Source organism: Heptranchias perlo, chromosome 20 (assembly GCF_035084215.1).
Source record: "Heptranchias perlo isolate sHepPer1 chromosome 20, sHepPer1.hap1, whole genome shotgun sequence".
In the NCBI taxonomy this organism is placed as follows: Eukaryota; Metazoa; Chordata; class Chondrichthyes; order Hexanchiformes; family Hexanchidae; genus Heptranchias; species Heptranchias perlo.
This window is the reverse complement of record NC_090344.1, coordinates 20,775,092-20,917,751: the sequence shown is the minus strand read 5'-3', so window position 1 is coordinate 20,917,751 and position 142,660 is coordinate 20,775,092. Positions and strand designations below refer to the sequence as shown.

General features: G+C 44.6%; 1 protein-coding gene and 25 non-coding genes across 26 annotated transcripts; 19 read left to right on the top strand and 7 right to left on the bottom strand.

The window, feature by feature from the left end:
* Positions 1-19,997: 19,997 nt before the first annotated feature.
* Positions 19,998-20,083, bottom strand: trnak-uuu (transfer RNA lysine (anticodon UUU)). Its single transcript is given in 2 exon segments — positions 19,998-20,033; positions 20,047-20,083. It is a non-coding gene; the product is annotated as a tRNA-Lys (tRNA).
* Positions 20,084-27,785: 7,702 nt separating this feature from the next.
* trnag-ccc (transfer RNA glycine (anticodon CCC)) lies at positions 27,786-27,857 on the top strand. The gene has a single exon. It is a non-coding gene; the product is annotated as a tRNA-Gly (tRNA).
* Positions 27,858-29,432: 1,575 nt separating this feature from the next.
* Positions 29,433-29,524, bottom strand: trnar-ucu (transfer RNA arginine (anticodon UCU)). Its single transcript is given in 2 exon segments — positions 29,433-29,468; positions 29,488-29,524. It is a non-coding gene; the product is annotated as a tRNA-Arg (tRNA).
* An 11,982-nt stretch (positions 29,525-41,506) lies between these two features.
* trnaf-gaa (transfer RNA phenylalanine (anticodon GAA)) lies at positions 41,507-41,579 on the top strand. Its single transcript has one exon. It is a non-coding gene; the product is annotated as a tRNA-Phe (tRNA).
* Positions 41,580-46,905: 5,326 nt separating this feature from the next.
* On the top strand, positions 46,906-46,978 carry trnaf-gaa (transfer RNA phenylalanine (anticodon GAA)). Its single transcript has one exon. It is a non-coding gene; the product is annotated as a tRNA-Phe (tRNA).
* A 2,851-nt stretch (positions 46,979-49,829) lies between these two features.
* Positions 49,830-49,902, top strand: trnak-cuu (transfer RNA lysine (anticodon CUU)). Its single transcript has one exon. It is a non-coding gene; the product is annotated as a tRNA-Lys (tRNA).
* A 1,018-nt stretch (positions 49,903-50,920) lies between these two features.
* trnaf-gaa (transfer RNA phenylalanine (anticodon GAA)) lies at positions 50,921-50,993 on the top strand. Its single transcript has one exon. It is a non-coding gene; the product is annotated as a tRNA-Phe (tRNA).
* A 2,846-nt stretch (positions 50,994-53,839) lies between these two features.
* On the top strand, positions 53,840-53,912 carry trnaq-cug (transfer RNA glutamine (anticodon CUG)). The gene has a single exon. It is a non-coding gene; the product is annotated as a tRNA-Gln (tRNA).
* A 1,018-nt stretch (positions 53,913-54,930) lies between these two features.
* Positions 54,931-55,003, top strand: trnaf-gaa (transfer RNA phenylalanine (anticodon GAA)). Its single transcript has one exon. It is a non-coding gene; the product is annotated as a tRNA-Phe (tRNA).
* A 2,849-nt stretch (positions 55,004-57,852) lies between these two features.
* On the top strand, positions 57,853-57,925 carry trnak-cuu (transfer RNA lysine (anticodon CUU)). The gene has a single exon. It is a non-coding gene; the product is annotated as a tRNA-Lys (tRNA).
* Positions 57,926-58,943: 1,018 nt separating this feature from the next.
* trnaf-gaa (transfer RNA phenylalanine (anticodon GAA)) lies at positions 58,944-59,016 on the top strand. The gene has a single exon. It is a non-coding gene; the product is annotated as a tRNA-Phe (tRNA).
* A 2,848-nt stretch (positions 59,017-61,864) lies between these two features.
* On the top strand, positions 61,865-61,937 carry trnak-cuu (transfer RNA lysine (anticodon CUU)). The gene has a single exon. It is a non-coding gene; the product is annotated as a tRNA-Lys (tRNA).
* A 1,219-nt stretch (positions 61,938-63,156) lies between these two features.
* Positions 63,157-63,229, top strand: trnaf-gaa (transfer RNA phenylalanine (anticodon GAA)). Its single transcript has one exon. It is a non-coding gene; the product is annotated as a tRNA-Phe (tRNA).
* Positions 63,230-66,079: 2,850 nt separating this feature from the next.
* Positions 66,080-66,152, top strand: trnak-uuu (transfer RNA lysine (anticodon UUU)). Its single transcript has one exon. It is a non-coding gene; the product is annotated as a tRNA-Lys (tRNA).
* A 3,944-nt stretch (positions 66,153-70,096) lies between these two features.
* trnak-cuu (transfer RNA lysine (anticodon CUU)) lies at positions 70,097-70,169 on the top strand. The gene has a single exon. It is a non-coding gene; the product is annotated as a tRNA-Lys (tRNA).
* Positions 70,170-71,187: 1,018 nt separating this feature from the next.
* trnaf-gaa (transfer RNA phenylalanine (anticodon GAA)) lies at positions 71,188-71,260 on the top strand. The gene has a single exon. It is a non-coding gene; the product is annotated as a tRNA-Phe (tRNA).
* Positions 71,261-72,920: 1,660 nt separating this feature from the next.
* LOC137335965 (zona pellucida sperm-binding protein 4-like) lies at positions 72,921-128,449 on the top strand. Its single transcript, XM_068001471.1, has 16 exons — positions 72,921-73,001; positions 79,912-80,008; positions 81,711-81,884; positions 82,504-82,682; positions 82,752-82,849; positions 82,925-83,078; positions 83,141-83,319; positions 83,516-83,663; positions 83,808-83,880; positions 84,662-84,775; positions 85,126-85,193; positions 119,871-119,939; positions 120,677-120,730; positions 121,989-122,105; positions 123,836-123,935; positions 128,343-128,449. Exons 1-16 carry the CDS (start codon positions 72,921-72,923, stop codon positions 128,447-128,449), a joined length of 1,812 nt encoding a protein of 603 aa, XP_067857572.1.
* On the bottom strand, positions 92,899-92,972 carry trnan-guu (transfer RNA asparagine (anticodon GUU)). The gene has a single exon. It is a non-coding gene; the product is annotated as a tRNA-Asn (tRNA).
* Positions 99,100-99,182, top strand: trnas-uga (transfer RNA serine (anticodon UGA)). Its single transcript has one exon. It is a non-coding gene; the product is annotated as a tRNA-Ser (tRNA).
* trnat-agu (transfer RNA threonine (anticodon AGU)) lies at positions 103,403-103,476 on the bottom strand. Its single transcript has one exon. It is a non-coding gene; the product is annotated as a tRNA-Thr (tRNA).
* On the top strand, positions 107,739-107,827 carry trnap-agg (transfer RNA proline (anticodon AGG)). Its single transcript is given in 2 exon segments — positions 107,739-107,774; positions 107,792-107,827. It is a non-coding gene; the product is annotated as a tRNA-Pro (tRNA).
* Positions 112,801-112,882, bottom strand: trnas-gcu (transfer RNA serine (anticodon GCU)). Its single transcript has one exon. It is a non-coding gene; the product is annotated as a tRNA-Ser (tRNA).
* Positions 121,151-121,223, bottom strand: trnav-aac (transfer RNA valine (anticodon AAC)). Its single transcript has one exon. It is a non-coding gene; the product is annotated as a tRNA-Val (tRNA).
* On the top strand, positions 127,348-127,421 carry trnan-guu (transfer RNA asparagine (anticodon GUU)). The gene has a single exon. It is a non-coding gene; the product is annotated as a tRNA-Asn (tRNA).
* A 5,141-nt stretch (positions 128,450-133,590) lies between the features above and the next one.
* Positions 133,591-133,664, bottom strand: trnai-aau (transfer RNA isoleucine (anticodon AAU)). Its single transcript has one exon. It is a non-coding gene; the product is annotated as a tRNA-Ile (tRNA).
* A 4,601-nt stretch (positions 133,665-138,265) lies between these two features.
* On the top strand, positions 138,266-138,347 carry trnas-cga (transfer RNA serine (anticodon CGA)). Its single transcript has one exon. It is a non-coding gene; the product is annotated as a tRNA-Ser (tRNA).
* Positions 138,348-142,660: the final 4,313 nt, after the last annotated feature.

The window sequence follows — 142,660 nt, the reverse complement described above, 5'->3', positions numbered from 1 at the left end:
CCCCGTCTCTCTCCCTCTCGCTGCCTCTCTCCCCTCTCTGTCTTTTTCTCTCTCTCTCTGTCTTTTTCTCTGTCTCTCTGTCCCTCTCTCTCCCTTTGTCTCTTTCCCCCTCTCTCTGTCTCTCTCTCTCTCTCTCTGTCTCTCTCTCTGCCTCGCTCTCTCTGCCTCTCTCCCCCTGTCTCTCTGTCTCTCTCTCTCTGTCACTCCCTTTCTCTCGGCCTATCTCCCCCTATCTCTGCCTTTTTCTGTCTCTATCCCTCTCTCCATCTACCTCTCTCTGTCCCTCTCACCCCCTCTCTCTCTCTCCCTCACCCCTCTCACTGTATTTTTTCTCTCTCTCTGCCTCTCTCTCCCTCTCTCTCTCTCTCTCTCTCTGTCCCCAGGGACAGCCCAGGACAGGACTGGTTTGACCAGGAGACCTGTCTGTTGGAATGAGCCACATTTCAAGGACCTAGTTTACTGATTTGAAACCCTCACAGCCTGTCTCCCCCTCTTCCCTCACCCCAAACCAAGTCCCCACCCCCCCAACCCTCAGCCTGTCTCCCCCCTCTCCCCTCCTGACCAAACACCCCAGGGACCTCCGACACATCCCACCCTGCCCGGCGTCCACATTTAAAGAACTAAAGTTGGGCAGAATCTGCTCCGAGTACACAAGGGCTGCAGAGCTAGAATGGCTGCTGTTTCTCAGACAGTGTTGACAATTTCATTCTCTCTGTTTGTTTGCTGTAAAGAGCTGTGGAGGGAGCAGGGACTCCATCTCATTCTCACCTCCCCGGGTCTGGATGGCAAACAGGTTCCGAGCTCAGGGCACAGCACCATTTCAAACACTCAAATCATCCAAAGGTTGAGAAACGAGATTTAACTGACAGGTTTCCAGCCTCTAATTGAAGCTTTAATACAGAAAACATTTTAATAAATAAAAATGCTGCAGAAAGGTGAACAGAGTGAGGGACAGAGAGAGAGAGAGAAAATGATCAGTTTAAATGAGATAGAAAGACAGAGAGAGGGGGAGAGAGAGAGAGATAGAGAGAGAGGGACAGAGAGAGAGAGAGCGAGTGAGGGGGACAGAGAGAGAGGGAGAGAGAGGGACAGAGAGAGAGGGGAGAGAGGGGGAGAGGGAGAGAGAGAAAAAGATAGAGCGGGAGAGAGAGAGAGGCAGAGAGACAGACAGAGGGAGGGGGAGAGAGAGGGGGAGAGAGAGGGGGTCAGAGAGAGAGAGAGGAAGAGAGAGATGGACAGAGAGACAGACAGAGAGGGGGAGAGAGGGAGGCAGAGAACGAGAGAGAGACAGAGAGAGAGAGGGGGAAAGAGATAGAGAAAAAGAGAGAGAGGGACAGAGAGAGAGAAAATGATCGGTTTAATTGAGATGGAAAGACAGAGAGAGGGGGAGAGAGAGACAGACAGAGAGGGACAGATAGACAGATAGAGAGAGACACACACAGAGGGACAGAGAGACAGACATACAGACAGAGAGACAGAGAGAGAGAGGGACAGAGAGAGAGGGACAGAGAGAGAGGGACAGAGAGAGACAGACAGAGAGAGACAGACAGAGAGAGAGGGACAGAGAGAGAGGGACAGAGAGAGAGAGGGACAGAGAGAGAGAGGGGAAAGAGAGAGGGACAGAGAGACATACAGAGAGAGAGGGGTAGAGAGAGAGAGAGACAGAGAGAGAGAGAAGGACAGAGAAAGAGAGAGGCAGAGAGAGAGAGAGAGGCAGAGAGAGAGGGACAGAGAGGGAGGAAAGAGAGAGAGAGATTGGGACAGAGAGATAGAGGGACAGAGAGAGACAGAGAGACAGAGAGAGAGAGGGACAGACAGAGAGAGAAAGGGACAAAGAGAGAGAGACAGAGAGAGAGGGGGAGAGAGAAAGAGATGGGGCAGAGAGAGAGATGGGGACAGAGAGCGAGAGAGGGAGAGAGAGAGAGGGACAGAGAGGGACAGAGAGAGAGAGAGGGGAGAGAGGGGGAGAGAGAGAAAAAAAAGATAGAGAGGGATGTGGAAAACTATAAAGACCACATTAATGTAGAAATACGTGAACAGTTACTTGACCATAAAAGAGAAAAGCATGATGGGTATTTGACCAATGTTAAGTCTTGACTCCCATACATGGGGTAGTTACAATTTCACACACACTCACAGAAATACACAATTGTCCTTAGTACGTTGATAATTAAGTTGGCTGTCCAGGTGCTTGGTACTGTGTGGCCTCCCCCGTGTAGATAGGATATTGCTGGCTTGTAATATAATGTGAATACAGTGTCTTGAGAGGCCATGTAGCCTTGATTCTGACTTCAGCCCTACTGATTAACCAGCTTGGAATTTAGGGAGGTAGTGTTCTCTCATGCTTGTGAAGCCTACGTGCTAAAGCAGGAATCAGCTATGGATGTCAGAGGGTGGGTTCCCTATTTTTAATTGACTAACCACTTGACCACTGAGAGTGTACATGTACGCCCATATTCAATGATAGACAGACATTACTGAATTAAGTGTATAAAAGATAACCGCTTTCTTTGTTCGAATTGAAGTCGTAGTCTCAACCTTTGTTTGAGGGTACACTTCCAACTTGTATACAAGTTTCTTAGAATTAAAATTCTTTCTTGTCTGAAAATAAGTGTTTGGAGTTAATGCATTGTATATAAGGGGTAATTAAGTTGTCGACAGTTTCTTGGAGGTTCGACAGGGAGAGAGAGAGGCAGAGAGAGAGCGACAGACAGAGAGAGCGACAGACAGAGAGAGCGAGAGAGCGAGAGAGAGGGACAGAGAGAGAGGGACAGAGAGAGAGAGGGGGGGAGAGAGAGAGAGAGGGACAGAGAGAGAGGGACAGAGAGTGAGGGACAGAGACAGAGAGAGAGAGGGAGAGAGAGAGGCAGAAAGAGAGAGGGGGGAAAGAGATAGAGAAAGAGAGAGAGTGGGACAGAGGGAGAAAATGATCGGTTTAAATGACATAGAAAGACAGAGAGAGGGGGAGAGAGAGAGTGACAGAGAGAGAGGGACAGAGAGACAGATAGATAGAAAGACACACAGAGGGACAGAGAGACTGACAGAGAGACAGAGACAGAGAGAGACAGAGCGAGAGAGAGAGAGGGACAGAGAGAGAGAAACAGAGAGAGAGGGAAAGAGAGAGAGAGACAGAGAGAGAGGGACAGGGATGGAGAGAGAGGGACAGAGCGAGAGAGATGGGGACAGAGAGAGAGAGGGACGGAGAGAAGCCGTCAATCAAATGCTTCCTCTCACCCTCACACATTGCCACTTTTGCAAGCCGTACACCCAAAACCCACGGGTCACACACACTGGCAGCTATTCAACCTTGAAAGGCACATCACCCAAACACCCTCCAGGACCCTCACCAACACAAGTCCTGCTTTCTTGCAGGGAGTCCCTCTCTTTCTCTCTCCCCCTCTCTCTCTCTCCCCCCCTCTCTCTCTCTGTCTCTTTCTCTCTCCCATTCTCTCTCTCTACATCTCTCTCTGTCCCTTTCATCCCCTCTCTCTCTCTCTGCCCCTCGCTCCATCATTTTTTCTCTCCCTGTCCCCCCCTCTTTCTTTCCCACTGTCTCTCACTACTGCTCTCTCTGTCCCTCTCACCCCCTCTCTCTCTCTCCCTCACCCCTCTCACTATATTTTTCTCTCTCTCTGCCTCTCTCTCCCTCTCCCTCTCTCTCTCCCTCTTCCCCCCTTTCTCTCCATATCTTCCCCTCTCTCTCTCTCCCACATTCTCTCTCTGCCTCTCTCTCTGTCCCTCTCATCCCTCTCTCTCTCTCTCTCCCTCACCCCTCTCACTGTATTTTTCTCTCTCTCTGCCTCTCTCTCCCTCTCCCTCTCTCTCTGCCTCTTTCCCCCCCCCCTCTCTCTCTCTGTTCCCCTCTCTCTCTGTCTCTCTCTCCCTCTCTCCATCCCTCTCTCTCTCTGTCCCCATCTCTCTCGTTTTGTCTCCAACTGTCCCTCTCTCTCTCTCTCTTTCTCTCTCTCCCCTCTCTCTCTATCGCTGCCTCTCTCCCCTCTCTGTCTTTTTCTCTCTCTCTCTGTCTTTTTCTCTGTCTCTCTGTCCCTCTCTCTCCCTTTGTCTCTTTCCCCCTCTCTCTCTGTCTCTCTCTCTCTCTGTCTCTCTCTCTCTCTGTCTCTGTCTCTGTCTCTCTGTCTGCCTCGCTCTCTCTGCCTCTCTCCCCTGTCTCTCTGTCCTTTTCTCTCTCTCCGTCACTCTCTTTCTCTCGGCCTCTGTCCCCCTATCTCTGCCTTTTTCCATCTATATCCCACTCTCTCCTTCTCCCGCTCTCTGTCCCTCTCACCCCCTCTCTCTCTCTCCCTCAACCCTCTCACTGTATTTTTCTCTCTCTCTGCCTCACTCTCCCTCTGCCTTTTTCCCCCTCTCACTCTCTGCCTATTTCCCCCTGTCTCTCTGTCGCTCTCTCTCTCGCTGCCTCTCTCCCCTGTCTCTCTGTCTCTCTCTCTGTCACTCTCTTTCTCTCTGCCTATCTCCCCCTATCTCTGCCTTTTTCTGTCTCTATCCCTCTCTCTCCTTCTACCTCTCTCTGTTCCTATCACCCCCCCCTCTCTCTCTCCCTCATCCCTCTCACTGTATTTTTTTCTCTCTCTGCCTCTTTCTCCCTCTCTCTCTCTGCCTCTTTCCCCCTCTCGATCTCTCTGTCTCTCTCTCTTCCCCTCTCTCTCTGTCTCTCTCCCTCTCTCTCTCTGTCCCCAGGACAGCCCAGGACAGGACTGGTTTGACCAGGAGACCTGTCTGTTGGAATGAGCCACATTTCAAGGACCTAGTTTACTGATTTGAAACCCTCACAGCCTGTCTCCCCCTCTTCCCTCACCCCAAACCGATTCCCCCCCACAACCCTCAGCCTGTCTCCCCCCTCTCCCCTCCTGACCCAAACACCCCAGGGACCTCCGACACATCCCACCCTGCCTGGCGTCCACATTTAAAGAACTAAAGTTGGGCAGAATCTGCTCCGAGTACACAAGGGCTGCAGAGCTAGAATGGCTGCTGTTTCTCAGACAGTGTTTGAACATTTCATTCTCTCTGTTTGTTTGCTGTAAAGAGCTGTGGAGGGAGCAGGGACTCCATCTCATTCTCACCTCCCCGGGTCTGGATGGCAAACAGGTTCCGAGCTCAGGGCACAGCACCATTTCAAACACTCAAATCATCCAAAGGTTGAGAAACGAGATTTAACTGACAGGTTTCCGCCTCTAATTGAAGCTTTAATACAGAAAACTTTTTAATAAATAAAAATGCTGCAGAAAGGTGAACAGAGTGAGGGACAGAGAGAGAGAGAAAATGATCAGTTCAAATGCGACAGAAAGACAGAGAGAGGGGGAGAGTGAGAGAGGGGCAGAGAGAGAGAGGGTTCAAATCCCAGATGAGCCCTGTTACATCACTGCTTTTTAGTGAAAAGTCACCAATTGGATTTTGACATCTTTGCAGTTGTTCGAATTGAATTATATTTGAGCTCCAGAGGACAAAGTGCAGAAGTTTCCAAGGCGCAACACACACGGAGCAAATAAAATGTCTCAAGATGATGTGGAGATTGAAGCTGAATGTGAATTTACCCCAATTTAGGCGGTCTCATTGATATTAGATGACGGGATCGAGAACCACATATCCAAGTTTGCCGATGACACAAAGACAGACAGAATTATAAGCAGTGTGGATGGAAGAATGAGATTACAGAGAGATATTACTAGATTAAGTGAATGGGCAAAACTGCGGCAAATGGATTTCAACGTAAGCAAGTGTGAGGCCGTCCACTTTGGACCTCAAAAAGATAGATCAGAAAACACATTAATGGATGTTACTCCAAAAAATTAACCTTATGACATTTTGTGTGGATTCGCTTGTTTCTAAAGTCTGTCAAACTTTTAAAAGTGACTAAAATATTGTAATCGGAACCTTATGGCTCGTACGGGGATCGAACCCGCGACCTTGGCGTTATTAGCACAGGTGTCGAGTACAAAAGCAGGGATGGAATGATGGAACTGTATAAAACGCTGGTCAGGCCGTAGCTGGAGTATTGTGAGCAGTTCTGTTCACCACATTACAGAAAGAATGTAATTGCTCTGGAGAGTGCAGAGAAGATTTACAAGAATGTTGCCAGGGCTTGAAAATTGCAGCTATATGGACAGATTTGATAGGCTGGGGTTGTTTTCCTTGGAGCAGAGGAAGCTGAGGGGAGACTTGATTGAGGTTTACAAAATTATGTGGGGCCTCAATAGAGTAGACAGGAAGTACCTGTTTCCCCTAGCAGAGTTCAAGAACGAGAGGACATAGATTTAAGCTGATTGGAGGAAAAGGTTTTTTACCCAGAGGGTGGTGGTTGTATGGAATTCGCTGCCCGAATTGGTGGTAGAGGCAGGGACCCTCAACTCTTTTAAAAAGTACCTGGACCTGCACCTGAAGTGCTGTAAGCTGCAGGGCTATGGACCGGGTGCTGGAAGGTGGGATTAGAATGGGCACCTGGTTGTTCTTCGAGCCGGCGCAGACACGATGGGCCGAATGGCCCCCTTTTATGCTGTATCTTTTCTATGGTTCTACGGTTCAATGGTTACATTATATCCAGTAATACCAGGTTTTGGCTGTTGTCAGAAATAGTCCCTTCGTGGTCGCCAATTATAGGATTTAAACCACTATTTTCAGGATTATAATCCAATCCAATCAAAGGACGAGTTCCTGACAACAACATGATCACCATGGCACTGGTATGATGGTTAAAGGCAAAACAGATTTATTATGCACATCACAATTAGTACAAAAAAGGTGATACATAATGAAGAGGAATAGTAAGTGTTCCTTGAAACCTCGGAAGTATCCCTCCAAGTGACTGCAGCACGGTCTCTCTCTCTCTCTCTCTCTTGCTGTGTTGTTGACTGAAAAGTTCTCTTCTTCCTTGCCAGAATCTCGCGTGCCTTCCTCAGCATTTGAGGTCTCTTCTTATCCCCTTTTTCAGTCTATCTGGCAGTTCACCATCGCATCCACATCTCTCAGCCTCACCATTATTCATGTCTCTCAACCTTCAGAAGTTACATTCCAAGCATAACTCCTGGTACCATCCGTGCCTTGTTGTTACAGACTTAACAGAACCTTATCTTAGAGTTTACATTGCCAGCCTTCACAGAACCGTTTGTATAAACAGACTTCTATGCACTAGCTTGCGGAGGCTCGAGATAGAGAGGCCTAAGCCGGCGTGACTCCTTGATTTAATTAACCTTCAGTCCCAGTTATCGACATGTCTTTTAGACATTATGCTATTCCAGCACATCCTCCCTTAGTGCCTGTGATTTCCCCAAAGTCTGTTAATTCACACTTTAATATTGTCAGCATCCTTTTAATTTTAACTGCAAACTTGACTATAATAACCATCATGCATCCTTCTCGGCCCACCAGTACTTTCTTATTGACTACACGGAACATGGTTCATACCATATTAATACACAGTACAGTTTACATTTAGAGATACATAGATTCATAGTACATTTCATTCTACTTCTACTATTGATTATAATTATACTAAATTATATCTGTTAATGGGTTAATCCTTACACATTGTTCTTGTTCTTCCTGACTCTTAAACACCATTGTACAGGATCCTTCTGTTCCGTTCCTCGGAGCCCTGAACCATAAAATAGAGCGGCTGGGACACATTTCTTACACGCCTCAAGATTAACCCGCACGGCAACTTTGCTGTCAGGGAAGAGAGACGGGAAAGACCAAAGTGCCGATTGCCCCTCTCAGTGTGGCCCTGAAGGACTGTGTCCAGGCTGAAGTTCTGCTCCCCCCAGATTGTCCTTTCTGAGCTCCAGTCAGGTGATGCAAAACACTCAGGTGGGAAAGACCAAAATCTACAACAAGGTGTTTGAAACTAAGCTGATTTATTCAACATGTATCCAGAAAATTAAACTCCAGCCCAGTTATAGGGGTTATTAACATCAGCAGAAACAAACCCCAACTGTCAGAATGAACATGGTTCAGTCCTGGATGGGATTAACAGCAGAATCCGACCCCTGCAGTCATATGTGAACTCACTGGTGTCTCAGCACGTGTGATGACTGAGTGAATCCCTTCCCACACACGGAGCAGGTGAACAGTCTCTCCCCAGTGTGAGTGTGTTGGTGTTTCAGGAGATCATTTGTGCTTTTAAAGCCATTCTCACAGTCAGAACATTTAAAAAGTCTCTCCCCAGGGTGAGTACGTTGGTGTGTCAGCAGATTCCTTTTGCTTTTAAACCTCAGCTCACAGTCAGAACATTTAAAAGGTCTCTCATCAGTGTGAACTCGCTGGTGTTTCAGCAGGGTGTATGACCGAGTAAATCTCTTCTTGCACACAGAGCAGGAGAACGCCCTCTCCCCAGTGTGAGTGCATTGGTGTGTCAGCAGATTAATTTTGCTTTAAAACCTCTTCTCAGACGGAACATTTTAAAGGTGTCTCATCTGAGTGAACTCGCTGGTGTATCCGCAGGCTGGATGACTGAGTGAATCTCTTCTTACACACGGAGCAGGAGAACGGCCTCTCCCCAGTGTGAACTCGCTGGTGTATCAGCAGGTTGGATAAGAACATAAGAACATAAGAAATTGGAGCAGGAGTAGGCCAATCGGCCCCTCGAGCCTGCTCCGCCATTCAATAAGATCATGGCTGATCTGATCCCAACCACAAATCTAAAGAACACAAGAAGTCGGAGCAGGACCCGGCCACATAGCCCCTGGGCCCTCTCCGCCACCCACAGGGCATTGACCGATCCGAACTCAGCTTCATGTCCAATTTCCTGCCCGCTCCCCATAACCCCTAATTCCCTTTACTTCTAGGAAACTGTCTATTTCTGTTTTAAATTTATCTAATGATGTAGCTTCCACAGCTTCCTGGGGCAGCAAATTCCACAGACCTACCACCCTCTGAGTGAAGAAGTTTCTCCTCATCTCAGTTTTGAAAGAGCAGCCCCTTATTCTAAGATTATGCCCCCTAGTTCTAGTTTCACCCATCTTTGGGAACATCCTTACTGCATCCACCCGATCAAGACCCTTCACAATCTTATATGTTTCAATAAGATCGCCTCTCATTCTTCTGAACTCCAATGAGTAGAGTCCCAATCTACTCAACCTCTCCTCATATGTCCGCCCCCTCATCCCCGGGATTAACCGAGTGAACCTTCTTTGTACTGCCTCGAGAGCAAGTATGTCTTTTCTTAAGTATGGAGACCAAAACTGTATGCAGTATTCCAGGTGCGGTCTCACCAATACCTTATATAACTGCAGCAATACCTCCTTGTTTTTATATTCTATCCCCCTAGCAATAAAAGCCAACATTCCGTTGACAGAGTAAATCTCTTCTTACACACGGAGCAGGAGAACGGCCTCTCCCCAGTGTGAACTCGCTGGTGTATCCGCAGGCTGGATGACTGAATGAATCTCTTCCCACACACAGAGCAAGAGAACGGCCTCTCCCCAGTGTGAACTCGCTGGTGTTTCAGCAGGTGGGATGACAGAGTAAATCTCTTCTTACACACAGAGCAAGAGAACGGCCTCTCGCCAGTGTGAGTGTGTTTGTGCGTCAGCAGATTAATTTTGCTTTTAAACCTCTTCTCACTGTCAGAACAATTAAAAGGTCTCTCGTCGGAGTGAAGTCGCTGGTGTATCAGCAGGTTGGATGACTGAGTGAATCTCTTCCCACACACAGAGCAGGAGAACGGCCTCTCGCCAGTGTGAACTCGCTGGTGTGCCATCAGGTGGGATGACCTAGTAAATCTCTTCTTACACAAGGAGCAGGAGAACGGCCTCTCCCCAGTGTGAACTCGCTGATGTCTCAGCAGGTGTGATGACTGAGTGAATCCCTTCCCACACACGGAGCAGGTGAACGGGCTCTCCCCAGTGTGACTGTGTCGATGAGTTTCCAGCTGTGAAGGGGAATTGAATCCCTTCCCACAGTCCCCACATTTCCATGGTTCCTCCGTGGTGCGGGTCTCCTTGTGTCTCTCCAGGTTGGACGATCAGTTGAAGCCTCGTCCACACACAGAACACGTGTGCGGTTTCTCCCCGCTGTGAATGGTGTGATGATTTTTCAGGCTGTGTAACTGGTTAAAGCTCTTTCCACACTCAGTGCACTGGAACACTCTCACTCGGGTGTGTGTGTCTCGGTGCTCTTCCACTCACACTGATGTTTGAAATCTTCTCCCACTGACAGAACAGAGAAACGATTCTCCTTCCACATTCAAAGGCCGATGATAGTCATGTCCTGATGAATCGAGTGACTCTGTCAGATCTTGACGTGATCTTTGGTTTGAGTTTCCCTCTGCAAATCCTCCCGTTCTCATACCCTGTAAAAGGAGGTTATAAAAGTTATCACTGTAAGTAGAGGATAGAAATTCAGAACAGACAATTCTAGTTTCTGTGGAACATTCTTTCCTCTCTTCTTCCTCCAAAGATGTAAATCCCCGTCCCGCACACACTCCCTCCTCCCTGTGCTGAAATCCAAACCCATCGCACCACCTTTCAGTGTCCCTAAACCATCAGCAAAAGAGTGAGAGAGCGTGAGAGAGCGAATGTGAAAGAGGGTGAATGTGTGAGAGTGAATGTGAGAGAGTGAATGTGAGAGAGTGAATGTGAGAGAGTGAATGTGAGAGAGTGAATGTGAGTACAGCAGTGGGCTCGGTGTGGAGAATGAAGTGGGGCAGGTGGAGCATGTTTCAGTGGGGCAGCAGTGATCATACTCTCATTAGGTTTAGAATAGTTATGGAAAAGGACAAGGAACAAACAAATGTGAAAATACTTAAATGGAGGAGGGATAATTTCAGTGAATTGAAAAGGGATCTTGTCCAGGTGGATTGGAATCAAAAATTGGCAACAACAGTAATTGAATAATGGGAGGCCTTCAAGGAGGAGTTGCTTTGGGTATCGCATAGACAGATTCCCACGAGGAGGAATCGAACGGCCTCCAAAGCTGGAGCTCCCTGGATGACTAAAGATATAGAGATCACCATTTCCCCTTCATTTACAGACACTCCCTGACCAATCACCATTTCTCCTTCATTTACAGATTCGCCCTGACCGATCACCATTTCTCCTTCATTTACAGACTCTCCCTGACCGATCACCAGTTCTCCTTCATTTACAGACCCTCCCTGACCGATCACTATTTTTCCTTCATTTTTCGACGCTCCCCGACCGATTACCATTATTCCTTCATTTAAAGACACTCCCTGACCGATCACCATTTCTCCTTCATTTAAAGACACTCCCTGACCTATCACCATTTCTCCTTCATTTATAGACGCTGCCTGAGAATTCCCAGTTTACACCGCGCATGCGCTGGGCCGCGGCCTTTTGTTGAGAGTTGGTCCGGAGAGAAACGGGAGAAACCGGAAACCGGCGGGTAGTGAGGGGGGGATAATGTTCACTGTTTTATATTCGGGTCTGGGGCCGCACTCGGGGTTTGGAAAGCCTGAGCCTGGGCCTGAGCCCGGACCCGGGCCCCGGGGTTTATTGATCCTCTTGCTCCGATCCTCTGACCTGCACCGAACGCGCTCCTCCCGCAGCCTCGACTGACCGCGCATGCTCAGGACACACTGACCGAAAATGAGTCAGACTGCGCCTGCGCAGTGAGATCCACTGATTTAGATAGGGCACAATCTGTACCGCGCTGCATGCTGGGTGCTGCAGCCGCCATTGATGATCTTAATATCTGGCCGAAAAGCAAAGACATTGGAAGCAGAGAGAGCGCGTTTGGACCAAGGATTAGAAAATGAACTGAAACCGCAGCCCTTCGTGCCATTTTAACCGGCACAAACACAGAGCGTTGACGCGCCCCCCCCCCCCCCCCCCCACTTTGGTGAACTCCAGAAAAAAAATTTTCGGTAACTTTTATTAATTTTGTTTTATTAAATGTTGCAACTGACGCGTTCAATTAAGGTTTATTTTCCAACTGCACCTCAGTTTGCCCGTGTCACCATTAACCCCGCCCTGGTGATTAAGGAGAGTTCCGGACCAATCTGAGGAGCGTAAATTTATAGGAATTCCAGAAACATGTGGGGTGTCGCAGAGATCAGTGCTGGGGCCTCAACTATTTCCAATATATATCAATGACTTGGATGAAGGAACAGAGTGTCTTGTGGCCAAATTTGCTGATGATACAACGATAGGTGGAAAAGCAAGTTGCGATGAGGATAAAAAGTGTCTGTGAAGGGATGCTGACAGGTTGAGCGAATGGAAAATAATTTGGCAGATGGAATATCATGTGGGAAAATGTGAATTCATCCACTTTGGGAGGAAAACATAAAAAAAGCAAAATATTATTTGAATGGAGAAATACTACAAAATGCTGCGGTACAGAGGGATCTGGCAGTCCTCTTGCATGAAACACAACAAGTCAACATATAGGTGCAGCGGGTAATCCGGAAGGCAAACAGAATATTGGCGTTTATTTCGATGGGGTTGGAGTGTTAAAGCAGGGAAGTCATGCTACAACTGTACAGGGTGCTGCTGAGACCACATCTGGAGTACTGCATACAGTTCTGGTGCCCTTATTTAAGGAAGGGCATACTTGCATTGGAGGCTGTTGAGATAAGGTTCACCAGCTTGATTCCGGGTATGGAAGGGTTGTCTTATGAGGAAAGATTGAACAGGCTGGGTCTATTCTCATTGGAGTTTAGAAGATGATGTGGAGATGTCGGTGATGGACTGGGGTTGACAATTGTAAACAATTTTACAACACCAAGTTATAGTCCAACGATTTTTATTTGAAATCTACCAGCTTCCGGAGGCTTCCTCCTTCCTCAGGTAAATGGATGGAGGAAGCCTCCGAAAGCTTGTAGAGTTTAGAAGAATGAGAGGAGATCTTATTGAAACATACAAGATTCTGAGGGGACTCGACAGGATAGATGCTGAGAGAATGTTATCCCTCATGGGGGAATCTAAAACTCGGGGGCATAGTCTCAGAATAAGGGGTCGCCCATTTGAGACGGAAATTAGGAGGAATTTCTTCTCCCAGAGGGTCGTGAATCTTTGGAATTCTTTACCCCGAAAAGCTGTGGAGGCGGAGTCATTGAATACATTCAAGGCTGAGTTGCACAAATTTTTGATCAGCAAGGGAGTTAAAGGATTTGGGGAAAGGGTGGGAAAGTGCAGTTGAGGTAAACATCAGATCAGCCATGATCTCATTAAATGGCAGAGCAGGCTCGAGGGGCCGAATGGCTTACTCCTACTCCTATCTCGTGTGGACTTTTGGTCTTATGGTAAATTGACAGGAGAGATGATCGGACAGTTGGTCCTCCAGCCAATCGGAGTGTTTGAGGGTCGGGAGTTGTGGCACCGAATGGGCGGGTCTAAGCCCAGATGTCCGTCATTGTCTGAAGCATCATTTTAAAAAAATAATTTATCTTAAGCTCTAGGAGAAAATCAACATTTCTGTTGTGTCTTGAAACAAATGAAACCAGATAAGGTGGAGCAAACATTTCATCATTTGTTAGAAAAACACATTAATTAAAAAACAGCCAACATTGATTATTTGAGATAATTCAATGCTACTGATGAAGGGAATGGAATGGATGTTGTGTAGATGGATTGTGAAAGATGTTTGATAACATGCCAGACAGGAGGCTTGTTGATAAAATGAATATTCACTGTATTTAAATGAGCAGGGTAGTGTGGATAGGAAGTTGTTCAACGGGCAGAAAACAGAGAGTAGTGTTTAATGGATGTTCATCAGACTGGAGGGACGTAAACAGTGGTGTCCCCCAGGGTCAGTGTTGGGACCATTGCTCTTCTCAATACAGAGAATGATCTAAGCTTGGGTATGTGGGACACACAGTGAAAATCTCTAGATGAGGCCAAAATTTGCAGCGTGGGGAACTGTGAAGAGGAGTCAGTGACTTCATTGTGACGTCCACAGGTTCGGAAACAGACAGGTGAAGTTTAATGCAGAGAAATGTGACGTGATACATTTTGCGAGGAAGAAAAATGAGATGAAATGTGCACCAAATGGGCTAAGTTTAAAAGTAGAGGAGCAGAGAGACTGAGGGGTGGAAGGTTATAACTAATGCATTGTCTTATTAATTAACAAGTCTGAGAGTCAGCAACTTTAATGCCTTATTAACAAATATATGAGAAAATTCTCTTTCCTCTACCGTACCAGAGTAAACATGCAAGTCCCCTGTGTACATTAGATGATCCCGCTGGATGGAACCTCAGGCGCCCTGAGTTTGATTTCCGGTGTTTCCAGTCCTGACTACCCCTTGCATCATGTTCCCCTCACTTTTACACACTGTAGCGTTCCAACTCTGTCACTGGGGCTGGAACATCCCTAGCCTGTGGTTTACTAGGACACATTGCTTGGTTCGCAGCAGTTATTTTTCATCAGCAGCGTTCTCATGACCCCTAAACTATATGTGACGCCAGACTCACAGCAATGTGGTTGATTCTTAATTGCCCTCTGAAATGGCCTAGCATGCTACGCAATTGTAAAATCTCGCTAACAAAAAGTCATTATTAGAATAAAACCGGAAGGACGCCCCTGCACGGACCACAAGTCACTGGACACAACAAAGGCAAACCAAGCCCAGTCTACCCTGCAAAGTTCTCCTCACTAACATCTGGGGACTTGTCCCAAAGATTAGTCAAGCAACAGCCTGACATAGCCATATTCACAGAATCATACCTTTCAGCCAAAGTCCCAGTCTCTTCCACCACCATCCCTGGGGATGTCCAGTCCCACCGGCAGGACAGACCCACCAGAGGTGGCGGTGCAGTGATTTCCAGTCAGGAGGGAGTGGCCCTGGGAGTCCTCAACATTGACTCCGGACCCCATGAAATCTCATGGCATCAGGTCAAACATGGGCAAGGAAACCTCCTGCTGATTACCACAGAGAGACTGGGACTTGCACATTCCCCTCAAAGTCACACACCATCCCGACTTGGAAATATATCGCTGTTCCGTCATCGTCGCTGGGTCAAATCCTGGAACTCCCTACCTAACAGCACTGTGGGAGAACCTTCACCACACGCACTGCAGCGGTTCATGAAGGCGGCTCACCCAACACCTCCTCAAGGGCAATTAGGGATGGGCAATAAATGCTGGCCTCGTCAGCGACGCCCACATCCCATGAATGAATATAACAAACTACGCTGCTTATTGTAAATTAGAATCCTGGAATCAGAGAAATTTACGGCATAGAAAGAGGTCATTCGGCCCATTGTGTCAGTGCCGGCCGACAAACAACGATCCTGCTTAATCCCACTTTCCAGCCCTTGGTCTGTTGCCTTGTAGGTTACGGCACTTCAAGTACATACCCACGTACTCTTTAAATGCGATGAAGGTGTCCGCCTCTACCATCCTTTCAGACAGTGAGTTCCAGACCCCCACAACCCTTGGGTGAAGGAATTTCTCCTCAGCTCCCCACTAATCCTTCTACCAATCACTTTAAATCCAAGCCCCCCGTTATTAACCTCTCTGCTAAGGGAAATGGGTCCTTCCAATCCACACTAGGCCCCTCATAATGTTGTTCACCTACATTAAATCTGCCCTCAGCCTCCTCTGTTCCAAAGAAAATAACCCCGGCATTTCCAATCTTTTCCCTTAGCTAAACTTTTACAGTCCAGGCAACATCCTTGTAAATCTTTCTTGCCTTGTATAAAATGTCTGCTATTTGAAAGTCGTGACATTGATCAAAGTCTGCGTTAAGTTTTCTTGCCATTTGTGATCTATTACCTGACACTTTAAATGTTGCCGACCTTTAACTGTAACTCACAGTGTCTGAACAGTCACTGATGTCATTAGCCTTTTATATATCTTCTTGCGCTCCATCTCCATAACAACACGAGCTGATCACAGCAATGTTTCCTTCAAATGGAATCTCATTGTGAAAAATGCACAATTTCAAAGCGAAGCAACATATGCAAGATTGGTGGGAGATGCGACTGGAGGGAATGGGTCTGGGGCAGTGAGAACATCTCTTGAGCATTAAGATATTCAGTATCCGAAGAAGCTGGGAGATGAGGTCGTTGTGTCTATTTATCCAGGTATCTGCAAAATCCATCGTCTCTCAATGCCCAGCATCATTCTTCCCCTCTCCTGCTTTCCAGTTCAGGTTTTTTTTTCGTTAAGTCGCAGTATTTGCTTTGAACATCTATTTCAGCGGCATCTGGAGGAGCAGAGGAGGCTGGAGATAAAGTAGTGACAGAAACAGAAGGAGATGGCTCGTGATGGCAGAATCTTGTGTGTGCCGGTTGCTTCAAGTGAGACATGACACTCCTGCGTTGCCCTGCATCATTCCAAGGAGCTGCACTGATTCGGTGCGTGCGTTTTGGAAATGGAAACAGTTACACCAGCAGCTTGTGGTAATATTTCCCCTCACTGTCCATTTCATGTACCTGCCGTCCCGCACTTGGTGCTGTCGTTGTCTGAACAAGTCTTTCATGTTCTAACAGTAAATTCCATTTTGTGCGAGCAACTTGTCTGGGACGAAAGTGACGTGAGTTTCAAAGGGACAAGTCGGAAAGGCAGCGTTGATCTGCTTGCTTGAATGAAAATTGCAGCAGATTCGCTGGTGGTCTCGTGCTGAGGATTCGGAGCTCTCGCCGCCGCGGCACCATATTTGATTCCCGATCAGGGAACTTGACTTTCCTGGTGTTGTTCAAAGTAGTACCAACCAAATTCCCCCGAATGAGCACAAAGCTCGCTCCTGATCAGCCTGAGCAATTTCACCGCTCCTGCCTGAACAGCCAGCAGCCCATCATTCTTCAATTTTACAACACATAAGAGCGATACACAATGCACTTTCTTGTCTTCTGTAAAATGCCTCCTGTTCCAAAGTCGGGCCGCTGATCAAAGTCTGCATGAAGTTTTCTTGCCATTTCTGTCATGATTTGGAAAAGATCTGCTGCCTGACACTTTAAATGATGAAGAACCTTTAAAAGTAGATCACAGTGTCCGAACAGTCACTGTTATCATTTGCCTTTTATGTATCTTCTTTTACTCCATTTCCTGAACAACACCAGCTGATCACAGCTTCGTTTTCTTCAAGTTGAATCCCAGTGTGAAAAAATAAACAACTTCAAAGCTAAGCAACGTGTGCAAGATTGGAAGCAGAGTGCGAGGGGAGATAATTGGCTTGGATCAACGATCTCTTGAGCATTCAGACATTCATTATCTGTAAGAAGCACGGACTTGATATTTTTGTCCAGATTTATCAGTGTCGAAAAGAAGCAGGGAGTTGAGATCCGTTTGTCCATTCATCCTGCTATCTACAAAATCCTTCGCCTCTCAATGCGCAGCATCTTTCTTTCCAACTCCTTGCTCTGCAGGGAAGTCTTGGTTTCATTAATTCTCCGTGTTTGCAGCAAACATCTAATTCACCTGGCAGATCTGGCCTTGTCTTCCAGTCATAATACGTCCCATCGTGTTGACATCATGTTAGCAACTCAAGATAAGCTGACTTATGTTCATGGAATGCATTCGGGCCTGTTTTCTAGATCAATATGTCGAGGAACCAACAAGGGAACAGGCTATTTTAGATCTAATATTGTGTAATGAAACAGGATTAATTAGTAATCTTATAGTAAATGATCCTCTGGGGAAGAATGATCATAATATGATAGAATTTCAGATTGAGTTTGAGAATGATGTCGTTAAGTCCGAAACTAGGGTCTTAAATTTAAACAAAACCAATAACGGAGTTATGAGGGGTGAGTTGGCTGAGACGGTTTGTGAAATTAGATTAAAAATACGATGGTAGATAATCAATGGCGAACATTTAAAGAAATAATTCATAATTTCTCGCTTGAGGATTAAAAACACCACCGGAAAAGTGGAGAAATTAATGATAGAATTCGGGTAAAAGAGGCTTATATTTTTCCCAAAAAGAGTAGTAAGCCTGAGGATTAGGAGGGTTTTGGAAATCAGCAAAGGATGACCAAGAAATTGCTAAAATGGGAGAATATAGAAAGAGGATAAACCAGCAGGAAATTTAAATATGAATTGTAAGAGCTTCTACAAGGGAATTAGGGGTTACGGGGAGCGGCAGGAAATTGGACATGAATTTAGATTTGAGGTTAGGATCAGATAAGCCATGATCTTATTGAATGGCGGAGCAGGCTCGAGGGGCCGATTGGCCTACTCCTGCTCCTATTTCTTATGTTATTCTGTTCTTAAGAATGTTTAAAGGAAGAGATTAGCGTATGTAAACATGGGTCCTTGGAGACAGAGACAGGAGAATTTATATTGGAGAATAAGGAAATGGCAGAGACGTTAAACAAGTATTTTGTATCTGTCGTCATAGTAGAAGACACAAAAATCATACCAGCACTATTGGGGAACCAAAGTTCTAATGAGAGTGAGGAACCTAAAGCAATTAAGATTAGTAATGAAAAAGTACTGGAGGAATTAATGGGACTAAAAGCTGACAAATTCATTGGCCCTGGTGGCCAACATCCTAGGGGTTTAAAAGAGGTGGCTGCAGAGATAATGGATGCATTGATTTTATCTTCCAGAGTTCCCATGATTCTAGAAAGGTCCCCATGGATTGGAAGGTACCAAAAGTAACCCCTATATTCAAGAAAGGAGGGAGAGAGGAAACAGGGAACTACAAGCCATTTAGCCTGACAATAGTAGGAGGGAAAATGTTAGAATCTATTACTGGGGACTTGATAACAGGACACTTAGAAAATCATAACATGATTAGGCACATGCAACACGGTTTTGTGAAAGGGAAATCGTGTTTGACAACTCTGTTAGAGGTTATGAGGGTGTAGATAGCAGGGTAGATAAGGGAGAACCAGTGGATATAGAATATTTGGACTTTCAAAAGGCAATCGATAAGGTGCCACACAAAAGTTTGTTAGACAAGATTTGGGCTCATGAGATAGTGGGTAATATATTAACATGGATTGAGGATTTGTTGATGTACATAAAATAGAAAGTCGGAATAAACAGGTCATTTTCGGGTTGGCAGGTTGTAACTAGTGGGGTGCCGTGAACATCAGTGCTTGGGCCTCAGATATTTACAATCGATATTAATGACTTAGATGAGGGGACCGAGTGTAATGTATCCAAGTTTGCTGACGATACAAAACTAGGTTGGAAAGTAAGCTGTGAGGAGGACCCAAAGAGGATGCAAAGTGATACAGACAGGTTAAGTGAGTGGGTGAGTAGTTGGCAGATGAATTATAACGTGGGGAAATGTGAGGTTATTCACTTTGGTAGGAAGAATAGAAAAGCAGAATATCTTTTTAAAGGTGAGAGACTGCGAAATGTTGGTATTCAGAGGGATTTGTGTGCTCTTGCACACGGATCACAGAAAGTTAACATGCAGATGCAGCAAGCAATTAGAAAAGCAAATGGTATGTTGCCCTTTATTGCGAGGTGGTTGGATTACAAAGATAAGGAAGCCTTGCTGTAATTATATAGGGTTTGGTAAGACCACATCTGGAGTACTGTGTACAGTTTTGATCTCCTTACCTGCGGAACGATACACTTGCCTTAGAGTGGATGCAACAAAGGTTCACTCGATTGATTCCTGGGATGAGAGGGTTGTCTTGTGAGGAGAGATTGAGTAGAATGGGCCTATATTCTCTGCAGTTTTCAATAATCAGGTGATCTCATTGAAACATATAAAATTCTTAGAGGGCTTGACAGGGTAGATGCTGGGATGCTGTTTCCCCTTGCTGGAGAGTCTAGAGCTAATGATGATAATCTCAAGATAAGGGGCCGGCCATTCAGTACAGAGATGAGGAATAATTTCTTCACTGAGAAGGTTGTGAACTATTGGAATTCTCGACCCCAGAGGGCTGTGGATGCTGAGCCATTGAATAGATTCAAAACTGAGATAGATAGAATGCTGGACACGAAGGAACTCAAAGGATATGGGGACAGGTCAGGAAAGTGGAGTTGAGGTCGAAAATCAGCGATGACCTTATCAAATTGGCGAAGTAGGATCGAGGGACTGAATGGCCAACTCTTGCTCCTTTCGCTGATTTTGCTCCGCTGGAAAAGCAGAACTTGCCAGCTATTTTAAAAGTTTTCGCCTGAACAGGGACTTGAACCCTGGACCCTCAGATCACTACCCGTTCTTAAATGTCTGATGCTCTACCGACTGAGCTATCCAGGCTCGCTGTTGGATTAGCTTCCATCATACAGATTCATGGTCCGACTCTGAATTATCCCTGTCGATGTCGAATTCGGGAGAGTGTCCCTTTGAAACAATTTTCAGCAACGTGTTGAGGAGAATCCTTGTTTCTGTTGAACATGGTGAAAGAAACATGGACAGCGAACTCGTGATTTTGCAATTCTTCTTGTTTGTACAAAATGTCTTGTCATTCGTTAGCACCAATTAAAAACAACACTTTACCCAATGGCTCCAAAGCTAAACTTGTTCCACACGGGAGCTGGAAAAGGCCTCTCGACCTTTCAGCCGATCAACAATTGAAAGCTGAATAATTTCAACCGTCACACCGTGACACCAGGCAGCAGACTTACCTCCCGAATTTTCCCGACACGACACTTCAAACCGATGAAAACCTGCTTCACGGAAAGAAGAATTGTGTTTTTGGTTCTTTCGATTTAAAGATGTCGTGCCGGCCGCTTTACAATTTCAGTTGTCGCCAATTGCCCACTCTCCCTCCTTTTAACAAATAAACTCTCACCTGCTATTGCAAGACGGTCGGCCAGAGGAGCCTCAGTGCCCACATGGGGACATGAAGAAGTCGATGCGTTATGGAACCGGTTTTACATTGAACTCCAGTCAAAATGTTGAGAAGTTTCAACGACCTTCGACGGCGCTGGAGTTCACAACTCCAGCATTTCTCGAGCGTATAATTATTGCGGAAGTAACGCGCGTTGACCGATTGCACCACTGGAGCTGCGCACGGTCTGTGTCACCAGTGCTCCCATCAAACAGCTTCATCCTCGGTCTCTCAATTATCGCTTCGTGATCTTTCCCACACAGAAGCCTCCAACCAAGAGGCGATTCGTTAAACATCCGCAGTGACCGTTAAAAGCCGTGGAATCTGAAACAAAACCCCAGACCATAAGAACTTTTAATTATATTGTTATTATTATTAACTTAATGACAATTATTTTCATGCTACTTTGAGGATTTGGGGAAATTGGGAGCTGAAATTAAGAAACTCTCCCTGGGATGTCGTTGATTGAAGAGATGGGCGTTATTTCATTTGAAAACCGAGGCTCGGAACTTTCTGATGGAGAAGAGTGACAGAAGATTGTGGTTAGTGGCAGTTGTCGGGGAGATCGAGAGGAGACGAAGAAAAGTCAAAGTCACAGCTGTGACAGCTCAAGTGATCCGCTTATCTGTAATATTTAAAAAGTAATGTATAGTACAGGACAAACCGATTTAGTATCGGTTATCAAAAATATTAAAGTCCAGGGTTCAAAGGCGGATTCGTAAAAAGGTTACGGATTTAACCGCCAGACCGAAATCATTCCACATGAATCTGAAGCGTCTTGGGGAAAACGGCAGTGCGAACTGTTATGTTCGTGTCATGACTTGAAAGACCCTCCAATTACCGACAGTATCTTTGAACGAGTTGTGCAGCAAAACCGCGATTGAAGCCGCTTTGCATTCGTCAAACGTGTCGGTGACGATATTGAGGTTGAAAAGGGTCGATTTCTATTATTTGAAATCTCACCATGTGACCCGAAGATTGACCGCAGAATCGAGTTTTTCCTGTAAGTCCTGAATTGAAGGAAAAGGCGCAACAAGCAGGTCGGAGAAATGAAGAGCAGAAAATGTGGATGAAAGTTGCACGAGTGAAAATCCCTGGATGCTGGAAGACTCAGTCCCCAGTGGTGGAGAGGATTGGTATTTCAAGCTGTTTCACAGCTCACACACACACCATTGGCTCATTCAATCACCTTCAACAACTCGATTACATCATCACTTAATCTTCAATACACAAGGAAATACAAACATTTTCTATTCAACTTGTCCGCATAATTTAACCATTTTAGCTCCGGTATAATTCTGGTGAATCTGCGCTGCACCCGCTCCAAGGCCATTATATCCTCCCTGAGGTGTGGTGCCGAGAACTGAATGCAGGAATCGAACTGTGGTCTCATCAGAGTTTATATAACTGTAACATAACTTCCACCCCTTTGAATTCCAGCTCCCTGAAGATAATGGCCAAATTTCCATTAGCCTTTTTAATTATTTTTTTGTAACTGTCCACTGACTTTTCATGATTTCTGCACTTGGACCCGTAAACATCTTTCCTCCTCCACAGTTCCTAGTTTCTCACCAGTTAGAAAATATTCTCATCTATCTTGCTTAGGTCCAAAGTGGATGAACTCACACTTCCCCATATTGAAAGATTGAAGAGCCTACGGCTCTTTCCATAGAAAATAGAAGGCTGAGGGTGACATGAAATAGGACTTTAAGATTATGCAAGGGTTTGAGAAGTCAGAGGTGTTTGCAATTTTGTGGGGTGGAGTCCAAAATTGGGGCCATAAATATAAGATCGTCACATTTAATCCAAAATGGCATTCAAGTGAACCATATTTACAATGAGGCTCGCTACAATGTGCAACTCACTACCACAAGGAATAATTAAGGCGAAAAGCATGGATGCATTTACAGGGAAGCGAGATAAACACAGGGAGGAGAAAGGAATATTCGAGTTTGCTCATTGGGTTAGATGAAGAGGGGTTGAAGGAGGCGCGTCTGCAGAATTAACACCGGCATAGTCTAGTTGGTCCGAATTGTCTGTTTCTGTGATGTACATTCTATGTAATTCTATGTAAGCTCCATCTGACACAGTTTTACCACTCACTTCATCTATTAATTTCGCTTTGCAACTTTATGCTCCCATCTACATTACTCACTGTGTCACCTAACTTGGTATCGTCGACAAACTTGGATATATGGCTCTCTATTTCTTCATTTGCCTCATTTATACATATAGTAAAAAGCTGATGCCCCGGTACAGATCCCTGGGGGACACCATTAATCACATCCTGTCAATTTGAGCACAGATCCATTATCCCGACTCTCTGTCTCCTACCTCCAAACCAACTCCCTACCCATGTCAATAGGTTGCTTTAATTTCCATGTGATCTCATTTCTGTTAACAGTCTCTTATGTGTTCCCTTATCGATTGCCTCTGGAAGTCAATATACATATAATACCCATAGACACTGCATTATCTACCACATTATTACATCTTCAAGAAGTTCAGCTCGTTTTGTTACACTTGACTTACCCTTTACAAATCCATGCCGGCTTCTCTGATCAATTCATATTTATCCAAGTGCTCAGTCACTCTTCCCTAATAGCAGATACTGGTAACTGCCCGACAATAGACGTCAGACTAATAGGTCTATAATTTCCTACTTTATCTCTCCTCCCATTCCTAAATAATGGAATGACATTGGCAATTTTTCAATCCATGGAACAATTCCTGACACAAGAGAGTTTGAACGATCATGACTGAAACATGTACAATTTCCTCACCTACTCCTTTTAATCCCCTGGGATGGTCACAATCAGGTCCTGGAGATTTGTCTATCTTTAATCTAATTATTTTCTCCAATACCATTATTTTACTTCGATTGAATCCCCTTGATTTATTTCTGGGTTCGATGAGGTCGGGGTATAATTCTCGATTCGAGCTTCAGACCCCGGAGAAACCCAAATTTAGCCCTGGAATTTTGATCTTGACGTGTGATTCAAACTTTTGTAAAGAGGGAAAAGAAGTCCACAAATTACTCCACCTGAATCTCAAGCGCTTTCGGAAGCAGTTCAGTTCAAACAATCTGGACTTTAAAGGCACCTCAATGACCTACACTTTCATTGAACGAGCTTTCTTTGCAATTGCATTCCGCCTTGAAACCGCTCTGGGCTTTCATCTCACTGAAGCAGAGTGTGTCCGCTTTGTATCTGTGAGCATGTCGGTGACGAGGTTCGCTTTGATTTTGGTCGCTTATAATTTTGAAGATCTCGTCAGGTTCAGGGAAAAGAAACCGAGAATCGAATTGTCCCTGTAAGTGATGAATTGAAGGGATTGGTGCTCGAAGCAGATCTGGAAAATGCGCAGTGCGGTCGATCAGGAGTTCCAAATCCACCCTCTCGCCACTCGGCGATCATATTAACTGAGCTTTATTCTGGCCCAGTGTCACCGCGCTGAAATCGAATATTTCACGGCACGTTTCTCTTAACTTCACAGTTGCTGGTTTAAGAGTGAAGACCGGCTCGTTGGATTTTCACTTCCGCAAGCTTCAACCATTCATTGTGGAAAAGTAAACTGACGGTGGACAGCTGTTATATTAGTCACTGCAGCCTCAAGGTTTAGCTCAGTGAATTACTGGTTTAGCAGGTGGACTCTTCACTTGTCTCGATGGTGCTATTGGTTGGATTGATTCGAGCCCTTATTTTATTTTTCCTGAGGATTCATCGCCTCAAAGTTCCAGGGTTTAATGTGTGTTTTGTCTGCAAGAAAATGTACCGTGATCATTGCCGGTTGAGCAGAGCTAATATTCCACCATTTACCCTGTGGACTAAAAAAAAACCTTGTGATCGCAAAGCAGGCACATTAAACCTATAAAGGAATGGAACATTGGCTTCACGGAAATCACAATTCATCTTGACAGACAAGGTCCCGAAAGGCGAATTCGCTGTGACATGGAGATTTCTGTAGTGAGCGAGACCACACTGTTTCTATATTCAGAGAATAAATGTCGCACCCTTTATGTTGGAAAAGCAAAACGGTGGGGATTTTTGTCATAGCCCGATGCCTTTCGTGTTGTATCAATTGTCCATCTTTGCGTTATTTTCATCTTGATCGCATACCTGGTTAGGGCGTTCTTGTGATAAACGGCGACAATTGTCTGTTATTGATAAATTTAACAACGGCTGCACCAGATTCCTGGTGTCATAAACACTGAGCATTTAATCCCACTCTTAAGATACAGTCTGTAAAATTATGACATTTCATCACATGCAAAGCACAAAAATCAAAGCTTCCTACCACTCGCTGTGTAAAGAAGTTTTCACTCATGTCACCTTTGGTTCTTTTGCCAATCACCTTAAATCTATGCCCTTTGGTTCATGTCCCTTCCGCCAATGGGAACAGTTTCACTCTATCTACCCTGTCTCGGCCCTTCATGATTTTGAATATCTCTGTCAAATCTCCTCTCAGCCTTCTCAGTTCCAAGGTGAACAATCCCAGCTTCTTCAGTCTATCCATGTAATTTAAGTCCCTCATCGCTGGAATCATTCTCGTAAATCTCCTTTGCGCCCTCTCAAGGCTTTCACATCCTTCCAAAAGTGCACTGCCCAGAACTGGACCCAATACTCCATTTGTGGCCGAAAAAGTATTTTATAAAGGTTCATCATGACTTCCTCTTTATAAAGCCCAGGACCCCGACTGCTTTTTAAACCGCTTTCTCAACCTGCCCTGCCACTTTCAACGATTTGCGCACATGTACCCCCAGATCCCTCTGTTCCTCTCACCCTTTTAGAATTCTGCTCTCTAGTTTATATTGCCTTTCCTCTTTTTTCACACCGAAATGCATCATCTCGCATTTTTCCGCGTTAAACTTCATCTGCCACGTGTCCGTCCATGTCACCAGCGTGTCCATATCCTATTCATGTCTATCCACCTCACTGTTCTCTACCCGTCCACGTTTTGTGTCATCTGCAAATATTGATATTGTACCATTTACTCCCAAGCCCAAGTAAATAATATATATCAAGAAAAGACGTTATCGCAGCACCGACCCCTATGGAACACCATTGCCCACCTCCCTCCAGTCCGAAAAACAACCGTTCACCACAACTCTCTGTTTCCTGTCATTTAGCCAGTTCTGTAACCATATTGTTTTTGCCCCCTGTGTTCCATGGGCTGCAATCTTGATCAATAGCCTACCACGTGACACTTGATCAAACGCTTTTTGAAAGTCCATATACACCACGTCAACTGCATTGACCTCATCTACCCTCTCTGTTACCTCATCAAACAACTTTATCAAGTTGGTAAAACACGATTTGCTTTTAACAAATCCGTGCTGGCATTCCCTAATCAATCCACACTCGTCCAAGTGACTGTTCATTCTGTCCCGGTTTATCATTTCCAAAACTTTCCCCATCACCGAGGTTAAACTGACTGACCTATAGTTGCTGGGTTTATCTTTACACCCTTTTTTTGAACAAGGTTGTAACCTTTGCAATTCTCCAGTCCTCTGGCACCATCCTCATATATAAGGATGTCTGGAAGATTATGGCCAGTACCTCTGCAATTTTCCCCTTTACTTCCCTCAGCATCCTAGGTTGCATCCCATCCGGACCAGTTGACTTATCTATTTTAAGTACAGCAAGCCTTTCTAGTACCTCTTCTTTCTCATTTTTTAGCCCATCCAGTATCTTAACTATATCTTACTTTAACTAGAATCTGGCAGCATCTTCTTCCTTGGTAAAGACCAATGCAAAGTAATCATTTAGTACCTCTGCCATGCCCACTGCCTCCATGAGTAGATCTCCTTGATGGTCCCGAATCGTCCCCAACCCTCCTCTTACTACCCGTTTACTGTTAACTTGTCTGTAGAAGACTTTTTGATTCCCTTTTATGTTTTCCGCTTTCTTATGCTCTCTCTTTGCCCCTCTTATTTGCTTTTTCACTTCCCCTCTGATCTTTCTCTATTGTCTCTGGTTGGCACCTGTGTTATCAACCTGACACCTGTCATACGCCACTTTTTCCCCCTTCATCTTACTCTCTATCTCTCTTATTATCCATGGAGCTCTGGCTTTAGTTCCCCTACCTTTCTACCTCGTTGGAATGTACCTTCTCTCTACCCGAATCATCTTTTTAAAAGCCGCCCACTGTCCAATTATAGTTTTGTCAGACAATGTTGGATTCCAATTTACCGGGGCGAGATCTGTTCTCATCCCACTGAAATTGGCCCTCCTCCAATTGAGTATTTTTACTTTAAAGTTGACAGAGTCCATCTCCATAGCTATTCTAATCCTTATGAAACTGATCGCTGCTCCCTAAATGCTCCCCCACTTACACTTGCTCCACTTGGCCCGCCTCATTCCTTTGAACCAAGTCCAGCAATGCCTCCTTCCTCAGTGGGCCAGAAACGTACTGGTCGAGAATGTTATCCTGAACACATTTCAAAAATTCTTCCCCTTCTTTGTGCCTTGTATTATTGTTATCTCAGTCTACATGAGGATATTGGAAATCCCCGGTTATTAATACTCTATGGCTTTTGCACCACTCTGTAATTTCCCTGCAAATTTGCTCCTCTATATCCGTCCCACCAGCTGTTGGCCAATAGAATACACCAAGTAGTGTAATCGCACCTCTATTGTTCCTTAACTCGAACTCAGTACCCAGGAGAAATTCCCTCGTTCCTGAGCACTTTGTATTAAGCAGAAGTTAGCAGCAATCAGTGTTTGTAGTAGGACTGAGAAATGCATGAAGAGGCGGCACCCTGTAAAACAGAGCTCCAAGTATCGGTTTAAATAAAGTCCTGAACTGACAGAGCGGAGGGCAGATGAGGATTGAATTAAATCCCAATTCACTGAATCTAAACAAGGTTTAAATAAGTGAATCTGTCAGGAGTGGGATTCCTGAGTTTGTTTGTGAGCTGAAACTGGATCGGTCCCGTTCTGCAAAGAAAAAATGGCAGGCGGCTCCCAGACAGGGCTCAGGCCGGGACTGGCAGCTCTCCGCTGGTAACGGCTGGATTGGAGAGCGGGGCTCCTGCGCTGTTGCTGCTGCTGCTTCCGCCTCTTCGAGTCACTGTGGCGGTCGGTACCGATCTTCCTCCAATGGATCCGGCTCCAACTACTCACTGTCGACCTCGTGGCGCAACGGTAGCGCGTCTGACTCCCGATCAGAAGGATGCGTGTTTGAATCACGTCGGGGTCATCGCATTTTTGCAACCTTTCAGTGTCACTCTGTTTTTTCGCGGGGCAGTCTTTCAGGGATTGTCTGTTCACTGTGTGTAAAATAATATTGATCATAGAACGAACACACCACAGAAGGAGGTCATTCGACCCATCAATTCCTTACCTGCCTTTTGTAAGAACAATCCCATTGGTCCCATTCCCCGTCCCTTTCCCAGTGGCCCTGCATTTTCCCCTTCAAGTATTTATCAAATTCCTTTTTGAAAGCCACGATTGAATCTGCTTCCACCAGCCTTTCAGGAAGCGCATTCCAGATCATAGCCATTCGCTGCGTAAAAACGATTTTCCTTATGTCGCCTTTGGTTCTTTTGCCAATCACCTCAAATCTGTGTCCTCTGGTTCTCGACGCTTCGGCCAATGGGAACAGCTTCTCTTTATTAACTTTATCTGAACCCTTCATGACTTTGAACACTTCCATCAAATCTCCTCTGAACCTTCTCTGCTCGAAGGAGAACAATCCCAGCACGGCGTAAATGCGGTCTATTAGCTCCAATTTATTTATTTGGTAATTAAACAAAACGTGAAAGACTGGCAAGGCGTTGTGCGAACAGAGTTCACTGCTGTCAGACAATAAATCCAATCGCTACGTGGGCACTGGGTTCAAATCTTACGACTGATAGAATTTCTTGCAATGTTCATTTTGACCTGTTCGCAGAAAACCCGATTGTCGTGCGATGGAGCAGAGAATGTGAAAGAAACTGAAAGTGAAAGTGCAGATATTAGTTTCATCAAAGTGACTGGACACGTTTCCACAGGTGAGGGCCTCTCACCTTAAGATTCTTGCCAGCAGAGCAGGACAGATGATCAGAGTGACCGGGCTCCAGCGGCGCAATCGATCAGTGCGCGATCTTTATTTGACAGGACAGGATCGGGAAATGCTCGGGTTGTTAATTCGAGTCTCAGCTAAGTCAAACGATCATTTTGCTCGTGAACATTTCGACCGGAGTTGAAGGTACAATTGGTTTGTTCCAAAATGCATCTACTTATTTGAATTGCCATATGGTTCCTCCGGTCTGCGCTGTTGCAATAGCAGATGAAATGTTTAGTATTACTTGTTTTCCGGAGGGAGGCTGCGGAATTGGAACCAAAAACTATGGTTTTGATCCATCTAAATTTAAGGAACCAGCGCGTTAGACCGCTCAGCCAGGATACTTTCCATCTTGCGATCTTCAGGAGCCACTTTTACAGGAATAGAATTACTGCAAACAAGAATTCTACCCCTAAAGAACCAATGCTCGCACGGCAGCAGGATGAATGTGTCCAGTTAGAAACCTGTCTGAAGGAACATGAGGTCTGACAGAACCGGAAGTCCAGCAGATTGACTTTCGGTCTGAGCAGATGATGAATCTCCTTCTTGAGAGCGTTTCGCCAATCCAGTTCAGAGTGGATTTAGAATCATAAATTCGGGTGTGACTGGAGCCACTTGTGTAAAATGAAGTGTCGGGTGCAGTTTCCCGTCCTTGATGGACATTAATGATCCTGTTGCGGTTTTGCTGCAAAATTTCACTTCCCAGCTCCCGATCCCTGAACTAAAATCCAACTCTGGTGGGATTCGATCCCACAACCTTTGGATGACTCCTCTAGCCCTTAAGTAGAAGTCCAACACGCTGTCCATTGCGCCACAGAGTCAGTTATGCAATGTGAGGCAGAGCGGGGATCCTCTGCTGTGGTTGAGGCGGTCAGGCTGCTCCTGCTTCCGCCTCTCACATTCCGAGAGCCGCGGTGGCGGTCTGCACCGATCGCCCTCCAATGGATCCGGCTCCAGCCGCTTGTTGTGGGCCTGGTGCAAGAACAGTCGCGTCTGACTCCAAATCAGAAGGCTGCGTGTTTTGAACCAGGTTGAAATCACAACATTTTCATTGTGGCTCAGGATCCTGCCGACTGATTTTAGATCGGGACAGTGTTTTAGGGATGGTCTGTTCAGTGTTTGTGCAACAATATAAAAATTCAATTTGATACATTAATGAGCTTTTTTTCTGTTACTTTCTGTTTACACCCTCACCAGTTTTATGTCGAAACAGTTCACAATGTTTAAAGGATGTGGTGTACAGTGTTTGTGGAATCAGTGTTATTAAATTTGATACTTTCATTTGTTCCTTCTCCAACCCAGACTCTTATCATCAGATGTGTAGCTTCACCCTGTGTAAAATAGGTTACTCAGTGATACAAATAAATCAGTAACAACCCCGAAACCTCAGCGGGTATATTTGTTCCAATGCTTTGTGATGGTCGCGATTTCCATGCAAATTTTCAATCAGCAAATCCCAAAGGGTGTTTTGGGTTTGACAAACTAATTTAAGTACTTGACTGGTTCCTGGAAATGATCAAATGGGGATTTCCTTACCCGTACAGATATAGAAATAAATATATTCCATCATTTCATAAATGACAGTTGTGTAAATAAATATATCGCGATATCCAACATGGAAAATCAGCTCTTCATATTCTTAAACAAATGTTCTCATTTTATTTTATTAATCCACTTCCGTTTCAATGTGGAACATATGTTCAGAGCATCCCTCTAAACTTAAAGAATGGTAAAACAATTGCAGATTTTACAAACACATAACACGCTATCGTATAAGTAAGATTAAGGCCTGCTTTGTGAAATGTTTATTCTAATTGTCTTTATGATGTTACGAAAAGTATTTCTCGATGTTCGTCCCCAACTTAACGGAGAAACTACGATGAAAACCGAAAGGATTTTTCAAAAACTATTTGGAGCGATTTGATCGGTTCCCCTTCTCCTTTCTTTAATTATTACCTTTTCATAGAATCATAGAATCATAGAAGTTACAACATGGAAACAGGCCCTTCGGCCCAACATGTCCATGTCGCCCAGTTTATACCACTAAGCTAGTCCCAATTGCCTGCACTTGGCCCATATCCCTCGATACCCATCTTCCCCATGTAACTGTCCAAATGCTTTTTAAAAGACAAAATTGTACCCGCCTCTACTACTGCCTCTGGCAGCTCGTTCCAGACACTCACCACCCTTTGAGTGAAAAAATTGCCCCTCTGGATCCTTTTGTATCTCTCCCCTCTCACCTTAAATCTGTGCCCCCTCGTTATAGACTCCCCTACCTTTGGGAAAAGATTTTGACTATCGACCTTATCTATGCCCCTCATTATTTTATAGACTTCTATAAGATCACCCCTTAACCTCCTACTCTCCAGGGAATAAAGTCCCAGTCTGTCTAACCTCTCCCTGTAAGTCAAACCATCAAGTCCCGGTAGCATCCTAGTAAATCTTTTCTGCACTCTTTCTAGTTTAATAATATCCTTTCTATAATAGGGTGACCAGAACTGTACACAGTACTCCAAGTGTGGCCTCACCAATGCCCTGTACAACTTCAACAAGACATCCCAACTCCTGCATTCAATGTTCTGACCAATGAAACCAAGCATGCTGAATGCCTTCTTCACCACCCTATCCACCTGTGACTCCACTTTCAAGGAGCTATGAATCTGTACTCCTAGATCTCTTTGTTCTATAACTCTCCCCAACGCCCTACCATTAACGGAGTAGGTCCTGGCCCGATTCGATCTACCAAAATGCATCACCTCACATTTATCTAAATTAAACTCCATCTGCCATTCATCGGCCCACTGGCCCAATTTATCAAGATCCCGTTGCAATCCTAGATAACCTTCTTCACTGTCCACAATGCCACCAATCTTGGTGTCATCTGCAAACTTACTAACCATGCCTCCTAAATTCTCATCCAAATCATTAATATAAATAACAAATAACAGCGGACCCAGCACCGATCCCTGAGGCACACCGCTGGACACAGGCATCAAGTTTGAAAAACAACCCTCGACAACCACCCTCTGTCTTCTGTCGTCAAGCCAATTTTGTATCCAATTGGCTACCTCACCTTGGATCCCATGAGATTTAACCTTATGTAACAACCTACCATGCGGTACCTTGTCAAATGCTTTGCTGAAGTCCATGTAGACCACGTCTACTGCACAGCCCTCATCTATCTTCTTGGTTACCCCTTCAAAAAACTCAATCAAATTCGTGAGACATGATTTTCCTCTCACAAAACCATGCTGACTGTTCCTAATTAGTCCCTGCCTCTCCAAATGCCTGTAGATTCTGTCCCTCAGAATACCCTCTAACAACTTACCCACTACAGATGTCAGGCTCACTGGTCTGTAGTTCCCAGGCTTTTCCCTGCCGCCCTTCTTAAACAAAGGCACAACATTTGCTACCCTCCAATCTTCAGGCACCTCACCTGTAGCGGTGGATGATTCAAATATCTCTGCTAGGGGACCCGCAATTTCCTCCCTAACCTCCCATAACGTCCTGGGATACATTTCATCAGGTCCCGGAGATTTATCTACCTTGATGCGCGTTAAGACTTCCAGCACCTCCCTCTCTGTAATATGTACACTCCTCAAGACATCACTATTTATTTCCCCAAGTTCCCTAACATCCATGCCTTTCTCAACCGTAAATACCGATGTGAAATATTCATTCAGGATCTCACCCATCTCTTGTGGTTCCGCACATAGATGACCTTGTTGATCCTTAAGAGGCCCTACTCTCTCCCTAGTTACCCTTTTGCCCTTTATGTATTTGTAGAAGCTCTTTGGATTCACCTTTGCCTGATCTGCCAAAGCAATCTCATATCCCCTTTTTGCCCTCCTGATTTCTCTCTTAACTCTACTCCGGCAATCTCTATACTCTTCAAGGGATCCACTTGATCCCAGCTGCCTATGCATGTCATATGCCTCCTTCTTCTTTTTGACTAGTGCCTCAATCTCCCGAGTCATCCAAGGTTCCCTACTTCTACCAGCCTTGCCCTTCACTTTATAAGGAATGTGCTTACACTGAACCCTGGTTAACACACTTTTGAAAGCCTCCCACTTACCAGACGTCCCTTTGCCTGCCAACAGACTCTCCCAATCAACTTCTGAAAGTTCCTGTCTAATACCATCAAAATTGGCCTTTCCCCAATTTAGAATTTTAACTTTTGGGCCAGACCTATCCTTCTCCATAGCTATCTTAAAACTAATGGAATTATGATCACTGGTCCCAAAGTGATCCCTCACTAACACTTCTGTCACCTGCCCTTCCTTATTTCCCAAGAGGAGGTCAAGTTTTGCCCCCTCTCTAGTCGGGCCATCCACATACTGAATGAGAAATTCCTCCTGAATACACTCAACAAATTTCTCTCCATCCAAGCCCCTAATGCTATGGCTGTCCCAGTCAATGTTGGGAAAGTTAAAGTCCCCTACTATTACCACCCTATTTTTCTTGCAGCTGTCTGTAATCTCCTTACATATTTGCTCCTCAATTTCCCGTTGACTATTTGGGGGTCTGTAGTACAATCCTATCAAAGTGATCTCTCCCTTCTTATTTTTCAGTTCTACCCATATGGACTCAGTGGGCGAACCCTCGGATATATCCCCTCTCACTACTGCCGTGATGTTCTCCCTAATCAAGAACGCAACTCCCCCTCCTCTCTTACCTCCTGCTCTATCTTTCCTATAGCATCTGTACCCTGGAACATTGAGCTGCCAGTCCTGCCCCTCCCTTAGCCATGTTTCAGTAATAGCTATAACATCCCAGTCCCATGTACCCATCCATGCCCTGAGTTCATCTGCCTTGCCCATCAGACTTCTTGCATTGAAATAAATGCAGTTTAATCTAGTCTTCCCTTGGTCTTTGCCCTGCTTTCTCAGACCATCTGTCCGGTCATGTTCTGTACACTCTCCCTTACTGCCTTTTGTTTCTGTCACCACTTTATTTCCCACTGACTTCCTGCATCGGTTCCCATCCCCCTGCCACATTAGTTTAAACCCTCCCCAACAGCACTAGCAAACACTCCCCCTAGGACATTGGTTCCAGTCCTGCCCAGATGCAGACCGTCCAATTTGTACTGGTCCCACCTCCCCCAGAACCGGTTCCAATGGCCCAGGAATTTGAATCCCTCCCTCTTGCACCATCTCTCAAGCCACGTATTCATCTTAGCTATCCTGTCATTCCTACTCTGACTAGCCCGTGGCACTGGTAGCAATCCTGAGATTACTACCTTTGAGGTCCTACTCTTTAGTTTAACTCCTAACTCCCTAAATTCAGCTTGTAGGACCTCATCCTGTTTTTTACCTATATCGTTGGTGCCTATATGCACCACGACAACTGGCTGTTCACCCTCCCCCTCCAGAATGTCCTGCAGCCGCTCCGAGACATCCTTGACCCTTGCACCAGGGAGGCAACATACCATCCTGGAGTCTCGGTTGCGTCCGCAGAAACGCCTGTCTATTCCCCTTACAATCGAGTCCCCTATCACTATAGCTCTGCCACTCTTTTTCCTGCCCTCCTGTGCAGCAGAGCCAGCCACGGTGCCATGAACCTGGCCACTGCCACCTTCCCCTGGTGAGCCATCTCCGCCAACAGTATCCAAAACGGTATACCTGTTTTGGAGGGAGATGACCGCAGGGGACCCCTGCACTGCCTTCCTACTCTTCCTCTGTCTGTTGGTCACCCATTCACTATCTCCCTCAGTAATTTTTATCTGCGGTGTGACCAACTCACTGAACGTGCTATCCACGACTTTCTCAGCATCGCGGATGCTCCAAAGTGAGTCCATCCGCAGCTCCAGAGCCGTCAAGCGGTCAAACAATAGCTGCAGCTGGACACACTTCCCGCAGGTGAAGGAATCAGGGATACAGGAAGGAGCCCTGAATTCCCACATCCCACAAGAGGAACATGACACGGCGCTGGGATCTCCTGCCATGACTTAACCCTTAAATTAGCTTAAGAACAACTACAATGTCAAGAGAAAAAAAAAGGAAAGAAAAACTACTTACCACTCCCTTTAAGGAGTTTACTCCTTTAAATTGTTCTCAATTTAGAGAATGTTAACTACACTAGGGACCTTGATTCACTAAAAAATAAACGCTACTTCCTATAAGACCAGCAGACCTTCCCTTTCCTTTTACTTCAGTTACTGTAGATAAGGAGAAATACTCACCTGAACCTACTCACCAATCAGGTGCCTCCCCTGTGTCGCGTCCCGATCTGATTCCTGACGTCACTTCGAACTCGGTCGCAGCTCCGCTCGGCTCCTCTCAGCTGTTCTCAGCGCTCTGAAATCCCGCCTTTTATCGGACGCTCCCTCCGCTCGGCTCGGCTCCTCTCAGCTCTTCTCAGCGCTCTGAAATCCCGCCTTTTATCGGACGCTCCCTCCGCTCGGCTCGGCTCCTTTTGCTAATTGTTCTTCTTGATCCGTTTGCTTCATTTTTTCCTCAGTTATTTATAGTGAATTTTCTATCCGTTAACGTTCTTAAATATTTGATTTGTTTGTTCCCTTCCTCTTGACTTGCGATTTGTTGACCTTCAGGTCAAAGTCTGAAACAGAAATGTGCTTATATTCAGGCGTGACTCTGAAGTGTGAGACCGAGAGGTGATTCCGGATGTGTGACCGAGAGAACAACTGTTGGAGGAAGAACTGTCCGTAACCTAACATACCCACTGTGGCATTGCTCATGGTAAGTCGGATGACAAAGTATAATCAACATAAATGACCAAAGTCTCAGATCAGTTAGAATTGAATTGCTGTTGGTGAGGGGAGTTTGTGCATTGGAAGGAGTTTTTACATTTACAGCTCCAGGTAAACCTGCAAACCTCTCTCGCCTGTAGGTTACTCACCATGAGGTGTCTGCCTTTCTTTGCCCTTCTGGACATCTGAAGTGTGATTGAACCTTACCAAAAGTTTCCTATAATTAGTAAGGAAAGAAGGTATCAGTGTAAATGTGAGATAAAAACGTGGTTGTTTCACTGGGTACCATGGGAACCAGATGCACTGCTCATTTCAGTTATTTGTCCAGCAGGAAACAGAAATCATTCTCTTCAACTGTACTCGCCCGAAGGAAAAGGAAACAAACAAAACTACTCAGTACTTTGTTTTAGCTTCTTCTGCTGGTTTACGTTCACTCATCGAGAAAGTGACAGAGAGAGAGACTGAGAGATTGGATTGGCTTTTTCACTTTATAATCTATTGCACTTTGTAATTATTATCAGAGACGGTTCCATCCCAACTGTCCCGTGCCTGACATTCTCATTGATACTAAGATGTGCTTTAAATGAGTTTCTACTAATTACACATTGCGGACAAAAGCTGAACGCCGAAAACTGCTCTGAAACCAGCTTTGCTTCGCAACCTTTCATGGAGATTGGTTGCTGGTTGTCGTTAAAGGAGTTTGTAAAATAAGCCCACGAGTGCATTATCCTGAAAACGTGTTTTGGACACATTCGCAGCTCAAATATCTTACATTAAATGTATCAAATATACAAATACGTCACAGGTGTTAATATTAACACATAATGATACGAGGAAGGAGGCATTGGTGGATCTGGTTCTGGAGAAAGAGGTGGGTCAATTTGAGCAAGTGTCAGTGTCATATTTAGTGAACGGTGATCATAGTATCATAAGATTTAGATGAGTTATGGAAAAGGAGAAGGAGCTATCTCGAGTAAAGTACTTAACAGGAGAAGGGCCAATTTTAATGGGTTGAGAACGTACCTGGCCCGTGTAAATTGGAATCAAAGATTTGCAGGCTAAAATATAATCGAACAATGGGTGGAGGAGATGTTTCGGGTACAGATTAGATAGATTCCCAAGAGGGGGGAAGGTAGGGCCTGAGATCGCTGGATGACGAAAGAGATTGGGGGTAAAATGAAGCAGATAAAGGGGGTTTATGATAGATATCAGTTTGACAATGCAAGTGAGTACCGTGTACCGTGAAAAAGTAAATAAGAGGGGCAAAGAGAGAGTATGAACATAGTTTGACGGCTAACATAAAAGGTAATCCAAATGTTTTCGACAGGCATTTAAATAATGAAAGGTTCATAAGAGGAGGGGTGTGGCCGATTCGGTACCAAAAAGGAGATCTACGCATGGAGGCAGAAAGCGTGACTGAGGCACTAAAAGAGTACTTTGCATCTGTCTCTACCAAGGAAGAAGATGCTGCCAAAGTCACAGTAAAAAGGGAGGTAGTTGAGACACTGGATGGGGTGAAAATTGATGCAGAGGAGGCACTTGAAAGGCTGGCCATGCTTAAAGTTGATAAGTCACCCGGTCCGGATGGGATGCTTTCAAGGTTGCTGAGGGAGTGGAAGGGTGGAAATTTCAGAGGTCCTGGTCATAATCTTCCAATCCTCCTTAGATGCGGGGGTGATGCCAGAGGACTGGATGATTACAAATGTTAGATCCTTGTTCAGAAAGGGTGTAAGGATAAACCCAACAACTACAGGCCAGTAAAATTAAACTCGGTGGTGGGGAAGCTTTTATAAACGATGATCCGGGCCAAAATGAACAGTCACTTGGGCAAATGTGGATTAATAAAGGAAAGCCAGCATGGATTTATTAAAGGCAAATCGTGTTTAACTAACTTGATTAAGTTTTTTGGTGAGGTAATAGAGAGGGTTTATGAGGGCAATGCGTTTGATGACGACGACGACGACAACAAGAAGAACAACAACAACAACTTTATTTCGGGCCTTTAACGGAGTGAAACGACCCAAGGCGACTCACAGGTGAGATTATCAAACAAAATTTCACACTGAGCCACATAAGGAGGTATGAGGACAGATGAACAAAAGCTTGGTTAAAGAGGTAGGTTTTAAGGAGCATCTTAAACGAGGAGAGAGAGGTAAAGAGGTGGAGAGGTTTCGGGAGGGAATTCCAGAGCTTAGGGCCGAGGGAGCTAAAGGCACGGCCGCCAATGGTGGAGCAATTAAAATCGGGGATGCAAAAGAAGGAAGAATTGGAGGAGCGCTAAGATCTCGGAGGGTTGTAGGGCTGGAGGAGTTTACAGAGACAGGGAGGGGCGAGGCCATAGAGGCATTTGAAAAGAAGGATGAGAATTGTAGGGCTGGAGGAGGTTGCAGAGATAGGGACAGGTGAAGAGATGGAGGGATTTGAAAACATGGATGAGCATTTTAAAATCGAGGCTTTCCCGGACTGGGAGCCAATGTAGGTTCGTGATCACAGAGGAGGTGGGAGAACGGAACTTGTTGAGCGTTAGGATACGGGCAGCAGAGTTTTGGATGAGCTCAGTTTTATGGAGGGTGGAAGATGGGAGACGAGCCAGGAGACCATTGGAATAGTCCAGTAATCAGCTTGTCAGCAAAATTGAAGCCAATGGAACAAACAGGGGCAGTGGCAGCATGGATGCGAATTGGCTAACTGGCGGGAAACAGAGCGTAGTGGTAAACGGTTGGAAGGTTTACAGTGGTGTTCCCCAGGGGTCGGTACTAGGATGGCTGCTTTTTTTGATATATATTAATGAATTGGACTTGGGTGTGCAGGGCACAATTTCAAATTGCAGATAACACAAAACTTAGAAGCGCAGTAAACAGTGAGGAGGACAGTAATAGACTCCTAGATGACATAGACAGTCTGGTGGAATGGACGGACACACAGCAGATAACATTTAATGCAGAGAAATGCAAAATGATACATTTTGGAAGGAAGAACGAGGAGATGCAAAATAAACTAAGTGGTACAATTCTAAAGGGGGTGCAGGAAAAGCGACCTGATGGTATCTGTGCACAAATCTTTGAAGGTGGCAGGAGAGATTGAGAAAGCGGTTAAAAAGGATACGGAATCTGGGGCTTTATAGATAGAGGCATAGAGCACAAAAGCAAGGAAGTTATATTAAACCTTTATAAAACATTGGTTCAGCTACAACTTGAGCATTATGTCCAATTCGGGGCACCGCAGTTTCGGAAGGATGTGAAGGCCTTAGAGAGGGTGCAGAAAAGATGCAGAAAAGAAGGTGCAGAAATGGTTCCAGGGATGAGGGACTTCAGTTCCGCGAATAGACTGGAGAAGCTCGGGTTGTTCTCCTGAGAACAGAAAAGTTTGAGAGGAGATTTGATGGAAGTGTTCAAAATCATGACGGGTTTAGATGAAGTAAATAGAAAGAAACTGTTCCCATTGGCGGAAGGATCGGGAACCAGAGAGCACAGATTTAAGGTGATTGGCAAAAAACCAAAGGCGACATCAGGAAAAAAAAAGCAGCGAGAAGTTCTGATCTGGAAGGCACTGCCTGAAAGGATGGCGGAAACAGATTCGATCGTGGCTTTCAAAAGGGAATTGGATAAATAGTAGAAGGGAAGAAAATGCAGGCCTACGGGGAAAGAGAGAGGGAATGGGACTAACTGGATTGCTCTTACAAAGAGACGGCATAGACTCGATGGGCCGAATGGCATCCTTCCAAACTCCAACGATTCTATGATTTGTCAAGCTCAAAGTGCTTGCTACTTCAGTGAGAGGTCCGTCTGTACAAAGAACGAGCACTTCCGCGTTACAGTTCAGCAGTCCTTTCCTTATTGGCTCCGGAATTAATACAAATACGGCCTGTGTTACTTTGTTGTTTAATTCAGAAATGGGGTAAATATCAGATAGAATAAAAAGGCACTGCTGGGAATGGAACCGAGGACCTCTTGTGAAGAAAATGGCAATTTGCCCAGCTTTTGCAAATTGATGATACAAATTAAGCTGCAACGACCCCACCTCCACTTCCTGATATCTACCTCTCACTGTCTGTTAGCGTTTGAGGCAGTTTGTATTTTTCTATTTCTCTTGTCTATTTCGCTGTGTTTCCCGATACTCTGTATCTCTCGCTGTGTTTACCGATACTCTGTATCTCTCGCTGTGTTTACCGATACTCTGTATCTCTCGCTGTGTTTACCGATACTCTGCATCTCTCGCTGTGTTTACCGATACTCTGTATCTCTCGCTGTGTTTACCGATACTCTGTATCTCTCGCTGTGTTGACCGATACTCTGTATCTCTCGCTGTGTTGACCGATACTCTGTATCTCTCGCTGTGTTGACCGATACTCTGTATCTCTCGCTGTGTTTACCGATACTCTGAATCTCTCGCTGTGTTTACCGATACTCTGTATCTCTCGCTGTGTTTACCGATACTCTGTATCTCTCGCTGTGTTTACCGATACTCTGTATCTCTCGCTGTGTTTACCGATACTCTGTATCTCTCGCTGTGTTTACCGATACTCTGCATCTCTCGCTGTGTTTACCGATACTCTGTATCTCTCGCTGTGTTTACCGATACTCTGTATCTTTTGCTGTGTTTACCGATACTCTGTATCTCTCGGTGTGTTTATCTCTCTGTGTCAATCGTGGGCTGATTCTGAATAAACAATGAATTAAATGAGGAGTTTTGGACAATTCTCCCTCTGACACTGAGGAACCAATGAGCGAAACTTTATTATAAGATATTGTTTATTGTGAAACAGCAAAGAAAACATTGCATTTTGAACGATTGAGGTTCAGTTCTGTGCAAAAAGAAACTGAGACCACAAGGTGTTTGCAACAAGCCGCCTTTTAAGTTGATCAGGCTCGCTAACATTGCAGCACGAGGTGTAGACACCGCGCTGATGATCTTCATGTGTATCCGGGCCTTTCAGACACTTCGTGTGCCACAGGAGCTTTCCAATCCCCTGGACACCGACACATCCGTCGAAGTAGCAGGACCGACATCTCGCCCCCTTTGCCAGACTTCAGCAAATTTAACGCTGAAAATACAAAACAGGACGTGTAGTGAGAGTGCGCTGTTGTTTTATAAAGTGTGGGAGTCCATATATGAGTGCGATGTTTATATATGAACTGTGTGTGTATATATGAGTGTGATGTTTAAATATGAACAATGGGTGTGTATATATGAGTGTGATATTTATATATGAACTGTGGGTGTGTATATATGAGTGTGATATTTATATATGAACTGTGGGAGTCGATATATGAGTGCGATGTTTATATATGAACTGTGGGTGTGTATATATGAGGGTGATATTTATACATTAACAGTGGGAGTGTATATTTGAGTGCGATGTTTATATATGAACTGTGTGTGAAAATATGAGTGTGATGTTTAAATATGAACAATGGGTGTGTATATATGAGTGTGATATTTATATATGAACTGTGGGTTTGTATATATGAGGGTGATATTTATACATGAACAGTGGGAGTGTATATATGAGTGTGATATTCATATATGAACTGTGGGTGTATATATATGAGGGTGATATTTACACATGAACAGTGGGAGTGTATATGTGAGTGTGATATTTATATATGAACTGTGTGTGTATATATTAGTGCGATGTTTATATATGAACTGTGGGTGTATATATATGAGTGTGATGTTTGTTTATGAACTGTGGGTGTGTATATATTAGTGCGATGTTTATATATGAACTGTGGGTGTGTATATATGAGCGTGATGTTTGCAAATGAACTATAGGTGTATATATATATGAGTGTGATGTTTGTATATGAATTGTGGGTGTGGAAACATGAGTGCGATGTTTATATATGAACTGTGGGAGTGTATATATGAGTGCGATGTTTATATATGAACTGTGGGTGTGTATATATGAGTGTGATGTTTATATATGAACTGCGGGTGCGTATATATGAGTGCGATGTTTATATACGAACTGCGGGTGTGCACATATGAGTGCGATGTTTTTATTTGAATTGCGGAATAAACAGGAGCTGCAATTCCTCCTGGGGTTATGTTTTCTCCAAGACAATGATGTAAAGGGGCACTTTAACAAGCGGCCAAAATAGCTCAGTTGGGAGAGCGTTAGACTGAAGATCTAAAGGTCCTTGGTTCAATCTCGAGTTTCGGCGGTTTTTGGTTGTTGAGTTTCTTCATCCTTGCTTCGATTTTCGCATTTCATTGCAGTGACATTTGATACCCGCCACTGAAGGATTGGGGATGAAATAGAGAGGCATCAAGGATGGGAAATATTTTTTCGTCTTGATTTAGTTTTTATTTCTCTGTTACCTTCTGCCTTTTTCTCTTGTTTTTTCTCTCTCGGTGCCGGGGGACAATTTCATTTGATGCATTTGTCCCAAACCGATGCCTTTTCCACATCTCGGGGCGGTCAGACCCTCTCTGTCTGTCTGTTGCTGCTAATGATTATTAATGGGGACAGGCCGCGAGTTAAACGTTTCTCTGCAAACCGGAGATAGAAAAATAAAAAAGAAAGACGTGTTTCTCCGGCCCATGGGCAAAGTTGCAATGGATGTTATTCAATAACACTGTCCCCGTGAATTTGTCTGTGGACCTGTTTGTAAGGCTTGCATTTTAAAAGTTACAAAAACCCGAAATAAATAAAGCAAATTAGAAGAATGGAATTCATGATCATGACATTACGGCATACTCTTTGCAAATGAGCTAACCGGCGGTCCGAACGGCTGTTTAATTAATTGATGTACCTGTATGCTGGTTGGCAACGATTTCTGCACTTGGACCCCGAAATCTCCCTGCTCCTCCACAGTTCCTTTTTTCTCACCATTTAGAAAATAGCCTGATTTATCTTTTTTAGATTTAAAGTGGATCACCTCGCTCTCCCCCACATTGAACTCTATTTGCCGCAGTTTTGCCCACTCACTTAATCGATTTATTCCCACTTTTCAACGTCCTGCTTCCATCTACATGATTGTTGCGCCACCAGAAGGCTGCGTGTTCAAAACACGGGGTCACCGTTACTTCTCGAGTTGATCGGATTCTGGATCATTCCGGAATGAATATTGTATCTGCTTTTTCTCAATAAACAGAATCTTGCTCTAAAGTCTGCTTCCCTGGTTCCCAAATTTCAGGAAGGCGTCTCATTTTGCCCTTGACTTTTGAACTTGACCTGCAGTTGAAACTTTTGCAAAGAGGGAAATAAGTCGCCAAATCGCTCCACGTGAATCGGAAACGCTTTGGGAAGAAGTTCAGTGCAAACAATCAGGACTTTAAAGGCACCTCAATGACCTGCACTTTCATTGAATGAGTTTTGTTCGCCTCTCGGCTTTCATCTCACTGAAGTGAAGAGTGTGACCGCCTTGTATCTGTCAGCGTGCAAGTGACGAGTTTGGGGTGAGCACGGGTCGTCTTTATTTTTGAAATCTCACCAAGCAACAGGGAAAAGAAACTTCGAATCAAACTGTCCCTGTCAGTGATGAATTGAAGTGAATATCGCTCCAAGCAGATCTGGACAATGAGCAGCGCAGCCGCACAGGAGTCCCAAATCCACCCTCTCGCCACTCGGCAATCACAACTTTACTCCGGCCCAGTATCGCCACGCTGAAATCAAGTATTTCTCGAACACATTTTTTTTAACATCATAGTTACTGGTGTTATAGTGAAGACTACCGTCCGCTTCACTGTAAGTGCAAGAGACAACTTTGTAGACACCGTGTCGTGTCACAGAGCTGCTCCTTGGACCTGCTCATTTCATCTCATCTCATTTTCAGCAAACCTGAATATTACTGGAATATAGAATGGCGAATCACAGCTCAAAAGGTCAATCCTCTCTACCACGAGGGGACTGAGTCTTCCAACATACGGTGGTTAATGGCAAGGTTGGCTTCATGTGCAGAAATAATACAGCACAGATTTTCACTCATGCAAGCTGCACACCCTTTATTTTGGAAAAGTAAACTGATTGCCAGACAGCTGATATATTAATCGCGGCAAGCTGAAGCTTTAGCTCGGTGAATTGGTCCTTCAGCAACTACAAAGTTGTGTTTCTGTGGCGCAATTGTTGGTTCAAGCTCCACCCGGTGAACGCTGGGTAGTAACTTTCACCTGAACATTCAATGTCTCGCGTTTCCAGCATTCGAATGTGTGTCCTGTCTGAACGAAAATATACAGGTGAGGTGCCTGAGGATTGGAGGGTAGCAAATGTTGTACCTTTGTTTAAGAAGGGCGGCAGGGAAAAGCCTGGGAACTACAGAACGGTGAGCCTGACATCTGTAGTGGGTAAGTTGTTGGAGGGTATTCTGAGAGACAGGATCGACAGGCATTTGGAGAGGCAGTGACTGATTAGGAACAGTCAGCATGGTTTTGCGAGTGGAAAATCATGTCTCACGAATTTGATTGAGTTTTTTGAAGGGGTAACCAAGAAGATAGATGAGGGCTGTGCAGTAGACGTGGTCTACATGGACTTTAGCAAAGCCTTTGACAAGGTACCGCATGGTAGGTTGTTACATAAGGTTAAATCTCACGGGATCCAAGGTGAGGTAGCCAATTGGATACAAAATTGGATTGACGACAGAAGACAAAGGGTGGTTGAAGAGGGTTGTTTTTCAAACTGGAGGCCTGTGACCAGCGGTGTGACTCAGGGATCGGTGCTGGGTCCGTTGTTATTTATATTAATGATTTGGATGAGAATTTAGGAGGCATGGTTCGTAAGTTTGCAGATGACACCAAGATTGGTGGAATTGTGGACAGTGAAGAAGGTTATCTAGGATTGCAACGGGGTCTTGATAAATTGGGCCAGTGGGCCGATGAATGGCAGATGGAGTTTAATTTAGATAAATGTGAGGTGATGCATTTTTGGTAGATCGAATCGGGCCAGGACCTACTCCGTTTATGGTAGGGCGTTGGGGAGAGTTATAGAACAAAGAGATCTCGGAGTAAAGGTTCATAGCTCCTTGAAAGTGGAGTCACAGGTGGAGAGGGTGGTGAAGAAGGCATTCAGCATGCTTGGTTTCATTGGTCAGAACACTGAATACAGGAGTTGGGATGTCTTGTTGAAGTTGTACAAGACATTAGTAAGGCCACACTTGGAATACTGTGTACAGTTCTGGTCACCCTATTATAGAAAGGATATTTTTCAACTCGAAAGAGTGCAGAAAAGATTTACTAGGATGCTGCCGGGACTTGATGGTTTGACTTATAGGGAGAGGTTGGATAGACTGAGACTTTTTTCCCTGGAGATTAGGAGGTTTAGGGGTGATCTTAAAGAATTCTATAAAATAATGAGGGGCATAGATAAGGTAGATAGTCAAAATATTTTCCCAAAGGTAGGGGAGTCTATGACGAGGGGGCATAGATTTAAGGTGAGAGGGGAGAGATACAAAAGGATCCAGAGGGGCAATATTTTCACTCAAAGGGTGGTGAGTGTCTGGAACGAGCTGCCAGAGGCTGTCGTCGAGGCGGGTACAATTTTGTCTTTTAAAAAGCATTTGGACAGTTACATGGGTAAGATGGGTATAGAGGGATATGGGCCAAGTGCAGGCAATTTGGACTAGCTTCGTGGTATAAACTGGGCGACATGGACATGTTAAGCCGAAGGGCCTGTTTCCATGTTGTAAACTTCTATGATTCTACACCGTGAACATTGCCAGCTGAGTGCGTCTAATTTTCCACCATTTAATCTGCTGTCTGAAAAATGTTCAAAAAAAACGAGATTGGCTTGAAATAATTCGGATTACTTGTTGTTTCCACAATGAATGACACTCCCTTTATTTTGGAAAAGTAAAATGGTATTCACATTCCGACAGGTTTCAGCTGATTTGTGAGAGATCTTTCAAGGATCAATCTCTGGTTAAGGCGGCCTTTTTATCTCTCTCTCTCTCTGTTGGCAGAATCCAAAATGAAATTGGAGCTGGACTAATCAAGCAAGAAATCAGGAATCACTTTCGCAAACAAAATACGGCCGGAAGCTGGAACTCTCTCATCCCAAAGGATGTGGATTGAGGCTCAGTTCAAATTTTCAAGTCTGATATTGATAGATCATTTTCTGGTTCGGTTACCAAGGGATATGAGTCCAAGGCGGGGAAACAGAGATGAATTACTGATCACCTCATGATCTAATTGAATGGGCAAGCAGGCTCGAGGGGCTGAATGTTCTTCTCCTGTGCCGATGTTACACTCCTGCTCAGTGCGGGGCTGGGCGACTGGTAAGAGTCATCAGACTTGACTCCAGAATGATACTCGGGTGTTCAGATTCAGCCACCTTGGGATTGTCGGACAAACTGAACCCCGACAGCAGCGTCACCACCTGCCTCTCTGTAATGATAGGATGAGAAGGAGCCCTGCCGCTGGCCAGGCGAGCTCAGTCGGTGAAGCACGAAATTCCGAACCTCGGGGTCTTGGGTCTAAAGCAAATATTGGGGGTTTTGAGTTCTATTTTTCACAGTGGGTGAAAAAGGTTCAAAGTGCAACCTCTGATCTCCAGTTCATGAAATCCAGTTATTTTAACAGACACAACACTGAGCTGTGTGAAAGGAAACCGTGAGCGTTGCCAAATATCCAGTCCGTCCCGATACTATCTTCTCATTCCTTCCACATGGGACACGGCAGATACCGTTTCAATAGGTTTCATTTCTGCTGTTATTAAAAATGTTGATAGTTAGGATGTGTAATATTAAGAAGATGCCAACTCTGGATCCATTCGCCTCTCTGATACCTCCTGATACCCACTTACCCTCCTTGATTCTCCCTGATCTCCTCATCTTCTCTTATACCCTCAGAGAGTCCATTATCCTCTTTCAACCTTGTCAGCGCCCTTTACACTCTCTGATACCCGCAGTCCTCACACACTGATACGCCCTGAGAGTCCTTACACTCTCTGATACCCTCTGGCAGTCCTTCCCCTCTGTGAGATCTCAATATACTCTCTGATCTCCTCTGACTGCCCGCTCCCCTCTTTGAGCCCCGTTACACACTCTGATGCCCTCTGATAGTACCTTCTCCAATGGATCGCCACTCAGAAGCGATAAGACGCCCTGAGGCCTTCTCAGAACCCATTACCGTCCCTGCTATCCAAGTGCGGTGTAACTTCACAGGTGAATCGACCGGTCTGTGTTCAGGATGAGATCCAGACTTTGATCGGTCGCTGCTGTTTCCGCCTCTGAGAGCTCCATCGGCGGTCGGTACCGATCTTCCTCCTCTCAACTGGGTGTGGATGTATGAGTGCGCTGTTGATTTATAAACTTTGGTAGTTTACGTATGACAGCGATGTTCATATATGAACTGTGGGTGTATCTCTATGAGTACGATGTTTGTATATGAACTGTGGGTGTATCTCTATGAGTACGATGTTTATATATGAACTGTGGGTGTATCTCCATGAGTGCGATGTTTATATCTGAACTGTGGAATGAACAGGAGGGGCAATTCCTCCTGGGGTTATATTTTCTTCCACGACAATAACCCAAAGTAAGTATAGGATGTAGAGCCTAAATAGCTCAGTTGGGAGAGCGTTAGACTGAAGATTTGAAGGTCCTTGGTTCAATCCCGAGTTTCGGCAGTTTTTGGTTGTTTACTTTCTTCTTCCTTGCTTCGATTCTCGGATTTATTTGCAGTGAAATTTAATTCCCGCCACTGAAGGTTTGGGCATTGAACAGAGAGACATCAAGGATGAGAAATATTTATATCGTTTGTATTTGGCTGTTATTTCTCTGTTACCTTCTGCCTTTGTCTCTTGGTTTTGTCTCTCTCGGTGCCAGGTGACTATTTGATTTGTCAGAAACTGATGCATTTTCCACATCTCGGGGCGGTCAGACCAGCTCTGTCTGTCTGTTGCTGCTGATGATCATTAATGGGAACAGGCCGCGAGTTAAACGTTTATCTGCAAATTGGAGAAAGACAAATAAAAAGAAAGACGTGTTTATCCTGTCCAGGGGCAAAGTAACAACGGATGTAATTCAAAAAACGGTCCCCGTGAATTTTTCTGTCGATTTTCTTTGTAAAGCTTCGATTTCAAAAGTTACAAAAACGCGAAATACATAAAGTAAATTACAAGAATCGAGTCCGTGATCATTATGTTACAGTATACTCTTTGCAAACGAGTTAACCGGCCGTACCAACGGCACATTAGGCTGTTTTACTAATTTTTGTACCTGCAGCGATTTCTGTACTTGGACCCATAAATCTCTCTGCTCCTCCACAGCACCGAGTTTCTCACCATTTAGAAAATACTCTGATTTATCTTTCTTAGATTTAAAGTGTATGACCTCGGTCTCCCCCACATTGGACTCTATTTGCCACAGTTTTGACCACACAGTTAATCTATCAATTCCCACTTTTCAATTTCCGGCTACCATTTGCATTACATCCTGCGTCACCAGAAGGTGCGTGTTCAAAACACGGGGTATCCGTTGCCTTGAGAGCTGATAGGATTCTGTATCGTTCCGGAAAGAATGTTTCAGCTGCTTTTTCTCAACAAACAGAACCTTGCTCTCAATTCTGGTTCTCTGGATCTCAAATTTGAGCAAATCGTTTCATTTTGCCCTCGACTTTTGATCTTGTGCTGCGGATGAAACTTTTGCAAAGAGGGAGAAGAAGTCCCCAAATCGCCCCACGTGTATCTCAAACGCTTTGGGAAGAAGTTCTGTGGAAACAATCAGGAATTTAAAGGCACCTCAATGACCTGCACTTTCATTGAATGACTTTTTTTCGCCATTGGAATCGACGTGAAATCGCTGTCGGCTTTCATCTCACTGAAGTGCAGAGTGTGGCCGCCTTGTATCGGTCAACGTGTTAGTGACGAGTTTGGGTTAAGCACGGGTCGCGTTTATTTCTGAAATCTCACCAAGCACCGGGGAAAAGAAACTTAGAATCAAACTGTCCCTGTAAGTGATGAATTGAAGGGAATATCGCTCCAAACAGATCTAAACAATGCGCAGCGCAGCCGCACAGGAGTTCCAAATCCACCCTCTCGCCACTCGGCAATCGCATTAACTGAACTTTACTCTGGCCCAGTGTCACCGCGCTGAAATCGAGTCTTTCTCGGCCACATTTTTTCTTAACATAATAATTACTGGTTTAAGAGTGAAAATTGTCGTCCACTTCACTGTAAGTGCAAGAGACAACTTTGTTGACATCGTGTAGTGTCACAGACCTGCTGGTTTGTCCCGCTCATTTCATCTCATCTCATGTTCAGCAAACCTGAATATTACTGGAACAGAGAATGGCGAATCGCAGCTCAAAAATCAATCCTCTCTTCCACGAGCGGACTGAGTCTCTCAACATACAGGTGTTTAATGGCAAGGTGAGTTTAATTTTCAGAAATAATACAGCACAGATTTTGACTCCTGCAAGCTGCACACATTTTATTTTGGAAAAGTAAACTGATTGGAAGAAAGCTGTTACATTGAGTGCGGTAACCTGAAGCGTCAGCTCGATGAATTAGTCCTTGAACATTTGCAAGTTCTGTTTCTGTGGCGCAATTGGTTAGCGCGTTTCGCTGCGAACTGAAAAGTTGGTCGTTAGAGGACACGAAGGCAACCTTTTACCTTAACATTCATTGTCTCGCAAATTCTTGGGTTCGAATGTGTGTCTTGTCTGCCAGAAAATATACCGCAAGCATTGCCAGCTGAGTGCGTCTGATTTTCCACCATTTATTCTGCGGTTGGATAACAGGCATATGAAAATTATCCAAAAAAACGAGGTTGGCTTGAACGAAGTCGGAATACTTCTTGACAGAGAAGTTTCGAAGGTTGCAAGCGAGCTCCTTCACACTGACATGGATATTTCTGCAGTGAGCGACATCGGACTGTTTCCACAATGAATGTCACTCCCTTTATTTTGGAAAAGTGAAATGGTATTCACATTCCGACTGGTTTCAGTTGATTTGTGAGAGATCGCTAAAGGATCAATCTCCGGTGAAGACGGCCTTTTTCTCTCTCTCTGTTGGCCGAATCCAAAATGAAATTGGAGCTGGACTAATCATGCAAGAAATCAGGAATCACTTTAGCAAACAAAATACGGCCGAAAGCTGGAACTCTCTCATCCCAAAGGATGTGGATTGTGGTTCAATTCATAATTTGAAGTCTGATATTGACAGATCGTTTTTCGATTCGGGTACCAAGGAATATGAGTCCAAGACGGAGAAACAGAGATGAATTGCAGATCAACTCATGATCCAATTGAATGGGGCAGCAGGTTCGAGGGGCTGAATGGCCTTCTCTTGTCCCGATGTTCCGATACTGCTCAGCGCGGAGCTGGACGAATGGTAAAAGACATCAGACTAACTCCAGAATGAAAAAAACGGGTGTTCAGAAGTCGATACCCTGAGATTGTGGAACGAACTGAACTCCTGCAGCAAGGCCAACAGTTGTCTCTCTGCAATGATAAGATGGGAACAATTTCAGCCGTCGGCCCGGCTAGCTCAGTCGGTAGCGCATGAGACTCTTGATCTCAGGGTGGTGGGTTCGAGCCCCACGTTGGGCGATTTGTGTTCCACTTTTCACACTCGGTGATAAAATTTTTAAAGTGCAACCTCTTGTCTCCAGATTCGAAACAGGCACAACCCTGAGCTGTGTGAAAGGAAACCGTGAGCGTTGCCAAATATCCACTCCCTATCGATTCTACCTTCTCGTTCCCTCCGCATGGGACACGGACAGGTTATCGGTTCAATTGGATTCACTTTTTGTTGTTATTAAAAATGTTGAAGGTCAGAAAATGTAATATTTAGGAGATGCCAACGCTGGAACAATTCGCCTCTCTGATACCTCCTGATCCCCCCTTACCCCATTTGATTATCCCTGTGCTCCTTATCATCGCTGATACGCTCTGTCTCTGACCTTCTCCGATACCCTCAGAGAGTCCATGATTCACTTTGAACCTTGTCACCGCCATTCACCTGCTCTGATACCCATTGATTGCCCCTTGCACAGATGCGCCCTGAGCCGCCATACACTCTCCCAAACTCGGCAGTCCTTCCCCTCTCTCAGATCTTAAAACACTCTCTGATGCCATCTGACTGCCCGCTCTCCTCTTTGAGCCCCCTTACACTCTCTGATGCCCTCTGATAGTACCTTCCCCTCTCTGAGATGCCCTTGCCACAATGGATCGCCACTAAGAAGCGATTAGACGCCCTGAGGCCTTCTCAGAAGCAATTACCGTCCCTGCTATCAAAGTGCGGTGTAACTTCACAGGTGGATCTCCCGGTCTGTGTTAAGGATGAGATCAAGAGTTTGATCGGTCGCTGCTGCTTGCGCCTCTGAGAGCTCTATCGGCGGTCGGTACCGATCTTCCTCCCACAAACTGGGTGTGGATGTATGAGTGCGCTGTTGATTTATAAACTTTGGTAGTTTACGTATGACAACGATATTTATATGTGAACTGTGGGTGTATCTCTACGAGTACGATGTTTATATATGAATTGTGGAATGAACAGGAGGGGCAATTCCTCCTGGGGTTATATTTTCTACCACGACAATAACACAAAGTAATCGTTGGGTACAGAGCCGAAGTAGCTCAGTTTGGAGAGCGTTAGACTGAAGATCTGAATGTCCTTGGTTCAATCCCGAGTTTCCGCAGTTTTTGTTTGTTTACTTTCTTCTTCCTTGCTTCGATTCTCGGATTGATTTGCAGTGAAATTTCATTCCCGCCACTGTCGGATTGGGGATTGAATGGAGAGACATCAAGGATGGGAAATATTTATATCGTTTGTATTTGGCTGTTATTTCACTGTTACCTTCTGCCTTTTTCTCTTGGTTTTGTCTCTCTCGGTGCCAGGTGACTATTTGATTTGTCCGAAACTGTTCCATTTTCCACATCTCGGGGCGGTCAGATCCGCTCTGTCTGTCTGTTGCTGCTGATGATCATTGATGGGAACAGGGCGCGAGTTAAACGTTTATCTGCAAATTGGAGAAAGACAAATCAAAAGAAAGACGTGTTTATCCTGCCCAGGGGCAAAGTTACAACGGATGTAATTCAAAAACGGTCCCCGTGAATTTTTCTGTTGATTTTCTTTTTAAAGCTTCGATTTCAAAAGTTACAAAAACGCGAAATAAATAAAGTAAATTACAAGAATCGAGTCCGTGATCATTATGTTACAGTATACTCTTTGCAAACGAGTTAACCGGCCGTACCAACGGCACATTAGGCTGTTTAATTAATTTTTGTACCTGCAGCGATTTCTGCACTTGGACCCCTAAATCTCTCTGCTCCTCCACAGCACCGACTTTCTCACCATTTAGAAAATACTCTGATTTATCTTTCTTAGATTTAAAGTGTATGACCTCGGTCTCCCCCACATTGGACTCTATTTGCCACAGTTTTGTCCACACACTTAATCTATCAATTCCCACTTTTCAATTTCCTGCTACCATCTGCGTTTCTTCCTGCGTCACCAGAAGGCTGCGTGTTCAAAACACGGGGTAACCGTTGCCTTTAGAGCTGATAGGGTTCTGTATCGTTCCGGAATGAATGTTTCATCTGCTTTTTCTCAATAAACAGAACCTTGCTCTATATTCTGGTTCTCTGGATCTCAAATTTGAGCAAATCGTTTCATTTTGCCCTCGACTTTTGATCTTGTGCTGCGGATGAAACTTTTGCAAAGAGGGAGAAGTCCCCAAATCGCCCCACGTTTATCTCAAACGCGTTGGGAAGAAGTTCTGTGTAAACAATCAGGAATTTAAAGGCACCTCAATGAACTGCACTTTCATTGAATGACTTTTTTTCGCTATTGGAATCGACGAGAAATCGCTGTCGGCTTTCATCTCACTGAAGTGCAGAGTGTGGCCGCCTTGTATCGGTCAATGTGTTAGTGACGAGTTTGGGTTAAGCACGGGTCGCGTTTATTTCTGAAATCTCACCAAGCACCGGGAAAAAGAAACTTAGAATCAAACTGTCCCTGTAAGTGATGAATTGAAGGGAATATCGCTCCAAACAGATCTGGACAATGTGCAGCGCAGCCGCACAGGAGTTACAAATCCACCCTCTCGCCACTCGGCAATCGCATGAACTGAACTTTACTCTGGCCCTTGTCACCGCGCTGAAATCGAGTCTTTCTCGGCCACATTTTTTCTTAACATAATAATTACTGGTTTAAGAGTGAAAATTGTCGTCCACTTCACTGCAAGTACAAGAGACAACTTTGTAGACACCGTGTAGTTTCACAGACCTGCTGGTTTGTCCTGCTCATTTCATCTCATCTCATTTTCCGCAAACCTGAATATTACTGGAACAGAGAATGGCGAATCACAGCTCAAAAATCAATCCTCTCTTCCACGAGCGGACTGAGTCTTTCAACATACAGGTGTTTAATTGCAAGGTGAGTTTAATTTTCAGAAATAATACAGCACAGATTTTGACTCGTGCAAGCTGCACACATTTTATTTTGGAAAAGTGAACTGATTGGAAGAAAGCTGTTATATTGAGTGCGGCAACCTGAAGCGTCATCTCGATGAATTAGTCCTTGAACATTTGCAAGTTCTGTTTCTGTGGCGCAATTGGTTAGCGCGTTTCGCTGCGAACTGAAAAGTTGGTCGTTGGAGGACACGAAGGCAACCTTTTACCTTAACATTCATTGTCTCGCAAATTCTTGGGTTCGAATGTGTGTCTTGTCTGCCAGAAAATGTACCGCAAGCATTGCCAGCTGAGTGCCTCTGATTTTCCACCATTTATTCTGCGGTTGGATAACAGGCATATGAAAAATATCCAAAAAAACGAGGTTGGCTTGAACGAAGTCGGAATACTTCTTGACAGAGAAGGTTCGAAGGTTGCAAGCGAGCTCCTTCACACTGACATGGATATTTCTGCAGTGAGCGACATCAGACTGTTTCCACAATGAATGTCACTCCCTTTATTTTGGAAAAGTGAAATGGTATTCACATTCCGACTGGTTTCAGTTGATTTGTGAGAGATCGCTAAAGGATCAATCTCCGGTGAAGACGGCCTTTTACTCTCTCTCTGTTGGCCGAATCCAAAATGAAATTGGAGCTGGACCAATCATGCAAGAAATCAGGAATCACTTTAGCAAACAAAATACGGCCGAAAGCTGGAACTCTCTCATCCCAAAGGATGTGGATTGTGGTTCAATTCATAATTTGAAGTCTGATATTGACAGATCGTTTTTCGATTCGGGTACCAAGGAATATGAGTCCAAGACGGAGAAACAGAGATGAATTGCAGATCAACTCATGATCCAATTGAATGGGGCAGCAGGTTCGAGGGGCTGAATGGCCTTCTCTTGTCCCGATTTTCCAATACTGCTCAGCGCGGAGCTGGACGAATGGTAAAAAACATCAGACTAACTCCAGAATGAAAAAACGGGTGTTCAGAAGTCGATACCCTGAGATTGTGGAACGAACTGAACTCCTGTAGCAAAGCCAACAGCTGTCTCTCTGCAATAATAAGATGGGAAGAATTTCAGCAGTCCGCTTGGCGAGTTCAGTCGGTAGAGCATGAGACTCTGAATCTCAGGGTCGTGGGTTCGAGCCCCACGTTGGGCGATTTGTGTTCTACTTTTCACACTGGGTGATAAAATTTTTAAAGTGCAACCTCTTGTCTCCAGATTCGAAATGGGCACAACCCTGAGCTGTGTGAAAGGAAACCGTGAGCGTTGCCAAATATCCACTCCCTCCCGATTCTACCTTCTCGTTCCCTCCACAACGGACACGGACAGGGTATCGATTCAATTGGATTCACTTTTTGTTGTTATTAAAAATGTTGAAGGTCAGAAAATGTAATATTTAGGACATGCCAACGCTGGAACAATTCGCCTCTCTGATACCTCCTGATCCGCCCTTACCCTATTTGATTCTCCCTGTGCTCCTTATCATCGCTGATACGCTCTGTCTCTTCCCTTCCCCGATACCCTCAGAGAGTCCATGGTCCGCTTTGAACCTTGTCAGCGCCATTCACCTGCTCTGATACCTATTGATTGCCCCTTGCACAGATGCGCCCTGAGCCGCCTTACACTCTCCCATACTCGGCAGTCCTTCCCCTCTCTCAGATCTTAATACACTCTCTGATGCAATCTGACTGTCCCTTCCTCTCTCTGAGCCCCCTAACGCTCTCTGATGCCCTCTGATAGTACCTTCCCCTCTCTGAGATGCCCTTGCCACAATGGATCGCCACGAAGAAGCGATTAGACGCCCTGAGGCCTTCTCAGAACCCATTACCGTCCCTGCTATCAAAGTGCGGTGTAACTTCACAGGTGGATCTACCGGTCTGTGTTAAGGATGAGATCAAGAGTTTGATCGGTCGCTGCTGCTTCCGCCTCTGAGAGCTCTATCGGCGGTCGGTACCGATCTTCCTCCCACAAACTGGGTGTGGATGTATGAGTGCGCTGTTGATTTATAAACTTTGGTAGTTTACGTATGACAACGATGTTTATATATGAACTGTGGGTGTATCTCTACGAGTACGATGTTTATATATGAATTGTGGAATGAACAGGAGGGGCAATTCCTCCTGGGGTTATATTTTCTTCCACGACAATAACACAAAGGAATCGTTGGGTACAGAGCCGAAATAGCTCAGTTGGGAGAGCGTTAGACTGAAGATCTGAAGGTCCTTGGTTCAATCCCGAGTTTCGGCAGTTTTTGTTTGTTTCCTTTCTTCTTCCTTGCTTCGATTCTCGGATTTATTTGCAGTGAAATTTAATTCCCGCCACTGAAGGATTGGGGATTGAATAGAGAGACATCAAGGATGGGAATTATTTATATCGTTTGTATTTGGCTGTTATTTCACTGTTACCTTCTGCCTTTTTCTCTTGGTTTTGTCTCTCTCGGTGCCAGGTGACTATTTGATTTGTCCGAAACTGTTCCATTTTCCACACCTCGGGGCGGTCAGACCCGCTCTGTCTGTCTGTTGCTGCTGATGATCATTAATGGGAACAGGCCGCGAGTTAAACGTTTATCTGCAAATTGGAGAAAGACAAATCAAAAGAAAGACGTGTTTATCCTGCCCAGGGGCAAAGTTACAAAGGATGTAATTCAAAAACGGTCCCCGTGAATTTTTCTGTTGATTTTCTTTTTAAAGCTTCGATTTCAAAAGTTACAAAAACACGAAATAAATAAAGTAAATTACAAGAATCGAGTCCGTGATCATTATGTTACAGTATACTCTTTGCAAACGAGTTAACCGGCCGTACCAACGGCACATTAGGCTGTTTAATTAATTTTTGTACCTGCAGCGATTTCTGTACTTGGACCCCTAAATCTCTCTGCTCCTCCACAGCACCGAGTTTCTCACCATTTAGAAAATACTCTGATTTATCTTTCTTAGATTTAAAGTGTATGACCTCGGTCTCCCCCACATTGAACACTATTTGCCACAGTTTTGTCCACACACTTAATCTATCAATTCCCACTTTTCAATTTCCTGCTACCATCTGCGTTTCTTCCTGCGTCACCAGAAGGCTGCGTGTTCAAAACACGGGGTAACCGTTGCCTTTAGAGCTGATAGGGTTCTGTATCGTTCCGGAATGAATGTTTCAGCTGCTTTTTCTCAATAAACAGAACCTTGCTCTAAATTCTGGTTCTCTGGATCTCAAATTTGAGCAAATCGTTTCATTTTGCCCTCGACTTTTGATCTTGTGCTGCGGATGAAACTTTTGCAAAGAGGGAGAAGAAGTCCCCAAATCGCCCCACGTGTATCTCAAACGCTTTGGGAAGAAATTCTGTGTAAACAATCAGGAATTTAAATGCACCTCAATGACATGCACTTTCATTGAATGACTTTTTTTCGCCATTGGAATCGACGAGAAATCGCTGTCGGCTTTCATCTCACTGAAGTGCAGAGTGTGGCCGCCTTGTATCGGTCAATGTGTTAGTGACGAGTTTAGGTTAAGCACGGGTCGCGTTTATTTCTGAAATCTCACCAAGCACCGGGAAAAAGAAATTTGAATCAAACTGTCCCTGTAAGTGATGAATTGAAGGGAATATCGCTCCAAACAGATCTGGACAATGTGCAGCGCAGCCGCACAGGAGTTACAAATCCACCCTCTCGCCACTCGGCAATCGCATGAACTGAACTTTACTCTGGCCCGTGTCACCGCGCTGAAATCGAGTCTTTCACGGCCACATTTTTTCTTAACATAATAATTACTGATTTAAGAGTGAAAATTGTCGTCCACTTCACTGCAAGTGCAAGAGACAACTTTGTAGACACCGTGTAGTTTCACAGACCTGCTGGTTTGTCCTGCTCATTTCATCTCATCTCATTTTCCGCAAACCTGAATATTACTGGTACAGAGAATGGCGAATCACAGCTCAAAAATCAATCCTCTCTTCCACGAGCGGACTGAGTCTTTCAACATACAGGTGTTTAATGGCAAGGTGAGTTTAGTTTTCAGAAATAATACAGCACAGATTTTGACTCGTGCAAGCTGCACACATTTTATTTTGGAAAAGTAAACTGATTGGAAGAAAGCTGTTACATTGAGTGCGGCAACCTGAAGCGTCAGCTCGATGAATTAGTCCTTGAACATTTGCAAGGTCTGTTTCTGTGGCGCAATTGGTTAGCGCGATTCGCTGCGAACTGTAAAGTTGGTCGTCAGAGGACACGAAGGCAACCTTTTACCTTAACATTCATTGTCTCGCAAATTCTTGGGTTCGAATGTGTGTCTTGTCTGCCAGAAAATGTACCGCAAGCATTGCCAGCTGAGTGCGTCTGATTTTCCACCATTTATTCTGCGGTTGGATAACAGGCATATGAAAAATATCCAAAAAAACGAGGTTGGCTTGAACGAAGTCGGAATACTTCTTGACAGAGAAGGTTCGAAGGTTGCAAGCGAGCTCCTTCACACTGACATGGATATTTCTGCATTGAGCGACATCAGACTGTTTCCACAATGAATGTCACTCCCTTTATTTTGGAAAAGTGAAATGGTATTCACATTCCGACTGGTTTCAGTTGATTTGTGAGAGATCGCTAAAGGATCAATCTCCGGTGAAGACGGCCTTTTTCTCTCTCTCTGTTGGCCGAATCCAAAATGAAATTGGAGCTGGACTAATCATGCAAGAAATCAGGAATCACTTTAGCAAACAAAATACGGCCGAAAGCTGGAACTCTCTCATCCCAAAGGATGTGGATTGTGGTTCAATTCATAATTTGAAGTCTGATATTGACAGATCGTTTTTCGATTCGGGTACCAAGGAATATGAGTCCAAGACGGAGAAACAGAGATGAATTGCAGATCAACTCATGATCCAATTGAATGGGGCAGCAGGTTCGAGGGGCTGAATGGCCTTCTCTTGTCCCGATGTTCCGATACTGCTCAGCGCGGAGCTGGACGAATGGTAAAAGACATCAGACTAACTCCAGAATGAAAAAAACGGGTGTTCAGAAGTCGATACCCTGAGATTGTGGAACGAACTGAACTCCTGCAGCAAAGCCAACAGTTGTCTCTCTGCAATGATAAGATGGGAAGAATTTCAGCAGTCGGCCCGGCGAGCTCAGTCGGTAAAGCATGAGACTCTTAATCTCAGGGTCGTGGGTTCGAGCCCCACGTTGGGCGATTTGTGTTCCACTTTTCACAATCGGTGATAAAATTTTTAAAGTGCAACCTCTTGTCTCCAGATTCGAAATGGGCACAACCCTGAGCTGTGTGAAAGGAAACCGTGAGCGTTGCCAAATATCCACTCCCTATCGATTCTACCTTCTCGTTCCCTCCACATGGGACACGGACAGGTTATCGGTTCAATTGGATTCACTTTTTGTTGTTATTAAAAATGTTGATGGTCAGAAAATGTAATATTTAGGAGATGCCAACGCTGGAACAATTCGCCTCTCTGATACCTCCTGATCCCCCCTTACCCCATTTGATTCTCCCTGTGCTCCATATCATCGCTGATACGCTCTGTCTCTGACCTTCTCCGATACCCTCAGAGAGTCCATGATTCACTTTGAACCTTGTCAGCGCCATTCACCTGCTCTGACACCTATTGATTGCCCCTTACACAGATGCGCCCTGAGCCGCCTTACACTCTCCCATACTCGGCAGTCCTTCCCCTCTCTCAGATCTTAATACACTCTCTGATGCCATCTGACTTCCCGCTCTCCTCTTTGAGCCCCCTTGCACTCTCTGATGCCCTCTGATAGTACCTTCCCCTCTCTGAGATGCCCTTGCCACAATGGATCGCCACAAAGAAGCGATTAGACGCCCTGAGGCCTTCTCAGAAGCAATTACCGTCCCTGCTATCAAAGTGCGGTGCAACTTCACAGGTGGATCTCCCGGTCTGTGTTAAGGATGAGATCAAGAGTTTGATCGGTCGCTGCTGCTTCCGCCTCTGAGAGCTCTGTCGGCGGTCGGTACCGATCTTCCTCCCACAAACTGGGTGTGGATGTGTGAGTGCGCTGTTGATTTATAAACTTTGGTAGTTTACGTATGACAACGATGTTTATATATGAACTGTGGGTGTATCTCTACGAGTACGATGTTTATATATGAATTGTGGAATGAACAGGAGGGGCAATTCCTCCTGAGGTTATATTTTCTTCCACGACAATAACACATAGTAATCGTTGGGTACAGAGCCGAAATAGCTCAGTTGGGAGAGCGTTAGACTGAAGATCTGAAGGTCCTTGGTTCAATCCCGAGTTTCGGCAGTTTTTGTTTGTTTACTTTCTTCTTCCTTGCTTCGATTCTCGGATTGATTTGCAGTGAAATTTAATTCCCGCCACTGAAGGATTGGGGATTGAATAGAGAGACATCAAGGATCGGAATTATTTATATCGTTTGTATTTGGCTGTTATTTCACTGTTACCTTCTGCCTTTTTCTCTTGGTTTTGTCTCTCTCGGTGCCAGGTGACTATTTGATTTGGCCGAAACTGTTCCATTTTCCACATCTCGGGGCGGTCAGATCGCTCTGTCTGTCTGTTGCTGCTGATGATCATTAATGGGAACAGGCCGCGAGTTAAACGTTTATCTGCAAATTGGAGAAAGACAAATCAAAAGAAAGACGTGTTTATCCTGCCCAGGGGCAAAGTTACAACGGATGTAATTCAAAAACGGTCCCCGTGAATTTTTCTGTTGATTTTCTTTTTAAAGCTTCGAATTCAAAAGTTACAAAAACGCGAAATAAATAAAGTAAATTACAAGAATCGAGTCCGTGATCATTATGTTACAGTATACTCTTTGCAAACGAGTTAACCGGCCGTACCAACGGCACATTAGGCTGTTTAATTAATTTTTGTATCTGCAGCGATTTCTGCACTTGGACCCCTAAATCTCTCTGCTCCTCCACAGCACCGACTTTCTCACCATTTAGAAAATACTCTGATTTATCTTTCTTAGATTTAAAGTGTATGACCTCGGTCTTCCCCACATTGAACTCTATTTGCCACAGTTTTGTCCACACACTTAATCTATCAATTCCCACTTTTCAATTTCCTGCTACCATCTGCGTTTCTTCCTGCGTCACCAGAAGGCTGCGTGTTCAAAACACGGGGTAACCGTTGCCTTTAGAGCTGATAGGGTTCTGTATCGTTCCGGAATGAATGTTTCATCTGCTTTTTCTCAATAAACAGAACCTTGCTCTATATTCTGGTTCTCAGGATCTCAAATTTGAGCAAATCGTTTCATTTTGCCCTCGACTTTTGATCTTGTGCTGCGGATGAAACTTTTGCAAAGAGGGAGAAGAAGTCCCCAAATCGCCCCACGTGTATCTCAACCGTGTTGGGAAGAAGTTCTGTGTAAACAATCAGGAATTTAAAGGCACCTCAATGAACTGCACTTTCATTGAATGACTTTTTTTCGCCATTGGAATCGACGAGAAATCGCTGTCGGCTTTCATCTCACTGAAGTGCAGAGTGTGGCCGCCTTGTATCGGTCAATGTGTTAGTGACGAGTTTGGGTTAAGCACGGGTCGCGTTTATTTCTGAAATCTCACCAAGCACCGGGAAAAATAAACTTAGAATCAAACTGTCCCTGTAAGTGATGAATTGAAGGGAATATCGCTCCAAACAGATCTGGACAACGTGCAGCGCAGCCGCACAGGAGTTCCAAATCCACCCTCTCGCCACTCGGCAATCGCATTAACTGAACTTTACTCTGGCCCATGTCACCGCGCTGAAATCGAGTCTTTCACGGCCACATTTTTTCTTAACATAATAATTACTGGTTTAAGAGTGAAAATTGTCGTCCACTTCACTGCAAGTGCAAGAGACAACTTTGTAGACACCGTGTAGTGTCACAGACCTGCTGGTTTGTCCTGCTCATTTCATCTCATCTCATTTTCCGCAAACCTGAATATTACTGGAACAGAGAATGGCGAATCACAGCTCAAAAATCAATCCTCTCTTCCACGAGCGGACTGAGTCTTTCAACATACAGGTGTTTAATGGCAAGGTGAGTTTAATTTTCAGAAATAATACAGCACAGATTTTGACTCGTGCAAGCTGCACACATTTTATTTTGGAAAAGTAAACTGATTGGAAGAAAGCTGTTACATTGAGTGCGGCAACCTGAAGCGTCAGCTCGATGAATTCGTCCTTGAACATTTGCAAGTTCTGTTTCTGTGGCGCAATTGGTTAGCGCGTTTCGCTGCGAACTGAAAAGTTGGTCGTTGGAGGACACGAAGACAACCTTTTACCTTAACATTCATTGTCTCGCAAATTCTTGGGTTCGAATGTGTGTCTTGTCTGCCAGAAAATGTACCGCAAGCATTGCCAGCTGAGTGCGTCTGATTTTCCACCATTTATTCTGCGGTTGGATAACAGGCATATGAATAATATCCACAAAAACGAGGTTGGCTTAAACGAAGTCGGAATACTTCTTGGCAGAGAAGGTTCGAAGGTTGCAAGCGAGCTCCTTCACACTGACATGGATATTTCTGCAGTGAGCGACATCAGACTGTTTCCACAATGAATGTCACTCCCTTTATTTTGGAAAAGTGAAATGGTATTCACATTCCGACTGGTTTCAGTTGATTTCTGAGAGATCGCTAAAGGATCAATCTCCGGTGAAGACGGCCTTTTTCTCTCTCTCTGTTGGCCGAATCCAAAATGAAATTGGAGCTGGACTAATCATGCAAGAAATCAGGAATCACTTTAGCAAACAAAATACGGCCGAAAGCTGGAACTCTCTCATCCCAAAGGATGTGGATTGTGGTTCAATTCATAATTTGAAGTCTGATATTGACAGATCGTTTTTCGATTCGGGTACCAAGGAATATGAGTCCAAGACGGAGAAACAGAGATGAATTGCAGATCAACTCATGATCGAATTGAATGGGGCAGCAGGTTCGAGGGGCTGAATGGCCTTCTCTTGTCCCGATGTTCCGATACTGCTCAGCGCGGAGCTGGACGAATGGTAAAAGACATCAGACTAACTCCAGAATGAAAAAACGGGTGTTCAGAAGTCGATACCCTGAGATTGTGGAACGAACTGAACTCCTGCAGCAAAGCCAACAGTTGTCTCTCTGCAATGATAAGATGGGAAGCATTTCAACAGTCGGCCCGGCTAGCTCAGTCGGTAGAGCATGAGACTCTTAATCTCAGGGTCGTGGGTTCGAGCCCCACGTTGGGCGATTTGTGTTCCACTTTTCACACTCGGTGATAAAATTTTTAAAGTGCAACCTCTTGTCTCCAGATTCGAAACAGGCACAACCCTGAGCTGTGTGAAAGGAAACCGTGAGCGTTGCCAAATATCCACTCCCTATCGATTCTACCTTCTCGTTCCGTCCACATGGGACAGGACAGGTTATCGGTTCAATTGGATTCACTTTTTGTTGTTATTAAAAATGTTGAAGGTCAGAAAATGTAATATTTAGGAGATGCCAACGCTGGAACAATTCGCCTCTCTGATACCTCCTGATCCCCACTTACCCGATTTGATTCTCCCTGTGCTCCTTATCATCGCTGATACGCTCTGTCTCTTACCTTCTCCGATACCCTCAGAGAGTCCATGATCCACTTTGAACCTTATCAGCGCCATTCACCTGCTCTGATACCGATTGATTTCCCCTTACTCAGATGCGCCCTGAGCCGCGTTGCACTCTCCCATACTCGGCAGTCCTTCCCCTCTCTCAGATCTTAATACACTCTCTGATGCCATCTGACTGCCCGCTCTTCTCTTCGAGCACCCTTACACTCTCTGATGCCCTCTGATAGTACCTTCCCCTCTCTGAGATGCCCTTGCCCCAATGGATCGCCACGAAGAAGCGATTAGACGCCCTGAGGCCTTCTCAGAACCAATTACCGTCCCTGCTATCAAAGTGCGGTGCAACTTCACAGGTGGATCTATCGGTCTGTGATAAGGATGAGATCAAGAGTTTCATCGGTCGCTGCTGCTTCCGCCTCTGAGAGCTCTATCGGCAGTCGGTACCGATCTTCCTCCCATAAACTGGGTGTGGATGTATGAGTGCGCTGTTGAGTTCGGATCGGTCAATGCCCTGTGGGTGGCGGAGAGGGCCCAGGGGCTATGTGGCCGGGTCCTGCTCCGACTTCTTGTGTTCTTTAGATTTGTGGTTGGGATCAGATCAGCCATGATCTTATTGAATGGCGGAGCAGGCTCGAGGGGCCGATTGGCCTACTCCTGCTCCAATTTCTTATGTTCTTATGTTCTTATGTTATGATTTATAAACTTTGGTAGTTTACGTATGACAACGATGTTGATATATGAACTGTTGGTGTATCTCTATGAGTACGATATTTATATATGAATTGTGGAATGAACAGGAGGGGCAATTCCTCCTGGGGTTATATTTTCTTCCACGACAATAACACAAAGTAAGCGTTGGGTGTAGAGCCGAAATAGCTCAGTTGGGAGAGCGTTAGACTGAAGATCTGAAGGTCCTTGGTTCAATCCCGAGTTTCGGCAGTTTTTGGTTGTTCACTTTCTTCTTCCTTGCTTCGATTCTCTGATTTATTTGCAGTGAAATTTAATTCCCGCCACTGTTGGATTGGGGATTGAACAGAGAGACATCAAGGATGGGAAATATTTATATCGTTTGCATTTGGCTGTTATTTCACTGTTACCTTCTGCCTTTTTCTCTTGGTTTTGTCTCTCTCGGTGCCAGGTGACTGTTTACTTTGTTATTAACTGATCCGTTTTCCACATCTCGGGGCGGTCAGACCCGCTCTGTCTGTCTGTTGCTGCTGATGATCATTAATGGGAACAGGCCGCGAGTCAAACGTTTATCTGCAAATTGGAGAAAGACAAATAAAAAGAAAGACCTGTTTATCCTGCCCAGGGGCAAAGTTACAACGGATGTAATTCAAAAACGGTCCCCGTGAATTTTTCTGTGGATTTTCTTTGTAAAGCTTCGATTTCAAAAGTTACAAAAACGCGAAATAAATAAAGTAAATTACAAGAATCGAGTCCGTGATCATTATGTTACAGTATACTCTTTGCAAACGAGTTAACCGGCCGTATCAACGGCACATTAGGCTGTTTAATAAATTTTTGTACCTGCAGCGATTTCTGTACTTTGACCCCGAAATCTCTCTGCTCCTCCACAGCACCGAGTTTCTCACCATTTAGAAAATACTCTGATTTATCTTTCTTAGATTTAAAGTGTGTGACCTCGGTCTCCCCCACATTGAACACTATTTGCCACAGTTTTGTCCACACACTTAATCTATCAATTCCCACTTTTCAATTTCCTGCTACCATCTGCATTGCTTCCTGCGTCACCAGAAGGCTGCGTGTTCAAAACACGGGGTAACCGTTGCCTTTAGAGCTGATAGGGTTCTGTATCGTTCCGGAATGAATGTTTCATCTGCTTTTTCTCAATAAACAGAACCTTGCTCTATATTCTGGTTCTCTGGATCTCAAATTTGAGCAAATCGTTTCATTTTGCCCTCGACTTTTGATCTTGTGCTGCGGATGAAACTTTTGCAAAGAGGGAGAAGAAGTCCCCAAATCGCCCCACGTGTATCTCAAACGCGTTGGGAAGAAGTTCTGTGTGAACAATCAGGAATTTAAAGGCACCTCAATGACCTGCACTTTCATTGAATGACTTTTTTTCGCCATTGGAATCGACGAGAAATCGCTGTCTGCTTTCATCTCACGGAAGTGGAGAGTGTGGCCGCCTTGTATCGGTCAACGTGTTAGTGACGAGTTTGGGTTAAGCACGGGTCGCGTTTATTTCTGAAATCTCACCAAGCACCGGGAAAAATAAACTTAGAATCAAACTGTCCCTGTAAGTGATGAATTGAAGGGAATATCGCTCCAAACAGATCTGGACAATGTGCAGCGCAGCCGCACAGGAGTTATAAATCCACCCTCTCGCCACTCGGCAATCGCATGAACTGAACTTTACTCTGGCCCTTGTCACCGCGCTGAAATCGAGTCTTTCTCGGCCACATTTTTTCTTAACATAATAATTACTGGTTTAAGAGTGAAAATTGTCGTCCACTTCACTGTAAGTGCAAGAGACAACTTTGTAGACACCGTGTAGTGTCACAGACCTGCTGGTTTGTCCTGCTCATTTCATCTCATCTCATTTTCCGCAAACCTGAATATTACTGGATCAGAGAATGGCGAATCACAGCTCAAAAATCAATCCTCTCTTCCACGAGCGGACTGAGTCTTTCAACATACAGGTGTTTAATGGCAAGGTGAGTTTAATTTTCAGAAATAATACAGCACAGATTTTGACTCGTGCAAGCTGCACACATTTTATTTTGGAAAAGTAAACTGATTGGAAGAAAGCTGTTACATTGAGTGCGGCAACCTGAAGCGTCAGCTCGATGAATTAGTCCTTGAACATTTGCAAGTTCTGTTTCTGTGGCGCAATTGGTTAGCGCGTTTCGCTGCGAACTGAAAAGTTGGTCGTTAGAGGACACGAAGGCAACCTTTTACCTTAACATTCATTGTCTCGCAAATTCTTGGGTTCGAATGTGTGTCTTGTCTGCCAGAAAATGTACCGCAAGCATTGCCAGCTGAGTGCGTCTGGTTTTCCACCATTTATTCTGCGGTTGGAAAACAGGCATATGAAAAATATCCAAAAAAACGAGGTTGGCTTGAACGAAGTCGGAATACTTCTTGACAGAGAAGGTTCGAAGGTTGCAAGCGAGCTCCTTCACACTGACATGGATATTTCTGCATTGAGCGACATCAGACTGTTTCCACAATGAATGTCACTCCCTTTATTTTGGAAAAGTGAAATGGTATTCACATTCCGACTGGTTTCAGTTGATTTGTCAGAGATCGCTAAAGGATCAATCTCCGGTGAAGACGGCCTTTTTCTCTCTCTCTGTTGGCCGAATCCAAAATGAAATTGGAGCTGGACTAATCATGCAAGAAATCAGGAATCACTTTAGCAAACAAAATACGGCCGAAAGCTGGAACTCTCTCATCCCAAAGGATGTGGATTGTGGTTCAATTCATAATTTGAAGTCTGATATTGACAGATCGTTTTTCGATTCGGGTACCAAGGAATATGAGTCCAAGACGGAGAAACAGAGATGAATTGCAGATCAACTCATGATCCAATTGAATGGGGCAGCAGGTTCGAGGGGCTGAATGGCCTTCTCTTGTCCCGATGTTCCGATACTGCTCAGCGCGGAGCTGGACGAATGGTAAAAGACATCAGACTAACTCCAGAATGAAAAAAACGGGTGTTCAGAAGTAGATACCCTGAGATTGTGCAACGAACTGAACTCCTGCAGCAAAGCCAACAGCTGTCTCTCTGCAATAATAAGATGGGAAGAATTTCAGCAGTCTGCCCGGCTAGCTCAGTCGGTAGAGCATGAGACTTTTAATCTCAGGGTCGTGGGTTCGAGCCCCACGTTGGGCGATTTGTGTTCCACTTTTCACACTCGGTGATAAAATTTTTAAAGTGCAACCTCTTGTCTCCAGATTCGAAACAGGCACAACCCTGAGCTGTGTGAAAGGAAACCGTGAGCGTTGCCAAATATCCACTCCCTATCGATTCAACCTTCTCGTTCCCTCCACATGGGACACGGACAGGTTATCGGTTCAATTGGATTCACTTTTTGTTGTTATTAAAAAAGTTGAAGTTCAGAAAATGTAATATTTAGGAGATGCCAACGCTGGAACAATTCGCCTCTCTGATACCTCCTGATCCCCCCTTACCCCATTTGATTCTCCCTGTGCTCCTTATCATCGCTGATACGCTCTGTCTCTTACCTTCTCCGATACCCTCAGAGAGTCCATGATTCACTTTGAACCTTGTCAACGCCATTCACGTGCTCTGATACCTATTGATTGCCCCTTACACAGATGCGCCCTGAGCCGCCTTACACTCTCCCATACTCGGCAGTCCTTCCCCTCTCTCAGATCTTAATACACTCTCTGATGTCATCTGACTTCCCGCTCTCCTCTTTGAGCCCCCTTGCACTCTCTGATGCCCTCTGATAGTACCTTCCCCTCTCTGAGATGCCCTTGCCACAAAGGATCGCCACTAAGAAGCGATAAGACGCCCTGAGGCCTTCTCAGAAGCAATTACCGTCCCTGCTATCAAAGTGCGGTGTAACTTCACAGGTGGATCTACCGGTCTGTGTTAAGGATGAGATCAAGAGTTTGATCGGTCGCTGCTGCTTCCGCCTCTGAGAGCTCTATCGGCGGTCGGTACCGATCTTCCTCCCACAAACTGGGTGTGGATGCATGAGTGCGCTGTTGATTTATAAACTTTGGTAGTTTACGTATGACAACGATGTTTATATATGAAATGTGGGTGTATCTCTATGAGTACGATGTTTATATATGAATTGTGGAATGAACAGGAGGGGCAATTCCTCCTGGGGTTATATTTTCTTCCACGACAATAACACAAAGTAATTGTTGGGGACAGAGCCGAAAGAGCTCAGTTGGGAGAGCGTTAGACTGAAGGTCCTTGGTTCAATCCCGAGTTTCGGCAGTTTTTGTTTGTTTACTTTCTTCTTCCTTGCTTCGATTCTCGGATTTATTTGCAGTGGAATTTAATTCCCGCCACTGAAGGATTGGGGATTGAATAGAGAGACATCAAGGACGGGAAATATTTATATCGTTTGTATTTGGCTGTTATTTCTCTGTTATCTTCTGCCTTTGTCTCTTGGTTTTGTCTCTCTCGGTGCCGGGTGACAATTTGATTTGTCCGAAACTGATCCATTTTCCACATCTCGGGGCAGTCAGACCCGCTCTGTCTGTCTGTTGCTGCTGATGATCATTAATGGCAACAGGCCGCGAGTTTAACGTTTACCTGCAAATTGGAGAAAGACAAATAAAAAGAAAGACGTGTTTATCCTGCCCAGGGGCAAAGTTACAACGGATGTAATTCAAAAAACCGTCCCCGTGAATTTTTCTGTGGATTTTCTTTTTAAAGCTTCGAATTCAAAAGTTATAAAAACGCGAAATAAATAAAGTAAATTACAAGAATCGAGTCCGTGATCATTATGTTACAGTATACTCTTTGCAAACGAGTTAACCGGCCGTACCAACGGCACATTAGGCTGTTTAATTAATTTTTGTACCTGCAGCGATTTCTGTACTTGGACCCCTAAATCTCTCTGCTCCTCCACAGCACCGAGTTTCTCACCATTTAGAAAATACTCTGATTTATCATTCTGAGATTTAAAGTGTATGACCTCGGTCTCCCCCACATTGAACTCTATTTGCCACAGTTTTGTCCACACACTTAATCTATCAATTCCCACTTTTCAATTTCCTGCTCCCATCTGCATTACTTCCTGCGTCACCAGAAGGCTGCGTGTTCAAAACACGGGGTAACCGTTGCCTTTAGAGCTGATAGGATTCTGTATCGTTCCGGAATGAATGTTTCATCTGCTTTTTCTCAATGAACAGAACCTTGCTCTAAATTCTGGTTCTCTGGTTCTCAAATTTCAGCAAATCGTTTCATTTTGCCCTCGACTTTTGATCTTGTGCTGCGGATGAAACTTGTGCAAAGAGGGAGAAGAAGTCCCCAAATCGCCCCACGTGTATCTCAAGCGCTTTGGGAAGAGGTTCTGTGTAAACAATCAGGAATTTAAAGGCACCTCAATGACCTGCACTTTCATTGAATGACTTAATTTTCGCCATTGGAATCGACGAGAAATCGCTGTCGGCTTTCATCTCACTGAAGTGGAGAGTGTGGCCGCCTTGTATCGGTCAACGTGTTAGTGACGAGTTTGGGTTGAGCACGGGTCGCGTTTTTTTCTGAAATCTCACCAAGCACCGGGGAAAAGAAGGTTAGAATCAAACCGTCCCTGTAAGTGATGAATTGAAGGGTACATCGCTCCAAACAGATCTGCACAATGTGCAGCGCAGCCGCACAGGCGTTACAAATCCACCCTCTCGCCATTCGGCAATCGCATCAACTGAACTTTACTCTGGCCCGTGTCACCGCGCTGAAATCGAGTCTTTCTCGGCCACATTTTTTCTTAACATAATAATTACTGGTTCAAGAGTGAAAAATGTCGTCCACTTCACTGTAAGTGCAAGAGACAACTTTGTAGACACGGTGTCGTGTCACAGACCTGCAGGTTTGTCCTGCTCATTTCATCTCATCTCATTTTCCGCAGACCTGAATATTACTGGAACAGAGAATGGCGAATCACACCTCAAAAATCAATCCTCTCTTCCACGAGCGGACTGAGTCTTTCAACATACAGGTGTTTGATGGCAAGGTGAGTTTAATTTTCAGAAATGATACAGCACAGATTTTCACTCGTGCAAGCTGCACACCCTTTATTTTGGAAAAGTAAACTGATTGGAAGAAAACTGTTACATTGAGCGCGGCAACCTGAAGCTTCAGCTCGATGAATTCGTCCTTCACCATTTGCAAGCTCTGTTTCTGTGGCGCAATTGGTTAGCGCGTTCGGCTGGTAACTGAAAAGTTGGTGGTTTGAACCCACTGGAGAGCGCTAAAGCAGCATTTTACCTTAACATTCATTGTCTCGCATTTCTTGGGTTCGATTGTGTGTCTTATCTCCCAGAAAATGTACCGCAAGCATTGCCAGCTGAGTGCGTCTGATTTTCCACCATTTATTCTGCGGTTGGATAACAGGCATATGAAAAATATCCAAAAAAACGAGGTTGGCTTGAACGAAGTCGGAATACATCTTGACAGAGAAGGTTCGAAGGTTGCAAGCGAGCTCCTTCACACTGACATGGATATTTCTGCAGTGAGCGACATCAGACTGTTTCCACAATGAATGTCACTCCCTTTATTTTGAAAAAGTGAAATGGTATTCACATTCCGACTGGTTTCAGTTGATTCGTGAGAGATCGCTAAAGGATCAATCTCCGGTGAAGACGGCCTTTTTCTCTCTCTCTGTTGCCCGAATCCAAAATGAAATTGGAGCTGGACTAATCATGCAAGAAATCAGGATTCACTTTAGCAAACAAAATACGGCCGAAAGCTGGAACTCTCTTATTCCAAAGGATGTGGATTGTGGTTCAATTCATAATTTGAAGTCTGATATTGACAGATCGTTTTTCGATTCGGGTACCAAGGAATATGAGTCCAAGACGGAGAAACAGAGATGAATTGCAGATCAACTCATGATCCAATTGAATGGGGCAGCAGGTTCGAGGGGATGAATGGCCTTCTCTTGTCCCGATGTTCCGATACTGCTCAGCGCGGAGCTGGACGAATGGTAAAAGACATCAGACGAACTCCAGAATGAAAAAAACGGGTGTTCAGAAGTCGATACCCTGAGATTGTGGAACGAACTGAACTCCTGCAGCAAAGCCAACAGTTGTCTCTCTGCAATGATAAGATGGGAAGAATTTCAGCAGTCGGCCCGGCTAGCTCAGTCGGTAGAGCATGATACTCTTAATTTCAGGGTTGTGGGTTCGAGCCCCACGTTGGGCGATTTGTGTTCTACTTTTCACACTCGGTGATAAAATTTTTAAAGTGCAACCTCTTGTCTCCAGATTCGAAACAGGCACAACCCTGAGCTGTGTGAAAGGAAACCGTGAGCGTTTCCAAATATCCACTCCCTCTCGATTCTACCTTCTCGTTCCCTCCACATGGGACACGGACAGGTTATCGGTTCAATTGGATTCACTTTTTGTTGTTATTAAAAATGTTGAAGGTCAGAAAATGTAATATTTAGGAGATGCCAACGCTGGAACAATTCGCCTCTCTGATACCTCCTGATCCCCCCTTACCCCATTTGATTCTCCCTGTGCTCCGTATCATCGCTGATACGCTCTGTCTCTTACCTTCTCCGATACCCTCAGAGAGTCCATGATTCACTTTGAACCTTGTCAGCGCCATTCGCCTGCTCTGATACCTATTGATTGCCCCTTACACAGATGCGCCCTGAGCCGCCTTGCACCCTCCCATACTCGGCAGTCCATCCCCTCTCTCAGATCTTAAAACACTCTCTGATGCCATCTGACTGCCCGCTCTCCTCTTTGAGCCCCCTTACACTCTCTGATGCCCACTGATAGTACCTTCTCCTCTCTGAGATGCCCTTGCCACAATGGATCGCCACTAAGAAGCGATTAGACGCCCTGAGGCCTTCTCAGCAGCAATTACCGTCCCTGCTATCAAAGTGCGGTGTAACTTCACAGGTGGATTGACCGGTCTGTGTTAAGGATGAGATCAAGTGTTTGATCGGTCGCTGCTGCTTCCGCCTCTGAGAGCTCTATCGGCGGTCGGGACCGATCTTCCTCCCACAAACTGGGTGTGGATGCATGAGTGCGCTGTTGATTTATAAACTTTGGTAGTTTACGTATGACAACGATGTTTATATATGAACTGTGGGTGTATCTCTACGAGTACGATGTTTATATATGAATTGTGGAATGAACAGGAGGGGCAATTCCTCCTGGAGTTATATTTTCTTCCACGACAATAACACAAAGTAATCGTTGGGTACAGAGCCGAAATAGCTCAGTTGGGAGAGCATTAGACTGAAGATCTGAAGGTCCTTGGTTCAATCCCGAGTTTCGGCAGTTTTTGTTTGTTTACTTTCTTCTTCCTTGCTTCGATTCTCGGATTTATTTGCAGTGAAATTTAATTCCCGCCACTGAAGGATTGGGGATTGAATAGAGAGACATCAAGGATGGGAATTATTTGTATCGTTTGTATTTGGCTGTTATTTCACTGTTACCTTCTGCCTTTTTCTCTTGGTTTTGTCTCTCTCGGTGCCAGGTGACTATTTGATTTGTCCGAAACTGTTCCATTTTCCACATCTCGGGGCGGTCAGACCCGCTCTGTCTGTCTGTTGCTGCTGATGATCATTAATGGGAACAGGCCGCGAGTTAAACGTTTATCTGCAAATTGGAGAAAGACAAATCAAAAGAAAGACGTGTTTATCCTGCCCAGGGGCAAAGTTACAACGGATGTAATTCAAAAACGGTCCCCGTGAATTTTTCTGTTGATTTTCTTTTTAAAGCTTCGATTTCAAAAGTTACAAAAATGCGAAATAAATCAAGTAAATTACAAGAATCGAGTCCGTGATCATTATGTTACAGTGTACTCTTTGCAAACGAGTTAACCGGCCGTACCAACGGCACATCAGGCTGTTTCATTAATTTTTGTACCTGCAGCGATTTCTGTACTTGGACCCCGAAATCTCTCTGCTCCTCCACAGCACCGAGTTTCTCACCATTTAGAAAATACTCTGATTTATCTTTCTTCGATTTAAAGTGTATGACCTCGGTCTCCCCCACATTGAACACTATTTGCCACAGTTTTGTCCACACACTTAATCTATCAATTCCCACTTTTCAATTTCCTGCTACCATCTGCATTACTTCCTGCGTCACCAGAAGGCTGCGTGTTCAAAACACGGGGTAACCGTTGCCTTTAGAGCTGATAGGGTTCTGTATCGTTCCGGAATGAATGTTTCATCTGCTTTTTCTCAATAAACAGAACCTTGCTCTATATTCTGGTTCTCTGGATCTCAAATTTGAGCAAATCGTTTCATTTTGCCCTCGACTTTTGATCTTGTGCTGCGGATGAAACTTTTGCAAAGAGGGAGAAGAAGTCCCCAAATCGCCCCACGTGTATCTCAAACGCGTTGAGAAGAAGTTCTGTGTAAACAATCAGGAATTTAAAGGCACCTCAATGACCTGCACTTTCATTGAATGAGTTTTTTTCGACATTGGAATCGACGAGAAATCGCTGTCGGCTTTCATCTCACTGAAGTGGAGAGTGTGGCCGCCTTGTATCGGTCAACGTGTTAGTGACGAGTTTGGGTTAAGCACGGGTCGCGTTTATTTCTGAAATCTCACCAAGCACCGGGAAAAAGAAACTTAGAATCAAACTGTCCCTGTAAGTGATGAATTGAAGGGAATATCGCTCCAAACAGATCTGGACAATGTGCAACGCAGCCGCACAGGAATTCCAAATCCACCCTCTCGCCACTCGGCAATCGCATGAACTGAACTTTACTCTGGCCCGTGTCACCGCGCTGAAATTGAGTCTTTCTCGGCCACATTTTTTCTTAACATAATAATTACTGGTTTAAGAGTGAAAATTGTCGTCCACTTCACTGTAAGTGCAAGAGACAACTTTGTAGACACCGTGTAGTGTCACAGACCTGCTCGTTGTCCTGCTCGTTTCATCTCATCTCATTTTCAGCAAACCTGAATATTACTGGATCAGAGAATGGCGAATCACAGCTCAAAAATCAATTCTCTCCACTACGAGGGGACTGAGTCTTTCAAATTACAGGTGTTTAATGGCAAGGTGAGTTTAATTTTCAGAAATAATGCAGCACAGATTTTCACTCGTGCAAGCTGCACACATTTTATTTTGGAAAAGTAAACTGATTGGAAGAAAGCTGTTACATTGAGCGCGGCAACCTGAAGCTTCAGCTCTGTGAATTCGTCCTTGCGCAACAGCAAACTCTGTCTCTGTGGCGCAATTGGTTAGCGCGTACTGGCAGTCAACTAAAAGGTTGGTGCTTCGAACTCAGCCGGGGATGCTAGAGCAACCTTTTACCTTAACATTCATTGTCTCGCATTTCTTGGGTTCGAATGTGTGTCTTATCTGCCAGAAAATGTACCGTAAACATTGCCAGCTTTGTGCGTCTGATTTTCCACCATTTATTCTGCGGTTGGATAACAGGCATCTGAAAAATATCCAAAAAAACGAGGTTGGCTTGAACGAAGTCGGAATACTTCTTGACAGAGAAGGTTCGAAGGTTGCAGGCGAGCTCCTTCAGACTGAATCACACTGACATGGATATTTCTGCAGTGAGCGACATCAGACTGTTTCCACAATGAATGTCACTCCCTTTATTTTGGAGAAGTGAAATGGTATTCACATTCCGACAGTTTTCAGTTGCTTTGTGAGAGATCGTTAAAGGATCAATCTCCGGTTAAGGCGGCCTTTTTCTCTCTCTCTGTTGGCCGAATCCAAAATGAAATTGGAGCTGGACTAATCATGCAAGAAATCAGGAATCACTTTAGCAAACAAAATACAGCCGAAAGCTGGAAATCTCTCATCCCAAAAGATGTGGATTTTGGCTCAAATCAAATTTTCAAATCTGATATTGATAGATCTTTTTCCGTTTCGGTTACCAAGGGATATGATTCCAAGGCGGGGAAACAGACATGAATTACTGATCATCTCATGATCAAATTGAATGAGACAGCAGGTTCGAGGGGCTGAATGGTCTTCTCCTGTCACGATGTTCCTCTCCTGCTCAGCGCGGGGCTGGACGACTGGTAAAAGGCATCAGATTGACTCGAGAATGAGAAGTGGGTGTTCAGATTCAGCCACCTTGGGATTGTCGGACAAACTGAACCCCAACACCAACGTCACCACCTGTCTCTCTGCAATAATAGGTTGAGAAGGAGCCCTGCCGCTGGCCCGGCTCGCTCAGTCGGTAAAGCACGAAATTCCTAACCTCAGTGTCGTGGGTTTAAACCACAGATTGGGCGTTTTGTGTTCTATTTTTCACAGTGGGTGATGAAAGGTTCAAAGTGCAACCTCTTATCTCCAGTTCACGAAATCCAGTTATATAAACAGACAAAACACTGAGCTGTGTGAAAGGGAACCGTGAGCGTTGCCAAATATCCAGCCCCTCCCGATACTATCTTCTCATTCCCTCCACATGGGACACGGCAGATACCGTTTCAATAGTTTTCATTTTTGCTGTTATTAAAAATGTTGATGGTTAGGAAGTATAATATTTAGAAGATGCCAACTCTGGATCCATTCGCCTCTCTGATACCTCCTGAGCCCACCTTACCCTCTTTGATTCTCCATGAGCTGCTCATCTTCTGTGATATCCTCAGAGAGTCCATCATCCTCTTTGAACCTTGTCAGCGCCCTTTACACTCTCTGGTACCCGCTGAGTGCCCCTCACCCACTGACATGCCCTGAGCGTCCTTACACTCTCTGATACCCTCTGGCAGTCCTTCCCCTCTGCGAGATCTCAATATACTCTCTGATACCCTCTGAATGCCCGCTCCCCTCTCTGAGATCCCCTTGCCCCAATGGATCGCCACTAAGAAGCGATTAGACCCCCCGATGCCTTGTCAGAACACATTACCGTCCTTGCTTTCAAAGTGCAGTGTAACTTCACAGGTGGATCTACCGGTCTGTGTTAAGAATGAGATCCAGATTTGTTCGGTCGCTGTTGCTTCCGCCTCTCCCACTCTGAGAGCTCTATTGGCAGTCGGTACTGATCTTCCTCCTATAAACTGGGTGTGGATCTATGAGTGCGCTGCTGATTGATAAACTTTGGGAGTTTATGTATGACAGCGATGCTTATATATGCTCTGTGGGTGTGTATATATGAGTGCAATGTTTATATATGAACTGTGGAATGAACAGGAGGGGCAATTCCTCCTGGGGCTATATTTACTTCCACGACAATAACTCGAAATAAACGATGGATGTGGAGCCGAAATTGCTCAGTTGGGAGAGTGTTAAGGTCCTTAGTTCAATCCCGAGTTTCGGCAGTTTATGGTTGTTTAGTATCTCCTTCCTTGCTTCGATTCTCGCATTTATTTGTAGTAAAATTTGATACCCAACACTGAAGGATTGGGGATGGAATAGAAAGGCATCAAGGAAGGGAAATATTTCTATCGTCTCTATGTAGTTTTTATTTCTCTGTTACCTTCTGCCTTTTTCTCTTGGTTTTGTCTCTCTCGTGCCGGGTGATATTTGATTTGATGCATTTGTTCTAAACTGATCCCTTTTCCACATCTCGGGGCGGTCAGACCCGCTCTGTCTGTCTGTTGCTGCTGATGATCATTAATGGGAACAGGCCGCGAGTTAAACGTTTATCTGCAAACCGGAGAAAGACAAAAAAAGACTTGTTTCTCCGACCCGAGGGCAAAGTTGCAATGGATGTAATTCAAAAAAACTGTCCCCGTGAATTTGTCTGTGGTTTTTTTTGTAAAGCTTCGATTTTAAAAGTTACAAAAACCCGAAATAAATGAAGTAAATTACAAGAATCGAATCCGTGATCATGACATTACGGTATACTCTCTGCAAATGAGCTCACCGGCCCCACTAACGGCACATTCGGTTATTTAATTATTTTTTTACCTGTACGCTGGCTGGTAGCGGTTTCTGTACATGGCCCTCTAAATCTCTCTACTCGTCCACAGTTCCGAGATTCTCACCCCTTTAGAAAATACTCTGATTTATCTTTCTCAGATTTACAGTGCATGACCTCGCTCTCCCCCACATTGAACTCTATTTGCCGCAGTTCTGCCCACTCACTTCATCTATCAATTCCCACTTTTCAACTTCCGGTTTTTAAGCTACATTACTTATTGTGCCACCAGAAGGCTGTTTGTATAAATCATGGGTAACCGTTAATTTTAGAGCTGATAGGATTCTGGATCGTTCCGGAATTAATGTTTTATCTGCTTTTTCACAATTAACAGAACCTTGCTCTAAAGTCTGCTTCCCGAGTTCTCAAATTTCAGGAAGGCGTCTCATTCTGCCCTCGACTTTTGATCTTGACCTGCAGTTGAAACTTTTGCAAAGAGGGAAAAGATGTCCCCAAATCACTCCACGTGAATCTCAAACGCTTTGGGATGAAGTTCAGTTCAAACAATCAGGACTTTAAAGGCCCCTCAATGACCTGCACTTTTATTGAATGAGTTTTGTTCGTCATTGCATTCGACCCTGAAATCGCTCTCCGCTTTCATCTCACTGAAGTGAAGAGTGTGACGGCATCAGACTAACTCCAGAAAAAAAAACGGGTGTTCAGAAGGAGATACCCTGAGAATGTGGAACGAACTGAACTCCTGCAGCAAAGCCAACAGCTGTCTCTCTGCTAAATAGGATGGGAAGAATTTTGACAGTCGGCCCAGCGAGCTTACTCTGCAGAGCATGAGACTCTTAATCTTAAGGTCGTGGGTTCGAGCCCCACTTTGGGCGATTTGTGTTCTATTTTTCACACTGAGTGATAAAAGTTTCAAAGTGCAACCGCTTTTCTCCAGTGATATCACCAGACACAACCCTGAGCTGTGTGAAAGGAAACCGTGAGCCTTGCCAATTATCCACTCCCTCCTGATTCTACCTTCTCGTTCCCTCCACATGGGACACGGACAGGTTATCGGTTTAGTCGGCTTCATTTTTTGCCGTTATTAAAAATGTTGAAGGTTAGAAAATGTAATATTAAGAAGATGCCAACTCTGGATCCATTCGCCTCTCTGATACCTCCTCAGCCCACCTTACCCTCTTTGGTTCACCCTGAGCTCCTTATCTTCTCTGATACGCTCTGTCTCTTACCTTCTCCGATACCGTCAGTGAGTCCATGATCCTCTTTGAAACTTCTCAGCGCCATTTACCTGCTCTGATGCCCACTGAGTGTCCCTTACACAGATACGTCCTGAGCCCCCTTACACTCTCCCATACTCGGCAGTCCTTCCCCTCTCTCAGATCTTAATACACGCTCTGATGCCATCTGACTGTCCCTTCCTCTCTCTGAGCCCCCTTACACTCTCTGATGCCATCTGACTGTCCCTTCCCCTCTCTGAGATCCCCTTGGCCCGATCGATCGCCACTAAGAACCCATTACCCTCACTGATACACAAATGCGATGTAATTTCACAGGTGGATCTACCGGTCTGTCTTAAGGATGAGATCCAGAGTTTGTTCGGTCGCTGCTACTTCCGCCTCTCCCACTCTGAGAGCTGTATCGGCGGTCTGTACCGATCTTCCTCCTATAAACTGGGTGTGGATGTATGAGTGCGCTGCTGATTTATAAACTGTGGGAGTTTATATATGAGAACGATGTTTATATGTGAAGTCTGGGTGTTTATATATGAGTGCGATATTTATATATGAACTGCAGGTGTGTATATCTGATTGCTATGTCAATATATATGAACTGTGGGTGCGTGTATGAGTGCGGTGTTTATAAACGAACTGTGGGGTTTTATATATGAGTGCGATGTTTATATATGAACTGTGGTTGGGTATATGTGAGTGCGATGTTTATATATGAAGTGCGGTAATGAACAGGAAGAGCAAGGCGTCGCGGCGGTGATATTTTCTTGCAGGACAATGAGGCAAAGTTGAATTTGCTGTTGGGTCAAAATCGCTGAGTTGGAATTGCGTTAAACTGAAGATCTAAAGGTTGTTCATTCAATCCCGGGTTTCGGCAGTTTTTGGTTATTTGGTTTCTTCTTCTTTGGGTCGATTCTCGCATTTATTTACAGTGAAATTTGATTCCCGCCACTGAAGGATTGGGGATTGAATAGAGAGACATCAAGGATGGGAAATATTTCTATCGACTTGATTTAGTTTTAATTTCTCGATTCCCTTCTATCTTTTTCTCTTGGTTTTCTCTCTCTCGGTGCCGGGTGATTATTTGATTTGATTCACTTCTCCAAAGCCGATGCCTTTTCCACATCTCGGGGCGGTCAGACCCGCTCTGTTTGTCTGTTGCTGCTGATGATCATTAACGGGAACAGGCCGCGAGTTAAAGGTTTCTCTGCAAACCGGAGAAAGACAAATAAATAGAAAGACGTGTTTCTCCGGCCCAGGGGTAAAAGCTACAATGGATGTTATTCCAAAAATTGTCCCCGTGACTTAGTCTGTGGATCTGTTTGTAAAGCTTGGATTTTAAAAGTCATATAAACACGAACCAAAGCCCCTTCTCAGCCCATACAGGAATCAAACCGCGATCGGGATATTATGACACGTCAAAGCAAACGAACGAACCGTTGCGAACATCCCATTAACGATTTTCAATCGTTTTTGTACCTATAGTGGTTGGTAGCGGTTTCTGTGCACGGACCCGGAAATCTCTCTGCTCCTCCACAGTTCCCAGCTTCTCACCATTTATCTTTTTTCGATTTAAATGGATGACTTCGCTCTCCCACACATTGACCTCAATTTGCCGCAGTTTTGGCCACTCACTTAATCTATCAATTCACACTTTTCAACTTCCTGCTTCTATCTGCATTACTTATTGCTCCCCCAGAAGGCTGCGTCTTCAAATCCCGCCGGGGTAACAGTTGCTTTTTGAGCTGATAGCATTCTGGATCTTTCCAAAATAAATTTTTTATTTTCTTTTTCTCAACAAACAGAACCTTACTCTAAAGTTTGCTTTCTTTGTTCCCCGGTTTCAGGGAGGTGTCTCATTCTGCCCTAGACTTTTGATCTCGAACTGCGGTTGAAACTTTCGCGAAGAGGGAGAAGTCCCCAAATCGCTCGACCTGAATCTCCAACGCTTTGGGAAGAAGTTCAGTGCAAACAATCAGGAATATAAAGGCACCTCAATGAGCTGCACTTTTGTTTGGGTGAGTTTTCTTCGCCATTACATTCAACCGTGAAATCGCTCTCCGCTTTCATCTCACTGAAGTGAAGAGTGTGACCGCCTTGTATCTGTCAGTGTGCAAGTGACGAGTTTGGGGTCGGTGTGGGTCGCTTTCAATTTTGAAATCTCACCAAGCACCAGAAAAAAGAAACTTGAAATCAAACTGTCCCTGTAAGTGATGAATTGAATGAATATCGCTCGAAGCAGATCTGGACAATGCGCTGTGCAGCCGCACGGGAGTTCCAAATCCACCCTCTCACCACTCGACAATCACAATTTTACTCTGGTCCAGTGTCACCGCGCTGAAATCAAGTCTTTCTCGGCCACATATTTTCTGAACATCATAGTGACTGGTTTAAGAGTGAAAACTGCCGTCCGCTTCACTGTAAGTGCAACAGACAACTTTGTAGATACCGTGTAGTGTCACAGACCTGCTCGTTGGACCTGCTCATTTCATCTCATCTCATTTTCAGCAAACCTGAATATTACTGGAACAGAGAATGGTGAATCACAGCTCGAAAAATCAATTCTCTCCACCACTGGGTGACCGAGTCTTCCAACATACAGGCATTTAGGGACAATGGGAGTTTGATGTTCAGAAATAAGACAGCATCGATTTTCACTCGTGCAAGCTGCACACCCTTTATTTTGGAAAAGTAAACTGATGGTAAGACAGCTGTTACATTGATCGTTTCAAGCTGAAACGTTAGCTCGGTGAATTAGTGGTTCAGGAAACCAAACGTCGTGTCTCTGTGGTCCAATTGGTAAACGCGTTCGGCTGTTAACTGAAAATGTTGGTTTGAGCCCACCCGGGGATGACAGGGAGTTTTTACCTTAACATTCGTTGTTTCGCATTTCCAGGTTTCGAATGTGTGTTCTGTTTGCATGAAAATGTACCGTAAACATTGCCAGCTGAGCGCGGCTGATATTCCACCATTTAATCTGCCCCAGATAACAGGTATCTGAGGCCCAGTTTTGAGCTTCCACGATCTGTTCACACAACAGGTTGGATGGTGTCCTCAGTGCGAAAACGGGAGTTCGTCTCCACGAGAACTGTGCGGTGGTCACTCCCACCAATACTGTCATGTACAGATGCATTTCCGACAGGTAGATTTGTGAGGACGAGGTCAAGTAAATTTTTCCCCTCGTGTTGGTTCGCTCACCATCTGCTGCAGGCCCAGTCTGGCAGCTTTGTCCTTCAGGACTCGGCCAGTAGTCGTGCTACCGAGCCACTCTTGGTGATGGACATTGAAGTCCCCCACTCAGAGTACCTTCTGTGGCCCTTGCTACCCTCAGCGCTTTCTCCAAGTGGTGCTCAACATGGAGGAGGACTGATTCATCAGCTGAGGGAGGGCGGTTGGTGGTAATCAGCAGGAGGTTTCCTTGCTCATGTTTGACCTGATGCCATGAGATTTGCATTTGGTCCAGAATCAATGTTGAGGACTGCCAGGGCCATTCCCTCCTGACTGTATATCACTGCACCGCCACCTCTGGTTTGTCTGTCCTGCCAGTGGGACAGCACATACCCAGGGATTGTGATGGAAGAGTCACGGACCTCTGCTGAAAGGCATGATTCTGTGAGTATGGCTATGTCAGGCTGTTGCTTGACTGCTCTCCCAATTTTGGCACTGGTCCCCAGATTTTAGTGAGGAGGACTTTGCAGGGTCAACTGGGCTTGGGTGCCTTTTTCATGTCCAGTTTTATTCTTAGTATGACTTTTTTTAAACGAGTTTTTACAACTGAGTGGCTTGCTAGGCCATTTCAGAGGGCAATTACGAATCAACCACATTGCTGTGGGCCTGAAGTCACATCATAGGCCAAACGGGTAAGGACGGCAGGTTTCCTTCTCTGAAGGACATTAGTGAACCAGATGGGTTTTATTTATGACAATCCGGTCGTTTCATTGCCACCATTACTGATCGTCGTATTTTAATTCCAGATTTTAATTAATTAATTGAATTTAAATTCCCCAGCTGCCGTGGCAGAATTTGAACTTATGACACGTAGATTATTCGTCCAGGCCTGCTAGATTACAAGTTCAGTAACATAACCACTAATGCTCCCGTACTGTATCTGGACAATAACATATTGATTTGACTCTGTTTATTAATTAGTATTTTTAAAAAAACGCATTCCCACGGGTCACACTGAGATGGGGCCTATTTTTTTTATCAACTATTAAAGGTGACGTTGGGTCCAAGAAATAAAAGCGACTAAAAAAGCAAAATAGAAACTAATAATGTGATGTGGTTCCAGTTTCTTTTAATTCTGTGATGAAGAAATAAAGGTGTCAAGGGGGAAAAAAGCAACAATTTCAATGCAACCAAACAAAAAGTCCGGGGCGAATTGTGGAGCTGTCGTTGGACCCAGACTCACCTTTTTTTTCTTCTTTTTTTGTCGTTGGACCCAGTCTCACCTTTTTTCTTCCATTAAAAACAGGCCCATCTCCGTGTGAGCCGTGCGAATGCTGGTTTATGTTCCGGAGCCCGTGGGCCTCGGACTGTGCCTCAGGCTGATTGGAACAGACAATTACTGCCAGTTAACAGCGCTGCGATAAAAAGAGGGAGTCGGTTTTCTACTCTCACTTACCTGGGATGGTTTGTTTGTTATAATGGAGGGTTCGGGCATTCTTGGTTTGTTACTTGTTGTAATCTGTTCAGCTCAGCCGCCCTCTTTCCTTTTCCCCGCCGATAAATGTTGGTTGTCTCCCAAAAACCGCAAAGACTGCGGATTTCCGGGAATTGAAGCCAGTGAGTGTGTGCAGAGAGGCTGCTGCTTTGATGCGGGGAACCGGGATGCACCGCCGTGTTTCTATTCACTGGACAGTCTTCCAGGTGGGTGTATTCTCAGTCCGTTTATATTCTGGGCCAGGACTTTCCAGGTTCACCCGCAATCTAGCTGTACTCGGGGTTTCCCTGGACAGTTTCCTCTTTCTCCTTCCTGTCCTACAACGTCAGTTGGAATTTCAAACCTTTCCAGTCCGGAGAGTGGAAATGCTGGTGTGATTGAGTCTCTAATCCGGCAGAGTATAATTGATTGTGGGATTGGGGGCTGGTAATCAGAAACAGAAAGGGAAATAGTTAATCGGGCTTTGACACAATATCTGCAGTTAGAATCATTCCACCGTTGCTCGGTGACTTGGGACTCACACTGGTTGAATTCTGCCCTGTGTAATTGTCCAGGTAGTTGGGGGAGGGAGGGGCAGAGTGAATGAGCCCCGGCCCCTGTTGCCACTGACCATTTGAATTTGATATTTAATTTCTATCGGAGATGCGAGCAATTTAAATCCAAGCAGCGTGGTGACGAGCTGTAATTAGTCAACTGGTTTCCGTTAGACAGATAATGGGACGGGTTAGAAACTGAAACATGGATGGGGCTTGTCCCCTTCCCTGTAACGGTTCCCTTGACCCTCCCCGTGGGTCAACTAACCGCCTTTCATTGACTCTCTTGCAGTCTGCACCAAGGATGGGCAGGTCCTCATCGCTATCTCCAAGGATTTGACGCTGCCTCCTGTAAACCTGACAACGGTCCATCTGAAGGAGGGAGACGGAGCTGAGTGCAGTCCGACCGTGGCCTCTGCAGACACTGTGCTCTTTCAGTTCGCAGTCACTGAATGTGGTGCTACTCAGCGGGTAGGTATTGCGGGCTGGGAGTCCCATCAATGGCTCAGTTCGGGACTGATGGTCTTCTGTCTCTTGTAGCTGGACGGCGTGAACATCCTGTATGAAACGGATGTGTTGGGTGAGTTTGAGATTTTGGATGGCGCTTTGGGATCGGTGACCCGGGACAGCCCTTTCAGGTGAGAATAGGAGCACATTCAGCGGGTAGAGACAGTGAGGACCTGAATTCTCCAGCCGTGTCCGTTCTCTTGCAGGCTCCATGTCCAGTGCAGTTACAGGGGAAGCCAGGAGTCTGATCTGCAGGTGAAGCCCAGAGTTTACACCCTTTCTCCACCACTGCCTGCCACTGAGGCCGGGATCCTGCTTCTGGAGCTGAGAATAGCGAGAGGTAACGAGTGCTCGCTGATAGTAGTGTCCAAATTCAGGCTCTCTCTCCAAATAGTGCCCGCCCTTCATCTTTCTCTTTCCAGATGGTGGCTACCGGAGCTGGTGACTACCCGATCCTGAGTGTGCTCCGGGACCCCGTGTTTGTGGAGGTTCGTGTTCTGAACCGGAACGATCCGTCCCTTGTGCTGGTGCTCAATGACTGCTGGGCGACCCCCACCCCAGAGCCGTATTCGGGGATCCGATGGGACCTCCTGGTGGAGAGGTAAGGGAGCGAGTGAGGGGGCTTGAGGCAGATTGGGGAGGGGGCGACATGGGCGGTGATTAATACAGAAATCCTTACCTCAGTCCGGGTTAGTGATTGGGGAAATATTCCTTCGAAGTTGATATTTTGTTCCAGACGCCGGTATAATTGGTTTCATGTAAACCTATAATCGTGTGACTCACTGTCTCTGTTCCAGGTGCCCCTTTGCTGGTGATAACTACAAAACCCGCCTCCTTCCGGTAAACGCTGATTCCCATTTGCGGTTCCCAACTCACCATAATCGTTTTGTAGTCAGCACGTTCGCTTTCTGGGACCGAGTTTCGGGCCGGGCTCTGACCGGGGAGGTGAGTTTCCTTCAGTGCTGCTTTCCCGGTCACTTGTTCCCTGGGTGTTAAGTGAGCAGGCCCCTGTTGGTCAGTTGACTGTAGAAGCATTAATCTCCGGACTGGGAGCTGTGGGATTGACCATACTGCACTGTCGCTTTGCAGGTTTATTTCCACTGCAGTGCTGAGGTTTGCTACCCTTCCACTCGAGAGAACTGCACGGCTCCCTGCAGCCCCAGTAAGTACCTGCAATCTGACTAGAAACTAAACCCTGATGGGGAGGGGTGGGTGTGGGTCATCTGAACACGGGGCTCCCTCAGCAAGAGGCCGAACACTGGGCACAGGAGTGTCCTGAATCTGGCGGTTCTGGGAACTTTCCCAGTTGCATTCGGTGCAGGTTTCCATTTAGAATGGCAATCTAGGGCAGCGGTTCTGAGCACACCTTGCACCAGGTCAGTAATTGTGAAGGACGCTCTGTTCCTTGAAATGGGATGAATGAAGTATTTCTGGTTCCTTGCTAATTGCCCGGATGCTGAGCTGCCCTACTTGCCGACCGCTGAAGAGCAGAATCCTCCCATTGTTGGCACGGGTGTGTTCCGCATCCGGTTCGGAATAGTCCACCCTTGGCACTGGAACATTTTACCAGCATCTAATTGTCGTCTTTCTGACACCGGGAATTCAGGGTGCAACTGAAAAGATGTCCCGGGGCCGGACACCTGGCCAATTTGAAGGTCTCCTGAAACTGCGGGTCAAAGTAATGCATCAAACAGTGTCTCCTTCACAGGAGACCAGACTGGCCATTGTAGCAGCAGCAATTGCAAACTCTGCTCAGTTGGTGCGTCCTTCTGAGAATCGGTTTGGTGAGAACCAGATGCAATTATAGCCGGAATTCTAAACTCTGTCCGGTACCCAGGGCCCTGATGTTTTTTGCATGAGGCCATCTGATTCAGGATTTGCAGACAACTGAAGATTTAATTATTCAACATCAACTCTTGTCTCTTGTTCTCCTTCGCCCCCAGAGAGGCGAAGAAGCGTCGATAACCGGTCTGGGGCCTTGGTGACCGCTGATGGACCCATCCTTTTCTTGGAAGGTGAGGAGAGATTGGCTGCTCGGATCCACCAGGATGAGAAAGGTAAACAGGGAGCTTCCACCTGTCTCTCGTGATGGAGTAACTGGTGCCCATCTAACCCTGGCTTCTCCCCACAGATGTTGCTGTTGATTCCACCTCCCTTGTTCCTGGATTAGCGGTTGGGGTAGCACTGCTCTCCGTGGCCCTGTTGGTCGGGACTGTTGCTTTGTGGAAAATGGAGCAGGGCCGCAGGGTGGGCTCCGAGTGCAGCTCTATGGAACTGTAGATGTGTCTGTTGGATAATAAACTCCTGTTATAGACGATTGCTGGTCTCGTTATCTTTCAAATGCTCGCTGGATTGTACTGTTTGCAGTGAGTTAACTTGGTACCTGGTTTGAGAATTGTTTTTGCAGCATCCCACGGCTGCAGCAAACAATTCCAGCCCCCAACGATTCGCATTGAGATCCAGGGCAAAGCTGTGGTGGGTTTGTAGCAAAATATTGTCGGTCAGGAATGACTGGTTCACTTGCCTCTAACACTGGTCCTGGGCACATGTCTCCGGAATTGGCTCTTCCCTGACTGCATCGATTGACCAATTTGCCAAGCCTGGCGAGTGTTGGGCTCTCCTCGCATGACCACTGGCTGCTGGTCTCTCCGGCTATCGGAACAGGAGAATAGACCAGATGAATGTGTGGCTGCAGGGATGGTGTCGGAGGGAGGGATTTAAATTCATGGGACAATGGGACCGTTCTGCAGAAGGTGGGACCTGTACAAGTGGGATGGGTTACACCGGAGCCGCAACAGGACCGATGTCCTCGCAGGGGAGTTTGCTCGTGCTGTTGGGGAAGGTTTAAACTGGAATGGCAGGGTGATGGGAACCTGAGCAGGGAGACAGGAGGGGAAAACAAGGATAGAAACAAGACAAAGGGAGGAAGCAATAGCGGCAGGCGGAGAAAACCAGAGCAAAAAAACAAATAGGGCCATAGTGCAAAAAAAATACTAGTTAACTAGCAATCTTCAAGAACAGTCTGAAGGCATTGTCTTAATGTGTGGAGCATTTGCAATAAGGTCGATGCATTAACAGCACAGAGATTAATGGGTATGAAAAAGCTACGATTAGGGAGACATGGCTGCAGGGTGACCAAGGATAGGAACTGAACATCCAGGGGTAGTCAATATTTAGGAAGGACAGGCAAAAAGTGAAATGATGTGAGGTAGCGTTGTTAGTAAAGGAGGAAATCAACGCAAGAGTGAGGAAGGATATTGGCTCAGAAAATCACGATATGGAATCTGTATGGGTGGAGCTAAAATACCAAGGGGCAGAAAACGGTGGGGGTTGTCTATTGCCCCCCAAAGAGTAGTGATGTAGGAGAGGGCATTAAACAGGAAATAGGAGACGCATGCAAGAAGGGTACAACTGTAATCACGCTGACTTAATTTAACATGTAGTTTGGTCAAACCAAATTAGCAATAATACTGTGGGGAAGGAATTCCTGGAGTGCACATGATTGATTTCTAGACCAATACATTGAGGAACCAACTAGAGAACAGGCGATCCTAGATTGGGTATTGTGCGATGAGAATGGATTGATTAACAATCTTTTGCGGGCTCCCTTAGAGATGAGCGACCATAACATGATAGAATTCCTTATTTCAGATGGAGAGTGAAGTAGTTGAATCCGAAACTGGGGTCCTGAATCTAAATGAAGGAAATTATGAAAGTGTGAGTTGGCTAGGATGGATTGGGGAACTTCACAAAGGGATGACGTTGGATAGGCAATGGCTAATATTTAAAGAACATATGCAGGAATTACAACAATTATTGATTCCTGTCTGGCACAAAAATAAAACAGGAATGGTGGCTTACAAAAGAAATTAGGGATAGTATTTATCCAAAGAGGAGACATATAAAATTGCTAGAAAAAGCAACAAGCCTGAGGATTGGAAGCAGTTTAAAATTCAGCAAAGGAGGACAGAGATTGACTAAGAGGGAAAAATTAGAGTATGAGAGTAAACTAGCAGGAACATAAAAAACTGACTGTAAAAGTTTCTCTAAATGTCAAGAGAAAAAGATTAGTGAAGACAATTAAAAACATACTTTGGTTCTGTTCTCAAAGTAGGACACAAACAACCTTCCAGAAATGTGAGGAACCAAGTTTCTACTGAAGGAAACCAGTATTACTTTTAAAGAAAAAATGCTTGGGAAATTAATGGAGTTAAAGGCTGACACATCCCCAGGGCCTGATAATCTACATCCCAGAGTACCAAACGAAGTGGCCCTGGAAAGAGTGCATGCATTGGTGATCATCTTCCAAAATTCTATACTCTGGCACAATTCCTACAGATTGGAGGGTTGCAAATGTAACCGCACTTTTTTTTTTAAAAAAGAGGGGGAGAAAAAACAGGGAATTAAAGACCAGTTAGCCTCACATCAGTAGTGGGGAAAATGCTCGAGTCTATTTTAAAAGATGTGATAACAGAACAATTAGAAGGCATTAATGGGATTTGATAAAGTCAGCATAGGTTTATGAAAGGGAAATCATGCTTAACAAATCTACTGGAGTTTTTTGAGGATGTAACTAGTAGATTCGATAGGTGAGAACCAGTGGATGTGGTATAAATGGATTTTCAGAAGGCCTTTGATATGGTCCCACAGAAGAGGACCGTGTGCAAAATTAAAGCACATGGGATTCGGGGAATAGACTGGCCTGGATTGAGAATTGGTTGACAGACTGGAAAGAGTGGGAATAAACTGGTCTTTTCCCGGGTGGCAGGCAGTGACTAGTGGGGAACGGCAGGGATCAGTGCTTGGGACCCCAGCTATTAAAAATATATGTCAATGATTTGGATGAGGGAACGGAACGGAATGTAACATTTCCAAGTTTGCAGATGACGCAAAACTGGGGTGGAATGCGAGCTGTGAGGAGGATGCAAAGAGGGTCCATTGTGATTTCGACAAGTTGGGTGAGTGGGCAAGAACATGGCAGATGCAGTATAACATGGATAAATGTGAGGTTATCTACTTTTTTTGTCAAAACAGAAAGGCAGTTTATTATCTGAATGATGATAGATTGGGAAAATGGGGAGGTGCAACGAGACCTGGGTGTCCTTGTACACCAGTCGCTGAAAGCGAGCATTCAGATGCAGCAAGCAGTTAGGAAGGCGAATGGTATGTTGGCGTTCAATGCAAGAGGATTTGAGTACAGGAACAGGGAATGTCTTACTGCAGTTGTACGGGGCCTTGGTGAGACCCCATCTGGAGTATTGTGTGCAGTTTTGGTCTCCTTATCTGAGGAAAGATGTCATTGCCATGGAGGGAGTGCAACGAAGGTTTTGCAGACTTGTTCCGAGGATGGCAGGACTGACGTATGAGGAGAGATTGGGTCGACCAGGACTATATTCGCTCGAGTTCAGAAGAATGAGGGGTGATCTCATCGAAACATATAAAATTCTAACAGGACGAGACAGACTAGATGCAGGGAGGATGTTCCCGGTGGCTGGGAGTCCAGAACCATGGGTCACAGTCTCAGGATACGGGGGATGTCATTTAGAACCGAGATGAGGAGAAATTTATTCACTCAGTGGGTGGTGAACCTGTGGAATTCACTACCACAGAAGGCAGTGGAGGCCAAGTCATTAGACTTATTCAATAAGCAGATAGATATATTTCTTAATGCTCAAGGGATATGGGGAAAAAGCGGGAACAGGGTACTGAATTAGACGATCAGCCATGATCATTTTGAATGGCAGAGCAGAATGATCGACTCTTGCTTTTATTTTCTATGACATTGACAAAGATAAAACAGTCTGAACCCCCAACAGAATGTGTAGCACAGATATTAATGAGGAAGTGAGAAGCGTGCCCGTGAATTGGCTCCGTGGCTTAGTTGCTTAAAGAACTCCGTTTACAGATTCAACTCCCCGTGGAGCATTTGTGGAATTTATGATGTTCAGTGAATTTGACCAGCAAAAGCATCGTGCGGTGTTTGTACTTTGTTCGGGGTCCAATACGGAACTGCTCAGAATATCTCTTCAAAATGCCCTTTTATTTTGCAGACAGACCCCTCAGAGAATGTGAGCGTAACACGTTAATGTAAGGACACGTTCTTGTTTCTGGGCTCGTTGAGGTCGGGGTATAATTCTCGATTCGAGGTCCATATCCTGTGGAATCCCCAATTTAGCCCTTGACTTTTTATCTTTAGTGGCGGTTCAGACTTTTGCAAAGAGGGAAAAGAAATCCCCAAATCACTCCACCTCAATCTCAAACGCTTTCAGAAGAAGTTCATTTCAAACAATCAGGACCTAAAAGGCACCTCAATGACTGCCACTTTCATTGAACGAGCTTTGCTTGCAATTGCATTCGACCTTGAAACCGCTCTGGGCTTTCATCTCACTGAAGCAGAGTCTGGCCGCTTTGTATCTGTGAGCATGTCACTGACGAGGTTCGCTTTAACATTGGTCTCTATCAATTTTTAAAATTTCACCAAGCCTCAAGGAAAAGAAACAGAGAATCGAACTGTCCCTGTAAGTGATGAATTGAAGGGATTGGTGCTCCAAGCAGATCTGAAAAGTGCGCAGTGCAGGCGCTCAGGCATTCCAAATCCACCCTCTCGCCACTCGGCGATCTCATTGACTGAGCTTTACACTGGTCTTGTGTCACCGCGCTGAAATCGAACACGTTTCTCTGAACTTCACAGTTGCTGTTTCCGGAGTGAAGACCAGCTCGTTGGTTGAAGCTTGCAGGAGTAAAAATCCAGTCATTTTGGAGAAGTAAACTGACAGTAGACAACTGTTATATTGGTGGCTGCAATCTCATAGTTTCGCTCAGTGAATTGCTGGTTTAGCAGGTGACCTCTTTGTATGTTTCGGTGGTGCTCTCATTTAGCGAGAAAGTTTGATGGTTCGAACCCTTATTTATTTTTTCTCTAAGGATTCATCGCCTCAAAGTTCCAGGGTTTCAATCTGTGTTTGGTTTGCAAGAAAATGTACCGTGATCATAGCCGGCTGAGCAGTGCTGATATTCCACCATTTACCCTGCGGTCGGAAATCAGGCACATCAATCATACAAAGGAATGGAACATTGGCTTCACGGATATCACAACTGATAACCCATTTCTTTTAAGCGGGTTTACTTTAAATCAGTTAACGCCTGCTTTAAATGGTAGACTGAGGACTGTCAAACAAACATAGAATAATTACCACAGTCATTTTTAGACTGGACGCCGCACGGTGACTTTGCTGTCAGTGAAGAGCGACGGGAAAGACCAAAGTGCCGTTTGCCCCTCTCACTGTGGCCGTGAAGGACTGTGTCCAGGCTGAAGTTCTGTTCCCACCGGACGATCCTCCCCCCAGATTGTGCTTTCTGAGCTCCAGTCAGGTGATGCTAAACACTCAGGTGGGAAAGACCAAAATCTACAACAAGGTGTTTAAAACATAGCTGATTTATTTAACATATCCAGAATCTTAAACTCCAGCCCAGTTATAGCGGTTATTAACATCAGCAGAAACAAACCCCAAATGTCAGAATGAATATGGTTCAGTCCTGGATGGGATTAACAGTAGAATCCAAGCCCTGCAGTCACTTGTGAACTCGCTGGTGTCTCAGCACGTGTGATGACTGAACGAATCCCTTCACACACATAGAATCATAGAAAGTTACAGAACAGAAGGAAGCCATTCGGCCTATCGTGTCTATGCCGGCCGAAAAAGAGCTATCCAACTTAATCGCACTTTCCAACACTTGGTCATAGCCTTGTAGGTTACGGCACTTCAAATGCAAATCTAAGTACTTTTTAAATGAGTTGAGGTTTTCTGCCTCGACCACCCTTTCAGACAGTGAGTTCCAGACCCCTAACACCCTGTCCGCTTCTGTGTATCCTGTTACTTTTTCACTGCTGTCCGGAAGTCTATGAACAACTCCCACCAAAGTCTTGCATTCTATTCTGTTACTCATTTCCACGCAAAGCCATTCTACTGCGTGCTCACGTTTACTGATATGTCTTCTTTCTCATGCAGTAATAGTATCCCTCCTCAATATCGCTACTCCACCGCCTTTTCCAATGTCCCTATCCTTTCTAAACGGCTTATAACTTGAAATATTTATCTCCCAGTCATGCCCAGTTTGTAGCCAGGTCTCAGTGATGAGCACTAAGTCATGCACTATAAGCTCAATTTACGCTTCTAATTCCCTTGTTTTATTTCTTGTGCTACGGACATTAGTGTATAGAACATTTAATTGGGCATTTGAACTTGTCCTACCCTTATGCCCTGATGTTGTGTTTAACATACTTGGTAAATAAGGTTGGTGAGCTGCAGACACAAGTGGTAACATGGGATTATGTTATAGTGTCAATAATGGAGACCTGTCTCAAACAAGCGGAGGAGTGGCCACTGACATATTCCTGGCTACAACGTATTCAGGAAAGGCAGGGGATAAAAGTTGGGGGGGGGGTGTGGGCCAGGCACTATTGATCAAAAATACTGTTACAGCGGGAGAAAGGGTCGCCCTGCTTAAGGGTTCAAAGGCAGAATCTATTTGTTTCGAATTAAGGAACAATTGAGGAGCTATTACGCTGCTGGATGCAGTAATAGTATCCCTCCTCAATATCGCTACTCCACCGCCAACTAGTGGGAAGGAGATGGAGGAGCAAATTGGCAGCAAATTGCAGAAAGATGCAATAATTTTAGAGCATTGATAAAAGGGAACTTCATTTATCCGAATATAGACTGGGAAAGAGCAGTGCAAAAGTCAAAGAGGGCGAGCAATTCCTGAAATGTGTCCAAGAGAACTTTCTTAATCTGTATGTTTTCAGCCCAACGAGGAAGGAAGCAGTGCTGGATTTATTTAGGGGAAAGAAGTGGGGCAAGTGGAGCATGATTCAGTGGGGGAGCATTTGCAGCAGGTTTAGTATAGTTATGGAAAATGCAAGGAAATATCAAGCATGAAAATACTGAACTGGGAAGAGCGAATTTCAGCGAGTTGAAAAGTGATCGGGTCCAGGTGGATTGGAATCAAAGATTGGCAGGTAAAACAGTAAATGAGCAATGGGAGGCTTTGAGTGAGGAGATAGTTCGGGTACAGACTGGACACATTCTTACTAGGGGAAAGGTTGGGCATGCAAAACTAGAGCTCCCTGGATGACAACAGAATATTTCAGACAGCATTTTGTACATTCTGACTACCAATGTCCGGACAAGTGTGTCCGCGGTTATCAACCACAACCTCGTCACCTCCATGCTGAAACAAAAAGGGGCCACATTCTGCTTCAGTGAGATGAAATCCGAGAGCGGTTTCAAGGTCAATTGCAATTGCAAGTAGAATGCATTCAGAGGACGTGAGATTGTTGAGATACCGACAAGCACCCTGCCAGTTTGAACAGCAGCTCAAGATCAAAAATCGGGCGGGGGGGGGGGGAAATGAGGGCTTGTCCGGGATTTGAACCCGGGATCTCTCACATATTTCAAACAACAAACCCGAAGCGAGAATCATACCCCTGGACCAACGAGCCCGCTGAGCAAAAAAAAACAAGCAGTAGTTTCTGAGTATCAGCGGCCACTTTCCCCAAATCTCCTTCAAAGTTCCGTTAATAAAAATGTGTCCGTACATTAGTGAAGAATCACAAAGCCAATTTCTTCACTGTTGGGTTTTGTTTAGGGCTCCTGACGCTGATAAAGATGATTGGGGACAGTTGATGAGTTAATGGTTGTAAGGGCGCAGATACTCCGGTGCAACGGTGCACATACTCCAGTGTGAGGGTGCAGATACTCTGCTGCAAAGGTGCAGATACTCCGATTTAAGGGAGCAGATACTCGGATGTGAGGATTTGTTGCCGCGACTGAAATGCGGCTTAGAACTGTTGTTATTATCCAAGGCAGCGCTGCAGGATCCTTTCATGATCTCTCACAAATCAACTGAAACCGTTCGGAATGTGAATAAAATTTTGCGTTTCCAAAATAAAAGGGAGTGACATTCATTGTGGAAACAGTCTGGTGTCGCTCACTGCAGAAATATCGATGTCAGACCTTGTCTGTCAAGAAGAATTCAGAATTCGGCGAAGCCAATCACAGGTGAAATGATGGAAGATCGGCCGCACTCAGCTGGCCATCGAAAGCGGGCATTTGTTTTGCAGCCAAAACAAACATCAGAACCAGGAAATGCGAGACCATGAAGATAAAAGTTTCCCCACCGTCTCTGGGTGGGCTCGAACCACCAACCTTTCGGTTAACAGCCGAACGCGCTAACCGATTGCGCCACAGAGACAGCACACGTTTGTTGTTGAACTACTGATTCAACGAACTAAAAATTCAGGTTGCAGCGATCAAAATAAATTCTCTCTGCGATCAGTTTACTTTTCCAAAATAAAGTGTGTGAAGTTTGCACGACCGAAAATCTGTGCTCTATTATTCCTGAACATTAAACTCACCTTGCCATTAAACACATGTATGTTGGAAGACTCCGTCCCCTCGTGGTCGAGAGGATTGATTTCTCGAGCTGTGATTCGCCATTCTCTATTCCAGTAATATTCAGGTTTGCAGAAAATGAGATGAGATGAAATGAGCAGGTCCGACGAGCAGGTCTGTGACACGACTCGGTGTTTACAAAGATGTCTCTTGCACTTACAGTGAAGCGGACGGCAGTTTTCACTCTTAAACCAGTAACCATGATGTTCAGAAAAACTGTGGCCGAGACATACTCGATTTCAGTTCGGTGACACTGGGTCAGAGTAAAGTTCAGTTCATGCGATTGCCGAGTGGCGAGAAGGTGGATTTGGAACTCCTGTGCGGCTGCACTGCGAGTTGTCCAGATCTGCTTGGAGCGATATTCACTTCAATTCATCACTGACAGGGACAATTTGATTCCAAGATTCTTTTTCTCTGCTGCTTGGTGAGATTTCAAAAGTTGGAAACGACCCACACCAACCCCAAACTCGTCACTTCCACTCTGACAGATGTAACGCGGTCACACTCTTCACTTCAGTGAGATGAAAGCCGGGAGCGATTTCACGGTCGAATGCAATGGCGAACAAAACTCATTCCAAGAAAGTGCAGGTCATTGAGGTGCCTTTAAATTCCTAACTGTTTGCACTGAACTTCTTCCCAAAGCGTTTAAGATTCACGTGGAGCGATTTGGGGACTTCTTTTCCATCTTTGCAAAAGTTTCAACCGTAGGTCAAAATCAAAAGTCGAGGGCGGAATGAGACGCCTTCCTGAAATTTGAGAACCAGGGAAGCAGACTTTAGAGCAAGGTTCTGTTTATTGAGAAAAAGCAGATACAATATTCATCCCGGAACGATCCAGAATCTGATCAGCTCGAAAAGTAACGGTTACCCCGTGATTTGAACACGCAGCCTTCTGGTGACGCAATAAGTCATGAACATTGAAGCAGGAAGTTGAAAAGTGGGAATTGATGGATTCAGTGAGTGGGCAAAACTGCGGCAAATATAGTTCAATGGGGGGTGAGCGAGATCATCCAATTTAAATCTAAGAAAGATAAATCAGAATGTTTTCTAAATGGTGAGAAGCTAGGAACTGTGGAGGAGCAGAGGGATTTCGGGGTCCAAGTACAGAAAGCGCTACCAACTAGTGTACAGGTACAGAAATTAATTAAAATATCTAATGGACCGTCAGTACGGCCGGTTAACTGTTGATTAGAGTGTGTTGTAACGCCTTAATCACGGATTCGATTCTTTTAATTTACTTTACATATTTCGGCTTTTTATAACTTTTAAAATCGAAGCTTTACAAAAAAAATATAAACACAGATTTGAGGGGACAGTTTTTTGCATAATATCCATTGTCACTTTGCCCCTGGACCGGAGAAACACGTCTTTCTTTTTATTCGGGTTTTTTTTGGCAACTGACCCTGTGGCGCAATGACTAGTGTGTTGGACTTCTACTTGTTTTGTTTGATAAGCCATTCAAAGGTTGTGGATTCGAGTTGCAACGGCGTTGGATTTTAGTTCGGGAGCTGGGAAGTGAAATTTTGCAGCAAAACCGCAACAGGATCATTAATGTCCGTCAAGGATGTGAAACTGCCCCCGACACTTCATCTTACACAAGTGGCTCCAGTCACACCCGAATTCATGATTCTTAATCCATTCTGAGCTGGATTGGCGAAACTCTCTCAAGAAGGAGACTCAACATCTGCTCAGACCGAAAGTCAATCTGCTGGACTTCCGGCTCTGTCAGACTGCATGTTCCTTCAGACAGGTTTCTAACTGGACACATGCATCCTGCTGCCGTGCGAGCGTTGGTGCTTCAGGGGTAGAATTCTTGCTTGCAGTAATTCTATTCCTGTAAAACTAGCTCCTGAAGTGTAGGATGGAAAGTATCCTGGCTGAGCGGTCTCTGGCTCAGGTTTAAAGCTCCAGTTAAATCCCACGATTTGAAGATGGATCAAAATCATAGTTTGTGTCGACAAAACCGCAGCCTCCCTCCTGTAAACAAGTAATACTAAACATCTCATCTGCTATTGCAACAGCGTAGACCGGAGGAACCACATGGCAATTCGGATAATTAAATGAATTTTGGAGCACATCAATTTTACCTTCAACTCCGGTCGAAATGTTCACAAGGAAAAGGATTGTTTGATCTTGCTGAGATTCGAATTAAAAACCCCGGTATTTCCTGAGCCTGTAACTAATATAAGGACTGATTGCGCCGCTGGAGCCCGGTCACTCTGATCACCTGTCCCACTCTGCTGGAAAGAATCTTAAGGTGAGAGGTCATTACCTGTGGAAACGTGTCCAGTCACTGTGATGAATCTAATATCTGCACTTTCACTTTCAGCTTCTTTCACATCCTCTGCTCCATTGCACTGCAATCGGGATTTCTGTGAACAGGTCAAAATGGATAATTGCAGAAATTCTGTCAGTGGTAAAATTAGAATCGAGAAACGCACCAAACATTGAAACCAGCGATTTAAACCACGAGCTCAGACTTCCACAAAACAAGGCCTGTCTTTAAAGGTCTGTTTAATGATCAAATAAATTAATTGAAGCCATTTGACCGCATTTGCCTCGTGCTGGGGTTGTTTGCCTTGGAGCAGGGAAGGTTCAGAGGAGATTTGATAGAAGTGTTCAAAGTCATGAAGAGTTCAGATAAAGTAAACAAAGAGAAGCTGTTTTAATTGGCGGAATGGTCGGGAACCAGAGGACACAGATTTGAGGTGATTGCAAAAGAACAAAAGGCGATATGAGGAAAAATTTCATTTCGCAGCGAATAGTTCTGATCTGGAATGCACTGCTTGAAAGGGTGGTGGAATCAGATTCAATCGTGACTAAAAAAGGAAATTCAAGGGGAAAAATACAGAGCACCGGGAAAAGGCCGGGGAATGGGACTAATTGGATGGCTCTAATAAAAAGCCGCCACAGGCTCGATGAGCCGAATTGCCTCCATCTGTGCTGTAACCATTCTATGATTCGATGGACAGAAGCGGTCTGAATGAATGGGCGATCGGTTGTGGGTAACAGGGAAATTTTCGAATGTTTGTCCGGTTGTGTTACTGACGGCTCCTTGTTCTCGGATTATGGTTTTCATTTTGGCCGTTTCACTGTTTGATATGCGAGAGGTCCCCAGTTCAAACCCCAGAACCCTCCTGTTTCACTATTTCCAGTGAAGATTCACTTATTTCTTTCTCACATCTTTTCAGCGTTGCAGAAAGCAGCATTGATTTAATTCTCGAGCATGTTTGAGGTCCAGAGGCCAGAATGCAGCCGGTTTATCGACGCAACACACACGGAGAGAGTAAAATGCCTCACGGCGGTGTGCAGATTGAAACTGAAGGTGAATTTATCCCAATTCAGGCGATCTCAGAGGTGCAGAATAAAAATGCTCCTTAATTGGTCGGGAAAACGAACCCTGTTCCCTCGCGTGGTTAGTGCAAATTCTACCAGTGAAACGGCAACGTTTGCTTGGCATCGGGCTCTCTGTGTCCAGTTGGAAACCTGTTTGAAACAACATATAATTTCACAAATCTCCTCTGAGTACCTTGCGCATTCTGATTTACAGCCCTGCATTACTAGCACTCGCTGCTTGTGATGGCCGAGTGGTTAAGCCGTTAGATCTAAAACTCGACAGGGTCTTTCGGTGATTCATTGGAATCCTGCTCACGGCGCTATTGTTTAAAGTTTTGTTCAATGCTCAAATAAATATGAACTGGAGATAACGGGCCGTATTTCCTTCTCTCAGAGAGATCCTCCACCGCGGCAGAGCCTTTTAATTGGGAGCCCAATGGTCTCTTGCAAAACTTCAAGGTGCTTGAAGGAAACTTCACAATAATCCACAACTGGAATATTGTGTCCAATTCTGAGCATCGCACTTTAGGAAGGATGTGAAGGCCTTAGAGGTGGCGCAGAAAAGATTTACTGGACTGGTTCCAGGAATGAGGGACTTCAGTTCCGTGTATAGACTGGAGAAGCTGGGGTTGTTCTCCTTCGGGCAGGAAGGTTGAGAGGAGATTTGATAGAAGTGCTCAAAATCATGACGGGTTTAGATAAAGTAAATAAAGAGAAACTGCTCCCGTTGGCGGAAGGGTCGATAACCAGAGGACACAGATTTACGGTGGTTGACAAAAGAACCAAAGGCGATATGAGGAAAAACGTTTTAAATCAGCGAGTAGTTATAATCTGGAATGCATCTCCTGAAAGGGTGCTGGAAGCAGATTTAATCGTGACTTTCTAAAAGGAATTTGATTAATATTTGAAGGAAAAATATTTGCGGGTCCACAGGGAAAGAACGGGGGAATGGGACTCACTGGATTGCTCTTAAAGAGAGCCGGGGCAGGCTCAATGGGCCGAATGGCCTCTTTCTGTGCAGTAACGATTCTATGAGTGTATGATTCCATCTCTCTCAAGCTTCATTTCAAATTCTGCTAACTTGATATTCAGGCTTTTTTTTCTTTGCTTTTATCTCTCTATCTCTCCCTGTCTCTGTCACTCTCTGTTTTCCCCGAATGGACTTCTCAAGCTTCCTTGAACGGCCAAAGCTCATCGAACCTGCTACACCAGCAGAGAACGGTAAAGATCGAAAGACTGAGACGGGAGGAAAAGCAAAGGACCAACCCAGATGATGAATTCTTAGCCAATGTCCACATATTGATGTCGCTTCGTCCTCATAGTGAAATCATCAGTACTTTTAGCCCAGTATAAAAACAAAGTCTTGTATTTACAAAGCGCTTTTCACGACCTCAAGACTTCCCAAAGCGCTTTTCAGACAATGAAGTATTTTTGAAGTGTGGTCACTGTTATACTTGTGGTAGAGTGGATAATCTGCGGATGCCAAGACAGACAACAATGTAGCTTTCGAGCAATTCATTCTGCAAAGTCTCACTTGATATTACAACTCGCACATTCGAAACGAATGTGGTAAAGATTTGCTAATATTGTTGATATGAAATAGTTAATGTTCGTCTTCACATTGTCGTACATCGGAATAGAAAAAGTGATAGGATGGGCAGAATGGTGGCCGATCGGCTGTGGGTGGCACAGAATTCTGCATTGGTTGCCCCCCTCTGTTATCAGTGGCTCGTTGGTCTTGGGGTATGATTCTCGCTTTGGGGATTTGCTGATTGTTATGTGAGAGATCCCGGACGAGCCCTGCGGTGTTACCATTTATAGTTCAAAATCACTAATTGGCTTCTCACGTCTTGTCAGCTGTGCAGTCGGCAGGATTGTCTTAATTCCAGTGCATGGAGGACAGAATGCAGCGGTTCTGTCGACGATAACACACATGAAGAAAGGAAAATATCACAAGATGGTGTTCAGATTGAAGCTGAATGTCAACGTATCCCAATTCACGTGAACTCATGAATGGAGAATGAAAAATGCTCCTCTATTGGGTGGTGATCGAACCCGGGCCTCCCGCGCAGAAAGCAAGCATTTGATCACTGAAATAACAAAGTCCGCACAGCAGCCGGCGGTCTGCGCTCAATTCGAAACCTGTCTAAAAGAACAAACAGTCTCAGAGTTCTCCTGTCATAACCTTCTTCATTCTCTTCTGCAGCGGTGTCGGATTTGTCGCTTGCAGCAGCGATGACCCGATGATTAAGGCGTGAGACTTGCAATGTGATTTTCCAACCCAGCTTCGACGCAACACACGTGGAGAATGGAAAATGTCTCAAATGGTGCGCAGATTGAAGCTGAGGGCGAATGTCGCACAATTCACGCGATCTTATGAATGGAGAATAAAAATAAGCCTAAACGAACCGGAAATCGAAACCCGGTTTCTCACGTGATAAATGAGAATTCTATCACCGAGACAGCAAAGTCAGCACATCAACAAGCTGTAAGTTTCCAGTTGGAAACCTGTCTGAGAGAACAAAGTGTCACAGATCTCGTGTGATAACCCTACGCATTCTGATTTATAGCTGTGCATCATTGAGGTTTCTCGCTGCGATGGCCGAGTGGTTAAGGCGTTGGACTTGAAATCCAATCGGGTTTGCCCTGCACAGGTTCGAATCCTGTTCGTAGCGCTACTTTTAAAAGTTTGTTCAGTGTTCAAATTAATATGAACTTGAACGAACGGACCTTGTTCGCTCCCTCAGAGAGGTGCTCCATCGCCAACGACGCTTTTAACTCGGAGCCCAATGATCTCTTGCAAAATTGCAAGACACGTGAAGGAATCTCTCCCAAGCTCCATTCTAAATTCTGCTCGTTCGCAGAACTTGACATTTATACAATTTATTTCTATGTTTTAATCTCTCCCTGTCTCTGTCTCTTGACTTTGCCTGTTTTCTCCTGATGGACTTCTCAGGCATCGTGAACAGCGAAGAATGATGGAACCTGCAACACCAGCAGAGAAGGGTAAAGGTGGAAAGACTGAGACGGTAGGAAAAGAAAAGGTGCAACCCAGCTGATGTATTCGTAATTAATGTCCACACATTTATGTTTCTTCCCCTCACAATGAAAAAATCAGCAATTTGAGTACAGTACACTTATGGTAGAGTGTATAATATGCGGATGTTGAGACCGACAATCGAACCTTTGCCGTGGTGATGAAAGCGCCGAATCCTAAACACTAAACCCCAAGGAAACGCTGAAAATTCTTTGCTGCGAACAAGCAGAGCAACGCGGCCTTTCCGACTTGGCCCTTTGTAATTCAGGTCATTTTCCTGCCAGACAAACTGCTCGCACAAAATGGCATTTTCTGTTCGAAATAATATCGCGACAGAGGTGATGTTCAGGCAATGACATCACCAAGTGCAAGTAGGCATGTACATGAAATGGAAAGTGAGGTAAAATACGACCACAAGCTGCTGATGGACATGTTTCCATTTCCAAAATTCACGCACTGAATGCAGCTCCTGAGAAAGCTGCAAGGTCACGCAGGTCCATCGTGAATCGTTTGAAGCAACTGGCAGTTTAAAGTGGCATCTGCTGCTACTTCTGTGGGGCGTGAGAGAGAGGCACTGTCGGTATTTGCGTGCAGTTTGATTTTGCACAGAACTGCACAGAGAAACAGCAAATATACCGGGGCTGTGAGATGTTCTATATTATTGATATTTCACCACAGGAATATCCGCAGTCAGAAGCTGAAAAGAAGGAGAGATAAGAGGCCTGAGAATAAACACAGAGCTGAATGAATCATGAAAGAGCGAAAGAAAAAATAATGTCATCAGTTCCACTTTGTCTCTTGCGCAATCTTGGGAGTTCCCCAATGGCCTGGTGGTGAGAATTCGGTACTCTCACCGCCGCGAGGTTCGATTCCCAGTCAGGGAATTAACTTTAAAAAGAGTTATGAACTTATTAAATTAATTACATGAAGCTAATTAAATCCTGTTCGTAGTTGAATCCCTGTCTTAATCACCATGAATCAATCGATAACTTTCTATTTCAGACTGAAGGCGATGTTGACGTGGTTCCCGAGAGACAGTCAAAACTTTAATAAGATTTTTATGCTTTGAATGTGATGATTTTTTTTCATTTTATAGACTGCATCTTAAGAGTGGGATTAAAAACGCAATGGAGTCGTTGTTAAATTTAACATTAACTGGCAATTGTCGCTGTTTATCACAGGAGCGCCCGAACTGGTTCTCCGATCAAGATGAAAGTAACGCAACGAGGAACATCTGATACAACACGAAAGGCATCGGGCTATGACAAAAATCCCCACCGATTTGCTTTTCCAAAATAAAGGGTGTGAAATTCATTCTCTGAACATAGGAACAGTCTGGTCTCACTCACTACAGAAATCTCCATGTCACAGAGAACCAGCTCTCCTGCAGCTGGTGCGGCCTCCCTTCGGGCCTTTCGGGGGGTTGTCTGTCAAGGAGAATTGTAATTACCGTGAAGCCAATGTTCCATTCCTTTATATGATTCATGTGCCTGATTTCCGACCGCAGGTTAAATGGTGGAATATCAGCCCTGCTCAGTTGGCAATGATTCCGGTACATTTTCTTGATTCCAAAACATGCATTGAAACCCTGGAACTTTGAGGCGATGAATCCTGAGGAAAAATAAAATAAGGGCTCGAACCATCAAACTTTCACGCTAACGGATAACACCGCCGAGAACAGGTGAAGAGATCACCTGCTAAACCAATAATTCACTGGGCTAAACTTTGAGATTGCAGCGACCAATATAACAACTGTCTACAGTCAGTGAAAAATGAATGATTAAAGCTTGTAGGAGTGAAAATCCAACCAGCCAGTCTTCACTCTTAAACCAGCAACTATGAAGTTAAACATGCCGGAGAAATACTCGATTTCAGAGCGGCGACACTGGGCCAGAGTAAAGTTCATTCAATATCATTGCCGAGTGGCTGGAGGGTGGATTTGGAACTCCTGACCGATTGCACCACGCATTTTCCAGATCTGCTTGGATCACCAATCCCTTCAGCTCATCACTTAGAGGGACAACTCGATTCTCGGTTTCCTTTTCCTGACGATTGATGACATTTTACAAATTGGAAGCGATCAATATCAAAGCTAAACACGCCACCGACATGCTCACAGATGCAAAGCGGCCACACTCTGCTTCAGTGAGATGAAAGTCAAGAGCGATTTCACGTTCGAATGCAATGGCTAACACAATTCATTCAACGAAAGTTCAGGTCGTTGAGGTGCCTTTAAAGTCCTGATTGTTTCCATTGAACTTCTTCCCAAAGCATTTCAGATTCACGTGGGACGATTTGGGGACGTTATTTTCTTTTGTGCAAAAGTTTCAACTGCAGTTCAAGATCAAAATTCCAGGGACGACAGTTGTTCACAATTTATCGGTGCTGGGACCACTGCTGTTCACAATTTATCGGTGCTGGGCCACGGTTGTTCACAATTTATCGATGCTGGCACAACTGTTGTTCACAATATATCAGTGATAGGACCACTGTTGTTAACACTTTATCAGTGGTGGGACCACTGTTGTTCACAATTTATCGGTGCTGGGACCACTTTTGTTCAAAATTTACATTCATGATTTGGACACGGGAATCGGAAGTACAATTTCAAAATTTAGGGACGACACCTCATTGCGAGCTGTAGTTAATACAAAGAAAAATGCGAATAATAAAGGAAGACATTAGTAAATTTGCAGAATGGGCATGTAAATGGCAAATTAATTGCAATATTTATTATATACTCCCTTGCCTTTTTGACCCCCCCCCACCCCACTAAATGCATTACCTCACACTTCTTCAGATTGAATTGCATTTGCCACTTTTCTTTCCACCTGCCTGCTCGATGGATATTTTCCTGCAGTCGACAGCTTTCCTCCTCACTCTCAACCACAGGAACAATTTTTGTATCATCTGCAAATTTCTTCATCATGCCCCCTACATTTCAGTCTAAATCAATGATCTGTACCATGAAAAGCAGGGACCGAGTACGAAGCCGCATGGAACCCCACTCGAAACAGCCTTCCAGTCACAAAAGCACCCGTCGACCACAACCGCTTGCTTCCTGCTGCTCAGCCAATTTTGGAGTCAACTTGCCAATGTCCCTTGGATCCAATGGGCTTTTACATTTTTGACAAATCTGCCCTGCAGGACTTTGTCAAAAGCCTCGTTAAAATCCATGTTGACTCCATCAATCGCGATACCCTCATCATTCCTCCTTGATACCTCCTCAAATAATTCAATTCAAACGACCATCCCTTAACAAATCCACGCTGACTGTCCTTGATTCATCCGTGCCTTTCTAAATGACGATTCATACTTCAGCTCGAGTTCAGGCCGACTGCCCTGTATTTACTCGATCTATCCCTTTCTCCCTTTTTCAACAATGGTACAACGTTAGCAATCCTCAAATCCTCCTGCACGACACCTTTTGCCAGGGTGGATTGGAAAATGATGGTCAGAGCCTCCGCTCTTTCCTTCCTTGCTTCTGTTAGCATCCTGGGATATATTTCATCTGGGCCTGGAGATTCAGGTCGAGCGATTTGAGGACTTCTTTTTCCTCTTTGCAAACGTTTGTCCCGCAGGACAAGATCACAAGTCTTGATCCAAATTCGGATGTCTTCGGCTTTGAACCTCAAATCGTGAATTGTACCCCGATCCCAACGAGCCCAGAAACAAGAACGTGTCCTTAAATTAACGTGTTGCAGACACATTCTCTGAGAGGTCTGTCTGTGGAATGAAAGGGCGTTTTTGAACAGTCATTCTGTTATCCGTTTCCTCCTGAAACCTGAACAAATACGAACACCACATTGTTATTTTGTCGCTTTATTTCATAAATTAGGTAAAATAATGAGCTGCACAAGGCACTGCTGGGAGTTGAACCCAGGATCTCCTGTTTACTGGACAGATGCTTTAACCAACTAAGCCACAGCGTCACCTGATAACATGGGGCCCCCACCTCCTCACTAATATCTATCAGCGACACTTCACTGTTGGGGGATCAGACCGTTTTGTCTCGGTCCATTTCGCTTGTCCGTTCACCTGTGCATCCCGACACTGACTGCATTTCTCGCTGAGTTTATCTTTGTGTATCCTTCAGTGCGTTGATACATGGATGATTATGTGTGATTGTATTTGTGACATTAAATAAATCAGGGCTTCAGACAATTCTCGCTCTGACATTGGAGAACTATTGAGCCGAACTTTACAGCGGAATGTTGTTTATTGTGGTGCTGAAACTAAAAAAAATCGTAAGAGGAGCAAAAAGGGAAAAGGAGAAATACTTATGAGGGAAAATGAGGACAACTCTCAAGATTTTTACGAGTATATTAAGAGAAAGAAGGGAGGCTGAGAGTAATGTGGGCTGTTTAAAGACAGATGGAGGTGATATTGTAATTGAAAATCAGGAAATGGCAGAGTTGCTAAATTTTTACTTTGCATCGGTCGTCACAGAAATGGATGACGCTAACATACCAGAGACACGAGGAAAACTGTTAATAAATCAAGGGGATTCAGTACAAGTAAAATGATGACAATGGAGAAAATGAGGAGGCGAAAGATCAACAAATCTCCAGGAGCTGATGGTTTCCACCCCAGGGGATGAAATGGAACAGGTGAGGAAATTGTACATGCTTTCGTCATGATCGATCAAAACTCTCTTGATTTAGGAATTGTTATTTAACGAAGCGCATCTTGATTGGAGGCTTGTGATTGAGAAAGAACTCGAAGTGATAATTGAGAGACCGAAAATAAAGCTGTTTGGCAGGAGCGCTGATGCTGTCAGTTGTTCGCTGCTCTCGTGTTGCACAATTGTTAAGCGTGCGTTACTTATTTATAGCAGTATGGGCTCCAGAAATGACCAGGTTGTGAGTTCGAGTGTCTTCTAAAACAATCAAACCTTTTACTCCGAACATTTTGATCGGAGTTCAAGGTACAAATGGTATCTTCCATAACGCATCTTGTTAACAACCAGTCGTTTTTACAATACGCCCTTGTGGGACAAACGTATGGAGGTCAACAATCGACTTCTTAGTTTTCCCATGTGGGCTCTTGAGTTCCTCTGGCCTACCGTCTTGCAATAGCAGGTGCCAGTTTACTTGTTCATAGGGGGAGAGGGGGCTTTTTGCGGCATCTCATATGGCAAAGGGGCCGGTACAAGATCTTTAAATCTAAAGAACCAAACAAACAATTATTTTCTTTAAGCCGATTTTCATCGGTTGGAAGTTTCGTGTTGGGAAAATTTGGAAGAGAAATATTCTGCCTGGTTTCACTGTGTCACGGGTGAAATTATTCAGCTCACAGATGTTAATACGCTGAAAGGTCGAGAGGCCTTTTCCAACTCCCGTGTGGGACAAGTTCAGCTTTTGAGCCGCTGGGTAAAGTGCTATTTTAATTGCTGCTAACGAATGACACGACATTTGGCACAAACAAGAAGAATTGTAAACTCACGAGTTCACTGTCCATGTTTCTTACATCTTGTTCAACAGAAACAAGGATTCTCCTCAACACGTTACTGAGAATTTTATCAAACGGACCTCACCCTCGTTCGACGACTGCAGGGATAATTCAGAGATCTCCCATGAATATGTACGATGGGAGCTTATGTAGTATCGAGCCTGGGTAGCTCAGTCGGTAGAGTATCAGACTTTTAAAGTGGGCAGTGAGCTGAAGGTCCAGCGTTTAACTCCCTGTCCAGGCTCCAAATTTCGGAACAGCTGGCAAGCTGTGACTTTGTCGGGGGACCTGAGATGTGTTGTCAAAGTTTCGATAGTATCTTGTTTCCCAGGGATGGGCAGTAATGCGCTGTCTGAGGCGGTTCCCGATCAGGAATTCAACTTTACTGTATTAGTTCACTGTATTAATTTCGCAAAACTCATTCAACTCTGTAAAAAAGACGAATACTTGTTCAAATCGCCATTGATCAACCAGTAACTTTCTGTTTCCGGCTGAAAGAAATGCTAACTTTTTTTATTCGCTCATTCACCAGGCCGAATTTAGGGAGTTCAGAGGAGAAGTGAAAAAGGAAATGAGAGGCAAAGAGAAATATGACTATAGACTGACGGCCAACATAAAAGGGAATCCAAAAGACTTCGACAGGCATGCAAACAGTAAACGGGAAGTCAGAGGAGGGGTGAGGCCGATTCGGCACGAAAAAGGAGGTCTACTCATGGAGGCAGAGGGGATGGCCTGGGTACCAAATGAGTACTTTGCATCTATCTTTACCAAGAAGCTGCTGCCAGAGTCTCAGCAAAGGAAGTTATCGTTGAGATACTGGATGGTCTAAAAATTGATAAGGAAGAGGCACTTGAACGGCTGGCTGTACTTAAAGTAGATAAGCCACCCGGTCCGGATGGGATGCATACTCGGTTGCTGAGGGAAGTAAGGGTGGAAATTGCGGAGGTACTGGCCATAATCTACCAACATCCTTAGATATGTGGGTGGTGCCAGAGGACTGGAAAATTGCAAAGGTTACACCCTTGTCCAAAAAAGGGTCTACGGCTAAACCCAGCAATTATAGGCCAGTCAGTTCAACCTCAGTGGTGGGGAAACGTTTAGAAACCATAACCCGGGAAAGAATTAACAGCCACTTGGACGAGGGTGGATTGATTGGGGAAAGGCAGCACGGATTTGTTAAAGGCAAATCGTGGTGAACTGACCTGTTAGAGTTTTTTGATGAGGTAACAGAGAGGATAGATGAGGGCAATTTCGTTGATGTGGTGTATAAGGACTTTCAAAAGGTGTTTGCTAAAGTGCCGCATGGTGGGCTTCTCATCAAGATTGCGGCCCATGGAATAAAGGGGGCAGAAACAACATAAATGCAGAATTAACGAACAGCAGGAAACAGATTACTGGTGAACTGTTGTTTTTCGAACTGGCGAGAGGTGTACAGTGGCGTTCCCCAGGGATCCGTGCTGGGACCACTGCTTTTCTTGATACATATTAATGACTTGGACTTGAGTGCACAGAGCACAATTTCAAAATTTGCAGATGAAACAAAACTTGGAAGGGTAGTAAACAGTGATAAGGATAGTGACAGACTTCAAAGGTTATAGACAGGCTGGTGGCATGGGCCGAGACGGGGCAGATGAAATTTAACGCAAAGAACTGCGAAGTGATACATTTCGGTCGGAAAAACGAGGAGAGGCAAAATAAACTCCAGGGCACAAATGTAAAAGCGGAAGAGGAACAAAGAGGGGTTTATGTGTACAAATCGTTGAATGTGGCAGGGCAGGTTGAGAAAGCGGTTAAAAAGCATACGGCATCTTGGGCTTCAGAAATAGATGTCTCGAGTACAAAAGTATAAAAGTATAGAAGTCAGGATGAAACTTTATAACACACTGGTTCGAACACAACTGAAATTTTGTGTGGGGTTCGGGACACCGCACTTCAGGAAAGATGTGAAGGCCTTCGAGGGGGTGCAGAAAAAAAATACTGTCATAATTCCAGGGATAAGGGACTTTACTTACGTGGATAGACCGGAGAATCTGAGGTTGTTCTCCTTGGAACAGAGGCGGTTTTGTAGAGATTTGATAGAGGTATTCAAAATCATGAAGGATCTCGGCATGGAAGATGGAGAGAAACTGTTCCCATTGGCGGAAGTGTCAAGAACCAGAGGAAATAGATTTAAAGTGATTGGCAAAATAACCAAAGGTGACATGAGGAAAAACTTTTTTACACAGCGAGAGGTTCGGATCTCAATGCACTGCCCGAGGGTGTGATGGAGGCAGATTCAATCATGGCCTTCAAAGGGGAGCTGGATAAGTACTTGAAAGGAAACAAAATGCAGGGCTTCGGGGAAAGGCAGGGATGTGGTTCTAGCTGGATTGCTCTTGCAGAGATCTCGCACGGACTCGATGGCGCGAATGGCCTCTATGATTCAATTCTATGTGTCGGTTGCAATGCAAAGGGAACAGAGCGTGCCAGATATCGATGCGACTCTGAGTATCCTCACAAGCAATGTATTTTAAGAGCAACTAATTCAGAAACGTCTTACTTGATAACTCAAGTCGTGCACTCGAAAGCAATTTGGTAAAGGGAGACTAATATTGGTGAATGGAGATAGTTGGTGCACAACTTGATATTGCTGTCCACCCGAACAGAAAACGAGATTGGATGGATCGAAGTGGTCTGAAAGGATGGCCGATCGGCTGTGAGACGCAACCAACTTTTACACTGGCTGCACAACTGAAGTAACAGCGGCTCGTTGGTCTAGGGGTATGATTCTCGCTTAGGGAGTTTCATTGAGTGATATGCGAGAGGTCCCGGGTTCAAATCCCGGACGAGCCCGCATGTGTTTCGCCTTTTCGTGAAAAGTCACCAATTGTCTTCTCACATCTTTTCAGTTTTGCTGTTGGTGGAACTGAATTATATCCAGAGGATGTTTGAGCTCCAGTGGACTGAATGCCGAAGTTTCGTCGGCGCAATACACATGAAGCAAATAAAATGTCTCAAGATGATGAGGAGATTGAAACTCAATTTGGATTTTTCCCAATTCAGGCGGATATTAGATGACGGGATAGAAAGCCACATATCCAAGTTTGCCGATGACAACAAGGTGGGCAGCATTGTAAGCAGTGCAGATGAAAGCATAAAATTACAGAGAGGCATTAATATAATAAATGAATGTGCAAAATTGTGGCAAATCGATATGAATTTCGTCAAGTGTGAGGTCATCCACTTTGGACCTAAATGGATAAATCAGCGTACTTTCGAAATGGTGAAAAGCTCGAAACAGTGGAGGTCCAAAAAGACTCAGGGGTCCATGAACATACATCATTAAAATGTCATGGACAGGGACAAAAAATAATCAAAAATGTTAATGGAATGTTGGTCTTTATATCCAGAGGACTAGAATACAAGAGGATAGGCATTATGATACAGTTATACAAAGCTCTGGTTCGACCAGACCTGGAGTATTGCCTTCGGTTCTGGGCAACGCACCTTCGGAAGGATATATTGGCTATGAAGGGAGTGCAGCGTCGATTTACTAGAATGTTACCTGTACTTCACAGTTTAAATTAGGCGGAGAGATTACACAAACTCGGGTTTGCCTCGAATTCAGTAGATTAAGTGCTGATTTGATCGAACATTTCAAAATATTAAGGGGAACTGATGGGGTAAATAGAAAAAAAAAGATTTCCGCCCGTTAGCGTGTCTCGGACTCGGGGAAGCAGCCGAAATATTAGGGTCAGGACTTTCAGGAGTGAAGTTGGGAAACACCTCTGCAAGCAAAGGGAGGTGGAAGTTTGGAATTCTCTTCCACAAACGGAAGTTGATGCGAGCTCAATTGTTAATTGATAGATTTTTGTTAACCAAAGGCATTAAGGGACATGGGGCTAAGGCGATAATATGCAGTTAGGTTACTTGTCAACCAGGATCTCACTGAATTGCGCATAAGGCTCGAGGGGCGAAATAGTATACTTTTGCTCTTCAGCTCCTCATTGTTACAGAATGATCCTGCATTGTATCGGGAATCGAACCAAGGTCTCCAGCGTAACAAGTAAGAATTCGACCCCAAGCACCATCAATGCGCGCGTTTGTAACAGCAGCATGTGTCCATTTGGAATCCGATCTGAACGAACATGCCGTTTACAGCTGCGGTGGCCGAGTGTTTAAAGCGTTGGACTCAAAATTTAATTGAGGTTTTCCTGCGCAGGTTTGAATTCTGCTCGCAGAGCTCCTGTTTCAAGATCCCTTCAGTGCTGAAATAGATTAATTGGAGTTAATTGACCGCATTTATCTCTCTCCCAGAATGAGAGATTCTCCAGCGAGGCCTATGATTTTAACTTGTGTCCAATCTTCTCTTGCAAGATTTCAAGACCCAAGAAGGAATCTCTCCCAAACTGTAACTTAAATTCTGCTAGTTTGCAAAACCTGACATTTATACTCTTTATTTTCTTTCCCTGCATCTCTCTATCTCTCCATGTCTCTGTCTCTTGTCTCTCTGTGTTGTCCACAATGGACTTCTCAGGCTTCCTTGAACGGCGATGGCTGATATAACTTGCAACAATAGCAGAAAAGGGTAAAGAAAAAAAAGACTGAGACAGCAGGAAAAGGAAAGGTGCAACCCAGCTGATAAATTCGTAGCTAATGTCTCCACATTCATGGGTCTTCGCTCTCATAGTGAATGAAAGCAGCAATTTGAGTAAAGTGTACTTATGGTGGAGTGTAAACTATGACGATGCCGAGACAGACGACAATGTCGTTTCAGAGTAATTCATTCTGTAAAGTGTTACTTGATAATACAAGTCGTACATTCAAAACTAATTTGATAAAGAGAGTAATATTGTTGATATGAAATAATTAGTGTAGAACCTGATATTGCTCTACATGGTATATCGTACAAGAAAGCGAGATTGGATGGCCATGGTGTTCTGAAAGGATGGCGGATCGGCAGCGTGGCAGTGAAATTTTACAGTGGCTGCACGGCTCTGTTGCCAGTTGGACTTTGGATCTGATTCCCGCTCAGGGAGTTTTACTGGCTCAAATCCCGGATGACCCCTGTTGTGTCCCCGTTTTTGGTCAAAAATCACCAATTGGCTTCTCACATCTTTTCAGCGATGTAAAAGGCAGGTTTGACTAATCTCCAGCAGAGCTTGTTTGAGCACCAGAGGACAGAATGCAGAGGGTTTGTTCACGCAACACACGTAGACGAAATGAAGATAATCTTTCAAGAAATTGTACAGATTGAACCCGGAACATGAATTTATCCCAATTCAGGCGATCTCATGGGTACAGAATACAAAAAGGTAAAGGAAGCTGCATTGGACTGGAACCAACCCCTGGTTTCCCGCCGGCAGGCGAGGATTCCACACTGAGCCACTAATGCACACACGGCTGCAGGCTGCACGTGCAGCGTTACATACGTGTCTAGAACATGCAGTTTGACAAAGTTCCTGTGATAAGCCTGGGCAGTCTGCTCTACAGCCACGTGCTACCTGTGGGTGACCAAACGAGTGGGTCAAGCATGGTCTTGAAATTCACTGAGATTCGAAATCACTTCACACCGCCACTGTAAAATGGTCAAATGAATAAGAGCTGTAGTTGCCAGGCAGTGTTTACTTCTCTCAGAAATAAAGTTGTAATACACCTCTAAGATTTCACGACATGCGACGAATTTCCTTTAAGCTGCAGCTTAAATTCTGCTCAATCACAGAATTGGAGATTTATACTATTTTTCATTGCATGTATCTCTCTATCTCTGTCTGCGTTTCTTCACTTTCGGTGTGACTCCCTAATGGACTTATCCGGATTCCTTGAACGGCCAGGTCTGGAAACCCGGGATGGGAAAAGACTGTCGGTTCTTCGTCCAATTGTTGGATTTCGACGGGATGAGTTTTGCTATTTTCCGTCTCCGTTTTCGGAAAATATAAACCCAGATGGGATTTCACCTGCTCGGGTCCCGTAACCTTCAGGTAATGGGAATGAACCCGATCTATCGTTCGGTCTTAATATCTGTTTTCTCATTGCTTAACAATAAAATTACAGTTATTTTCAGGACACATTTTAGAAATGAACACATAACAGACTTATTCGAAAACTAGAAGCACGTGGGATTAAAGGGCCGGTGTTAACTTGGGCAAGTAATTGGCTGAGGGATAGGAGGCAGAGATTCGTGGTGAACGGATGTTTTTTCTGACTGGGGAGAAATATGCAGTGGAATCCCCCAGGGGTCGGTATTAGGATTATTGCTTTTCGTGTTATATATAAATGACTTGGATGTGGGAATAGGGAGCACAATTTCGAAGTTTGCGGATGATATAAAAGTTGGCAAAGTTGTAAGTAATGAGCAAGATAATAGCAGACTTCAGGAGGACATGGAAAGACTGGTGAAATGGGCGGTCAGGTGACAGATTTAACGCTTATCAGTGTGAAGTGATGCACTTTTGGAAGAAGAACATGGAGAGGCAGTATAATCTAAATGGAACAATATATGGGGGGTTGCTAGAGCAGAGGGACCTGGGGGTTCATATTCATAAAACAGGGTAAGTTGATAAGGCTGTTAAGAAAGCGTATGGGATACTTGGCTTTGTAAATAGGGGCATTGAATATCAAAAAAGGAAATCATACTAATCCTTACAAATCAGTGGTTAGGCCTCAGCTGAAGTATATTGTACGGATCTGGGCACCAAACGTTAGGATGAAAAGGCATTGAAGAGGATTCAGAGCAGGTTGACCTGGATGATACCAGTGCTGAGGGACTTCAGTTATATGGAGAGATTGGAGAAGATGGGATTATTCTCCTTAAAGCAGAGATGGTTATCGGGAGACCCAGTAGAGGTATTCAAAATAATGAGGATTTTGAAAGAGCAATTGGGGAGAAACTGTTTCCTCTGGTAACTGGGTCGGTAACCAGAGATCACAGATTTAAAATAATTGGCAAAAGAACTAGAGGGGAATTGAGGAGAATTATTTTCGCACAGAGGGTTGTTAAGATCAGGAACGCACTTCCTGAAAGGATGGTGGAACTAGATTCCATTGGATCATTCAAAAGGCAATTGGACATAATTGAAGAGGACTAATTTGCAGCATTATTGGGAACAATCTGGGGTGTGGGTCTAATTTGAAAAAGCCGACACTGGCACGACGGCCGACTGACCTCCTTCTGTGATGTAAGATTCTATGATTCTATGATTACCTTCTGAATCATTGCAATTGAAGCTATTCAGTGTTGAGCAACCAAGAAAATTATAACCGTGATATTCTGCTTCTCCATTCCCTTATGAATATCGCAGATTATACTGTCCAGGCGGGGCTGGGTCTGAATGGGGGATAGAGTGCGGAACTTGGAATGGAAGCCCAGCAGAATGAACTTGGTCTCATCAGTTTTTGTTATTTTTCCTACCAGTTGCCCGAAGCAGGCGGTGAACCTTTTTCTCGAGAGAGGATCGTCATTTCAGTTCAGAAGGAAAAAGGTATCAAGAAAATCGTGTAAAACGCACACAGAATGATCCGGGACTTGCAGCACACCCCTTTTAAACAGGCACAGACACGAAATGATCCGGACATAAATCCTAATTATGGGACGTAAGTTTCTCTAACGTTGACCAGAAGATTTACTCTTTTTACAATGACACCAATGGACACTCTGATATTTCGCGATCTCACAATCTCACAATCTCAACACCATCTTGGAAGGAACTGTTGCTGATTTCAGCAAACAATGCAAAACCCACCGTCTGCCGTTTCGAGAAGGATGGGACTTTCACCAGACCTTCTGGGTGGACTGAATGAGAGAAACGAAACTTTACACGCAATAACGACGAGGATGGGATTCGAACCCACGCGTGCAGAGCACAATGGATTAGCAGTCCATCGCCTTAACCTCTCGACCACCTCGTCGCATGCGGAAACATGCGAAACCCCCTTTATTCAAAATGAAAATTCTGGCTATGTTGCCAATCTGAAATAAAAACTGTAAATGTGTATATCCTCAGCAGGTCAGGCAGAATCTTTCGACATAGAAACAGAGTTAACGTTTCAGGTCGATGGCCATCACATGAGTCTTCCAACTCACTCAACTTGCGCCTTGTAGATGGTTGAACTGCTTTAGGGAGTTAGAAGGTGAGTCACTTGGCGCAGAATATCCAGCCTCTGACCTGCACTTGTCGCCACAATATTGATGTAGCTGATCCAGTTAAATTTCTGGTTAATGGTGACCACGAGTATGTTGATGGTGGGGGATTCGGCGATGTTAATAACGAATCCCCACAGAAGAGATTTGCTGTAAAGATTCCAGGGATGAGGGGCATAAGTTTCGTGGATGGATTGGAGAAGCAGGGATTGTTCTGCTTGGAACAGAGACGGTTACGAGGAGATTTGATAGAGGTATTCAAAATCATGAACGATCCAGACAGAGCAGATAGAGAGAAACTGTTCCTATTGGCGGAAGGTTCAAGGAGCAGAGAACATCGATTTAAGGTGTTCGGCAAAAGAACCAAAGGTGACATGAGGAAAAACTTTTCTACACAGCGAGTGTTTAGGATCTGGAATACACCGCCCGAGGGGGTGGTGGAGGCAGATTCAATCATGGCCTTCAATAAAGAACTGGATAAGTATGTGAAACGAAAGAGAATACAGGGCTACAGGGAAAGGGCGGGGGAGTGGGTCTGTCTGGATTGAACTTGCAGAGAGCCGGCACGGACTCGATGTGCCGAATGGCCTCTTTTCGTGCTGTGACCTTTCGATGATTCTATTCTATTTGTGGGAGGCGATGCGAAGCGACCGGAGCGTGACGTAAATCGACCTGCTCATGTACATTCCCTGATAATAAATCCTAGTGTGATGCAAAGAAGAAATTCATAATTATGGTACATATCTTTTATATTATACTGACTATAAGAGGTACTCTGTTCACCAGGGCGCCATTGTGCACATTGATTGATACTTCACCGAGATCACACCTTACAGTCCCAACACCTCCGTCCAAGAAACAGTTGGGTGGCAATCCAGACTTTGCTGAATTGTGCAAAAAGGTGTCAACCAGCAATGCGGAAAAGCACATCTTATCAAAGAAGGGTTTTTGGTGAGGCGGCCAAAATGGAAGGGGCGACAAATTCTGGCAGCAATGAGACTCGAACCCACATAATTCAGAGATGGAAGCAAGCATTTTGGACAGCGCAGTTACTCACGCATATGGTAAGCCATTCAGATCGGATGATAAAGGTCATAGAGCTGAAACGTTTCCTCTGGTTCTTTCGCCACAGGTGCTGCCTGACCTGCTCAGCGTTTCCAGCATTTTCTATTTTCATTTTTGTGATTTCACAATGGCTGTTTTCTTGAAAACACCCAATTTGACCCAAGGACGCAGCTCACACTTCACTTTCCCCGTGCGCTAAAAGTCTCCCGTTTCCGAACAAAATCCCCTCCGCGCCCAACATTCAAAGGACCTTTCGCTCACGGCCAACCTCCTGTAATCGACACCTTTTCACCATTCCCGCTCTTCTCATTTCTCCTCATTGTTTTTCAATCGGACATTTCACAGACCTATTAAGATCAAGCGGAACATTTCCGACTTTGCTGCACCGCCCAGATTGCCAAAAGTGCACCTTTCAGCCGTCATTCGCAGCTATGCAGCGCCGCCCGTCTCTCCCGCAGATCAACTGCTCGGGGAAAAGCGCCAACGACCATGGAAACAAAACCCAGTTCTTCAGTTAACATCCCCCGTGTCACAAGACACCCCATGGAAATTTCACGGAAAAGTATGCGCTGTCCTTCCGAATGCCAGCCCTGCTTTCTTCGAGCTTGTCTCTGGAGCAGATCGAAATGTATCGACTAGTTTCTAGGCACAAATGAACATTGATGCAAATGGGATATGTGCCCCCGAGAAACAGCGGTCGATGGAGAGCAAACTTAAAGGCGTAAGAATGTGAAAGTGAGTGTTAGAGTAGGCAAGGCCGCAGTAAAGTCTCAATGAAATAGACGATGATCGTGGAAGGAAGGAAAAGCTGGAAGAAGCGGCGGGTCTGAATTTTGGATCATCCAACAGAGACACATGAGAGAACAAAAACAGGATACAGACATAGGTGCTGGGGCAGAAAGTCAAAGAACGAAATAAGAGGAATGAAAAGAGAGTGAAAGAAAGAATGGGAGAGAGGGAGGTGAAAGAATGAAAGAGAGAAAGAAAGATAGAAGGGAGAGAGAAAATCAAGCGTGCAATGCTCAGCCCGCAAACGGGCGCTGCTCCCAATCGGCTACACTTCGCCCCACAGACCCTCATCCCATTCACACCATCCTACAATACACTGTCAATGCTGTGCAGAGAGACAGAGAGTTTAAGGGCATAAAGACACACACACCGTCCTACAATACACTGTCAATGCTGTGCAGTGAAACAGAGAGTTTAAAGGTATAAAGACACACACACCACCCTAAAATACACTTTCAATACCTGTGCCGAGAGACAGAGAGTTTAAAGATACAGAGATACTTACATACTATCCTACAGTACACATTAAACATCCGTGCAGTGAGTCAGAGAGTTTACAGGTAGAGAGACACTCACAGCGTCCCACAATACACTTTAAATCATGTGCAGTGAGACAGAACGTTTAAAGAAATAGAGAAATTCACCTTTTTTTTTTCAAAAGTGGCACATCCCAGAAGCAAGAGAGAGCGTGGGTCAGTCTCCCTCTCCTGATAGAGCTGAGGCTTGTCAGTCAAGAGTCCCCTCCTCCCTGTGTTGACCGTGGAGGAAGTCCAGAGTCGATTTAATAGAATACCTTCAGCCTGACCGAGGTTAGGCTGACTGGCCTGTAATTACTTGATCTATCATTTCCTGCATTTTTATACAACAGGACAACTTTAGCAGTCCTCCAATCCTTCGGCATATTCTCGCTCTGAAAGTGAAGAACTATTGAGACGAACTTTACAGCAAAGTATTGTTTATTTTGGTGCTGAAAATAAAAAAAACCGTAAGAGGTCCAAACAGGGAAAAGGAGAAAAACCTGTTCGGGAAAATGAGGATAACAGTCAAGATTTTTACCAGTATATTAAGTGAAAGAAGGGAGACTTAGAGTAATGTGGGCCGCTTAAAGACAGATGGAGGTGATATTGTAATTGAAAATCCTGAAATGTAGAGTTGCTAAATATTTACTTTGCTTCGTTCTTCACAGAAACAAATGAGGCGAACATATCAGAGATATGAGGAAAACTGTAAATAAATCAAGGGGATTCAGTATAAGTAAAATAATGGTAATGGAGAAAATAATTCGATTAAAGATAGACAAATCTCCAGGACCTGACGGTTACCATCCCAGGGGACTGAGAGGAATAGGTGAGTAAATTGTACATGCTTCAGTCATGATCATTCAAACTCTCTTGATTCAGGAATTGTTCCATTGATGGAAACAATTTCAATGTCACTCCATTATTTGGGAAGAGCAGCAGAAATGATGTTTGAAATTATAGACCCATTAGTCTGACATCCGTTGTGGGGAAGTTGTCAGTATCCGTTGTTAGGGAAAGAAAGATTGAGCACTTGGATAAACATGAATTGATCAGCGAGAGCCAGCATGGATTTGTAAAGGGTAAGTCAAGTCTAAACAAAACTAATTGAACTTTACGAAGATGTAACTAACGTGGTAGATAATGGAGTGCCCATGGTTGTTATATGATATTGACTTCCAGAGGTATTCGATAAGGTACCATATAAGAGACTGTTAACGACAATGACAGTGCGTAGAATTTAAGGCAACCTAATGAAATGGGTAGGGAGTTGGTTAGAAGGTGGGAGACAGAGACCCGGCATATAAATGACGTAGACCAAGGAATAGAGAGCCGTATGTCCACTTGTGTCGCTGACACCAAGATAGGTGTCACAGTGAGTCGTGTAGATGGAAGCATAAAGTTGTCAAGGGAAATTGATAAATTAAGTGAGTTGGCAAAACTGTGGCAGATGGAGTAACATAGAATTACATAGAATGTACATCACGGAAACAGGCAATTCGGCACAACTAGATTATGCCGGTGTTTATGCTGCAGACAAGCCTCCGCCAACCCCTCTTCATCGAACCCAATGAGCAAACCCTTATATTCCTTTCTCCTCCATTCGTTTTTCTAGCTTCGCTGTAAACGAATCCATGTTATTCGCCTAAACTACTCCTTGTGGGAGCGAATTGCACATTCCAACCACTCTCTGGGTGAATGTGTTCCTCTTGAATGCCATATTGAATTAAATTGTGAATACCTTATATTAATTGCCTCAATGATTTGGAGTCCCCACCTCCACAAATGCAAACACCTTATCTACGTCTAACCTATCAAACCCTTGCATAATCTGAAAGTCCTATATCAGGTCACCCCTCAGCCTTTTCTTTTCTATACAGAAGAGCCCCAGTCTGTTCAAACTTTCAATATGGAGAAATGTGAGCTCATCTACTTTGGACTGAAGCAAGATAGATCAGAATATTTTCTGAAAGGTGAGAAGCTAGGAACTGTGGAGGAGCAGAGAGATTTAGCGGTCCAATTACAGAAATCGCTAAAAGCCAGTGGAATGGTCGAAAAATTGATTTAAATGTCCCATGGGATGTTGGCCTTTATCTCAAAGAAGCTGGTATTCAAAGGGGGAGAATGTTACAGGTAGAAATATCTGCTGAGACCCCATTTAAAGTACTGCATTCAGTTCTGGGCACCATACATCAGGAAGGAAATATTGGCCTTGGAGGGGGTGCAGCGCAGATTCACCAGAATGATACCGGGGCTAAAATGGTTAAATTATGAGGACAGGTTATGCGGAGGTCGGTCCTCATTTTTCTCTTGTGGATCCGGCCCCATCCGTTTACTGTGGACGGGAGCGCGTCTGATACTAAGTCAGTCAGAATCGGATCAAATCACATAACCGGCACAGCATCTCTGGAACTGGCGACTGGTTTTACATTGAGTCTTTTTTAAGGGATAGGCTGTACATTGTTTGTATAATAATAATAAGTTTGATACAATGAAGGTTTTTTCAGTTATTTCCCATTTCCACCCACACCAGTTTTACATAGCAAAAGGTAACAATATTTAAGGGATGTGATGTACAGTGTTGGTGGAATCAATGTAATTTAACTTGATATATTGTAGAATCTCTTGTCTATCCCAGGCTCTTACCTCAGGCTTGGATCCTCACCTAGTTTAAAACCAGTCACTCACTGATATAAATAAACCAGTAACAACCCCGAAACCTCAGCGGGTATATTTGTTCCGATACTAAGTGACGGTCCCAATTTCCACTGAAATTCTCGATCAGCAAATACCAGAGGCTGTTTTGGGTTTGACAAACTGTGAAACAGATTGTTTTAAAAGCCGGAAAGAGGGAAATACTGGTGGTTGATATTAAGTGTTATACATTAACGCTTTCTGTTTCAGATTTACAATTTATCTTTGTGTGTGACTGACAGGAGCGGCTATAACGGAGCCCAGTGACTGGGTAACGAGCTGCACTGAATCATTGTCCTGTGTTACAGACCGGCTCGTTAGACCTGTTCATTCCGTCTCATCTCATTGTCAGCAAACAGGAAATTACTAAAGTTAAGGCTGGTGAATAACAGCTCGAAATATCAATCCTCTCCACCATTGGGGGACAGAGTCTTCCGAAAAACAGGGATTTTCACTCATGCACATTTCATCCACATTTTCTGCTCTTCATTTCTCTGATCTGTTTGATGCGGCTTTCCCTTCAATTCACGACCTACAGGAAAAACCCGATTTTATCGTCGATTTTCGGGTCAAGAGGTATGGTGAGATTTCAAATAATTGAAATCGACCCTTATTAACGCCAATATCGTCACCTACACGTTTGACAAATGCAAAGCGGCTTCACTCACGGTTTTGCTGCACAACTCGTTCAAAGATACTGTCGGTAATTGGAGGGTCTTTGAAGTGATGACACGAACATCACAGTTCGCGCTGCCGTTTTTCTCAAGACGCTTCAGATTCATGTGGAATGATTTCGGTCTGGCGGTTAAATCCGTTCCCTCTTCACAAATCCGCCTTTGAACCTGTATCGTTTAGTATTTTTGATAACCGATACCAAATCGGTTTGCCCTGTACTGTACATTACTTTTTAAATATTGCAGATAAGCAGAGCACTTGAGCTGTCACAGCTGTGACTTTGACTTTTCTCCCTCTCCTCTCGATCTCCCCGGTAACTGCCACTAATCACAATCTTCTGTCACACTTCTCCATCAGGAAGTTCCGAGCCTCGGTTTACAAATGAAATAACGCCCATCTCTTCAATCAACGACAGCTCAGAGAGAGTTTCTTCGTTTCATTTCACACTTTATCCAAATCCTCCTTAAAGCACCATCAAAAGTTGTCCTTCAGTTAATAATAAGATCAATAAAAGTTCTTATCTTCTGGGGTTTTGTTTCAGATTCCAGGGCTTTTAAAGTTCACTGCGGATATTTATCGAAGCGCATCTTGATTGGAGGCTTCTTGGAGAAATCGGAAAAAGATCACAAAGCGATAATTCAGAGACGGAAAATGAAGCTGTTTGACGGGAGCACTGATCGGACCGATTGTGCGCTGCTCTTGTGGCGCAAGCGCTCAGAGTGCGGTACTTTTATGAACTCCAGAAATGCCCAGGTTGTGAGTTTGAGCCTCATCTGGAACAATCGAACATTTTGAGTTCAAGGTGCAACTGGTATGTTCCATAACGCATCTACTTCTTAGTGTTCCCATGTGAGCACTTGGGTTCCTCTGGCCTGCCGTCTTGCAATAGTCGGTGTGAGTTTACTTGTTTATAGGGGGAGAGGGAGCTATTAGCGGCAGCTGATATGGCAAATGGGCCGGTACGAGAACTTTCAATCTAAAGAACTAAACATACAATTCTTCTTTTCGTTTACAGGATATTCATCAGTTGGAAGTTTCGTGTGGCGAAAATCTGGATGGGAAATATTCTCCCTGGTGTCACTGTGTAACGGGTGAAATTATTCAGGTTACAGATGTTAATACGCTGAAAGGTCGAGAGGCCTTTTCCAGCTCCCGTGTGGGACAAGTTCAGCTTTTGAGCCACTATGTAAAGTGTTATTTTAATTGCTGCTAACGAATGACAAGATATTGTTAAATAATAGCTACATCATGAAATAAATTTAAAACAGTAATAGATAGTTTCCTAGAATTAAAGGGAATTCGGGGTTACGGGGAGCGGGCAGGAAATTGGACATGAATTTAGATTTGAGGTTCGGATCAGATCAGCCATGATCTTATTGAATGGCGGAGCAGGCTCGAGGGGCCGATTGGCCTACTCCTGCTCCTATTTCTTATGTTCTTATGTTCTTATTTGGCACAAACACGAAGAACTGTAAACTCACGAGTTCACTGTCCATGTTTCTTACATCATGTTCAACAGAAACAAGGATTGTCCTCAACACGTTGCTGACAATTTTATAACAGGGACCCTCACCCAATTTCGACATCTACGATGGATAATTCAGAGTCCTACAATGAATATATACGATAAGAACTTAACAAATTGCGAGCCTGCGTAGCTCAGTAGATAGAGCAACAGACTTTTAAAACGCTAGTGATCTGAGGATCCAGTGTTCTGGTTGTAAATTTTGAAACAGCTGGCAAGTTCTGTCTTCGCAGCGGAGCAGCAACTACGGGACAGACAATGTGTTGTCAAAGCTTTGGTGTTATCTTGTTTCCCAGGGATGGGCAGTAATTCGCTGCCTGAAGCGGCAATTGCAGCTTCCCGCCAGCAACGTGTGATCGGACAGGCAGCCTGAATGTTGTTGGTCTCGTGGCCTCACTCAATGCGGGAGCTGGGGAACATCGAACATCGAAAAACTGATCTGTTTGTTGCCGCGGCTTCAATGCTGTTTATAACTGTATTTATAAACCGAGGCAGCGCTGCAGGATCCTTTAATGACCTCTCACAAATCAACTGAAAACAATCGCAATGTGCATCTTTGAGAGGGGCTTCCTGCACAGTCGGGGCATGAAACGTAAATGAGGGCGAGACACTGTCTGTATATGTGTAGTGTTTGAATGTGTATTGAACTATACAGAGAATGGAAAACATGTCGGTTCTGTGAGGTGTGGTATTTTATTCACATTTAACCACAGAATGATTTCTTGCTTTTTTTCAGACGTATTGATTTTTAGTGGGGAACTTTTTCAAAATGTTTCTGCCCGGTTTCGAACCGGGGACTTTTCGCGTGTTAGGCGAACGTGATAACCACTACACTACAGAAACTCTGCGATACAGTTCACTATAGGAAACCCTCAGAAGATAGCTGCCGACTGCAAATGCTCTCAGTGTGGGAGACGGGTCCCTGTCCCGTTCAGGGAATTAAATTCTCCAAAATAGTTGACTGTATTAATTTCGCAATACTCATTAAACTCTGAAAAAAGAATAGTTGTTCAAATCGCCATTAGTCAACTCATAACTTTTTGTTTCAAGCTGACGGAAATACTGACTTTTAAAAAAATTATTCACCAGGCAGATTACAGAAAGTTCAGAGGGGAACTGAAAGTGGAAATAAGAGGGGCAAAAAGAGGGTATGAGAATAGACTGGCGGCCAACATAAAAGGCAATCCAAAAGTCTGCCACAGGCATGTAAACATAAAACGGGTCGTGAGAACCCGACTCTGATTCGAGACCACAAAGGAGATCGATTCATGGAGGCAGCCCAAAAATGCTTCTGCCCGGTTTTGAACCGGAGACTTTTCGCGTGTTCGGCGAACGTGATAACCACTACACCACAGAAACTCTGCTAGATAGATTGTTATAGGAAACCCTCAGAAGATAACTGCCGTCTGCAAATGCTCTCAGTGTGGGAGACGGGTCCCTTTCCTGTTCAGGGAATTAACGACGACAAAATAGTTTACTGTATTAATTTCGCAATACTCATTAAACTCTGAAAAAAGACGAATAGTTGTTCAAATCGCCAATAATCAACTCATAACTTTCTGTTTCAGGCTGACGGAAATCCTAACTTTTCTTTTATTCATTCACCAGGCAGAATATCGAAAGTTCAGAGGGGAACTGATCGGGGAAATAACAGGGGCAAAGAGAGGGTATGAGAATGGACCGGCGGCCAACATAAAAGGCAATCCAAAAGTCTTCCACAGGCATGTAAACATTAAATGGGTGGGAAGTACCCGACACTGATTCGGGATCATAAAGGAGATCGACTCATGGAGGCAGAGTGGGTGGCCTAAAAATATTGCTGCCCGGTTTGAAACCGGGGACTTTTCGTGTGTGGCGAACGTGATAACCACAACACTGCAGAAACTGTGCTGCACATGTTGTTATAGGAAACCCTCAGAACACAGCTGCCGTCTGCAAATGCTCTCAGTGTGGGTGACGGGTCCCTTTCCCGTTCAGGGAATTAACTTCTACAAAATAGTTTACTGTATTAATTTCGCAATACTCATTAAACTCTGAAAAAAGACGAATAGTTGTTCAAATCGCCATTAATCAACTAATAACTTTCTGTTTCAGGCTGACGGAAATCCTAACATTTTTTTTCATTCAATCACCAGGCAGAATACAGAAAGTTCAGAGGGGAACTGAAAGGGGAAATAAGAGGGGCAAAGAGAGGGTATGAGAATAGACTGGCGGCCAACATAAAAGGCAATCCAAAAGTCTTCCACAGGCATGTAAATATTAAACGGGTCGTAAGAACCCGACTCTGATTTGGGAGCATGAAGGAGATCGACTCATGGAGGCAGAGGGTTTGGCCCAAAAGACTGTGGACCAAACTCTGGAAAGTGGGTTGAGGCTCGATACCTCTTTTTCGGACGGCTCAGACACGAAGGGCCGAATAGCCTCCTTCTGTGTGGTAACATTCTATGATTGTATGATTCCATGATATGATTGCAGTCTGTCTCGGAATTGTGTTGATATACAATCTACTGTAAAAATACTTTAATCAAATTGATGCCTCTGTGAGAGAGAAGAGGCATTAATGTGCAGACATTGGCTGCAACAGCTGGATTGCCCCTTTACTTTTCCTCCTGTCCCAATCTTTCTTGAACCTCCTCTGCTGGTGTTGCAGGTTCGATCAGCCATCGCCGTTCAAGGAAGCCTGAGAAGTCCATCAGCGGATAACACAAGAGACAGAGACAGGGAGAGATAGAGAAATGCATGCAATGAAAATAAACTGTAAAATAGAATTATACAGTCATTATTTTTTGAGTTCGTTCATGGGATGTGGGCGTCGCTGGCGAGGCCAGCATTTATTGCCCATCCCTCATTGCCCTTGAGGTATGGTTACAGTACAGAAGGAAGTTATTCAGCCAATCGAGCCCGTGCAGGCTCATTGTAAGAGCAATCCAGTTAGTCCCAATCCCCCGCTCCTTCCCGGTAGCCCTGCATTATTTCCCTTCACGCACTTATCAAATTTCTTTTTGAAAGCCACGATTGAATCTGCTTCCACTATCCTTTCAGGCTGCGCGTTCCAGATTACAACTACTCGTTGGTAAAAACGTGTTTCCCCATGTCGCCTTTGGGTCTTTTGCCAATCACCTTAAATCTGTGTCCTCTGCTTCACGACCCTTCCGCCAATGGGAACAGTTTCTATTTATTTACTTTATCTAAACCCTACATTAATTTGAACACGTCTATCAAATCTCCTCTAAATGTTCCCTGCTCCAAGGAGAACAACCCCAGCACGGGGTAAATGCGGTCAATTAGCTTCAATTCATTTATTTGAGCATTAAACAGCTCTTTAAACATTACTGTGACATTATGGTAGCGTGCACTCGATGTCTCAGGTGTTCCATCAAATTTCTACGGAGGCGTGGGTTTGAACCCCACTGCTGTTAGAATTTCTACCAATGTTCATTTTGGCCTGTTCGCAGAAAACCCAATTGTCGTGCGATGGAGCAGAGGATGTGAAAGAAGCTGAAAGTGAAAGTGCAGATATTATTTTCATCGCAATGACTGGACACGTTTCCACAGGTAAGTGCCTCTCACCTTAAGGTTCTTTCCAGCAGAGTGGGACAGGTGATCAAAGTAACTGGGCTCTAGCGGCGCAATCAGTCAGTGCGTGGTCCTTATATGACAGTCCAGGGCCGGGAAATGGCAAGGTTGTGAGTCGAGGCCCACCGAAACCAACCAATCCTTTTCCTTGTGAAAATTTCGGCCGCAGTTGAAGGTACAATTGGTGTGTTCCAAAATGCATCTAGTTATTTGCATCGCCGTGTGGTTCCTCCGGCGTATACTGTTGCAATAGCAGATGGGAACATTTCGGACTGAAATGAGGAGAAATTTCTTCACTCAGAGGGTGGTGAACCTATGGAATTCTCTACCACAGAAGACTGTGGAGTCCAAGTCAATGAATATATGTAAGAAGGAGCTGGATAGATTTCTAGACACAAAAGGCATCAAGGGGTATGGGGAGAGAGCGGGAATATGGTATTGAGGTCCAGGATCAGCCATGATCATATTGAAAGGCGGAGCAGGCTCGAACGGCCCAATGGCCTACTCCTGCTCCTATTTTCTAAGTTTCTATTTACAATTGGTGTGTTCCGTAATGCATCTAGTTATTTGTTCAGCTATGTGGTTCCTCCGGCCCACTCTGTCGCAAACGCAGATGAGATGTTTAGTCTTCTTAGTTTACAGAGGGAGGCTTCGGAATTGGAGCCACAAACTATGATTTTGATCCATCTACAAATTATGGGATTTAGCTTGAGCTTTAAACCAGCGCGTTAGACCGCTCAGCCACGATACTTTCCATCTTGCGATCTTCAGGAGCTACTTTTACAGGAATAGAATTACTGCAAACAAGAATTCTACCCCTCAAGCACCAATGCTCGCACGGCAGCAGGATGAATGTGTCCAGTTAGAAACCTGTCTGAAGGAACATCCCGTCTGACAGAGCTGGAAGTCCAGCAGATTGACTTTCGCGGTGAGCAGATGACGAGCCTCCTTCTTGAGAGTGTTTCGCCAATCCAGCTCAGAGTGGTTTAAGCCTTATAAATTCGGGTGGGACTGGAGCCACTTGTATCAGAGGAAGTGGATGGGGGCTGTTTCCCTTCCTTGACAGATATTAATGATCCTGTTCCGGTTTTGCTTCAAAATTTCACTTCCCAGCTCCGAAATCAACGAACTAAAATTTAACGGTGGTGTGATGCGAACACACAATTTCTGAGCGAAAAGTCCGATGTGCTACCCATTGCGCGACTAAACCGGTTATGAATTATATGATTTCACATTACCCATATGCTGCTTATGAAATTTTGATGCGGGAGAGCAAGTGGTTCGAAAGCTCAGTGGGGTTTCAAATGAACTCCTTTCGAAAGTTTGTCCAATGCATAGTGCTCTCTCTCGCTTTCTCTCTTGAGCTCTCACTCTCCCCGTTTATCTGTAGAGGGTTCGAATGCAAAGAGGTTCAAGTTATGTTTCAGCTGCACAGAGCTCTGGTGAGACGCCATCTGGAGGACTGCATTCAGTTCTGGGCACCCCACCTCAAGAAGTATGTATTAACCAGGAGGCTCGAGGGGCTGAATGGCCTATTCCTGTTCCTATTTTGCAATGAATGAAACAATAATTCAAGAATCAAGACGCGAATGTATCAGGATGAGTGAGCGAAGAATTTTTCTGTTTGAAGTACTGATTTCATGAATTGAATATCCTCAGTGACTCAGCTCAGTGCAGTCCAGTCCAAACACCTGCTCGCACAAAGTGGCATTTTCTTTGACAACACGAAAGACTTGTTCAGGCCATGACAGTACCGAGTGCGGGTCGGCCTGTGCGTGAAATTTAAAATTGAGGTGAAATACTCCCACAAGCAGCGGATGTCTCTGTTTCCATTTCCAAAATGCACGCACGCAGGCACGGGCCGAATCGATGCAGCTCCTGGGAAAGCTCCGAGGCGAGGCAGGGCTGCCGTGGATAATTTGAAGCAACTGACACACATACGATTCGGCCCGTTTCACGTGGCATCTCCTGTTTAAAACTTTTCTTCCCCTCCCGCTTCCTCCACTCTTCCAGCTGCCAGGTGAATTAGATGCTTGGTGAAAACACAGGGGAATTCATGAATCCCATCCTGACCTGGACAGCAGGGAGCGAGAGGGAAAGAACGGTACTGGCCATTGAGAAGGGATGGATTTTGCACATGCCGGGAAAAATAGACACAAAGATCTCATCTCCCTGCTTCTTTGGTATGTGGGCTATCTTAATGCTCAGGTGATGATATCACTACCCCCCCCCCCCCCGCGAGACCATGACCTCCACTCGCACTCTCCTTCCAATCTCGCACACCTTTGCTTAGGTTTGAAATCGTGTAACTTTTCACACTGCGATTCAATTTGAAGAAAGCGATGCTGTGATAACCTGGGGCTATTGAGGAGTTGCAGTGCAAGAAGGCTAATGATAACAGTGACTGTTCTAACACTATGAGCGACAGTTAAAGGTGGACAACATTTAAAGTCTCATGCAGCAGATCTGGGTCCAAATCTTTCACGTGGTATCTCCTTCTGCTCCTGTCACTCATTTTCCTCCACGGAGAGTTCATTTGGAATTTCTGTGAGGCTGCATTGCGCATTTTCCAGTTCTGCTTCGAACATTCGGGACTTTAAAGGCACCTCTGTGACCTGCACTTTCTTAAAATGAGTTTTGTTCGCATTGCATTCGACTATGAAATCGCTCTCGGTTTTCATCTCAATGAACCGGAGCGTGACCGCATTGTATCTGTCAGCGTGTAAGTGGCGAGGTTGGGGTCAGCACGGGCCGTTTTCAACTTTTGAAATCTCAACAATTACCAGAGAAAAGAGACATTGAATAAAACTGTCCCTGTCAGTGATAAATTGAGGTGAATATCGCTCCAAGCAGATCTGGGCAATGCGCAGTGCAGCCGCACAGGAGTTCCAAATCCACCCTCTCGCCAATCGGCAATCGCATTAACTGAACTTTACTGTGTCACCGCGCGGAAATCGAGTGTTTGTCGGCCACATATTCTTTCAACATCACAGTTACTGGTTTAAGAGTGAAAACTGCCGCCAGCTTCACTGTAAGTGCAAGCGACAACTTTGTAGACACCGTGTAGTGTCAAAGACCTGCTGGTTGGACCTGATCGTTTCATCTCATCTGATTTTCACCAAACCTGAATATTACTGGAATAGAGGATGGAGAATCACAGCTCGAAAAATCAATCCTCTCTGCCACGATGGGACTAAGACTTCAAACATACAGTTGTTTAATGGCAAGGTGAGTTTAATGTTCAGAAATAATACAGCACAGATTTTCACTCGTGCAAACTTCACACCCTTTATTTTGGAAAAGTAAACTGATGGTAGAGAGAGGGAAAATTGATCGCGGCAACCAGAATTTTTAGCTCGTTAAATCAATGTTTCAAAAACAAACGTGCGGTGTCTCTGTGGCGCAATCGGTTAGCGCGTTCGGCTGTTAACTGAAAGGTTGGTGGTTCGAGCCCACCCAGAGACGGTCGGGAAGCTTTTACCTTAAGATTCATGGTCTCGCATTTCCTCGTTTCAAATATATGTTTTGTCTGGAAGAAAATGCACGGTTTGGATGGCCAGCTGAGCATGGCCGATCTTCCACCATTTAACTTGAGATTGCCTTCACGAAAATCAGAATTCTTCTTGACAGACAAGGTCCAAAGATTGCAGGAGAGCCGCTTCACTCTGACATGGATGTTTCTGCAGTGAGCGACACCAGACTGTTTCCACGATAAATGTCAGTCCTTTTATTTTGGAAACGCAAAATTGTTTTCGCATTCCGAAGGGTTTCAGTTCATTTGTGAACTCCACCACTGACACTGCTGAAGGTTGTAGGCTCAGGGAGTGGGACCTCCAGGAGTGGACTGTAAGAAAGCTGGGTTTCGGCATCCTGACAAATATATGCCGAGGAACCAGAGGAAACCTTACGAAGGAACCGTCTGGGATTTTACCTGTAAGTTTAGGTCTCAGGGTGAATGATTCCTGACTCCCCGAACTGTCTCACATTTAACTCAGGTCAGATCAGGATGAATTCAGTTTACAGGAGGATAGTGTCAAATATCACCCACAATCGAGGGAGACAAAAGCAGCCATTAGAGAAGCTCAGAGATCATTGGAAAAGCAGATGGTGCACAATTGTGTGAATAAAAGCAAACGCCTTTTCAGCTGCGACAGGAGTCAGAAGACCATTAAAGATGGTTTAGGGCCACTGAAAGACAGTTCAGGACAGATTCCCAGGCTATGGCAGAGCTGTTAAATGACTATTTCTCATCAGCCTACACTCCTGTGGATGATGCTCAGATTCCAGCTGTGGGATGTGCTGTCGACAATAACATCATAAATATTAAAATAGAAAGGGATGTCATCTTGGATAAAATACGAAATCTCAAAATAGATTGTGCTCCAGGTCCCGATGATATTCACCCACGGGTGTTTAAAGAGATGAGACGGGTGCTCTGTGAGCCCCTTGCGTGCATCTTCAACAGCTCAGTAGAGTCAGCGATTGTCTCCTGAGATTAGAAAATAGCTTAAGTAGTTCCCATTTTCATTAAAGGGGACAAATCAGAGCCAGGGAATGACAGGCCCATCGGTGTGACATCGATCAGAGGGAATATGCTTGAAGGGATCCGAAGAGATGCTGTTTCTGACCACGGGGAAAGAGAAGGCGCCATTAGAGATCCTCAACACTGCTTCCGGGAAAGAAGGTCGTGTCTTGCAAACTTGCTTCAGTTTTTTGAATAAGTTGCTGGGTTAGTGGATGAGGGTAATCCGCTTCACATTGTCTATCTTAGGCTTGTCAAACTCATTTTGGATGATGAGCCTGATCCGATATTATGGCACTTGGCCTGGGCCACATTCAGCAAAAGTTATTAAACTAGAAATAGATGAAGATGAACGATATTGGTACTTACTTACGTTTAGATTTTATTTATTGCTACTGCTGCTCCCAATACCTGGCACCTCTTAGCTTGAACCATTGCATCAACATTTGGAGTAAATGACTGGGCTGTGTGATGTCTTGGATAAAAACATGAGGCCACTTGTCATGACAGAACTTTGGAAGTGATTTCCACAGTTTCACAACTCCCTGTGTAAAGAAGTTTCTCTTGATCACTGCATTAAAGCAGAAAGTAGGGGTTAAGGTTCGCTCCTCAGACTGGTAAAAGGTGGAAAGTGGTGTTCCACAAGGATCGGTGCTGGGACCACTGTTCACAATTTATGATGTGGAGATGCCGGTGATGGACCGAAAGCTTGTGGGATTAAAAATAAAATCGTTGGACTATAACTTGGTGTTGTAAAATTGTTTAGAATTGTTAACCCCAGTCCATCACCGGCATCTCCACATCATGGCCACAATTTATATAAATGATTTGGACTCGGGAATCGGATGTACAATTTCAAAATTTACGGATGACACCAGTTTGGGGCGGCGTATAGCTGATACTGATGAAGACTACAAGAATATACAAGAAGACATCAATAAACTTGCAGAATGGGGGTGTAATTGGCAAATTAATTTTAATAAAGATGAGGATGAAGTGGAGCATTTTGGTCGCAAGAACAAGGAGGCCACATACTGCTTGTACAATAAGAGTGTATATGGGGTAGAAATGCAATGGGATCTGGGGACACAGATACACAAATCACTAAAATTAGTGATGCAGGTGAAAAAGGCCATAAAAAAGCAAACCAAGCACTAGGGTTCATTTCTAGAGGGATAGAATTGGAAAGTTATGTTAAACTTGTATAAAACCTTGATTAGACTACACTTGGAGTACTGTGAACAGTTCTGGTCTCCATATTATATGAAGGATATAGAGATACTGGAGAAGGTGCAAAAAGGATGTCACCATATAAGTGGTCGCTGGATTTGGTGTCTCTGTGCAACTGATCCCTGTATTTGGTGTCCCAATGTAAGTGGTCCCTGGATTTGGTGTCTCTGTGCAACTGATCCCTGTATTTGGTGTCCCAATGTAAGTGTTCCCTGGATTTGGTGTCTCTGCGCAAGTGGTCCCTGGATTTGGTGTCTCTGTGTAAGTGGTCCCTATATTTGGTATCCCTGTCCACGTGTCCTTGGATTTGGTGTCCCAGTGTAAGTGTTTCGTGGATTTGGTGTCCAAGTGTAAGTGGTCCCTGGATTTGGTGTCCAAGTGTAAGTGGTCCTGGATTTGGTGTCTCAGTGTAAGTGTTTCGTGGATTTGGTGTCCCAGTGTAAGTGGTCCCTGGATTTGGTGCCCAAGTGTAAGTGGTCCTGGATTTGGTGTCTCAGTGTAAGTTGTTCCCGGATTTGGTGTCCCGTGTAAGTTGCCCTCGATTTGGTGTCACAGTGTTCGCGATCCCTTGTGTATTGAGGCATCGCTCGTGGAATTTTTCTCCTCTTTTCACTTTTGCAAAAATTGTTGCCAGCTTATTAAAGCCATTAACTGGCTCTCGGGTAGGGCACAGAAAAAATGAGACCTCGTCAGTTTCCCTGAGAATGACAGGTCTGAATTCGAGTTAGAGAACATTTAGCAATTAAACCAGACTGGGCGGGTCGGGCCTGAGTTGCGACTTACGAACGGAAAAGTAGCGGCCAGTTTACCTCGCACCATGGGGAAGGGCTGAGCACTCGGGTTTCTGTATAATTTATTTATTATGTTTGTTGCCTCCCTGGCACCAACCTCGATGGGATGACAATGATTAATTTTCTGTTCGGAAATTCCGGCATTCAATGGCGGGGCATTTCCCCACAATCCCCCGCGCCTCAGAATGTGTCCTATCAATGACTACAGGAGAACCGTGCGCAGTGGCAGGACCGGGCCGTGCTCTGAGCATGAGCAGTGCGAGTGGTGGCGAAGGACTGAGGAGGAAGAGGCGAGTCGGAGGCCGGGAGAAGACGGGGGAGGAATGGGACCTGTGGGTAGGCGGAGAAGCTTCACAAGCACCTGATCGCATCTTGAGGCCACAAATACGAGTTCACAGGCCCAGTGTTTGCACCTCGGTGACAGGCCCGACCAGCAGCCGTCCGAAAAGCAGTGTGACTGGCCGCCATCTTGCGAGCGGAAGTCATGGTAGAATCTTGGCGCATGCGCGGCCATCTTGGCACAGGAACAATGAGTGGGCGGAGTTTCAGGGTCCCAGTGAGAGGGAACAAAGAGTGGGCGGGGCTTCACCGTCCCAGTGACCAGGAAAGAAAATCATTGCCTCATTTACTTTATTCTCACTCTGCCCACAGCGGGTGTAGAACTGAACCCAATCAGAGGAGAGGGAGGGAGAAAACTGGGAGTGGAGGGAAGAAATATTGGAGATGGTGGGATGGGTTTGTATTTCAGCACATGGAGGAGGGAGAGTGTGTGGGACGGGGATTGACGGCTTTGGCGGAAAAGAGAGGATGGAAAGTTCCATAGAAACTAGAATTGTCTGTTCCAAATTTCGATCCTTTATTTAGAGTGATGACTTTTGTAAACTTTTTCAGGTTATTAGAAGGGGAGGATTTGCAGACGGGAAATTCAAACCAAAGATCACATCAAGATCTGACAGAGTCACTCGATTCACTTGGACCTGAATATCATCGACCTTTGAATGTGGAAGGAGAAATATTTGTCTTTTCTGTCTGTGGGACAAGAATTCAAACATCAGTGTGACTGGAAAAGCACCGAGACACACACACCCGAGTGAGAGTGTTCCAGTGCACTGACTGTGGAAAGAGCTTTCACCAGTTACACAGTCTGAAAAAACATCACACCATTCACAGCGGGGAGAAACCGTACACGTGTCCTGCGTGTGGACGAGGCTTCAACTGATCGTCCAACCTGGAGAGACACAAGGACACCCGCACCACGGAGAAACCGTGGAAATGTGGGGACTGTGGGAAGGAATTCAATTACCCATCAGAGCTGGAAACTCATCGACGCAGTCACACTGCAGCTCGGGATCAGTGCGGATCAGAGTGTCTGCGGGCCCATCTCTCCCTTCAGAGCCCACCAGTGCCGGGAAAAGAATGGAAATTTTACAGACATTACGTGTTCTGTAACTTCTCATGAAAACTAAAGTGTTTTTCACTCCGTGTCCAAAACTGTGTGGTCTCCCCTGGTGTGTCCACTTTCTGTGTTTATAAACACTTTGGTGTATTTCGTTCCGTGTCCATAACTGTGAAGTCTCCCCTGGTGTATTACCATTTTGTGTTGATAAAGAGTGTAAATTATTGACTGGGGGTTTGTGTGTTGGGGGTTTGAGGGTGAGCTCTGATTCCCGCTACCTGATGGATTCAATGGATGAAAGAATGAATGAGAGAGAGGCGCGATGTGGGAGACCGTATGATAGAAGAATGTGTCCACGAACCTTGTTAAAAGTGGCCCAAACACAAGATAATATTAAGATATCATCAGCAGAACATTAACATAACCTGAGTTCCGAGATCTGGTCGGGTCCCATTCCCCCGAGGTAAGGAATGAGCGGGAGAGGCAATTCCACCCGGTTTATGTTTGTTTTTTCCAAAGCAACGCCATACACTCTAACTTGGGATGGAGTCGATATAGCTTAGTTGAGAATCCAAAAATTTGTAAGTCCCCGGTTGAATCCCGAATTTCAGCAAAATTTCGTTGTTTGGATCTCGTTCTTTGGGTCGAATCTCGCATTAATTTACACAGAAATTTTAACCGGCGCTGGAGGCTTGGGGAAGGAGTAGAGAAGCATCAAGGATGAGAAATATTGACAGCATCTTTATTTAGCTTTATTTCTTTCTGCATTTTTCTCTGTTTTTTGCCTCTCTCAGCGCCGGCGAACATGTGATTTGAAGCATTTGATTCCTAAACTGATGCCTTTTCCTCATCTCCGCTCTGTCTGTTTCTAACTGCTTGTGATCATTAAAGGGAACAGGCCCCGAGTTAAACGTTTATCAGCAAACCGACAGAGAGATATCACAGCGGGAATAAAACTCGTTTCTTCACATTGTTAGATACTCAGTGACTCAGATTGTAATGTGTGTCAGTAAACATACCCGGATACTGAGTGACACGGATTGTAATGTGTGTCAGTAAACATACCCGGATACTGAGTGACACGGATTGTAATGTGTGTCAGTAAACATACCCGGATACTGAGTGACTCAGATTGTAATGTGTGTCAGTAAACATACCCTGATACTGAGTGACACAGATTGTAATGTGTGTCAGTAAACACACCCTGATACTGAGTGACACAGATTGTAATGTGTGTCAGTAAACATACCCGGATACTGAGTGACACGGATTGTAATGTTTTTCAGTAAACATACCCGGATACTGCGTGACACGGATTGTAATGTGTGTCAGTAAACATACCCGGATACTGAGTGTCACAGATTGCAATGTGTGTCAGTAAACATACCCGGACACTGAGTGACACAGGTTGTAATGTTTGTCAGAAAGCATACCTGGAAAAATGGTTCCGGAAATGGAAAAAAATGGAGAGATGGGAAAAGAGACAGACGGAAAGAGATGGAGACACGGAAAGGTGAGTGAGAAAAGAAGGATAAATGAAGAATGAATTTTTTTCTCCGTCCCAGGGGCAAAGATATATCAAACATTGCAATGAATGCTATTTCAAATACAATTTCCTCTGACTTTTTGCGTGAATTTCCGTGTTACTCAAGTCCGGATTTTCAAAGTCACTAAAGTAATATCATTAATTATTAATGGCCCAGACGGGGATCGAACCCGCGACCTTGGCGTTATTAGCATCACGCTCCAACCAACTGAGCTAACAGGCCATTTTTATTGTTTACGTCAGTCGGTTTGGGGCACGCATTGGGTGGTCTGTGTTTCACTTCTCACACTGCGTAATACGGTTATTGCAGGAACATTGAACACACCACATCCCTTAAACATTGTTACTTGTTTCTGCATAAAACTGGCAAGGGTGTAAATCGAAATTAACAGATAAGGAGCACTTTAATGCGACAAATTTAATTCTGGTGATAATTATGTTCTGAACAGTGAAAAGCCCACCCCTGAAACACTGCCCCGCTGTTAAACCAGAGGGCAGGACCCTGAGGTCCTGCCAAAATCGTGTGCTGAGGTTTCCGTGGTGCAGTGCTTATCATGTTCGCCTTTTACGTGAAAAAGCTCGATTTCAGTTCCCGCATAAAAACATAGCATTGAGGAACTTGCTTCGGATAAACCCCCAAGCGTCAACTTGTGCTTGGAGAAGGGACAATTCTTGGTCCTTCCTGTTAACTTGAACAACGGCTGTACCAAATTCCAGGTGTCGTAAACTATCAACATTTGAAACCAGACCCTTAAAATGCAGTCTGGAAAGTGGAAAACGGTGAAAGTGCATCACATACAAAGCACAAAAACTTAATTAAAGTTTCATTATCCATGTTAGTGTTTCCGTGATACTTCAGCATAAAGTTATCGTTTACAACTATTATTCATCTTTCACAGAATTTCATCCGTTTCATGAATTAATTTAACAACGTTCATTGGTTACTGCAACCACAAGCTTTAGCTCGGTGAAATATTAATGTTGTTAATCATGCGATGTGATGTTTTTCTCTGGTACAATCATTTAGCGCGTTCGGCTCTTAACCCAAAATTTGATGGTCCGATGACCCCCAAGGGACGATACAATATCCCCGATTTCAATGCGTGTTTTCATTGTAAGAAAATGCACCGTAAATGAATTTGATGAAACGTGACCAATATTGTTGACTTGAAATAGTTAGTGTGCAACTTGACATTGCACCACATCGGAATCCAAATTAAGATTCGGGGCCAGAAAAGCAGATGCATGCATGCATCTGTCTTCACCAAGGAAGAAGAAGCTGCCAGAGTCAGTAAAAGCGGAGGTCGTGGAGATGCTGGATTCGATAAAAATTGATAAAGAAGAGGTACTAGAAAGGCTGGCTGTACTTAACGTGGGTAAGTCACACGGTCCGGAGATATGGGGGTGGTGCCAGACGACTGGAAAACCTCAAATGTTACTCCCTTTTTAAAAACGTGTGCAAGGATAAACCCAGCAACTACAGGCCAGTCAGTTAAACCTCGGTGGTAGAGAAGCTTTAGGAAACGATAAATACGGGATAAAAATAACAGCCAGTTCGACAAGTGCAGATTAATAAAGGAAAGCCAACACGAATTTGTTAAAGGCAAATCTTGTTTAACTAACTTGATTGAGTTTTTCGATGAAGTAAAGTGCCACATAATAGGCTTGTCAGCAAAATTGAAGCCCATGGAATAAAAGCATGGATACTAAATTGGATAAATGACAGGAAACAGACAGTCGTGGTGAACGGATTTTTTTCGGACTGGAGGAAGGTAGACAGTGTTGTTTTCCATGGGTCTGGACGAGGACCACTGCTTTTTGATATATATTAATGACTTGGACTTTTCCGTACAGGAACAATTTCAAAATTCATAGATAACACAAAACTAGGAATTGTAGTAAACAGTGAAGAGGATAATAATAGTCTTCAAGAGTACACAGACGGGCTGGTGGAATGGGCGGACACATGGCAGATAACATTTAATGCAGAGAAGTGCGAACTGATATATTTTGGCAGGAAGAATGAGGAGAGGCAATATAAACTAAATGATACAAATGAGGTGCGGGAATAGAGAGTCCTGGGGGCATATGTGCACACATCTTTGAAGGTTGCAGGACAGGCTGAGAACGTGGTCCTGGGCTTTATAAATAGAGGTATGGAGTACAAACTCAAGAAAGTTATGTTGAACCTTTATAAACACTGGTTCGGCCACAACCAGAGCATTGTGTCCAATTCTGGGCACCGCATTTTAGGAAGGATGTGAAGGCCTTAGAGAGGGTGCGGAAAAGATTTACTAGAATGGCTCCAGGGATGAGGGACTTCAGTTATGTGGACAGACTGGAGAAGTTGGGATTGTTCTTAGAGCAGAGTCGGTTGAAAAGAGATTTGATTGAAGTGTTCAAAATCATGAAGGGTTTAGAAAAAGTAAATAAAGAGAAGCTGTTCCCATTGGCAGAAAGGTCGAGAACCAGATGACATAGATTTAAGGTGATTGGCAAAGAAACCAAACGCGAAATGAGTAAAAAAATTTTACGCAGAGAGTTGTTATGATCCAGATGTGCTGTATCAAACGGTGGAAGCAGATTCAATCGTGGCTTTCAAAAAGGAATTGGATAAATATTTGAAGGGAAAAATTGCAGGGCCAAGGGGTAACAGCGGGGGAATGAGACTAACTGGATTGCTCTTACAAAGAGATGGCACGGTCTGGATGGGCCGAATTGACTTCCATCTGTGCTTTAACCATTCTATGATTCGATGATTGGATGGACAGAGCGGTCTAAAAGGAGAGGCGATCGGTTGTGTGCAGCAGGGAAACTTTCGACTGGTTGCACGGCTGTGTTGGTCTCGGATTATGGTTTTCACTTTGGGCGTTTCACTTATTGATATATGAGAGGTCCGGGGTTCAAATTCCCGGACGAGCACTCCTGTGTCACTATTTTCAGTGGAAATTCATTCATTTGTTTCCCACATCTTTCCAGCGTTGCAGAATACAGGATTGACTTAATTTTAGAGAATGTTTGACGTTCAGAGGCCAGAACGCAGAGGGTTTGTCGACGCAAAACCACACAGAGAAAGGAAAATGTCTCAACGTGGTGTGCAGATTGAAGCTGAATGTGAATGTATCCTTTTTCAGGCGATCTCATCGGTGCAGAATGAAAATGCTCTTGAATCGGCCGGGAATCAATCCCCGTCTCCTCGGGTGGCAGGTGAGAATTTTACCAGTGAAACAGCAACGTCCGGACGGTAGCGGCTGCATGTGTCCAGTTGGAAACCTGTCTGAAATAACATATAGTCTCACAAATCTCCTGTGAGTACCCTGTGCATTCTGATTTACAGCCGTGCATCAAAGGCGTTCGCAGCTGCGGCAGTCGAGTGGTTAAGATGTTCGATCTGAACCCCAATGGGGCATTCCGGCAGAAGTTGGAATCGTGCTATCGGCGCTATTGTGTAAAGTTTTGTTCAATGCTCAAATAAATATGATCTGGAGATAACGGGCGGCAATTCCTTCCCTCAGAGAGATACTCCACCGAGGCAGATCCTTTTAATTGGGAGCCCAGTGGTCTCTTGCAAAATATCAAGATACGTGAAGGGAACTTCACAATGTTCCACAACTGTCCAAAACGGAGCACCGCACTTTATAAAGGATGTGAAGGCGTCAGAGAGGGTGCAGAAACATTAACTGGAATGGTTCCAGGGATGAGGTCTTCAGTTACGTGGGTAGACTGGAGAAGCTGGAGTTGTTCCCTTAGAGCAGAGAAGGTTGAGAGGAGATTTAATCGAAGTGTTCAAAATCATGACGTGTTCAGATAAAGTTAATAAAGAGAAACTGCTCCCGTTGGCGGAAGGGTCGAGAACCAGAGGACGCAGATTTACGGTGGTTGACAAAAGAACCAAAGGCGATATGAGGAAAAACTTCTTAAACTAGCGAGTAGATATAATGTGGAATGCATCGGCTGAAAGGGTGGTGGAAGCAGAATTAATCGTGGTTTCTAAAAGGAATTGGATACGTATTTGAAGGGAAAATATTTGCAGGTATACGTGGAAAGAACGGGGGAATGGGACGATCTGGATTGCACTTAAAGAGAGCCGGCACAGGCTCGATGGGCCGAATGGCCTCCATCTGTGCAGTGACGCTTCTATGATTCCCAATCTCCATCTTAAATTCTGCTAACTTGATGTTAGTTTTTTTCTATACTTTTATCTCTCTATCTCTCTCTGTGTTTCCCCCTGATGGACTTCTCAGGCAGCCTTGAACGGCCATAGCTGATCGAACCTGCGCCACCAGCAGAGAAGGGTGAAGATAGAATGACTGAGACGGTAGGAAAAGTAAAAATCTAACCCAGATGATGAATTCGCAGCTAATGTCTACACATTAATGTCTCTTCGTCCTCACAGTGAAAACATCAGTAATTTTATTCCACTATAAAAAGAAAGAAAGTCTTGTATTTATAAAGCGCTTTTCACGACCTCAAGACGTCCCAAAGTGCTTTACAACCAATGAAGTATTTTTGAAGTGTAGTCACTGTTATACTTGTGATGGAGTGGATAATCTGCGGATGCCGAGGGAGAGAACAATGTAACTTGAGAGCAATTAATTCTGAAAAGTCTCACTTGGCATTACAAGTCGCACATTGAAAACGAATGTGGTAAAGAGAGGCTAATATTGTTGACATGAAATAGTTAGTGTACAACTTTACATTGCTGCACATCGGAATAGAAAAAGTGATTGGATGGATGGTCTGATGGCCGATCGGCGAAGGGTGGCACCGAATTCTGCACTGGTTGCAATCTTTTGGTAGCAGTAGCTGGTTTGTTTTATCGCAGCTGCGATGGCCGAGTGGTTAAGGCGTTGGACTCGAAATCCAATGGGGGTTTCCTGCGCAGGTTCGAATCCTGCTCGTAGCGCTATTTCTTAAAGATTTGTTTAATGTTCAAATAAATATGAACTGGAGTGAACTGGTGTTTGCTCCCTCAGAGAGATGCTCCAGCGCGGCCAACGTTTTTAATTCGGAGCCAATGGTCACTTGCAAAGTTGCACGGCACGTGAAAGAATCACTCCCAAGCTCCATCTTAAATTCTGTTCGTTCGCAGAGCTTGATAATTATACTATTTATTTCGAAACTTTAATCTCTCCCTGTCTCTGCCTCTGTCTCTTGACTCTCTGAGTTTTCCCCTGATGGACTTCTCAGGTTTTCTTGAACGGCCAAGGATGATCGAACCTGCAACACCAGAAGAGAAGGGTAAAGATGGAAAGACTGAGACGGGGGGAGAAGCAAAGGTGCAACCCAGCTGATGAATTCGTAGCGATTGTCCACACATTTATGTCTCTTCGACCTCACAGTGAAAAAATCAGCAATTTGAGTACAGTGCACTTACAGCAGAGTGTTTAAATGCGGATGTCGAGACAGACACCAATCGAACCGTTGCCATGGTGATGACCGAATCGAAACACTGGACCACAAGGAAACACTGAAAATTATTTGCTGCGAACAAGCAGCCCAACGCGGCCTTTCCTACTTGCCTCTTTGTGATTCAGGTCATTTTCGTGCCAGACAAGCTGTTCCCACAAAATTGCATCTTCTGTTCAAACTACTACTGCGACAGAAGGTGATGTTCAGGCAATGACAGCACCAAGTGCAACTAGGCAAGTACATGAAATGGAAAGTGAGGTAAAATATTATCACAAGCTGCTGATGGACATGTTTCCATTTCCAAAATTCACGATACGAATGCAGCTCCTGGGAAAACTGCAAGGCCACGCAGGTCCATCATGAATCATTTGAAGCAACTGGCAGTTTAAAGTTGCATCTCCTCCTGCTTCTGTCGGGGGTGAAGGAGAGACACCGTCGGTACAAGCGTACAGTTTGATTTTGTACAGAACTGTACAGAGAAGGAGCACATATACTGGGGCTGTGAGATACTCTATATTATTCATATTTAACCACAAGAATATCCGCAGTCAGAAGCTGAAAAGAAGGGAGAGACAAGAGGCCAGAGAATAAACACAGAGCTGAATGAATCACGAAAGAGTGAAAGAAAAGTAAATCTTACCAGTTCCGCTGTGTTCCGTGCGCAATCCTGGGAGCTCCCCGATGGACTGATGGTTGGAATTCAATGCTCCCACCGCCGCATGAGTTCGATTCCAAGTCAGGGAATTAACTTAAGCAAGAGTTATTAAATTATTAAATTAATTACATGAAACTAATTAAACCCTATTGGTAGATGAATGACTGTTTTATTCACCATTAATCAAACGATAACTTTCTATTTCATACTGAAGGAGATGTTGACGTGGTGACCGAGAGACAGTCAAAACTTTAATAAGATTTTTATGCTTTGCAGGTGATCAAATTTACAGATTGTATCTTAAGGGTATGATTAAAAGCTCAGTGCAGCTGTTGTTAAATTTAAAATGAATAGGCAATTGTCGCCGTTTATCACAGGAACGCCCGAACCGGTTCTACGATCAAGGTGAAAGCAACACAACGAGGAACATCTGATACAAGACGAAAGGCCTCGGGCGATGACAAAAATCCCCACCGCTTTGCTTTTCCAACATAAAGGGTGTGACATTTATTCTCTGAACATAGAAACTGTCTGGTCTTGCTCACTACAGAAATCTCCATGTCACAGCGAACCAGCTCTCCTGCAGCTGGTGCGGCCTCCCTTCTGGCCTTTCGGGGGCTTGTCTGCCAAGGAGAATTGTGATGTTCTTGCTTCCAAAACATACATTGAAACCCTGGAACTTTGAGGCGAAGAATCCTGAGGAAAAATCAAATAAGAGCTCGAACCTAAACATCAAACTTTCGTGGTAACCGATAGCACCAACTAGACAGGCGAAGAGGTCACCTGATAAACCAATAATTAATTGGGCTAAACTTTGAGTTTGCAGCGACCAATATAACAACTGTCTACAGTCAGTCCAAAATGAATGGTTGAAGCTTGTAGGAGTGAAAATCCAACAAGCCGGTCTTCACTCTTAAAGTAGCAACTATGAAGAAAAACATGCCGGAGAAATACTGGATTTTAGCGCTGTGACAATGGACCAGAGTAAAGCTCAGTTAATATGATTGGTGAGTGGCTGGAGGGTGGATTTAGAACTCCTGATCGACCGCACTGTGCATTTTCCAGATCTGCTTGGAGCACCAATCCCTTCAATTCATCACTTCCACGGACAATTCGATTCTCGGTTTCTTTTGGCTGACGCTTGGTGAAATTTTACAAATTGGAAGCGATCAGTGTCAAAGCTAACCACGTCACCGACATGCTCGCAGATACAAAGCGGCCACACTCTGCTTCAGCGAGATGAAAGCCGAGAGCGATTTCACGGTCGAATATAATCGCTAACAAAACTTATTCAAAGAAAGTGCAGGTCGTTGAGTTGCTTTTAAAGTCCTGATTGTTTGCATTGAACTTCTTCCCAATGCGTTTGAGAGCCACGTGGGGCGATTTGGGGACTTAATTTCCTTTTATGCAAAAGTTTCAAATGAAGTTCAAGGTCTGAAGTCCTGGGACCACTATTGTTCGCAATTTATCGGTGCTGGGACCAGTGTTGATCACAATTTATCGATGCTGGGACCACTGTTGTTCACAATTTATCGGTGCTGGGGCCACTGTTGTTCACAATTTATCGGTGCTGGGACCACTGTTGTTCATAATTTATCGGTGCTGGGGCCACTGTTGTTCACAATTTATCTGTGCTGGCACCACTGTTGTTCACAATTTGTCGGTGCTGGGCCCATTGTTGTTCACAATTTATCGGTGCTGGTACCACTGTTGTTCACAATTTATCGGTGCTGGGACGATTGTTGTTGACAATTTAGCAATGGGCGCTGTGGCTAAGTTGGTTAAAGCATCTGTCTCGTAAATAGGAGGTCCTCGATTCAACTCCCCGCATTGCCTCATGTAATCTATTATTTCCCAAAGGTAGGGGAGTCCCAAACGAGGGGGCATTGATTGAAGGTGAGAGGGGAGAGATACAAAAGGGTCCAGAGGGGCAATTTTTTCAATCAAAGGGTGGTGAGTGTCTGGAACGAGCTGCTAGAGGCGGGTACAATTTTGTCTTTTAAAAAGCATTTGGATAGTTACATGGGTAAGATGGGTATAGAGGGATATGGGCCAAATGCAGGCAACTGGGACTAGCTTAGTGGTATAAACTGGGCGAAATGGACATGTTGGGCCGAAGGGCCTTTTTCCATGTTGTAAACTTCTATGACTCTATGACTCTAATTTATCTGTGCCGGGACGATTGTTGTTGACAATTTATCTGTGTTGGGAAAACTGTTGTTCACAATTTATCGGTAATGGGACCACTGTTGTTCACAATTTACATTAATGATTTGGTCACAGGAATCGGAAATGCAATTTCAAAATTGACAGACAGCATATAATTGGGAGCTGTAGTTAACACAAAGGAAAAATGCGAAAAATACAGGAAGACATCACGTAAAATGGGCGTGAAAATGCAAATTAGTTTCAATATTTATTGTGTATTCCCTTGCCTTGTTTGCCCTCCCTAAATGCATTACCTCATTCTCCAGATTGAATTACATTTGCCACTATTCTATCCACCTGTCCGGTCCACTGATCTCTTACTGCAGTCCACAGCTTCCCTCCTCCCCATCAACCACACGACCAATTTTTGTATCTTCTGCAAATTTGTTAATAATACCCCGTATATTTACATCCAAATCAATGAACTGTGCTACGAAAAGCAGCGACCTAGTACGGATCCCTGCGGAACCCCACTCGAGACAGCCTTGCAGTCACAAAAACACGCGACGACCATTGCTTCCTGCCACTCAGTCAATTTTGGATCAACTTGCCAATATCCCTTGGGTCCAATGGGCTTTTATATTTTTGACCAATCTGCCATATAGGACTTTGTCAAAAGCCTCGCGAAAATCTGTGTCGACAACAAAAAACGCACTACCCTCATCGACCTTCCTTGATACCTCCTCAAAAAATTCAATTCAAACGACCTTCCCTGAACAAATCCATGCTGACTGTCCTTCATTAATCCGTGCCTTTCTATAAGAAGATTAATACTTTCCCCCAGAATTGTGCTCAATATCGAGGTTAGGCTGACTGGCCTGCAATAATTCGATCTATCCCTTTCTCCCTTTTTAAACAACGGTGCAACTTCAGCAGTCCTCCAATCCTCCGGCATCACACCTGCAGCCAGGGAGGATTGGAAAATGATGGTCAGAGCCTCCGCT

What these genes read in the sequence shown, in the direction of transcription:
- LOC137335965 (XM_068001471.1), top strand. Translation starts at nt 72,921, where the DNA reads ATGGCGAATCACAGCTCAAAAATCAATTCTCTCCACTACGAGGGGACT. An exon ending in TGGGACCTCCTGGTGGAGAG is followed by an intron (nt 83,320 to 83,515) that starts GTAAGGGAGCGA and finishes TCTCTGTTCCAG; the next exon opens with GTGCCCCTTTGCTGGTGATA. An exon ending in TGCAGCTTCCCGCCAGCAAC is followed by an intron (nt 120,731 to 121,988) that starts GTGTGATCGGAC and finishes TTCATTCACCAG; the next exon opens with GCAGAATATCGAAAGTTCAG.